The sequence below is a fragment of the Mesoplodon bidens genome, assembly GCF_964165515.1.
Source record: "Mesoplodon bidens genome assembly, chromosome: 4".
Taxonomy (NCBI): domain Eukaryota; kingdom Metazoa; phylum Chordata; class Mammalia; order Artiodactyla; family Ziphiidae; genus Mesoplodon; species Mesoplodon bidens.
In genome coordinates, this window is record NC_138160.1 from 150,212,683 (window position 1) to 150,349,940 (window position 137,258).

General features: G+C 58.5%; 5 protein-coding genes across 6 annotated transcripts; 1 reads left to right on the plus strand and 4 right to left on the minus strand.

The window, feature by feature from the left end:
- Positions 1 to 32,904: 32,904 nt before the first annotated feature.
- On the plus strand, positions 32,905 to 51,796 carry ONECUT3 (one cut homeobox 3; the record flags this gene model as incomplete). The annotated part of the gene is made up of 2 exons (XM_081231795.1): positions 32,905 to 34,087; positions 51,504 to 51,796. 2 exons carry the CDS (start codon positions 32,905 to 32,907, stop codon positions 51,794 to 51,796), a joined length of 1,476 nt encoding a protein of 491 aa, XP_081087921.1.
- Positions 51,797 to 56,680: 4,884 nt separating this feature from the next.
- ATP8B3 (ATPase phospholipid transporting 8B3) lies at positions 56,681 to 65,598 on the minus strand (the record flags this gene model as incomplete). Its single annotated transcript, XM_081232666.1, is given in 14 exon segments — positions 56,681 to 57,004; positions 57,008 to 57,601; positions 58,859 to 58,962; positions 58,965 to 58,985; positions 59,212 to 59,350; positions 59,524 to 59,733; positions 59,736 to 59,765; positions 59,911 to 59,994; positions 60,640 to 60,728; positions 60,824 to 60,882; positions 61,603 to 61,840; positions 61,977 to 62,613; positions 62,927 to 63,079; positions 65,347 to 65,598. Coding segments are annotated over 14 exon segments (2,895 nt in total). The 3' UTR covers positions 56,681 to 56,719.
- On the minus strand, positions 64,944 to 85,516 carry REXO1 (RNA exonuclease 1 homolog). Of its 2 annotated transcripts, none has more exons than XM_081234042.1 (16): positions 85,267 to 85,516; positions 73,780 to 75,518; positions 72,695 to 72,799; positions 71,538 to 71,748; positions 69,668 to 69,831; positions 69,387 to 69,518; positions 69,199 to 69,322; positions 68,556 to 68,669; positions 68,309 to 68,446; positions 68,066 to 68,179; positions 67,393 to 67,466; positions 67,059 to 67,169; positions 66,526 to 66,641; positions 66,223 to 66,361; positions 65,902 to 66,022; positions 64,944 to 65,832 (listed from the first exon to the last, which is right to left on the minus strand). In XM_081234042.1, exons 1-16 carry the CDS (start codon positions 85,421 to 85,423, stop codon positions 65,744 to 65,746), a joined length of 3,648 nt encoding a protein of 1,215 aa, XP_081090168.1. In that variant the 5' UTR covers positions 85,424 to 85,516; the 3' UTR covers positions 64,944 to 65,743. The 2 variants fall into 2 exon arrangements, with proteins under 2 accessions (XP_081090168.1, XP_081090167.1); XM_081234041.1 differs by lacking the exon at positions 85,267 to 85,516 and adding an exon at positions 80,876 to 81,435.
- Positions 85,517 to 88,733: 3,217 nt separating this feature from the next.
- KLF16 (KLF transcription factor 16) lies at positions 88,734 to 99,502 on the minus strand. The gene is made up of 2 exons (XM_081233349.1): positions 98,918 to 99,502; positions 88,734 to 91,067 (listed from the first exon to the last, which is right to left on the minus strand). The coding sequence occupies exons 1-2, from the start codon at positions 99,372 to 99,374 to the stop codon at positions 90,766 to 90,768; spliced, it is 759 nt and encodes a 252-aa protein (XP_081089475.1). The 5' UTR covers positions 99,375 to 99,502; the 3' UTR covers positions 88,734 to 90,765.
- A 9,075-nt stretch (positions 99,503 to 108,577) lies between these two features.
- On the minus strand, positions 108,578 to 116,883 carry ABHD17A (abhydrolase domain containing 17A, depalmitoylase). The gene is made up of 5 exons (XM_081233499.1): positions 116,738 to 116,883; positions 112,798 to 113,334; positions 111,471 to 111,665; positions 109,159 to 109,338; positions 108,578 to 109,056 (listed from the first exon to the last, which is right to left on the minus strand). The coding sequence occupies exons 2-5, from the start codon at positions 113,127 to 113,129 to the stop codon at positions 108,831 to 108,833; spliced, it is 933 nt and encodes a 310-aa protein (XP_081089625.1). The 5' UTR covers positions 113,130 to 113,334; positions 116,738 to 116,883; the 3' UTR covers positions 108,578 to 108,830.
- Positions 116,884 to 137,258: the final 20,375 nt, after the last annotated feature.

Below are 137,258 nucleotides of genomic sequence, written 5' to 3' on the forward strand. Positions count from 1 at the left end.
TCTGAATTACGCTGCCAAACCCAAGGGATGCCAAGGACTACCAGAGGCCCCAGAAGCTTGCAGAAGGGCAAGAAACAGACTCTCCTTCAGATACTTCCAGAAGCAACCAGCCCTGACGACACCTTGACCTCAGATTTCTGGTCCCCAGACAGTGAGGGAATACACTTCTGTCATATTAAGTCACCCCAGTTTTGGTACTTTGTTACGGCTGCCCAGGAAATTCATATGGCCCCCATGATCTTTTTTTTTTTTGCAGTACGCGGGCCTCTCACTCTTGTGGCCTCTCCCATTGCGGAGCACAGGCTCTGGAGGCGCAGGCTCAGCGGCCATGGCTCAAGGGCCCAGCCGCTCCGCGGCATGTGGGATCTTCCCGGACTGGGGCACGAACCCGTGTCCCCTGCATCGGCAGGCGGACTCTCAACCACTGCGCCACCAGGGAAGCCCCGGCCCCCATGATCTTAACAATATCAGCAGACCCCAATATTAAACCTGCCAAAGATAAAACGAAAAAGAAATCTGCAGACCACCTCCACCCATTAAAACTGCAAAAGGACAAAAAAAATTCAAAAAAAAATTCATCTCATCCAGGTGAATCCAGACATATTGGAAGAAAAACACCCCACCGTCATCAATTAAAGCTGGTTCCAGAATGGCAGAAGCTAGTCAGTGTTAGAAAATCTATTCAAATAAAAATAGACTTCACCGTCTTAATAGATCGGAGGAAATGAACCAAGGGCTCGTCAGGAGATGCCACAAATATTTGCCGGAGGTTCTAGGTAAAACGGGGAAAGGAGACTGACTACATCAACGTGATGAAGAAATGGACAGGTCTTCCGGCATTGGCATCGTTGTTAACCACACGAAATCTTCACAGAAGTCTCCGGGAGAGAGGTTCCCAAAAGTGTCTTCTAGTTTTTTCACTGGGGACCCACATGTGTCTTGGGAACAGGGAGCTGGGCATGAGGTCCATTCTAAACCCCAGGACCTGCACCAGGTAGCCCCAAATTCCTTAAGTCTGCACCTCAAGAGTGAGGGCTGAACGGGATGGCGTGGTCCTTCTGATGGGCTCATGTCCCCTTCTGTTTTCCACGAAGCTTTCCAGTAAAACCCTGCAGTGGGGCTTCCTTGGTGGTGCAGTGGTTGAGAGTCCGCCTGCCGATTCAGGGGACACGGGTTCGTGCCCCGGTCTGGGAAGATCCCACATGCCGTGGAGCGGCTGGGCCCTTGAGCCATGGCCGCTGAGCCTGCGCATCCTGAGCCTGTGATCCACAACGGGAGAGGCCACAACAGTGAGAGGCCCGCGTACCGCGAAAAAAAAAAAAAAAAAAAAAACCCTGTGATGGAAGATAATTTGTCAACATCGTCAGGGTGGGTTGACTCCACCGTGGAAGTGCTAGCCAGCTTCATAAGGCAGGATAACAAAATAGCCCTCGTTAATAATGGAAGGGGTGGTAAGACTTGAATCAATGCCCAGAGGGGCTGTAAAATCAGGGTACAGCTGAAATAGGAAAGGAAATCACTCATTGCTATTTTGGGATGGTGTCATTGGATTGCGGAAACCCCAAGAGAGTTTATAAAGAGCCATCAAGGTGTTAACGATAATTACAGTGTAAATACGCAGAACGAACCGTAGCTTTCCACAGACTGGCAACAACCCGTGAGAACACAGACTGGGAAAAAAGGATCCATTCACAATAAGATAGAGAGCAAAAACTCAAAATGCTTTAGGGGAAAAAAAGCACAGATACTTCAGACACACACAGGACTTAAAAAAGTACGAAACTATTGAAGGACAAACAACATGGAATAAAGAGATGCTCCAGCTGCTGAGGGAAAAGACCCAAGAACGTAAAAATGTCGGTTTCCTCCATATTCATCCATACAATTTTATTTCAATACCAATCAAAATTCCAATCAGATTTCTTTCCACAGGGTGAAGGAGAACTGAATAAAATTATTCTGAAGTTCATATGGCAGAATACACATTTGTGAGTTGCCAGGATTTTAAGAGCAGAGTAGCTGGGGGAAGGGGACTACTTGTTTTTGCAAGAAACTGAAATGTATTGTGAAATGACAACAATGAGTAAGTTATGGCAGGACTTCTCTGGTGGTACAGTGGTTAAGAATCTGTCTGCCAATGCAAGGGACACAGGTTCGAGCCCTGGCCCGGGAGGATCCCACATGCTGCAGAGCAACTAAGCCTGTGCGCCACAGCTACTGAGCCTGCACTCTAGAGCCCGCGAGCCACAACTACTGAGCCCGTGCGCCACAACTACTGAGCCTGCGCTCTAGAGCCCATGCTCCACAACAAGAGAAGCCACCGCAATGAGAAGCCCATGCGTTGCAACCAAGAGTAGCCCCCGCTTGCCACAACTAGAGAAAGCCCAGATGCAGCAACGAAGACTCAATGCAGCCAAATAAATAAATTAATTAAAAATAAATATAAAAAAAGAAAGTTATGCTCTCATTGGCCTAAAAGCTAATCAAACTATATATTAGCTTTGAATATAATTGAAGTGCCTTTTCATTTTCAGGAAGGGAGGGTGCTGTTGGCACAGCTGTTACCATTACAGATAGAATGATGTAGGCTTTCTATTTCTCTCTTTACACCAAAGGAAGCCCATTCCTGGTGGGGTTGGGGGCAGGGGTCTAAAATCTCTCACAGTGGGACTTCCCTGGTGGCACAGTGTTTGAGAATCCGCCTGCCAATGCAGGAGACGTGGGTTCGAGCCCTGGTCCGGGAGGATCCCACATGCCGCAGAGCAACAAGGCCCATGAGCCACAACTACTGAGCCTGCGCTCTAGAGCCCGCGAGCCACAGCTGCTGAGCCTGCGTGCCACAACTACTGAAGCCCGCACACCTAGAGCCCGTGCTCCGCAGCAGGGGAGGCCACTGCAATGAGAAGCCCGCGCCCTGCAAAGAAGAGTAGCCCCTGCTCGCCGCAACGAGAGAAGGCCTGTGCACAGCAGTGAAGACCAGTGCAGTCAACAATAAATAAATAAATAAATAAATAAAATCTCTCACAGCTGTAGAGTTAGTTGTAAGATATTCACTGCAGCATTCTTTGACTTGTCTTTTAAAAGTGGAAATAATCTCAATGTCTGCGTCAATCTGGCACCAAATCTTCGGTCCTTCTTGGGTGAGAACTTTGCAGGGATGGGGGAGGGGTAATATCCCGCCCCTGGGTTCAATCCTGTGACTTGCAGTGGCCCAGTGGGGTGTTAGCAACCGCGACCCAAGCAGAGACCTGAAATCACCTTAACGATGTCTTCTCCATGCTCGGATGTATGTTACCCGTTGGTGTGTAAACGATGACCCCAAACTTAGGGGCTTACAACGCCACCAATTTTAATATTTTTAAAATTTTTATTGATTGATTGATTGGCCACACTGCACGGCATTCAGCCTCTTAGTTCCCCAACCAGGGATCGAACCTGTGCCCGCTGCAGTGGAAGTGCAGAGTCTTAACCACTGGACGGCCAGGGAAGTCCCAACACTCATTTTTTTTTTTTTTTTTTTTTTTTTTTTTGCGGTACGCGGGCCTCTCACTGCTGTGGCCTCTCCCGTTGCAGAGCACAGGCTCCGGACGTACAGGCTCAGCGGCCATGGCTCACGGGCCCAGCTGCTCCGCGGCATGTGGGATCCTCCCGGACCAGGGCACGAACCCGCGTCCCCTGCATCGGCAGGCGGACTCTCAACCACTGCGCCACCAGGGAAGCCCTGGAATAAATTTCTAAACATAAGTAATGAAAGCACAGATGTATCAGAAAGACAAAGGACAATCTGAGGATAGTCAGATGTATATCATTTGGGGGAGAGGAAGACTTCCTTAGCAAGAAACCAAAGGCAGAAAGTATAAAGAGAGAAATCGGGCTATGTGAAAAATAAAACACTGGAAGCAAAAATAGAAAGCTGATAACAAACCTACAAAAATATGAAAACGTGAATGGCAGTGTTCGTGTCTTCAATCTGTAAAGAGATCTTACAACTTAAGAAAAAACTTAGGTACCCCCAATGGAAAATGGGCAAAACATCAGAACAAGCAATTCACAGAAGCAGTGACAAATGAGCAAAATGAGATAAGATGATTAAAATAAGATGCTATGTCCTCCATATTAGAGCAGCAACACTAAAAAGAATAATGATACCCACCACTGGAACAGATGTGGGTGTCTCCTGTCCTCTGGTGAAAGTAAATGTGGACAGCCTTTCGATGAGATGATTTGGTGACAATTCTGAGAAGGCTTCTTTTCAAATGACTGTCCTTTAACTTGTGAAACCATCAGAGAAGATGTGGTACAGATATTCATCACAGGATCACTCTTAACAAGAGAAAATTATTATAAAGGCTTAAATGAGAGGTGGCTAATTAAATAAAATTGGATAGTCAGAAAGTTAACCATAGGGACTTCCCTGGTGGTCCAGTGGTTAAGACTCCACGCTCCCAATGCAGGGGGCCCGGGTTCGATCCCTGGTCAGGGAACTAGATCCAACATGCATGCCACAACTAAGGAGCCCGCCTGCTGCAACTAAGACCCAGCACAACCAAAATAAATAAATAAGTAAATAAATATTTTAAAAAATTTAACCATAGAATCACCATGTGACTCAGCAATTCCACTCCTCGGGATGTACCCCAAAGAATTGAAAACAGGTGTTCAAACAAATATGTGACCACATGTGTTCTCAGCAGAATGATTCACAATTGCTGAAAGGTAGAAACGGCCCAAATACCCATCCATGGATGATGGATAAACAATGTGGTCCCTCCACACACGGGAATATCACTCAGTTGTGAAAAGGAGTGAAGCACGGACACTTGCTGCAGTGTGGATGGATCTTGAGAACACGATGCTCAGTGAGAGAAGCCAGACACAGACGGACACACACCGTGTGATTCCACTGATGGGAAACGGCCAGAACAGGCAGATGCACAGACACAGAGTGGATTTGTAGTTGCCAGGGACTGGGGGAGTGACTGCTCATGGGGATGGGGTTTCTCTTCTGGAATTTGATAGTGAAGTTGGTTGCACGACTCTGAATATGCTAGAAACCATTGAATTGCACACTTTAAAATGCTTAATTTTATGGTATGTGAATTTCATCTCAATCTTAAAAAAGAGGAAAAGGGGGGCTTCCCTGGTGGCGCAGTGGTTGAGAGTCCGCCTGCCAATGCAGGGGACGCAGGTTCGTGCCCCTGTCCGGGAGGATCCCACATGCAGTGGGGCGGCTGGGCCCGTGAGCTGTGGGCGCTGAGCCTGCGCGTCCGGAGCCTGTGCTCCGCAACGGGAGAGGCCACAACAGTGAGAGGCCCACGTACCGCAAAAAAAAAAAAGAAAAAAAAAAAAAAAAGAGGAAAAGGAAAGAAACTCAGTTATGTCAGCAAGCACAATATTATTAGCAAAAACTATAGAAAAGATGGATATTTACTGGCCTAAAAATATTCTCAATATTACATTAAGTGGGAAGAGAGACTGAAAAACAACATTTTGATTCTCTGTTTATAAAAATGGGTGTATTCGTATCCCTAAGCATATCTGCATGAAAAGAAAGCCTGAACTATTATGGATCAAAATAAGAGAGGTCTAGGGCTTCCCTGGTGGCGCAATGGTTGAGAGTCCGCCTGCCGATGCAGGGGACATGGGTTTGTGCCCCGGTCTGGGAAGATCCCACATGCCGTGGAGCGGCTGGGCCCGTGGGCCATGGCTGCTGAGCCTGCGCGTCCGGAGCCTGTGCTCCGCAACGGGAGAGGCCACAACAGTGAGAGGCCCGCGTACCGCAAAAAAATAAATAAATAAGAGAGGTCTAAATGTGATATGAAATACTGCATGGGATTCTGGAACAGAAAAAGATATTACGAAAAACCTGGTGAAATCCAGATCAAATCTATAAGATATGTGTTAATTTCTCGGTCGTAGCACACACACATCAGTGACAAGATGTTTCCATGAGGGTAGGGGCTGGGGTGGGGTTCCCTGCCTTATCTTTGCAACTTTTCTGTATGTCTAAAATTATTCCAAAATACAAAAAAAAATTTTTTTTTTTTTGGTGCTGAAACCTGAGAATTTTTTTTTTTAAGGGAGAGAGCTGCTGTTTCAGTTCTAAGGCATGAAATTACCAATGATTAGATTTTCTCCGTTCTTTTCAATATTTTCTAATTATTTCTGATCCTGGTGACATATTACTTTTTTAATCAGAAAGAGCTGCTTATCTTTTAGTGCAGATCACAGACAATGTATGAAGCCATTTTTGCAAACTTCTTTAATATTTAGGTACAATTATTTTCCACAAATGTACACAACTGTATGGGAGAAATCTTGAAAGGTCTCTCTCTGGAACAGTGGGATGGATATTTTTGGTTGTAGGGGATGATGACCCTCATCTTAATACATTTTTGCCACCACAGACATGCAGGGTTTGTGTAATAAAAAATAATAACGGGATTTATTTTTCCACCCACGAATTTCCCCCTTGGCCTCCTGTGAATTTTCCCAATGACCTTTCCCAATACCCACAGTAATTGATCCTAAATCAGATATTCAAATGTGTGCTTCGAGGGAAGACACAGTGATTCGGCAACTTTGATGATGAAGAATATTTCTTTGCCTTCCTCTCCCACCCTGCCTGCTGCTACTTGCCTCCTAGCCCCCCTGTCCCCCAGCTTTCCCAGACCAGCCCCCTTTGTCCCGTGCCCCACTGGAGTCTTGCAAATATCTTTTGGTTTTAAGAGTTCCCCAGGGAAGCCTTGTTCTAAATGAGGTGTAAAAATCTAAGCGGCACACACACACACACAAAATAGCGAGAGGCTGGAATCAATACCCTCTTCACAGCTGCATCGATTAACAACCATATTCTTCATTTATTAATTATGAAGGGAGATTTCAGAGCCGCCATCTCCTTCTTTTGCTGTGACATGGCGCCCCCCCATCCCTGCTTCCGGCGGCTGCCCCCCTCACCTGAGGCCACCCTGGGTCTGGGGCCCGTGGTACCCTGGCTCTGCATCTCCCAGGCCTGGGAGAAGAGGAGGGAGACAAGCACCTGCCCCCACCTGCCAGTCCAGCCAGGAACAGAGAGCTTGGGAATCAGTCTTGCAGCAAATGATTCTAATTTCTTGGCTTCTTTGCTATTTTTTTCCCCCGGTCTTCCCCATTAGAACGGAAGCTCCGTGAGGGGCCTCACCAGCTTTTTCCCTGCCGTGTTTCAATAAAGATCTGCTGAGTGATCCTGCATGTGGAGTCCAAAGAGAGAGGGCAGCCGGGGTGGGGGCAGTGAGTGTCAGCCCTTGTCTGGGCTGAACCTGGTTTTACACGAGGGCAAAATGTCGTTGGTCTGGGAACTCATGGGGCGGGGGCCAGCTCAGACTCACCTTTATCCACACAGGGCAGCATCACCATGGCCCAGAAGGGACCACGGAAAATGCCTGTGGTGGATGAATGAATGGGTGAATTGATAAATAGATGGGTGGGTGGGTGGGTGGATGGGTAAGTGGATGGACAGGTGGATGGAAGGGTGAATGAATCAGTGGATGGGTAGGAGGGTGGTTGGATGGGGGGGTGAGTAGGAGGGTTGATGAATGAATGGGTGTGTAAATGGATGGGTGGGTAGATGGGCCGATGGACGTGTGTTTGGGTGGAAACTGGATGGTGGGAGGAAGGATGAGTGGATGGCTAAAAGGATAGATAAATGGAGGGACGACTGGACGGATGAATAGGTAAGTGCATGGGTAGGCAGGTGAATGGCTTGGTGGACAGATGGATGGATGGATAGAAGAATAAAGTGGATGGGTGAATGGGTGGAATAGATGGGTGAATCACTAGGTGGATGGATGGGTCATTGGGTATGTTGGTGAATGCATGGATTGTTGACTATATGGGTGGATGGATAAAGGGATAAACAAATGGATGTATTTATGGATGGGTGAGTTGGTGAACGCATGCAAGATGGGTGAAAGGTTTGGTGAATGTATGGATGGGTAGGTGGGTGAGTGTTTAGGTAGGTGAGTGAATAGGAGTGTAATGTGTGGGAGAATGGATAGACAAATAGGTGTATGGGTGGATGGGTGGATGGATCAGTGGATGGATGAATGGGTGGAATAGGTGGGTGAATCACTAGGTGGATGGATGGATGGATGGATGAATGGATGGATGGATGTGTGGATAGAAGGATAGATAAGTGGATGGATGAATGGGTGGAATAGATGCGTGAATCACTAGGTGGATGGATGGATGGATGGATGGATGAATGGGTGGGTGGATGGATGGGTGGATGGATGGATGGGTGGCTAGAAGAACAGATAAATGGATGGATGCATGGGTAAAAGGATGGGTGGGTAAATCAATGGGTGAGGAGGCAGAAGGACTGATGGATGGATGGAAGGATGGAGGAGGCATTGGATGAATGGGTACGTCGGTGAATGTATGGCTTGTTGACTGTCTGGGTGGATGGGTGGGTGGATACTGGACGAGTGTCTTGGTGAAAAGGCGTATGGGTGGGTGGGTTGAGTGAATCGATGAGCAGGTGGATGGATGAATACTCCGATGGGCATGCTGGTGAACGTGTGGATGAGTGGGCCCGTGGGTGGGTGAACAAAGGTGCTTAAGTGGGACTATTCTGCACCGGTTACTCTCTTTCCAAGTATTTACTGTACCTGTGCAGGTGCTGTGAGAGGAAAGCTCCTGCTGGCTCAGGAGCAGCAAGCGATTCTCAGAATAGGACGGCATGGGGGTCGGGGCAAAGTGTCGCAAGAGGCAGAAGTAGCCACTAGACTTGGAGCTGGCAGCAGGGCCAGGCCTGGGAGGGGAAGAGCAGGATTCCAGACAAGGAGAGACGCTCGCAGGGGTGGGAAGCCTAAGACCAGCCTCTGCTCTCCCAGCCCACCCTCCTTCCCGAGGGACCCCCTGACACCGAGCTGGCCCCTCCCCGCCCCCCACCTTCCAGGGCCCCCCACCCCCCCACCCCCCGGCTTCTGTGCACTGCACCTCCCCCCTTCCCTTGCCCTGTCTGTGCCCTCCAGCCCCCACCTTCTCCGGGACAATGGCTGGAGGAGAGGGGTCGGCCCTGCGCGGGGTGCTGGGGTGCAGAGCCTCGGGCAGCGGGAGCTGTCAGCGCCGGATCGTGGGGAGGGGCGCCTCCGCTCGAGGTCGATGGGAGCGGGGGCCTGGGCTGTGGTTTACACTGAATCCACGAAAATCACCGAAGCTTGAAAAGTGCTCAATACTCCATCGATCGCTCTCTGCTGATCGGCGCGGCGGCCGCAGTGGGCTGGGGGCAGGGACCAGGCCAGCAGACCGGTCTCCCACCGCAGAGGCCCCACGCACCCGCCCCCACCCACCCCGGGCCTGGGGAGAGCATCCCCCGGTGCACGTGCAGACCCCCAAATCCTTCCCTGCTGTTGTGGGTGACATGAAATTAAGACAGAAAACCTGGCTTGTCCACTGCTGGGCTGTGTGACCTTAGTGCGTTTCTAACCTCTCTGGGCCTCAGTTGCTGCCTCTGTAAAATGGGTGTTGTAACCCGTACCCCAACGAGAATTCCTGACTTACTTCCTGTCTATGGCTTCTGCATTTCCTCCCATCTTTGAGGTGCTTCTCCTCTCCTTCTCAGCTTGGGGGAAGGGTTTCAGGCAGAGGGAACAGCATGTGCAAAGGCTTGGAGGCTGGATGCCACATGGGGCATTCAGGACAAGCGACTGGGACCTGTCTTTGGAAGGAGGGTGCACGGTGTTTGTGGCAGCTTTAGCTTTTAATCCCGGAGGTAAAAGAGAGCCTCTGGAGGATCTGGAGTGACAAGTGGCTCAGCAGCTTTCCTCCCGAAGCTATGCCTCGGCCCTGGCGTGGCCTGGCCTCCCCTGACCCACCCCCAGGGCGCATCGGTCACCACTTCCTGTCGTAACCTCACACTGGCTCCCCCAGAGACCTTTCAAGGCCAGCTCTGAACTGGCCCCTCCCCTGCTCTAAGCCCTCCCATAGCTCCCCGACGCTGGTCCATGCACCTTAGATGGACAGTAGCCTGTGACATGTCCCACTGCACGTCTAGCCACACGTCAGCCAGCCAGCGGTGCTAGAGCTGCCCCAGCTGCTGTCACTCGTGCTCTCATCCCACTCGGACTTTGTCCTCCTGCTAGGAGTTCTGTCCCCACCCAGTGCACCTACTAAACCCCTCCTCATCCTCCAAGCCCCACCCCGGGGCCTCCTTTGGGCTGTGTCTGATTCTGTGTCCTCCAGCCATGATTGAGGGGGTGCTGGGGGGCATTTGTAGCAGACATTGGGCTAGGGGCTTTGGGGACACAAAGCCAGAACCTTCCTCCCACAGTCAGGGAAGCTGAGGCCCACCTGGGGGGGTCCTACACCCCTCAGCTCCCTCTTGCCTTTGAACCCAGTCCCCAACCCACCACCAGTGTGACCCCACCTGACCGGTTCCCAAGAAGGAAACAGAAAAGAGAAAAAAAGAGAAGAGACAAGTGAAGGCGCTTCCCTTCCCCCACTCCTTTCACCAGACCACCCCCCTTTCTGGTCTCTTCCATGAGTCCCCCCTCACCCACCCCGGAGTCTCAGCCCCACTTCAGGACCCCCATCTGACCTCTGCTGGAACAGGGGCTGCCCTCTCCCCACCCCTGCGTCCTTCTCCTCAAAGGTCAGGCAGTTAATTTCATTCCTGTGTATCTCTCACACCTCGATGATTAATAATTGAAGAAAATGTATTTCTTTGGGGGCCCAGAATAAATCAGAAATAAGTCCAGCATTCACATGCTGCTTAAGGGCTGGGGATGCCTGGGGCGGGGGGAGGAAGAGGCAGGAGAGGGGGTGTGGGCTTCTGAGGGTCTAGCAGCCGTGAGGATACTCAACAATGATTTCAAAATCATCATCATAACAGCAACAGCAAGTCCACTGAAGACTTGCTCTGCATACATAGGCACTGTGCTTTTGAAAGAAATGAGCTCGCTGCCCCCATTTTACAGACAAGGAAACTGAGGCCCAAATCAGGAAACTGTCTTGCCCAAAGTCACACAGCTGGGATTCAAACTCAGGTGGGTCCTGTGCCGTACCTGGGGCTCTGTCCAGGACCCCTTCTGGTATATTCCCTTCAATTGGGGTCTTGAGGCCCATGTGGGGTTGGATGGAGGATGCTTGGCCCCATATGGGGACTGTTTGCTGCCCCAGGACTTGCCACATGGAAGTTAATGAGGTCAAAAGTCACCAAGGTACACCCATGTTCACAGCTGCATTATTCACCATAACCCAAAGGTTTGGTGTTCATCAACGGATGACAGATAAACGAAATGTGGTCCATCCATACAATGGAATTGTATGTACTACTCAGCCATAATAAGAGTGAAACACTCACACTTGCTACAACATGGATAAACCTTGAGGACATGATGCTCAATGAAATAAGCCAGACATAAAAAGACAAATACTGTCTGATTCTGCTCACAGGAGGTCCCTAGAGATTCAGATCCACAGAGACAGGAAGTAGATGGTGGGGGCCAGGGTCTGGGGGAGGGGGTGGGGAGTCAGTGTTTCACGGGGACAGTTTCAGTTTTACAAGATGAAAAGATTTCTGGAGACAGATGGTGGGGCTGGTTGAACAACAATGTAAATGTACTTAATGCCACTGAACTATGCACTTAAAATGGTTAAAGTGGTAAATTTTGTTATGTATATTTTACCACAATTTTTAAATTTTCTTTAAAAAAAGGAACAAAACACTGACACACACTATAACATGGATGAAGCTCAGAGAAAGAAACCAGACACAAAGGGCCACATAGTGTGTGACTCCATTTATATGAAATGTCCACAATAGGGAAATTCAGAGACAGAAAGTGGATTAGTGGTTGCCAGGGGCTGGGGGGAGGGGCGGCGGAGGAGTGGATGGTGGGGGGTGATGGCTATTGGGGACAGGGTTTTATTTTGGGGTGATGAAAATGTTTCAAAGCTACATAGTAGTAATGATCGCACAACATTGTGTATGTACTAATTACCACTGAATTGTACACTTTAAAAGGGTCAGTTTTATGTTACATGAATTTCACCTCAACTACAAAGAAAAATATACCATGAGGGCTGCCCATTCCCATCGCTGGGCATCTGTCTATATTCTGGTGATACTGCCTCCGCTCCCCACCCCTGAGGTGGGGTAACAAACTTTAAATGCTTTTTATCCAGTTTCAGACATGCAGCAGTTGGGGGGGGTCTTTATTTTCCATGTTCTGATCCCCAACTGATTTCATCCTGTTCCACTTACCCTGTGCTATTTTGCTGCTTGCCAAAAGAATATGTGCTGGGGGACTTCCCTGGTGGCGCAGTGGTTCAGAATCCGCCTGCCAGTGTAGGGGACACAGGTTCGAGCCCAGGTCCAGGAAAATCCCACATGCCGCGGAGCAGCTAAGCCCGCGTGCCGCAACTACTGAGCCTGCACTCTAGAGCCCGTGAGCCACAACCACTGAAGCCTGCGCTCCTAGAGCCCGTGGTCCACAACAAAGAAAAGCCACCATAATGAGAAGCCCGCGCACTGCAACGAAGAGTAGCCCCCCCTCTTGCCGCAACTAGAGAAAGCCCGCACACAGTAACGAAGACCCAGTGCAGCCAAAAAAAATAAATAAATTTATTTTTTTTAAAAAAAGAACATGTGCTGGGATTAGCCTTGCTTCCCAGGGGAAGGGGATTGATAAAGAGTTGTCTCCTCCTTGGGGGTAATGCTGGTGGTGATGGAGGAGGAGAAATTTTAATGACATGGAAAGATACCCATGTGATAAAGTGAAAGACACTGACCACATGACAGCCGGGGGTCGCATGAGCCCATTTTGGTAAAGCCTCGGGCCTCTGTCAGCATTTCCCTGGGATCCTAGCCCAGAGCCAGTTGTATGGAACAATGTCCTGAGACCATGCAGAAGGTCACCACCATATCTGCCTCCCTCCATGCCCACCCAGTGAACCAAATAATGTCCTCCAGAAGTCATGTCCACCCGGAACATCAGAATGTGGACTTATTCGGAAATTTGGAAATACAATCTTTGCAGTTGTAATTAGCTAAGATGAGGTCATCCTGAATTAGGGTGACCCTTAAATCCAGTGACCGGTGTCCTTATGAAAAGAGGAGAGACACACAGAGACACAGAGAAAAGATGGCCATGTGACAACAGAGGCAGAGTCTGCAGTGGTGTGGCTACCAGCCAAGGGACATCAGGATTGCTGACAACCACCAGTAGCTGGAAGAGGCAGTAAGGATCCTCCCCTAGAGCTTTAGGAGGGAGCACGGCCCTGTGACACCTTGATCTCAGAAGGAGGGAAGGGCCTCGATCCTCCAGACATGCTGGCCTCGTTTTTCCTGTTTCCTCATCTGTAAAATGGGGATACATTACCCAAATGCACAGGATTTTGAAGAACCTGTACTCTTGCATGTGCAAAGCACTTAGTGAAGTCTAGCTCTCTGTCAATGCTCAATAAATATTGTGAAAAAGATGAATCTGAGGCAGAAACAGGTGAGGGGGAGGAGTGGGGACCACCCTGAATCTGTAATAGGTGCAGTCTCCGAGCCAGTGACTTTTCCTCTCTGGGCCTCGGGGTCCCCATCTGAGAACAAAACATGGTTGATGCCAACTTAGAAACAAAGAGCTTAATGGGACACCTCGCAGACCCCAACCGGGCAGGTACTACTTTACCTTACGGTACAGGTGGGAACCCTGAGGCCGGAGCCCACGTGCCCCAGGCCACTCAGCCGGTGGGTGGTGGGGACAGGATACTGCCCCGGGGTGGCCCCTGCGTGCACCTCCGGGATGAAACTGGGCACCAACTGGCCCCTTTGGCTGGGATGTTGGGAGATTATAAGTGGATGGTCCAGTGCTGGATGAACGTGAGCTGCTGCTGCTGCTGCTGTTGTTGTTGTTATTATTATTGAAAGGAGAAGGAGGGGAGGAGGTGGCGGATGGCGGGGCACCACCCCCCCTTAAGCCCTTTTCCGAGCTTATTAAGAGCCTCGGGCCGCGCCGATCGATGGCCACTGGGCGCCGGCTGCAGCATCCCTCCCGGCCGCGGGCCGCGCATGCGCACGGGCGCCGGATTGATCGTGGCCGCCTCGGATCCATCGCGCGTCGGCCCGCCCCTCCTCCCGGCCCGCGTTGCCCAGCAACAGCAGCTCGACGCTCTCCCATTGGCCGGCGGCGCGCGGGGCTCCCCGGCTGCGCGTGGTCAGTTGGTCAGCGCGGCCGCGGCGTGGCCGAGGGCCTGGCTCCGGGCGAGGGTCGATGCCGCCTCCCGTCTGACCTTTCCCGGCGTGGGGAGGGAGATGCAGGCGGGAAGGGGGCCTGGGGAGGATGGAGCAACCCGGCCCGTCTTGGAAAAAAGTTTATTGACCCGTGTCTTATCTCGGGGACGCACGGCTTCCTGAGGTGGGGGCGATTGAATAGCCAGGGTGGGGGGTGAGGAGGAGGGACGAGGACCCCTCCCCAGCTCTCCCCTGGCCCCAGCATGCACGGGGCTGCATCTGCGAACCCTACCTGGCCATCTCCCTGGACTGGCTGGCCCCATTCCCTTGCTGGGAAAACCATGACTCGTAAAAGCCCAGTGGCTTGCCTGATTCACAGGTCATAGGATGAAGGTGGGCCTGCCACCCAGAAAGTGTGGCTCAGGGGCTTTGGATTCTTTCTGCCACATCTGTGTGACCACTAGTCACCAACGCCCCCCCCCCCCGCCCTGCCAAAGGAGATAGAAATATTCATCCAGTGCTTACTGGGTCCTACACACTGGCTGCCCCTGTAAGGAAGGACAATGATTTAAACTATAATACAATGTTGAAATTAAGGGCTCGGGGATGCTGTGGCATCTTCCTGTTTAAAGGGCACCCCCCTTTCACAGAAGTTCAGGGAGGCCCAGACTCAAGGGTACAGACTTCAGAAAAGACACTGGTTATTTTGAAGGGGGTGGGGGTATGTGTGCTGCCCTAAACCTTCCAGTTAAAAAAAAAATCCCAAAGCGCCCAACAGTCAATTGGGTTTATTAAAATGAACAATTGGATTTTGTCAAAGGAAGCTTTTTTGTAAAACTAAAGATGCTGTTTATAATAAAATGGTAGGGTTCTTGGCATGGGGCAAAAAATATTTCTTTGAGGGTGAGAAACAGGAATGAATTATTTGATGCAAATATGTGATTGTTAAAAAAATTGAATGTACATAATAGTTTTAATATGCATCTTGTACCAAGTCCAGTGCTGAGAGATTTATTTAAATGATCTCAATTAATCCCCCCCACACACACACATCCACAGATCAGCGTGGTTTTGCAGAGGTAGAAACTGTAAATTCAGTTCTATAACCACTTTAAAAAGAACAGAAGAGGTCACAACCATTGGCCACAGGCTCACCCACCTAAAATCAGCTGCGGTCATTCTGCTCAGGCCTCCTCCCTGGCTTCTGTGCACAGTACAGACACGCTTTACAAAGCCGCCAGCCTCCCTGGGTTTTGCATTTATTTTATTTTATTTTTCGCATCATACTGCACCCAGTCTCCTTCCCTGGCCTTTGCCTTTCTAATTCTTAGCAGCTGAGGAAGCTTGCATTGACCGGTGGAGTGTGTGGGGTTATTTTTGAAAGCAAATGCTGGAATTCCATTTTTATTTTAACCTGGTTATTGAGTGGGGTGGGGGAGGGAGAGGCTGGCCAATTCGTGTGCAAGACGAAAAAGCTGGATTTTATCACAGGCTGAGCAATTTTGACAATGGCTGCTTGGGTTTGTGATGTGTGAGTGGTTCCAAGGCAGTCCTGAATGCATGTATGTGAGTGTGCAAATGTGGGTGTATTTGAGCATGTGAACAGAACGGGTGTGAGTGTGTGTATGTGTGTGCACTGTGTGAGAGGGTGGGGAGAGGGAGGGGGCAGAGGCTGGTCTGTGCACCTGACCGTATATTCTTAGTGTGCGTGCACGGGTGTGTGAGGGTGAGTTGGTACGTATGTGTGGTGTGGGAGCATGCATGCGTGTATCTGTGTGTGTGCCTGTGAGTATGTGGATGATGTGCAGGAGTGTGTGGGAGGATGTGCGTGTGAGTGCATGCCTCTGCGCGTGTGTGTGAGAACTGTGCGTGCCCGTGTGTGAGTGGTTACAGGTTAGATAGGCGTGCATGTGCTTGGGATTAAGTGCCTTGTTGGTGCACATGTGTGAGCGCGTGAGGCTGTGTGTCGGAGCCTCCGCCTCTCCTGCCTTCCTCACTCCTGCAAGCTCAGCTCCCAGCTTCCCGAGACCGCTCTGCCCCTGCCCGGCCTCCCTGCCTTCTCTCCTGATGCTCCTGCCGTAGGGACACGGGTCCGTACGGGTCCGTACCTCTTCACTGCTGCCCTGCTCATTCTCCACGAGCCTCAGGTGCCCCACTCGGGACAATATGCTGAGATGCATTCATTCCATAAATGTTCGCCTCCCCTGGGCGCTGTCTGAGGGCAGGGGCCCGCGTCCAAAGCATGGCTCGGTCCTCAGTCCCCAGAGCCCAGGACAGGATGAGCGGACTAGAGTACGACACCCGTAGATAAGAACAGTGGCCTGGACTGTAGGTGCCGGCACACTGTGCCAAGGGCGGCCGTGGAAACCCCCTTGATGGATGGGGAAACTGAGGCCTAGACAAGAGGTCCCCCCACCCCGGGATGTGCCTCCCACCCCGTCCAAGCACCGGCCCTGCTGGGTGTCAGCTGTCCTGGAACACTTTCCCTGTCGTACCTGGCCTGGCGCATGGATTTCCGCAGCCATCTCTCCATCTGGCAGCTTTATTAACCTGATTCGACTGATCGAGTGATTGACGTTTGCTTATTGGCTACTCCTGCCCCTCGAGGGACCTGGACTAGGAGCCCCCCACCTCCATCTCCATCAGCCCAGGAGGACAGGGGACACCAGGACCCTCTCATAGGCCCATCACACACACAAACAATTACTCACAATTAAACACTTGTGGTGATTGGGTCCATTTGAGTGGATCTTTCCAGAAGATGATATGCCAACATCTAACGAAAAATTAAAAGCCAAATTGAAAATGCGAGCTTGGTGAAGACAAGAACTTTTATCCGTCCCCTTCCTCCCTGGGTCCCGAGCCCCTTAAAACCATGCCAAGCACACAGTAGGTACTCAATAAATAGTAAATGAATTCCCCTGGCCTGTGTTCCTACTGCTAGAAATGTACCCCATCCCATGGGGGCATGCACAATGGGGCAATATTTACATAAGAGTATGTTCCTAGCGGCATTCGTTGTTCCAGCAAAAATGTGGAAACAGCCTAAAAGCCAGGGATAAGATGTTCTTGAAATCAGTTACAGAGTGCCAGCAGCTCCGAGCACTACACAGCTGTTCCAAAGGCGAGTGCCCCCCAGGCAGCGGCACTGAATATTCCTAAGATATATTCAGTGCAAAGGCTAGTTGCCCCAAAGGAGCCAGCAACGTATGTCCGCACAAAAACCTGCATAGGGGTGTTGATGGAAGCTTTATTCCTAACTGCCCAAACCCGGAAGTAACCGAGATGTCCTCTACTAGGTGGACGGATCGTCCAGAAGATGCAATGTTACTCTACACTAAGAAGAAAGCTAACAAGCCATGCATAGAAAGACACGCAGGAACCTTAAATGCACATGACTGAGAGGAAGAAGCCAGTCTGAAAAGGCTACACACTGTGATTCCAACTCTGGGACATTCTAGAAAAGGCAGGACTCTGGAAACGAGAGTAGGATCATTGACGCGGGGATTGGGGGGAGGAGGGATGAATGGGCGGGGCCCAGAGGGTTTTTAGGGCTACAAAACCATTCTGTATGATGCTGTAATGCTGGGTGAACAGTATTACGTCATGAAAGCCCGTAGAACTTACAACACAAAGGGTGAGCCTTAATGTAAGTTATGGACCTTAATGTGCCATAACAAGGGACCTCAGACTGAGTGGCTTAAACAACAGAAATGATTCCCTCCCAGCTCTGGAGGCCAGAAGTCCAAGATCAGGGCATGGGCAGGGCTGGTTCCTTCTGAGGGCTTGGGGGAGCATCTGTTCCAGACCTCTCTCCTGTTTCTGGGGATCGCTGGTGATCCTTGGTGACCTTGGCTTACAGAAGCACCACCCCGATCTCGGCCTTCATCTTCACATGGCCTTTTCCCTGTGTGTGTGTGTCTATGTCTAAATGTTCCCTTCTTATAAGGACACCAGTCACGGTGGATTATGACCCACCCCAATGCCTATCTTAACTTGATCTTCTGCAAAGACCCGATTACTAAATAAGGTCACATTCACAGGTGAACTTCAGTGTCTTTTGCTAGGGATAAAATTCAACCGATTACAGTCACTTGTAATGTATTAAGGTCAGTTCATTAATTGTAGCTCGTGTACCACACCCATGGTAATAATAGAGGACGCTGTGTGTGTGTGTGTGTGTGTGTGTGTGGTGGGGGTGTATATAGGAACCTCCTACACACTGTTCACTTTTCCTGTGAATCTGAAACTATTCTAAAAAGCAGAGTCTATTATTAAAAAAAAAAAGCTAAGTACTAAACAGTGAGAAAGATGCTCAAATTTGAGCAAAGCAACAGGGGCACATCTATGTGTGGGGCTCGTACAGACACAGGACACAGAGGCTGCCAAGCTCGCCCTCCTCCTGCCACCAAGGCTTTGCATATGCTTTTCCCACTTCACTTAACTCCTGCTCTACTTACAGCTCTCAAGGCAAATGTCCTCTTCTTGGGGACCCCTCAGGCTGCCTGTTCAGCCCCGATCCCCCTTTCAGCCCCCCTTAGTCTGGGTCATGCTTTAAGGTCTGTCATCCCCAGACTGAACTCCCCTGCTCCCCCTGCACCCTGTCCAGTCCTGGCACACAGTAGGTGCAGTAAAGATCCTTTAAGCGATTATAAGATTAAAATAAATGGAGACTCCACAGCCTCTTGTAGCAGGAACTCAGCAAATGGGATCACTGTTTGAAGGGTTATTAGCAGCCATCAGGAGCCCCCCCTCCATGAGCCCCCGCAAGCCCGAGGGGGGGACAGAGGCCCCTTTAAGGGTCCACCGCCACCCGGCACCCACCCACCTGATGAGTCTCAAGCAGCCCATTAAGCGATTTTTTTCCTCCACTTACAGCTAGCGGCATCGACAGGGATACTCAATATCTGAGGGGCCGCTGGCCTTGGAAGAGAGATTGCAGCCACCTCGATAAAACATTCCCTCTCGTCAGCGCCTCCCCCGCCCAGCCGAAGCTGCGTGTCTGATCCCCTCCCCTAATAAGCTCCGTTCTCTCCCCTCCAGGAGGATGAGATGCTGTACCCTCCCAGGCTTTCAAGCTCAGCTCAAGGGTTGAGGGTGGTGGTGGAAGGAGAACCATTCCCACTTCCCATCTGTCCAGATTCTGGTGGGGTCACCTCCCCCAGGAAGTCCTCCAGGACCACCCGAGTCAGGCTCTGGATTCCTGCAGCCCTGCTTTGGGAAGTGGGAGGCTGGGGTACATAGAGGGACCGGGGACTGAGTGGGGTCACCCAGCAGTGTCCAGATGCCACCACTCTCAATTGTCCATTTGCTCAACAGAGAGGGAGGCAGGGCTGGGCTCTGGTACTCCCAGCCCTGTGGGGCTGACATGAGGGGCCGGGCAAGATGGGGTGGGGCGCCGGAGCTACAGAGCAGGGAGGGACCAGACAGGGTGCAGGGCTAGAGGGAGCCCCCTCAGGATGCGACGGCAGCAAACTGGAGGGCAGACAAGCCGATGTGACTGGACTGGGCTCGTCCAGCCTGCCTGGGGAGGGGGGACATGGGGTCTGAATGCTGTGGCAAGGGAGGGAACTCAGTTGACCAGGTTGTGGGGGAAGCCCTCTCCCCAGACTGAAGACCTCCGGTTCTAGCTTCAGCACCAAGAACAGCTCCCCAGTCCTCTCTCGATGGGAGGGGACCTCATTCGTCAGAACACAGGACCTCTGAGAGACCCCTCCCAGGACTTCCTTGGGCCTCAGTGTCCCCAGTAAGATGAAAAAAATGCCTTGCCCTTGTGGTGGGGGGATGGGAGGCAGCAGATGTCAACGCCAGAGTGAATGAGTAAATAAATGATTCCAAAATTTCAATCTGACTCAAACCCCTTGTTCAAAAACAGGGAAACTGAGACCTGAAGAGAGTGTGGCTCTGCCCCTCCTCCACAGCCAGATTCCAGAATCTTCTCTCCGGGCCTAAGGGTGAATGGGAAGGGGGAGGCAGGGAGGGAAGAGGGGTGGGGGAACTGCCACCTCCCAAAATGAGCCCTGTTCATTGTCCAGACACTGATCCACTGCACTGGGAGATGCCAAAGTCCCGGAGGGCCAGCTCTGGTCTGGATCTCAGGAAGCCCCCAGGCTAATGGGGAGATGGGCGGGGGGTACTGGGTGGGCCAGAGTGTGAGCCCCAGGGTTCAGGAGTCCCTGGAGGGGGGAAGTGAGGGTGCTGGAGTCGGGCAGCTGGGGAAGGGCAGCGAAGGTTCTATCTGGGAGGGGTGGGGAAGTTGTATAGAGTGGGGGCATTGGGACTGGGCTCTGCAGGTAGAGTAGGAGTTTCCTAGAGTGAGCAGAGGGACAAGCAGAAACGCAGGTGAGAGATCATGGCTCATTTGGGGAGGGTTGGGAGGAACTCAGATGAGGAGGATGCCCCCCCGCCCCAGAGGGGAGAATGGGGGTGAATTGAGGGACCCCCTGGGGCCTCGGCCAGGACTAGGAGCAGGTGGGGGCTGAGAAGGCCTGCTCATAGGGGCCCAGGCACCCACTACGGGGACCAAAGCCTCACCTTATCCCCACTACACAGACATCAAACCCAGCCTCCCCGTCTTTCAGGTTATTAATTTTTCAGAGAAGAAAATGCTTTTTGTATTTTTTCCAGGCAAAATATTGATAATGGTTTTAATGTGCCTTTCCTGCTTTTGTGTGTTGAGAGGGCTTTTCCATCCTGGTTGCTGCAGAGGCTGCTATCCCCCCTACACACACACACACACACACACACACACACACCACTGCAGCCCCCCATCAGCAGACCCGCACTTGTCTGTGGAGGCCCGGCTGTCTGCAGAGATGGCTGGGAGTGGGGTGGGGTGTTTTGATTGCTGCCGGGTGGGTTTTGATCACAGCCCCCTACCTGCCTCAAGCCCCCCACCTCTGCTTGCACAAAGCCAGATGCCCACCCGCCCCAAGGTGGGTCGATGCGCCCTGCCAGGGGAGCCGGTGTTCCCAGCAGCTCCAGGCTGAGATACATCTTCGGGTTGTTTGAAATATGCCTGCCTTATTCTCATGACGATCAAGAAGCAGGAAGGTAGGGAGGCCCATTCATTTGTTCATCCATCCATCCATCTACCCATCCCTCCGTTCACTCACTCACTTGTAGGTCAGCCGGTTACTAGGCACTTACTATGCACCAGGCAGGGTACTGGAGCCACAGCCACCACCAGGCAGCCCCTGACCCCTGCCCTTTTGGAGTTCACAGTCTGGTGGGAGAGAAGGGTACTAACCCAAAAATTCCAGGGAAAAAGATATCATTACAACTTGTGACAAGACCGCTGTGAGAGACTCGTAGGTGTGTGAGACTGTAAAACAGGGAGGGGTCAGGGACTTCCTAGGGCTGTGACACCAGCTGAGCCCTGATGAGCCAGGAGGAGTGGCCTCTGGGAAGAGGGGCAGTGAGGTGCTCAGACCTCCTCCGAAGGCAGCAGCCTGTGCGGGACCCCAAGGCACCAGAACCTGTTCTCAGTGGTTCTGAAACATAAGCATGTTTCACAGTCCCATGGGAGGCTCCCTGATGCCCAGCCAGACAGCCCCCCACCTCTGGGGCACTGATTCAGCAGGCGATCCTCTCTCTGAAGGCCACCGCACCAGGGGAAGCACCAGTGATTGGTGAGATCCAGACAAGGGCCATACCTCCAGGGACAGGCAAAGGGGGGCCCCTGGGGCCAGACACCCTCAAGGCCCGGCTTACCGTCTGCATGCTCTGGAGGGCTCACTTCAACCTTCAGGTGTCAGCTTCCCCGTAGGGAAAACGAGCATGGTGAGCATCCCGATTTCCTGTGACAGGAGAAGGAACGAACCAAGATGACCCAGATCAAATACTTAGTGCAGAGCCTGGCACACAGTAGGTGCTCAATAAATGTGAGTGCGAATGATGATCAGGTGCGTGACTGATTAAGGAGCAGGAATCCTCCTCTGAGCTGATGCCCGGTCAAAATGCAGAAAGCAAGAGCATGTCACACCATGTATTAGTTAGCTACTGCTGCATAACAAAGCATCGCAAATTTACCAGCTTGGAACAACACACATCTACGATCTGTCAGGCTCTGTGGGTCAGGAGTCAGGGCACTGGGTCCTCTGCTCTGGTCCCACAGGCCACAGTCAAGGTATCAGCCAGGCTGAGTTCTTTTCTAGAGTTCAAGTTCCTTTTCCAAGCTCACGTGGATGTTGACAGAATTCAATCCTTGTGGTTGTAGGACTGAAGTCTGGGTTGTTTTATTTTTTCTGGCTTTCAGTAATGAGTGTGCCAGCTGTTTCCCAACACATGCTCCCCTCCAGGGACCCCTCACAATATGGTAGCTCACCTCTTCAAGGCCAGCAGGAGAATCTCTGCTGGGATAGGGTCTTATGTAACACAGTGTAATTATGGGTGGACACCCATCACGTTTGCCATATTCCACTGGTGGTACGTAAGCCCACACTCAAGGGGAGGGGGTTATACAGGATGCAACACTTGTGGGTACAGTTTCCGTGGCCATTAAAATTCTGCTGAGCACACCCTGCTCGGGCACACACTCACATGCAAACGTCCAGGACCAGGCTTAGCAATGGCCACAAAAGTATGCGTGGCCATAAGTATGAACATACCAGCACGTGTTTCTCTTTTCGCATTGCCTGCTGAGGAGCTCAGAGCCAATACTGTGGCCCACCTGCTGGGTTTAGAACCACCTGCTGTAGGTTTTATGGACTAACTTCTCTTCCAGCTACAGCTTCTCTCGACCTCATTTCTAATTTATTTTCTCTGGCTGCCTTATCTCTCTGCAACCTCCTCCGTCCCAACTTTCTGGACCCAAAACAGGCTGATAAGGACAGCAGTTCCCATCTGCTCAGCAGATGAGCACTGTTCTAAGGGCTTTACATGAATTCTCTCATTTCATCCTCAGTAAAACCCCCTCTTGCAGATGAGGGAAAAGTTGCACAGAGCGGGTGTGAGAACAAGCCCAAGGACACCAGCTAAGAAGTGGAACAGAGAATCCGGATGAGAAGCTGGGCTCAATTCCAGGAGATTGGGTTTGAGATCTTGGGCTATAGGCACCCATCACAGACCTTCAATGAAATCACGTACAGAGACTGATCTGCAAAGCAACCTCAGAGAGGATTGAACCAGCAGGAAGGCTGCCCAGCCGTCACCTCCTCCCCGCTCCTGAACCCACAGCTGGACTGTGGGGCTGCCCCAGCATAAATAATCTTCTGCAAACGCGCCTCCACCCACACATCGATCTGTGGGCAGGACGGAAAGCGCTGCTTCAGGGAAACAGTTGCTCCAGAGAGCAACGTGAAGCCCCTGCACCAGCCTGCTGGGGACCCCCCTCAAATCCCCGGACAAAGCCCCGGCCCCATGCCCCTCCCAGAGCCCCCCCAAAGGGAAGATGAGGGGCCCAGGGCTGAGGCAGGATGCTTGCTCACACCATGTGTTTAGCTGTCCTCAGGGACTGCACAGGCCCGAGCCTGCTGCTGAAGCACACTTGAACGGACCTTCCGGGCAGGTGTCCGTCCCTACTGAGCGCCCCTGGCCTGAGCGGGGCGATGGGGACACCAGGGCACCCCAAATGCTGTTTGTGCCTTCAGGGGATGCCCAGGCCTGGGAGAGAGACAGCAGGTAAGAGGCAGGGCAGCGCACACACTGGGTGGAGAGCAGATGGAGCAGGACAAGACGGGATCACAGTGGGGCCTCTCAGGGTGTGGTCCTCAGACCCTCCAGTCCCCTCTTCCAGAGCTGCCTCCGTGCAGCTTTGTGCAGCCCCGGGTTCCAAACACAGGCCTGAGTATGCATCCAGCCACTTTCATTAGAACAAAGGCCCTGCACTTCCCTTGAATCAATTCACAGTAATTCAACGTGATCCCCATTTTACAGATGGGGAAACCAAGGCACAACGAATTGTTTGTGTTACCAGGAGTCCATCAGCGGGGGCCTGAGTTCACACCCCAAGTCTGTAATTGTCAAGGTAGCTGGGGAGTTGGGGCCTCAGTCTCCTCACTCATAAAAGGGGACTGACCACCCTGGCCTTGCCCACCTGCTGGGATCTGGGGCAGGAGGTAAGCTGAGGCCCACACCTCAATGATGCCCAGGGATGCTGAATCCAGGGCCCTAGCCCTGCCCCTGCCCAGTCATTTCTGCCCCATTCAGAGGAACTGGGGAAAAAAATAGCCCTGGGAAGGTACAAGGAACAGAAAATCAGGGGCTTGGTACACAGAGGCAGACTGGGAATTCCAGAACCAACACACAAAACCAGGGTTGGCTAACCAGAGGCGCATGAATCCACCACCATGCGCCTGGCACTGCCTCCCTGGATCCTCCTGTGAAGTGTGGCTGGGGTCCTGCTGGGCCTGCAGGGGAAAGGAGGAGCCTCCCTCGCCTCTGCCCGCCCCTCGCCCTTCTCTCCTGCCTCTTCCCAGGATCAATGTGCAGATCAATGCCAGGCTCTGTCCTCTTGGCCCTGCTTCAGGGACCCTCTGACCCCCACCCGGTTTGCTCTCCCTCAGACACAGCTCGGTGGCTGCACCTGCACAAGCATTTCCTGGGCATCACCCAGGTGCCCTTGGGTTTGCACCGTGTATGTTTTGTGTCCATTCCACAGGTGAGTACGCTGGGATGCTGAGAGGGGCCGTGAGGTGGGTAAGGGGGCACTGGGGTTCACATTCAGAACTCACCCTTGACTTTGGGGGGGTGAAGCCCTGGTACCAAGGACCCTGAGCCAAAGAGGCACCCACAGGGGATTGGCGACCCAGGGGGCTGGGGTCACTGGCTCCACCGAGCAGCCAGCACAAGGCTCAATCTTCCTATCTGTGAAATGGGCCGCCCCTCAGAGGGGTCGAATCAGCCATGGCAGCACTTAGCTGGCTTGACATGGGTCGTCCTCCTGCACCCTGTGCCCCACTGTGCTTCTGGGACCTTCAGAGGGCTTTTCCCGGGCAGCCGAGAGATGCTCAGCAAACTGGGAGGCAGGAGCCTGGGTTCCGCCTCAGTTTCCTCACCCAGAAAACAAGCAAGGGGTCGACAAGATGACCCTCAGCCCTCCCCAGCCCCTCCCCCTCCTGCCACTGCTATGCTCCTGGGGACCACCCCAGGACTAGCAGCCCACTCGGGGACCCTCCTGATGGGAGCACGTCCCTGATTTCTCGCTCCACCAGGGCCCTTGCCCTCCCGTCTACCTTCCCTCTATGTGGAGAGCAGGTGAGGAGGGGGCTGGAGGGGTTCTCCCCCCACAGTTCCCCTGGGAGACACAGCCAGTGGGAGCCTGGCTTCTTCCCTCCTGATGCACAGGGAGTTAGAGGTCGATAATAATAGAAATGTTATGTTGTGCGTGCGTGCGTGCGTGCGTGCGTGTGTGTGTGTGTGTGTGTGTGTGTGTGTGTGTGTGTGTATCTTAAGTGAAGAGGAGGAAGCTGGGTCCCTTACCCAGCCAAAGTAGGGGATTTATTACAGAGGCAATTACACAGGGAGCCGGCAGGGACTGCTGGGAGCCAGGGTGCTTGTTAAGGAAGTGGGTTAACCAGAAGTTACAGCTGTTAGCAGCGGAGGGGAGGGGAGTGGAGAGAGGGAAGGAGGGGGAAGGGGAGGGGAGAAGTGGGGGAGGAAAAGAGGGGGAGGGAAGAGGGAGGAGGGGGGCATCAAGACCCCCTTTTCCTTCCTGGCAGACCCTCTCAGTCCCTCCGTGTTGGGGTGTCTGGGCCAGGCTCTGCTCTCCCCACTCCCGGGGCTCCCCAAAAGTCAAGCTGGAGAGAGTTCGAGCGGGACTGCAGCGGCCTTTTCTGGAGGAGCCCAGCTGACCCTACCTTTCCCCAGTTCCTTTAATGATTATCTGGCTGGGTGGGAGTCATGGGGGAGGATGCAGGAGGCCCTCCAAACTTTAGCCCCCATGGCCCGGCTGCTGGTTCACAGGCCCTGAATAGGGGACGCCCCGAAAGTGCAGGCTGGAGTGCCCCTCTCAGTCTCTTCGTCATCACCTCCGCACCCCCCCCCCCGCAATCCCTGGGACTGTCCGAAGCGCTGGGTTGAAGGGAGGGACCCCAGGCAGGGATATTCTGTGTAGCTGGACCCTGTGCCCCACAGATTCGGCTGGGACTTCAGCATTGCCGCCGAGATCAACTCTATCCCCAGCTGGACACACCGATGTGTCCACAACACATGCAAACTGGGCTCACACTGGGACTCAGGCCTGGGGTCGGTCGGCTCACCGGCTGGGGGTCTGGGGCAAATCCCGGAACCTCCAAGTGCCTCAGTTTCCTCATCTGAAAAATGGGGATGATTAGCGTTGCTCCCCCAGAGTCTCACCTCCCCAAGCGCACAGCAGGCATTGCTGGGGTGGGGGGAGGGCAGGCAGGTAGAACCGGGTTCTGCCGGGCGCATGACCCGCCAGGGTTCAGGGAACCCCCTCACGCCCACACCTGGGGAGGGAGGAAGAAGGCGGCAGCTGATAGAAGGAAGGAGAAAACTGTTTCCTTTCCGCACACCTCGGTGACTCACCTGCTGGGCTCAGGAACAAACAGCTCTCCCTCCCCCACTGTCACCGCCCTGGGGGGAGGGGAGTCATTCAGCCCCCACCACATCCTTGAGGACGCTTCTTTGTACAGACCGGGGCTGGAAGGACTTGTTCTAGAGGCCACTGGGACCCCCTCCTGCTGGCGTCCCAGCCCAGGAGAGAAAGCCCAGCCCCACTTAGCCTGGCATTCAAGGCCTGGCTTTGACACCCACCCCCTCCTGTCAGGTCCCAGTTTTATCTCATTGACTCATTTAACAAATATTTCCTTGATGAAGGCCTCTGAGCTAACACCAGCCTCCTGCCCCTGCTCCATCCCCTTCTGCCCCAAGTTACAAGGGGCCTTTGCATCCCTGGACTTGCCTACCTGACTCAAACTCCTGCACGTCGTACAAAACCCAGCCTACAAAACCCAGCCTGGAGGTCCTCCCCTCCAGGAAGTTTGCTCCCTCCCCCCAGTCCTGCCCTCAGGGGCATGAGTGACTGTGTAGTCTTTGTCTCCCCCTCCCCAAGTAGAGGAGCTACACCTGGAGGGCAGGGGCTGCAGCCTCAGCTCTGGGGTGGGGACTACGCAGAGGGGTTCGTTAAATCAGGTGAACAGCCCAGCTCCGTTCCTCCGTCCTTGACGTGTAGATTCTGCCTGGCGGGGCGCGCACCCCGGTCCCATTCTCAACTTCTCAGTGTCCCTCAGACAGGTCTCCTAGATCCCCTCAGCCCCCAGGGGTGCAAGCAAAAGAGACAGACCTAGAGGGCAGCTGGGAGGTAGGGGGCGGTCAGCCTTGGGGATGGGCCGGGAAGCCTCCTCTGCCTCCCCTCCCCCTTCCTGGCCCAGCGGAAAGGGCACGGGTGTGTTCAGATAAATGGCGCATTGATGGGGCGCCAGACCAGGGCGAGGCTCCCCTGCCGGATGCCGCGGCGGGTAACCTACCGGGGCGGGGCGTCGGACCCTCCCCGAGTGGGAGGGGCAGAGTCCTCCGTCCCCGCTGGGCCTCCGTCTCCGTATCGGGAAAGTGGGCGCTCTCCCAGGCCTGTGCTGCCCACCCCCGCCTCTGTCTCGCCTCATCGTGGGCTCTGGGGATCCAGGGCAGGAACCTCCCGGGGGTCGAAGCTGGCGTGCTGGGGCTCAGCAGAGCCCTCGCTGCGACCCGGGCCAAGGTAGCTCCTGGAGGTACCCCAGGGTCAGCCCCGCTGCAGTCCGGCCGGGATCACCCGGCCTGGGGCCTCCCCGAACCCATCCACCGCGCCCCGTCCCACCCCCAGCTCCAGGATCCGCGGGCCGCCTTTCTGCAAGGAAGAAAGCGTTGTGGATTAAATAAATAAATAAATAAATAAATTTACATCTTTACTTGTCAAAGGAGCGTCCCTTCCGGGAAGGGCCAGAGGACGCTCAGGACCGCCCAGGGGTGGGGGAACTCGCTTCACTGTCGGGGCCGGAGCTTGGCCGCGGGGGTGGCCCGGCCTCTCCGGAGAGGGCGCCAGAAGCGGGTTTCGTTGCGCCGGGGAAGTCAGCGGCCTGCGATGCCCGGGCCGCGCGGTCAGCGGAGTTGGGTAGTGGGGCGCCCCCCTCTCCCATCCTCCGGGAGGCCGCAGCCCGCGCCCTGCCTGGCCTGGCCTCGCCTCAATTTCCCCAACTGCGCACCGCGGAACAAGGTCGAAGTTTCCTCCCTAGCAGGGGGCGGGGTGGGGGCGAGGGGACGACGGGTTGTGATCACGAAGGAGCCGAGAGACCAGGGGTTCGGGCCTGAGGGGGGCGTCTTCGTGTCCCCAGCCCCTTCTGGCTGCGCCTCCAGCTCGAACTCTCCGTATTTACAAGGTCGGCGTCCTAGGCTCCAGGCCCCCAGCCCAGCTCCGGGACCTGCACGCGATCCCCGGCGCGCAGAGGGAGCGAAAGCAGGCGGAGGGGGCGGGAGGAGAACGAGCAGACCTCCAGAGCCCTGGGGTCCCCTCGCCCCTGCGGGTCACTTTCCTGACCTGGCAGGAGGTGCGGGCCCAAGCTCCGCAATCCGGGCGCCTCGCGCTCCAGCCCGGGCCTGGCCGCGACCACCCACCCGGAGTCGTAGTGGTGGGGGTGGAATTCTCTCCGCTATCTGCGCCAGGAACTCCCGGGCCCGCGAAGGCCGAGCTGCTGGGGGAGGGGACGAGGACGCGGGGCCCCAGGGAACCCCCCACCGGCCACGGGCTCCCGGTTCCGGTGCCCCGGCGCAAACAAGCGCGGTGTTTGCGGAGAGCGCGGCGGGCGGCTCGGCCCAGGAGCGATGAGGATTCGATGGAGCCGCGCGGAGTGGCGCGGGCAGCGGAGCCAGGGCGGGCGCGGGGATCGATCGGGCGCAGCTGTCGCCGACACGCCCGCGGGAGCATCCACCCCGCGGGCCAGCGCGACCGGGCGCCCCGCGACGGCGGGCAGGAAGCTCGGACGTTCTGCCCGCCACCGGCGAAACCCCAACGTCGGGGCGCCCCAGGTTGGGCGCTGGGGTGTCCCACACCCAACGTCCGAGGGTGGAACCTTCGGGCGCCGCGAGCGCAGCCGGGCCGGGACCCCCGGCCGGGCCGGAAAAGTCTAGCGCCCTCCCCCCACACCCCCAATCTAAATAAAGTCCTCCGACCCCGCCCGAACGAAGGCGCAGGAGTCGGGCGGAGCACGTGGGCCCAGCCTAGTGCGAGCCGGCCAGGAGTTGGGGCGTCTGCAGGTTTGGGAGACCGTACCTGGGGCTGACACGGATCTCGGGCTGGGTGGGACTGGAGGGGGACATTAATCTCCACTATTTATTAAAACCTCGCTCTAAAAAAAAAAGGAAGGTACGCAGCGGCTGGTGAGTTTCATTTCCGTGGGCGACAAATCGAATCAGAATCAGCCGCGAACCGTGCCTAGCGGAGGCCCGGAAAGGGAAAACTTTGAGTATAACACCCCCCCCCCACATTTTTGGCTGTGATCTGGAGCCAAAACAACAAGGAATGTTGCCTGTCCAAGAAGAGAGGAGGTGGACGGTACTGATTCGAGTTGGGGCGGATTGGGGATGTTGAACCGGAGGAGATGGCTGGGCCCCCCGGAGCGGGGAGGAGGCCCGAGCTCCAGCCAAGCCTCCCTGCCGCTTGCTGGACGCTGCAAGCCCCCGGGGTTAGGGGGATGCGGGGTTGCACTTTCCGGCTTCTCCCAGGCCCGGCTGTGCACAGAGAGGGTGGGCATTGACAGAGGCAGCCCAGCGTGGGCCGAAGCACCCCTAGGCGCAGACGCGGGCTCCAAGCGTCAAACTCCAATTTTCCTGGACGGGATACTGAGGCCAGAGAGCTTCCACCACGTGGCCAAGGTCTCCCTGCCCCCATCCAGCCCACCCTTCCCCCTGCCGCAATTTGCCTAATGACCCAAGATCGATCAGGGCCTGAGCCACCGGCCCGTCCGTGGTCAGCTCAATTCTATTTTACTAATTACTAAAAGGCCACTGGTGGGGGAAGCCGGTTCTGGAGCTCCAGGGGGCTCTCCGCTCACTCTCTGGAGGGTGGCAAATTTTTGTTCAGTCTCCCAGGGGGACCATAGCCTCTTCAGGAGCGGGATCCCTGTCCCTGTGGGTGTCTGAATGTCCAGCCTAAAAGGGGTGCAGGGCTGCGCGCACCTGGATGAGCCTGGTTCCTCCGCCAGGTATCTCCTGCGGAGTGGAGGTGCTCAGGGTGTCCTGAGGCAGCAGAGAGGAGGGGACCCCTTCATCTCAAAGCTGCTGGTCTCCCTCTTTCAAAATGGACGCTTTCCCCGTTAGAAAAGGCACACATGGTTGTTATAAAAATGAAAGTGATAATCAAGCTGGAGGAAATATTTATATAAAGATGGAGGTAAAAGGCTGCATGGCCCTGACCCCCACAGAGCACCCCTTGGTTGACTTTGGGGGTACTTCCTTCCACCTTAGCTTTCCCACTCATAGAGACCCCCCCGCACCCGCCTGATCTGAGCTTGTTGGGCCTGGGATGCGATCGTTTTATGAAGGCTGATTGATTTTTAGATCCCACGATTATTTTTAATTACCTGTGATTGTTGGCCAGTGAGATGGGGGGGGCGGGGGGTGGAGCCCCGCACAGCCAGAACCCAACCTCCCAGACTTGGAATCTGCATGGGGAGGGGGATATTCACTTGTTCAGACCTGCCCATCTCTGCCACCTCTGTTTTCCTACCTGGAATATGGGTGTACTGATATATAACCTGAAATTATATATAAATCCTGAATTGAAAACTTCATGGACCTGGACCTGGGGGCAGTGTTGGCCCTTGGGAAGAATCTCAGAACGATCACTGCCACAATCTACCTTGGGCCTGAGGCAGAAGCAAAGCAGCGATGCAACTTCCCCTTGGGGCTCGGTGAAGAGTGTGTGTGCCTGGTAAAGAGTAGGCAGCCACTAAATGCTGAGTCCTGAGCACAAGGCACTAAAAGGGGTCCCTTTTAGCCCTATCCCACCCAGGACTTGGCTCAGGCCATTCTACTGTCTGATCCTCCAAAGCTGGGGGTCAGGTCATCCTGGCTCCCCAACTCCCTCGCACTCAGAGACCCCCACCTCCCTCTCCCGCTATGATGGAAAACACAGATGTGCCCCAGGCTCTCAGCTGGGGCAGGCAGGAAGGCACCCTCCTCCCCGTCACAGAAGGGGAAACAGACACTGAAAGGGCCCTGGCACACGGTCCAAGCCCAGTGGCAGTTCAGAGAATCAAACCTCCAATGCGTAGCCGCGTCTACAGGGGCGGGAATCCTGTTGAAGGTGGTGACGGAGGGGCTGCCCCAATGGTTTGCAGCGGGGGGGCATAGCTCACTGATAGGGTCTTCCCCTCCCTCCGCTCGCAGATAAGAGCCCTGGTCCTCCCCTCGAGGTGGGGGTTCCCAGGGTACCCTAGCAGAGGGCTTACTAGCTCTACCCTTCCCCTCCCCATTCTGGAAAAGGCAAAGGTTACCCCATGGGGCAGATGTATGGGGAAGGAAGAAGGGGTGGGGCCGGTTTGGGGAGTCCCTCCTCAGCCCCCACTCTGGACTTCAGATGGGGACACCACTTGGGGTCTGGCTTGGCCACTCCAGACTCCCCTCCCTGATCTGCATCTTATTCCAATAGAGGGATCACCTTGAGGAGGGGGTCTCTCTGAGTGTGGGAGGCCCCCTCATTTATCCCAGTTCCCAGGGATCCCTGGGCCTCACCTGTCTCCACGTGGTGAGGAAAAGGAGCACCCTCGCTCCCCTCTAAAAGAGAAACCCCAGGGAGAGCGTGGAGCTGGACCAGGGGCTTTGTGGGAAGCTGGGAGGATGTGTCTTCGGCCTGCCTGCTCTGGAGGGGGAGAGGGGTTCTTTAAGAGTCACCCCCAAGCTGCTCCCACGCTGGAGATGAACGAAACTAGAAGGAACTGGGAGGTGACGGGCACCCCTGAGGCCAGGCGCTCCATTGTACAGCTGGGGAAACTGAGGCCCAGATGCCCACACATGGGGGCAGATCGAGACACTTGGGAGGCACAGGCCGTGACCCAGCCTGAAGACCCTCTTTCAGCACACTCGCTCCAGAGAGACCTTTGTGGGGGGCTGTGACTCCCTACCTGTGCTGAGATGGAGGTGAGCGAGCAGAGGGCCCACCTCCTGGGGGGTCTGTGTGAGTTGGGGGGAGCACGATCACAGACCCCCACTCAGCCACACTCCTGCGCACTCCCTAAAGATGGACTAACGGGTGCCAGGTAGGAAAGTAACCTTCACGACCCTCGGGAGAGACAGGGAATCAGAGACCCAGAGACAAGGTCCCCAGTCCCACCTCGGCAGAGTCTGTCCTTGACCCCCGCCCATTGCCCCCGGGTACGACCAGTCCCCAGGGGGCACGGCGGAGACAGAGGCAGGGGACCCCAAAAGCCCGGAGTCTGGCCCACTCCGGCCTGCCTGGCGCTGAAAGGGGCCGGGGCGGGCGGAGAGCGAGGCGGCGGGAGGTGGCGGCGAGGGGAGCCGGTGGGCGGGGGCACTGACGTCAGACCCGGGCCCGGGAGCCGGCGGCCGCTCCCCCGCCACATCCTGGTGGCCGCGCTCGCAGCCGGGCCGGGCCGTGCGCCGCTCAGCCGGGCAGCCTCGCGCGCAGCCACCGGAGAGCGGGCGGGGGACATGCGTCGGCCTTGAGCGCGCCGGGCCGGCGCCAAGGAGCGCGCGCGGCGGGCGGGCGGCCGAGCCGGCGAGGGGCCCGCGCGCGGCGGCCGAGCATGGAGCTGAGCCTGGAGAGCCTGGGGGGCCTGCACGGCGTGGCCCATGCGCAGGCGGGAGAGCTGCTGAGCCCGAGCCACGCGCGCTCGGCGGCGGCGCCGCACCGCGGCCTGGTGGCGCCCGGGCGCCCCGGCCTGGTGGCGGGCATGGCGAGCCTGCTGGACGGCGGCGGCGGCGGCGGCGCCGGGGGCGCCGGGGGCGCGGGCGGCTCGAGCGGCGCGGGCGGCGCCGCCGACTTCCGCGGGGAGCTGGCGGGCCCGCTGCACCCGGCCATGGGCATGGCCTGCGAGGCCCCCGGCCTGGGCGGCACCTACACGACGCTCACGCCCCTGCAGCACCTGCCCCCGCTCGCGGCCGTGGCTGACAAGTTCCACCAGCACGCGGCGGCCGCGGCCGTAGCCGGGGCGCACGGCGGCCACCCCCACTCGCACCCGCACCCGGCGGCCGCGCCGCCCCCGCCGCCCCCGCCGCAGCGCCTGGCGGCCAGCGTGAGCGGCAGCTTCACCCTCATGCGCGACGAGCGCGCGGCGCTCGCCTCCGTGGGCCACCTCTACGGGCCCTACGGCAAGGAGCTGCCCGCCATGGGGTCGCCGCTGTCGCCGCTGCCCAACGCACTGCCGCCCGCGCTGCACGGCGCCCCTCAGCCCCCGCCGCCGCCGCCGCCGCTGGCCGCCTATGGCGCGCCGGGCCACCTGGCGGGGGATAAGCTGCTGCCGCCCGCCGCCTTCGAGCCTCACGCCGCGCTGCTGGGTCGCGCGGAGGACGCGCTGGCCCGCGGGCTGCCCGGAGGCGGCGGCGGCGGCGGCAGCAGCTCGGGCGCCGGGAGCACCGGGGGGCTGCTGGCGCCGCTGGGCGGGCTGGCGGCGGCTGGAGCGCACGGGCCTCACTCCGGCGGCGGCGGCCCGGCCGCGGGCGGCGGCGGCCCCGGGGCGGGTGCGGCGGCCGAGGAGATCAACACCAAGGAGGTGGCGCAGCGCATCACGGCGGAGCTGAAGCGCTACAGCATCCCGCAGGCCATCTTCGCGCAGCGCATCCTGTGCCGCTCGCAGGGCACGCTCTCCGACCTGCTGCGCAACCCCAAGCCCTGGAGCAAGCTCAAGTCGGGCCGCGAGACCTTCCGCAGGATGTGGAAGTGGCTGCAGGAGCCCGAGTTCCAGCGCATGTCGGCGCTGCGCCTCGCAGGTAGGAGCGCGGCGCGTACCGCCCGACCCTGGGGTCCGGCTCGAGGCTCCCCAGCACCAAGCAGTGCGGCAGCGGAGAGCCCCGGCTCCCTCCCCAGTCGGCGGCCTTGCGCCCCGCCGCCCTCTCTGAACCCCCTTGCAGGAGGCTAGAGCGTGATCTGCGCCCCTGCCCGTCAGTTCCGTCAGCGAAAGGGGGAAAAGGATTGTGCCGCCGTCCCTGCCGTAGACTCCCGCCCAGCCCCTCCGGGACCTGGGAGGGGGTCCCTGGACCCTTTTTAGACTGCTGAAGGATCCCCAAGCTGCCAGCAGGGTCGCTCATTGTGTGTGTGATGTGTGCGTGTGTGTTTTAGGAGGGGGGGTGCCCCAGACGCGCCGCCGCTTTCAGCTCGGGGTGCCACTCCTCTCCTCCCAAACGGCCCCTCGCTGCGCCTCCAGCCCCGGGGCAGAGCGCCAGGACCGTACACCGGGTACCAGAACCTTAGCAGCCAGGGCCGGGCCCGCGCTCAGCCCCCGGCCCCAGCGCGCGCTTCTTTGTAGCTGGGCCTCTGCGATCGATAGCGCCCTCCCCCTCTCCGGCCGCTGGCAAAGGTCACCCGAGAACGGGCGGGGGAGGGGCAGCCCGGGGGACCCTCGGCCCGCGCGGCGCGGAGGCCTTTACACCCCAGCCGGCCGCCCGCCCCACGCGTTTGCTCCTGGCTAGGGTGCGCGCACCCCATTGGCCTCTCTTTTCCGTTTTGTGTTTCTCTCCTTTCTACTTCTATCTCTGTCGGGCGAACTGAGGTCTATTTTTTTGGCTCGATCTCCGTTTTCCTCCTGGTCTCATTCTTTCTCCTTCTCTCTGTCCCGCTCCCTCTCTACCTCTCTCTGCCTCTGTCTCCGTGTCTCACTCACACTGATGCTCATCCCCCTCTTGCTCCCTCCTCCCTCCCAGCTGACAACAGCTGGGTCCACACCTGCCCCCAGAGAGCCGGCAGCCAGGACCCCTTCTCCTGGGTGTGCGTGGTGGGGTGCAGGAGAGCCCCCACTCTCACCACGGTGGCCTGGCTTGGGTGGGGAGGGTCTTTTCCTGGCCACTCTGGGGAGGGGCTGCAAGCCGCAGCAGCCGTCCCAGCAGCGGGGACAATAGCGGCCCCGGGCGCCTGATCGATCGCTTCTCTGCGCACAGGGGAGAGTGGGGCTGGATGGAGTGGGCTGGGGCTCAAACCAGACACCCCCGTAAGCGGGGAGGCAGGAAGGGACTTGGCTGTGAGGGGCCGGGCAGGGGGGCTGGGAGAGAGGGGGTGCCGTTGGGGGATGGAGAGGGGTCGGTGTTCGTTGCTCCCCTCCCCCTAGGCGTCCTGGACAACCTGGGGGACCTGCACCCACACGCGGGCCTCAGTTGCCTGTTCTGCAGAACAAGGTGACTGCCTGAGCCTCGGATAGGCTTCCTAGATTCTCCACATTGGAGACTAAATCCTCCTTTTATGTGGCAGGTAACCAAGTGCGTGGGAAGGTGGCCGTGAAATGTTAGAAATGGCATCAGGAACCTGGACGGTCTTGTGTAAGGGCAGTACCCACTCTGTCCTTCTCCTCATGACACATGCAATGACACAGGTGTGCTCACAGGGGACACTCAGTCACACCGACACACAGCCACAGCCTGCCGTGTGTGATGCAGGTGATCAGGGCTCTGACGCTGTAGGTACTAAGCAGCCCTCAACGAATGGGGTCACTTGTGAGGTTTGACTTATTGCACACTGGCCACCTTCGGCCTGCTCCCCGGTGCATGTATTTTGGGGACATTGTGTCTGACATGTGTGTACCCAAAGGACACACCACTTTCCATTTTTTTCCACCGTCACTGTCATGTAACTAACTGGACCTCTTTGTGATATTTGAGTGGCACACTTCGGGGCCACCCAACAGATTGGCCAGGGCGTCTTAGAATGACAAGCCTCAGGTGAGAAGTCCCTGTGGCGGGTGCCTGCCGTGAGGGATCAGTGCCAGCCGGCAGGGCACCAGCTCCCAGAGTCGGTGTAAGTGCGGGGAGGGCAGGGGAAACTGAGGCTGCGTTTGCATCCCAGCCGGGCCTCCCTGACTTCTGCGGTGGCAGCCAGACGCCTCACCTCTCTGAGCCTCGGTTTCCCCTTTTGAAGTGGGAGTCAGAATAGTGGCCATCTCAGGGGTACGTGGGGGAAATGGAGAGGATGAGCGCAGGACCTGGCACATGCTCAGGTCCAGGGGACATTGAGCCGCGACACCCGGCCTGTCCCCGGCTCCGCCAGGCCGCTGCCCACGCGTGACCCACCCCCCTCACCCCCCCGCCGTCCGCCTGGTCCGCGCGCCCGGCCCTGGGCCCCCGCCACACCTCTAGCGCGTTCAGGACCCCGTCCACAGCGCGGGGCTGGCCTTAGGATGTCAGAGGTGGCCGGGCCGGGGTAATTAGGCACCGACCAGCCGAGAGGCCTTTAGTTCCGGTCGCTGCGCAAATGAAAAGCGGTTAAGTGGCGGCAAATCGCAGCGGTTGGGGGGGGCGGAGGCGGGGCGCATCCCTCCCCAACGCGCCGACGCGCAAGCGACAGCCCAGAGCATCTCCCGGCGCGCAGACCCGCGCAGTCCAACCCCGGCAGGGAGCATTCACCGCCGCCCCGCCGCCCTTCCTCCCCGCCCCATCCCGGGCCCAGTGAAAGCCGCCCACCTTCCCGGGACCCTGCAGCTCCGCGCCCCAGTCCCACCCCTCGCGCTGGCCCGCCTCCGGCCTCGCCTCTTGGCCGAGCTGCTCCGGAAGTCCCGTCAGGTAGTCCCGTCCTTGCGCTGGACCAGGAGGGAGAAAGACACACGCAGAGACAGAAAGAGAGATAGGTAAGGAAGGACAGAGAGTGGCAAAAAAAAAGAAGACAGAAAGTCAAAGAGAGAGTCAAAGAGATAGAAAAGGAGAGACTGGAAAGGGGAGTTGAGAGGTCCCAGTGGCTGCCCCTCTGCTGGGTTCCACTAGTCTGGATCCTGTCACCTCCCAGCTCCCCAGCCTCTCTCCTTCCCGGCTCTGGGGCTGAGGAGGGAAGAGCAGTTTCTTTGTTTCTCTAAAGTACCCAAGAAATCTGGCCAGGTAGACCCGAGGGTCCCCCACTCCGTTGCCCCCAGGCCTACCAGTTCTTTGTGACTCAGTTTACCCACCTGTACAATGTGTGTGCATTGGGGGAGCCAGGCTCTGGGTCTGACATTCTGAGATTCTGGGGATGGCCCATCCTGCAGCCCCCCAACCCCACTGCCATGGGGGGGGGTCTAGCCCTACTCCACCCCAGGGTCCTCAGACTCCCACAGCTTCGGAGCCGCCGCCTCTTCGAAGCCCTCCCCTACTCTGTCTCAAACAGTAATTACGGGAGAGGGGCTGGGGGAGGGGCTGGCAGACTCCGCGGGGGCGGGGCGGTCGATGAATTCGAATTACCGTCTCTAATTCATCACCGTCGCCGGGTCGATAACTTCGGCCGTCTTCAAATATTGTTTAAATTGCAACTCCGGAGGAAAAGTATTTTTTGTAACTGATCAGAAAATATATATAAAATATCAGATGGTGGCGATTGAAAGAAGGGCCCTCTCCTCCTCCTCCTTCTTGCCTGCTGATGAGCCCCAGACCCAGAATCCCTGAAGGCTGTGGGAGACCGGTCATGGGGGAAACTGAGGCAGAGAGGGAGCCATTTCCGGAGGTGACAGGGGGTGGGTACGGTGAGGGCAGATGTCAGGGTTGGCGGTGGATTTGCAGTGGCCAGGGGCCTGGAGTCTGGAAGGGATGGTGACGGAAAGGGGAAAGGCACACCAGCTGCCCCCCGCCAGGCTAGGACAGGCTTTTCCCCCACCCCTCCCCCCATTCTGCAGCCACTATCCTGGACAGGTGTTGAAGGGGGGTGGAGAGGTCCTGAGGCTGAAGAGACTCAACCCACAAGGTCCAATCCTGGAGTCCCACTTGGAGGGACACTATCCATCCCCCAGCAAGCACTCTCGACCCCCTCTCCCCTCCCCTCATCCCCCCACCCCCGCAAAGACCAATGTACCTTCAGTAAAACCTGACCTTGATCCACCCACAAGGGTCCACACCTCTTACAGACCCCTCCAGAAAGCCACCCCAGCAGAGAATTTGGAGACCTGGCCTCACCCGGGCTCTGTCACTGACTGATCTTGGGTGAGGGTCTAAGTCTCAGTTTCCTCATCTGAGAAATGGACAGAATCAGATACCACCTCCTGGGTGTTGGTTGAGGTTTTTCTTATCAACCCAGCCCCCCCCAGAGCCCCTGTACCCTGAGGCCACATTGCTTAATCACCCACTCACACCCACATCTCCTTGTCTTTAGGGAGGACCTGGGTCACCCCTGGCAGCCTGTGCTTTGTGGGACCCACAGAGAGTGGGCAGGGGAGCCAGAAGGGGTCTGGGACCTGGAAGGGGACACTGCAGGCCTCCTCAGGGAAGCAGGGAGTCGGGGGATACTGTCTGGGGCTGTGTGTGCCAGGGCCATGAGGGGCTGTGCATGATGCCTTGGGTCCCCCAAACCAGTCCCTCCTTCTAGACCACAAGACCCAAGTGGGGTGGCACCAGCACTCTGCCCAGGTTCACTGATTCTGGCTTCCGCTTCCATGCAGAGGGGTAGGCAGAGGAGAGGGGTAGGTTGTCAGATGGGGAGGAGGCGGGCTGGGATGCCCAGAAGCCCTCCCCCTCCCCCTTGGTTCACCCACCAGAAATGAGGGACCTTTTAAGCCAGTTTGGATATTGAGCCCATTTTACAGACCAGCAAGCCAAGGCTGAAAGAAAGGTGCTTGCCAAAGCTGCACGCTCAGGGTGACTCAAAGCCTTTAGTAAATGGGGCTTGAGATGCTCAGGCTCCCACCTCCCTCTGAGATGGGGGGACATTCCGGGCAGGTGGCCCAGCAGAGACAAAGGCTGGGAGGAGAACTCAGTGGACTGAGGCCAGGGACAGGAGGGAGGCTCTCAAGGTCATGTCAAGGTCCAGTTTACAAACAGCTTGGGTGACCCTTGGGCCGGGAGGGCAGGCCTGCACTTTTCCTTCCGACTCAGAGTTGGACAGGATCACGGACCCAGATGAGTCCCCCCAGGGACCACCAGAGACCCTGGGGATGGGGACCGGGTCCCAGTGTCCTCCTGCTGCACTCAGAGCCACCCGCTTCTGCTTTTCCTGGTGAACTGCCCCCTCCTGGCTGCCAGCCCTCAGGGGGAACCTGGGCCCTGAACTGGAGGTCCAGCCCTCCTTGGACCCCAGTCCCGATAGCCCCTTCCTGCCTGAGAGACAAGGATGGTCGCTCCCATGTCACAGAGAAGCACACAGAGGAGTCTGCCGGGTGAGGGGCTGGAGCTGGGCTTTGGCTCCTTTGTTCTGAAGTCCCCTTAGCTGAAAATCCTAGGACTAACCAAGACCCAGCCATTCTCCCTAAACTCCCTCCCTATCAACCATCACCACTCTAGTCTGAGCAACCCACCTCTGACTGCTGCCTCCTCCTTGCTGGTCTCCAGGCTCCACTCCCTCCCCTGATGTCCTCTCTCCAAAGCTGGAGGGCACTTCTTACAGTAAGTCAGAGCTCATCATTCTTCTGCTTAGTACCGTGCCTCGTGGCTCCCGAGAGCCCAGAAGTAGAGGAAACTTCCTGCCACGGCCCTAACTTTCTGTCCTGCGTCAATGCAGGTGGAACCACCAAGGACAAAGGCTGGGAGGTGGGAAGCCAGAGCTGCTGTAAGGATGGAGGCTGGACCCCTGCGGCTGGAGTCTTTGTATGTAGCAGCGAGCTCAGCTTAACCAGGGGAGCTCAGGCTGGTTTGAATCAAGTGTTGAATTAAATATGGCCCTTGATCAATAAGGAAGGCTGTGCTCCTGGGGGAGGGAAGAGGCTGGCCAGGAGCCAGGGGCAGCCTGGGAGACCCACCTGACCTTGGGCAGTCCAGGGACATCTGCGGCCTCAGTTTCCCCTCTGCCGAGTAGGTGTGGACGTGGTGGGGCTAGGAAACGGGGGAGACTCTCCTGCTGCTGGTGTCTTGCCCTATGGACAGATGTGGGGTAGGCCAGGGCCTTAGACCTAAAGAGTCACACGCACAAAGCCACAGATTGGCAGCAGATGGAAACGGACAAGGAGAGGTGCCCATGGCCGGCGCGGGCCTCTGGAGAGAGGGAACGGAAGTGTAGACGTGCCAGCGACACAGTGTAGATGCACGCGGGGAACGCAAGCGGAGATGCAAAAGAATGGGGATGTAAGTGTAGATCCTCACGGAAGTGTAGACGTGCCAGCGACACAGTGTAGATGCACGCGGGGAACGCAAGCGGAGATGCAAAAGAATGGGGATGTAAGTGTAGATCCTCACGGAACACAAGTGTAGACGCCCACATCCACACTAGGGCAAGTGCGCGCAGACTCCGGCCCAGGACCCCCACTGCCCTCCAGTCGGGGTCTGGCACATCCCGGCGCTGGGGGAGCAGGGAAGAGCCCACTTCCCTCCCCCTGACACCTGCGCTGGCGCCTGGGAATTTTTCAGGGGCCCCCAGCTGAGCCGCTGAGCCCCCCCAGAGGGGCCCCCAGATGGGCCACCTCTCCTACCCATCTACTTCCGGGCAGCTGCTGTCCGGACCCCACTCCCTAGAGCTGGGGGGTTGGGAGAGGGTCGCGTCCGCCCGCGGTGACGGAGGTAGGTGATGGGGGACCTGGTGCGGGCACAGCAGGGTTCATGCTTTTCTATGCACCCTAGCGCATCCGCGCCCACTAGGGAAGATGTCGGTGCCTCAGTTTCCACCACCAGGCCAACGCCGCCCCGCAGTGCCGGCAAAGCCGCGGAGTGCAGCCAGGGTCGCCGCGTTCCGCACGTCTGTCCTCAGCGGACGTGGGATCTCACAAACCCGAAAGGATCTAGCGTGCATCCGCCCTCCACAGCCTGGAGGGACATGGGCGCACGCAGCCCAGTGTAAGGACCCGGCCCCTTGCCCTGCACACCCGCGGCTTCCCAGCCTCAGGGTCACCGGCGCGCCCTCAACAAGCGCCCGCATCCTACCCCGGGGGAAGTCACATCCCACCCGTGGGGAGCCGCCCCTGGGTTCGCCTCCCTCCGGCCCAACCCAGGGCGGCGGCGGACTTGGTGCGCTTGGCTGTGCGCTCAGAACGTCGGGTCACTGCTCCTGGAACGCAGACAGCACAGCACGCAGGGGGGGCCCAGGGCGCTTGGGGAGGGATTCGCGCGGCGGCGGTCAGGCCCGGGAATGTGGACAAGGCGCTTCCCCTGCGCACCTCCGTTTCCCCAAATGGAGACTAGAATCCCCAGCCCGGCTGAGAACGAAGCACGTAAAGAAAAGCCTCCTGCGCGCGTTGGAGCAATGGCAAAGTCCCTGCTCGCTTTCCTCCACCTCCCTCCTGTCTACCCACCCTGTTCTTTAAAAAATGCTGTATTGGGCTTCCCTGGTGGCGCAGTAGTTGAGAGTCCGCCTGCCGATGCAGGGGACACGGGTTCGTGCCCCGGTCCGGGAAGATCCCACGTGCCACGGAGCGGCTGGGCCCGTGAGCCATGGCCGCTGAGCGTGCGCGTCCGGAGCCTGTGCTCCGCAACGGGAGAGGCCACAACAGTGAGAGGCCCGCGTACCGCTAAAATAAAATAAAATGCTGTATTATTTTTTTCAAACAGCGGACACATTCGCCAACTTCCAAATTTAAGTGGAGCAAGTCCCCTCTCTGTAAACCATACTTTGTATTGCTCTTTCTAAAGAGAGGTTACACTTAATCTGGCAGCCATAGTGCACGTACTTTTTTCCTTTTCCTCTTTTTAAAAAACACTGGTTCTGCTGTGCTTTTGCCTCACTGACACCCGGCACGTCCACATCAGGAAAGAGAGAGCCTCGAAGGCATTTTTGCCTGCTGCATAGTATTCTCTTTGGCCATTTCCTTCTATCTTCAACCACGTCCCTGCCCGATGGACATTTAGGACGGTCCAGGTGGTTTGTCGTCGCCCCCAGGGCCGCAGTGAGCACGACAATTTTGCCTATGAGTTTATCTGTGGCTTAGTTTCCCAATCACTGAAATGCTGGGTCCTCCTCCCCCCCCCCACCAGCCTTTTCTGCTTTGGCTTCTCTATGCTTTTTCTTATCACCGAAGGTTCCTTTCCTGTCATCTTTTTCAAATCCATTTCCAACTGTCGGCCGCTGTGACTCTTAACATTTTTTAAAAAAATAAAAGCTCTGTGTGCACCCGCTGATGAGGTTTGCCCCCGAGTGCCTGAATGGGGGGGTGGGTCTCAAGACGTGAGAGCTGCCCCTGGACACCCCCGTCCCCCCATCCCCAGGCGTTGCAACCACCAGATGGAGCCCCCCCAGGAGGGGCAGCCCAGAGCCCAGTGGAAACGCTCATTTCCCTGATAAGTCTTTGAAAGGCTCAGAACTAATTTGAAAATGCGGCCATTAAAATCCCATCAGGGGAAGCAGGGGGGTGGGGAGGGAGGCTGGGTGACAGCCAAGGTGCGTTCAGAGGCTGGGGGAGGGGGAGGTGTGGACCTGGCGCGCAGGGGAGGGGTGGAGGGGCAGAGAGTGGAGAGGCATCGGAGACAGAAGAGGGGCTGCTGAGGCTTCCAGGGGGTCCACATCTGAGGGCAGGGGCCTGGTTCAGCACTGTCTCCCTGGAGATGAGTTCCCTCCCCCCAACCCATGGGAACCTTTTCCCGGTGCCCTGAGGAGTGCAGGGTGTGGATAAAGCGGGTCCGAGGCATGTATATGCTCCAGGCTCCCCTCTGAGTGACTCACTGTGTGACCTTGGGCAAGTCACTCACTGTCCCTGGCCAGGGGAGGCCAGCGGGGGATGCTCAGGGCAGCTCAGCCCGGTGGGGACAAGCCACTAGGGTAGTGGCATCAATGTGGTCCACATCTGGGGCTGGGCAGCTGGTGGCCCGGGTGGGGCGTGTCGCCAAGGAAACCGGTCATCATCCCAGCCGGGGACCTGGCTCCGTATTGAATTGTCTGCCCCAGAAGCTGAGCTGAGCGCAGGAGGTGGCCGGAGGGGAGGGAACGGGACTGGCTCCCGCTCCCACACCACCACCCCGTGCCCAGGTGGGCGGATACTGGGAAGGGGGTGGTACAGGCACACAGGTCCGGGGCCCTGGGGGCAGGCAAGAGTGGCTCCGTGGTGGCTTTGACACTGTACAAAGGGTGACACAGAGGGATGAGCACAATTGCCCAAGTGCCTGCATCGCTGACTTCTGGGGCCACCGTCTGGCTGCTGTCCTCCCCTGTCAGACCCAGGCTTTCACTGTGGGGGGGGTCACCCTCCTGATGCCACCTGGCTTCTGCCAGATCTGTTCCCCCCTAGCCGGGCTCATGTCTTCCCCCACAGATAGCCCACCCATGCCCACCTCCATCCCGAGCTGCACAGCGGGGGCAGCTGGCAGCCCTGTCTGAGAACAGTCAGTCATCGGTTTCCCTGTATCTGTGCGATTATTCGGGTGATGCGTTTTCACACCACATCGAGGCTCCGTGGGAGCTTGCACACAGTGCACACAGGAGGTGCTTGATAACTGTGTGAGTGAAGGGGGGAGGGGGAAGGAGTGAGCAGCCGCAGGGTCCGCCCTGGTCCACATTTGGAGCCAGCTTTGCTAACCCTCGCGACCGACCACTGCGCAGTTGGGACCCCCAACCCCACGGACAGACGGGGACATCAGGACCAGGGGTCGCTGGGCCTGCTTTATAAACCAGGTAAACAGTGTCCACAGACTGTGTGCTCAGGGCCACTCGGCCCCTGAAGCCCAGGCCCAGCATCCCCGCTGTTAGGAAAGGGCAGGGCAGTGGGGCAGCTAGCAGGCCCAAGGCCAGAAGACAGACAGGAGCCACCCCGGGGGTCTCAGTGGCCCATCCTCCATCCCGTAGACTCAGACCCAGTGGGCTCAGCACCACGCACACTGGCTGTCACAGCCAGCAAGTCACGTTCCGCCCTTGATTCTTCACACTGCATCCTCTGTCTGACATCCACACTGTGTCCCCAACCCCCGAGGCCAGCTGCAAGCAAACATCACGCTGAGGCCTGCTGGCCCCCAGGGTCTTCCCCCGCGGCCCACTGACCGGCCACATCCTCTGAGCCTTTGCCCCCACCGCCCCTCCAGGTTCCCACCCGCTGCCTACCTGTCTGCCGGTTGCACCAAAGGCTCTGGCTACCCTCCCAGTTTTCCCAGTTCCTCACACGCGTGTGGTCTGCTTTGCGTGGCTACCCCTCCCAATACAGCAAAGCCGTACTGCACACACCGCCTTCCACCCGGCCAGGCCCTGTGCAGCCCCACGCAGGCACACCCAACTGATGGGGGACAGGCAGACTGGGGTCAGCCGGCTGGGGCCAGGGATGGCCCAGGACAGGCACAGCAGGGGTACTCATCCCCCCATGTCACCCACCCAGACCACAGTGGGCCTCTGGAGGAGGAGAGGAGGAAGGCACAGGATGCCAGAGGGGAGGGGGAGATGGGGGGGAGGGGGAGACGGGGGGAGGGGAGATGGGGGAGGGGGGAGAAGGAGGGGGAAGGAGATGGGTGTTTGTCAGGTGATGATGGGGGTGAAAAGGTGCAATCCTAGCTCCCTCCAGTGCAGACCTGATCCTCTCCATCCACTGAGGGGCGACTGAATCCAGGGACACCCCCCCTCCCCCGCCTGCTGCACAGCCCCAGCTTCTCCCTGGCTGACTGGGGACAGGGTGCTCCCTGCTGAGGGCCCTCCCTGGGGTCCCCCTGCTTTACCGGGCCCTCCAGGGCAGTGGCCAGCCAGGTCTCCCTGTGCAGGGTCTTCCAGTCTGGGCTGAGTCCCCTACCACCCACACAGGGGTGTCAGGCATTGGACAACACAGCCAGCTGGCAGCCTCCTGTGGATCCACTCTGTGCTGGGCACCAGAAGGCTCCTAGGGGAGAGAATTGGGGCTCTGCTGAGGGTGAGGGGAAGAGTTTCCTGGGGCAAGGGCAACTGGGGCTGGGCCTTGAGGGTTGTCTAGGAGTTCTTTTGCTGAGGCAGCGCAACTCCCTACTCCAGACCTCATTTTCTCCATCCCTCCCCCCTCCAGGAAGATTTTAGGGAAGATGATGAGGCTTGAGGGCTGCCCTGAGAGGGGGAGAAACTTCACGGCTGCCCTGCAAGTGGGGACCAGAGCCTAGCTCCTCCCCGGGGCCCCCATATGGGAGCTGGGAGCCTCATCTCAGCCCCACCATCATATTCAAGACTTTTCTGGCTAAACCCCTTCTCAGAGCCTGGCAAGGCAGAGATCATGATTAAGACAATTTTCCATTCGAGGAACCTGAGACTCAGAGGCCGTCACCACACAGTAATCCACAGTGGGGGCGGGTCTGACTGCCGTCTTGGGCCCCTGGACACGAGCAACTTTCTAGAAAGGCAGGAGGGACAGAGGTGCTGTGGGAGCAAGTCTCCGAGGGTCTGAAATGAAAGGGAACTTGAGGGTCCCCCCAACTCACCTCCCGTTGCCGCCACCTGAAACTTGGACCAACAGGACCCACCCTCCTACCTGGAGTCCCAGCCAGCGCTGGGGTGGGGACAGCCCCCCTGCCAGTCACTGCGGGAACCACAGGCCAGACCAGCCGAAAAGCCCACTGTTAGTGCCTGCTGGGCTCCCCGTGAGGCGGCTGATTTGGGAATAAGGTCTCTTCTGTATCTCCTTTGATCTCCTCCAGGGCTTCTGGGACCCCCAGGAACCAGCCCCAGACCCTCCTCATCCCTGGACTCCAAAAAGACTGATAGCAATGAGGGAAACAGGATGGGGTGTACCTGCCACTGTGGTGCACCTGCATTCCCTCCTCCACCTGAATCATTTCTATCTCCATCACCTTCCACCATCTTCCCCACCATCTTTAAGATCAGAGCATCTCGGAATCAGCAGCTCCAAGTATCAGATTCTCAGTCCCTGGGGTCATGGAGGGTGGACAGGAGAGAAAGTTGGGTCCAAAACCCTCATTCTGTGGCACCCCTGGATAGAGTGTGAGAGAATGGTGTGGAAAAAAGAAAGAAACAAGCAGAGGAGGGAGAAAGTTGCAGTATTAAATTGGGGGGGGGTCAGGGTGGGCCTCACAGAGAAGAGATTTGAGCAAAGAATGGAAGGAGGCAAGGGAACAATGAAGAAATGTGGGAAGAGCGATGCAGGCAGTGACTTCCCTGGCGGTCCAGTGGCTAAGACTCTGTGCTCGCAATGCAGGCGGCCCAGGTTCTATCCCTGGTCAGGAAACTAGATCCCACGTGCCACAGCCAAATAAATAAATAAATATTTTAAAAATATAAAAGAGCGATGCAGGCAGAGGTGGCAGCCAGTGCAAAGGCCCTGAGGTTGGACTGTGCCCAGGGGATGTGACCAATGTGGCCACGGAAGAGTGAGTTGAGTGAGGGACAGCAGGAAGAGGTGAGAACTGAGAGGCAGTGGGGAGCCAGGGGCCAAGTGAGATGGGGAGGGCTCGGGCAGCTGATGTGCCCTGAAAAATGTTTGAAGGAGGCAGAACGTCCCATTTTGCAACTGAGGAGACTGAGGCAGGCCCTGCAAGGGAACTGACCCCCCCAGGGTCCCAGAGCATGAATGAAGGCCCACCCCGCCACACCAATCCCACAGGCCAGCCCAGCTGGCTCCTCCTCTGCTGGCTGTCATGGCAACCATGGTTGGTGGTGAGGGCCTGTGTCTGAGGCCAGTCCCTGTCTCCCCACCATAGGCTGGGTGGCCCTGGTGGGGGAACCTGGGCTGAGTCCCCCTGTGCTGGACACATACAAGGTGGACTCTAGGATGGGGTTCGATGGTGTCGGTGAGGATTTTGGAGGAGATGGTGGTGGAGGTGCAAGTGCAGGAGGTGATGAGAGCAGAGGTGGTGCTGATGATGGAGTTCGGCTGCGGAGAGAGGTGGCGGTGGTACAGGTGGTGGTAGTGGTGGAGGAGGAGGGGCTGGTGCTGGCATTGATGCAGATGATGGAAGGGATGGTGGTAGATGGACACCGATGGTGGTGGAGATGAGGTGATGGCAGAAGAGGTGATGGAGGTGGAAGTGATGCAGGTGGAGGAGGTGGGGGTGGTGGAGGTGACAGAAGCAGAGGTGATGGAGGGCATGATGAGGTAGAAGTGACACTGATGGTGGAGGAAGTGATGATGGTAGAAGAGATGCAGATGGAGGAGGTGATGGAGGGAGAAATGATGCAGATGGAGGAGGGGATGGTGGAGGAGGGGATGGTGGTAGAGGTGATTCAGGTGGAGGAGGGGATGGAGAAGTGATGCAGGTGCAGGAGAGGATGGTGGAGGTGATGGTGGTAGAAGTGATTCAAGTGGAGGAGGTGATGGTGGAGGAGGTGATGGAGGGAGAAGTGATGCAGGTGCAGGAGGGGATGCAGATACACCACAGTGGTGGTCCGCACTGGAGATCATCGTGGAAGAGGTGGCCGCAGCAGTGGCACCGCAGTGTGAGGCTGCTGACTGGTGCCATGAGTACATCCTAGGCTGCTCCCCCGGCTCCTCTTCCCTAGCCCTGCTCCCTGGCCGGTCCTCTGGCAGCCTTGGTTTTCACTTCTGTGAAAGGGGCCCATACCCAGGCCTCTCCTCCTTCTGGGGCTGCCTCCAAGGGTGCAGTGGTTTTTAGGGCTGGCCGGGGTGATGCTGGGTGCTAGGAGGGATACTGGTGAGGGGCAGGGCAGCGATAGTGAGGACCCGCTGCTGGGGGGCTTTGGGGTGCCTCCCGTGCTGGCACTCACACCCCCGCCAGGGGCAGGGGCCTCCAGGCCGGCGCCGCCGGGGTCTGTGGGGGAGGGAAGCGGTGACAAAAGCTGCTCGAGGTAAACAGCTCCGACTGGAGCCCGGATCGATCCAGGCTGTGAGGAGCTGTAATTAGATTGAACGCTGGGAAGGGGGGGCGAGCGGAGCCTCTTTTTGCTGCGATCGACAAAACGCGAAGTTTTTTCACCACTCTGCTTCGCCCGGCCCCTCCCCCAGCCTCTGCCTCTGGGGCCCCCATTAGGCTCTGGATTGGAGAAGGGGGAGGCCGGAGGCAAAGAGGCGACCCACATCTTACCTCCCTCCCATCTGCCAGTCAACCCGGGCTGCTGTCTTGCCCCTGCCAGGGCTTGCTGGGCGACCTTGGGCAAGGGGCTTACCTTCTCCGAGTAAGTAAGAAGGAAAATTCCTGCCCTATGGAATTATAAGGCCCTGCACACGTAAAGCTCTTGCAAGCTAGAGCATTGATACAAAGGAGCATTTGTATATCTGTCCCTAGTGTAAATGCATAGTGAATTCACGGGAAAATTGCTAAGAGAATGAATGAATGCATGAGTGAATGAATGAATTGACGATCACAACAGGAGGGCAAGAAAGGCCTCTTTTGGAATGTAAAGGCCTGGCTGAATTTTGACTCTTCCCTGGCCTTGCTGCCTGAGACCCAGCTTTCCCTTGAAAGAGTGGGGGACGTGGCCTTCTCTCGTGAGCCTCACAGGCTGGCCAAGTTCCAAGGAGATGGGAGGTCAAGGCAGTTCCTTGTGCTTCCTTCCAACATTTCTTTAAGCAGATAAAATATGAACAAATGTTCTCACTCCCCTGTTTTGTATACAAAAGGCTGCCCGGTACCCTGTTCATCTCCTAGGTTTTGCCTCATACAGTACCAGGATTGCTTTTCCTTTCTTGTATGGCTGTTTGTTTTCCCAGGAGTTAATGGTTGCCAATCACAAACTCTTCCCACATCCTCCAACAAAATTCAAAACCAACGCATGCTAGGACATTTCCATTTTCCTTGGTTCTTCTGCTCTGATCTGAATGGGGCTGTCCTCCCTGCCCTTGGTGCCTTTGTCCTGCTGTCTTTCAGGCTCTCCCGTCTTCATTTGGGGGACCTCTTTTCCCTTTCCTCTAGGTTGAATCACATTTCCTGATTCCTACACCTTTCTTTTTTGATTTACTTCCTCATTTTGATGGAACACACCCTCTAGTAGCTTTCTGAGAAAAGGGTATACAGAAGTCAACTTCTGGAGACCTTAAATGTCTGACTATATCTTTAGTCCACCTTCATGCTTATGTTTGGCCAGTCACACAATTCTAGCTGAATACAGTTTTCCCTCAGAATTTTGAAGGCATTGTTCCACTGGCTCCCAGTTTTCAAGAAGCCCAAAGCCACTCTGATTCTTGGGTCTCCAAATGGCATGTGGCTTTCCTCTCTGGGACCTTTTATCTTCTTTTCCCTGACATTTCACAAGCATGAACCTCAGGGAGTGTATTTTTTTTCATTCATTGAGCTGAGCATTTCATGGGTTCTTTTAAACTGAACTCTCATGTCTTCCAGCCATGGATTTAAAAAAAAATATATATATATATATATATATATATATATATATATATATATATATATATATATAATTTATTTGGGCTTCCCTTCCTCTAGTTTTGGATGGCCTCTTGCTCAGATGACAAACCTGCACATTCATCCTCTAACTTTGTTATCACCTTTCCCTCATTTTCCATCTCTGTGTCCACCTGTATTTCCAGAGATATTTGCTTTATGTTCCAGTTCTTTTTTTTTTTCTTTTAATTTTTTTGGCCCAGTCACATGACCTGCAGGATCTTAGTTCGCCGACCAGGGATTGAACCCTGGCCCTTGGCAGGGAAGCGCCGAGTCCGACCACTGGACCGCCAGGAATTCCCTACGTTCCAATTCTTACATTGACTTTATTCCAGCTATTATATACTTAAATTCTAAGAGCACTGTCTTCCCCTTTCGTGGTCCTGTTTCATGGATACAGTATTTTTCTCTTACCTCTCCAAGAATCTGACTTACAACAGTGCCTGACGTGTTTCTTCTGAGAGCATCATCCCCCAATCCTCCTGCCATTTTTCTCACTTCTCTCTCTCCTTCATTAGAGGCTTTCCTGAAATGTCCAGTAACCTCTGATCATCACTCTTCTTTAATCATGAAACCTGAAACAGCCAATCAGAAGCCCTGTGTGTGTTCCAGGTCAGAGGGGGCCAGGGAGGGACGTGGTGCGTCAGTTCACACAGGGGAACCTGTCGTCCCCGAGAAACAAGCCACAGTGCAGGGGACATTCATTTATTTTTGCTGACGTGTGTGGACATTGATCTGACATGTCATCGGGTTCAGACTGTCCTGGAACCACAAACAGCCGGCTTGGCATGTGGTCCCAGCAGGCCACTAGGCCTGGCAGCGGGATCTGCTTGTACAGCCTGTGCCACCGGCCGCTATGGGGGTGACAGAGTCGCTGGGGCAAGCGGTTGGCGGGGAGGCAGGATAGGGCAGGTGTCCACCACCCACTGCCCCTGACTGGTACATGGATGAGGAATTGAGGCTCTGATAAAGTTTGTGCTGATGGCAGCAGCCACCGGGGGGAAGTAGCCTGTTCTGGTCGGTGAAGCTCATCTTCTCCACCCACTGGCCCCCACGGCATTGAGGGCAGGGGTCCGCTTTGGAGCTGGGGCAGGGAGGAGCAGGACCACAGGCTCCAGCCCAGCTCCACCACCCTGAGATGTTGCCATTTCCCCTTTGCGAGCATCCACCGACCACAGGGCAGTCTCCTGCAGCCTTCCCAGTCCTCCGTGCAGGTGGCCCTGGGAGAGGGAGGGTTGGTCTCTCAACCTCCCTTAGATCCTCCCAGCTCCAGAAATTCCTCTGGGGACTTGAAGGAAGCCAAACCTCAGTCTCAGCCTGCTGGTGGGGGGAGGCCAGAGTGGGGGCTCAGATATCAGAATCAGGCAATGGACGCCCATGTGAGCCTGGCTCAGGGTCCCTGAGCTGGCCAGGCGCCAGAGGACACCAGGGAAGGAAGCATGGACTGTCACCCCCCTTCTGAGGACCCCCTTGCCCCATCATTCCAGGGGGAGGTTACTGGGGTTTGTGACACATCTCCAAGGACCTATGAATTAACCACTTTCACCCAGGTCTACACTGAGCCAAATAACTCACATGTACAGTTTCCATGTCATTTCCCCCAGCACCCCCCAGGTGTGGGCTGCAGAAGGGAGGGCAGAAAGCCACCAACACCAGTGGTGCTCTTGAGGTCAGGATTCTTGGGAGGGTGGGGAGGAGTTTGGGGATATGAGGCTGGGGAGGGGGCCAGCATGCAGAAGAGGGATGGGAGTGGTGGCGACCCATGCCTGTGGAGGTGTGCTCACACTGTGTCCCCTTCTGTTTCTCCCCACCTCCACATCTGCCTCTTCTGTCTCTGTCTCCCGCCCACGACTGTCTGCCCCCCCCTTCCTTCCATTACTGGTGGTCTCTACTCGATGCCTCCTGGCCTCTTTTTGTGTCTCCCTGTCTCTTTTGGCCCTGTCCCCGGGTCGTCTCTCCCTCCATCTCTCGCGTTTCCCGCGTATTTCTGTTTCCTGGTCTCTCCGCTCCGGGACGCGTGGCCTGTTTTCTTCCGTCCGGCCGCACGGTGGCGCTGCGTCCCGCTCGCCCGCCCGCTCGCCCGCAGCCTGCAAGCGGAAGGAGCAGGAGCAGCAGAAGGAGCGCGCGCTGCAGCCTAAGAAGCAGCGCCTGGTGTTCACCGACCTGCAGCGGCGCACGCTGATCGCCATCTTTAAGGAGAACAAGCGGCCGTCGAAGGAGATGCAGGTCACCATCTCTCAGCAGCTCGGCCTGGAGCTCAACACCGTCAGCAATTTCTTCATGAACGCGCGGCGCCGCTGCATGAACCGCTGGGCCGAGGAGCCAGGCGCGGCCCCGGGGGGCCCCGTCGGCGCCGCGGCCACCTTCTCCAAGGCCTGAGGCGCCCCGGCCCCTCCCCGCCCCCGCCGCGCCCTCCCCTCCCCTCCCCCCACCCGCGCCCTCCCAGCCTCCACGGCCCGGGCGCTGCCCTCCCACGTCCCCCAGCCCCAACCCTGCTGACCCGGAGACCCGCCCCAGGGGTCGCCTGGAGGGGCTGCCGTCCGGGTTCCCACACCCCGGGAAGGGACGCAGCACACCCCCAGCCCAAGTGCACAAAAAGGGCCCCCCTCCTCCCTCCGTCCCAATCCCCTTCAGGCCAAAGGAAGCCCTCCACCCTCACCCCCCCAGAGGGGAGGGGGTGACAGAAAGGGGCTCCCGGGCTCCCTTTCAAGGCAGTACGCCCAGGGGGCTTCGAGGAAAACCAGGGCTCACGTGTCGTCCCGAAAGCGGGTCAAGAAGCACATACTAGAAACATAAACCGGGTATTTAAAAAAGGAATTTAAAGAATAACCCCTCCTTCGCCGGCCCCCCGACCCCACGGAAGGAGGCAGGGAGGCTTCCTCTCCAGCGGTAACCCCTCAAACCCCCGCCACGGACCCTTCCCTGAGAACTCAGCCCCTCCAAAGTCGCCAAAGCCCACGTCGAGCTGGAGCCTCACACTGCCCCCACCCCACCAAGACCACCCCGGGTCCGCCGGCAGAACTGCCTCCGCAGCCAAGACCCAGCCGCCCTTCCCGGCAGCCGGGATTCCTTGTGCCAAGAATTGCCTGCCTTAACGTCTGGGGGGGGGGGGCCCTGCAGCGGCGACCGCCCAGCACCCACCGGCGAGCACCCTTCCCCACTCTGTCCCAGACCGGAGGGGGCGGCAGCTCAAACAAGCGGGTAATTCCAGACACCTCCCTTCCCTCCCCACGTCCCTCTGCCAGTTCACTTTACCGCTAGGCACCTTGAATGACGCGGGGGGAGAGACAGACCCCAGGAAACAGAAGAAAACACCCAGATTCCACGGAGAAACAGGCCCCGGGAGAGCAGGGGCGCACCTGAGCCTCTGCGCGCTGGGGTCGCGGCGTCGCCCTCTGCTCGGGACCCCCCGGAACTCCCCCCACCTCCCAGCGCTCGGGGGTGCGGCGCTGGACCTGCAGGGGCACAGGGGTGAACCTGTACTGCTGCTGCTTTTTCTCCAAAGAGAGAAAGAAGATGATGAACAAGGTGGAATCTGCTTACTCTGATTTTTGCCAAAAGAAAAAAAAAATGACAAAGGGGAAGGAAGGGTCAGAAATGAAGATGAGCACGCCCCCCTCCCCCCAACCTCCCCTGCTCGCCCTCTCCAGGTGACCTCCAGGACTGGCCGGCAGCTGGATCCCAAGAGCCTGCTCCCCCGCCCAGGGCTCAAGAGCTGGAGGCTAGAAGGAACCTCTCCCCACCAAACTGCCTCCCACCCCCTGACCACCGCCTCCCAGAGAGGTGGCCACACCCCTCCCCTTTGAGAATGCAAGAGACATTTCTAATGAAATGCCCCTCCTCCTCCCCAGGTAAAGGCTACCTCACTCAAATGTTCATGTCTGTGATTGGAAAAATCACGTCTGATACCAAAGATTTCCCCCAAGGACTTGTGCTGGATGCTAGGATTCCCTCGCCTGAGGACCAGGTGTGGGCGAGGGTCTGCTTTGGGCCCTGCCCTCCAGGTGCCACTTGTCCACCACCAGAGAGAGCAGAGAGACAGCGAGAGAGAGAGAGACAGAGAGACAGAGAGAGAGAGGGAGAGAGAGGGAGAGGGAGGGAGGGAGAGGGTGGTGAGGTCGATGAGTGCCTTTTTCTTGAACCAAAGACGTGTGTGAGATGCTCTCTTGTCCTTATCGACTCACTATTCTCCCCGCTTTTCAAGCAACCGGATCTGAGTGATGCTTCTAGAACCTTTGGGTGTTGGGGCAGAATCCTAAGGGCCCCCGTTCCCACTCAGCAACCAACCCCTCCCCCCAGACACACGTACACACTCCTGTGCACACACTGGTCCCACCACAGCGGGGGCTGGGAGCTGGGGTCTGGGTGGACACGGCCCCTCCCTCAGCCTGCCACGAACACGTGGGCCCCACTTGAGAGAGCACCTGCTTTCGGGGGACGGGGCTTCTCTGCTGGTTAAGTCACTTGCTGGTCCTGCGTTCAAGGCCCAAGGGTCAGAGGCCAGGGCCTCCTGGGTTTGTGCCCTGTTGGACACTTAGGAATGGACATGGGACCTTTCTGGTGATGGGATCCCTCAAGCCCCAGTGACACGGGTCACAGAAGTGTCCCCGACTCCTGCATCCCTTTCAAACATCCTCCTATTACATATGCACACACGCACGCATGCACGTGCACACACACCATCTCCCTCTGATGCCCCACCCCCACCGCTTGGCCAGCCCCCCAGCCCCGTTTGCCCCAACACCCAGCTGGTTGTCACATACCAAAGACCATTCTCCACACAGGGAATGACACCTCCAGCACAGCTCCTTCGAGCCTTTGACAATTTTCTCTGAAATACCTCAAGATATTTAATGTATAGTTTATGTGATTTAAAAAAAATGCTTAGCTAGTTTTTGGAATACGTGACTTGAAGCTTTATACCGTTAAATTATAATTTTGCAGACGATGGTATGTCATTTCTTTTGGTGAGCTCCGTGGGAGACGCGTTGAATGTCAGGGCAGGGGAAGCTGGGTGGTCAGAGGCAAAGGGCCGGGGGAGCATGAGCGAGAGAGAGAGTCTGGGAACGCACGAGGAAGGACCGGCAGCGTTTACAGATTTCTTATTTCAATGAGTCCTTTAGGAAAGAGAGGAGAGAGAGAGCGTTGGATACCTTTCTGTTCTCTGGCGTGTTCTGTTTCTCGTTTTTTGGAGTCATGTCTTATAAGAGTATTTATTATTCTATGTGTTCTGTGTTCAAATGTAATTTAAGAAAAAAAAAGGAAGAAAAATGAAAAAAAGACTCAATGGAATTTGATTTGATGCATGACTAATGTACTTTTTGAAGATAATGTACTAGGTGGAAGGGTGGGGGTGGGGCGGGGCCGCGGGGCCAGAGCCCTGGGATTCCGTGTCGCATCTTGTGTTTCATGCCCCAGTCGGTGCTGTTCGGTGCTCCTCGGCACTGCTCTGTGTTACTTTCCCCCCTTTCCAAGGATCTGTGTCCAGCCGGTGGTGGGTGGACGGGCCTCAGGTGGAGAAGGAAGGCGGCTGGTGGCGGGGCCTCCAGCTCCTGGCACCAGAGTCCCTTTGGGTCCGGGTCCTGGGGCACCAGTGGGCGTCACTGCCACCTCGGGCCCCCCGCCCGGTCGGTCGGTCTCACGTTAGCATGATTTCCCAAGTGTCTTGTTCAGAGGAGACAGACAATCAGCCAATTCGAGTCTTGTCGCCTAGGTTGGTGGGGGGCAGGGTGTACCCCAACTTCCTCAGATCTGAAGCGCCCTCCTGAGACAACCCCCCCAAGGCAGGCACCTGCCCGGGCTCCACCCATACGCCCCAGCCCCGGCCTTCACCTTTCTGTGTGGCCTGGGAGGTAGGGGGTGCACACCTGTGGAGCCCTCCCTCCCAGCCCCCACTGGAACCCAGAGAACAAAGGGGCCCCCAAAAAAATCATGAAAGGGGGCTCTGGGACAGTCTCCCGGACTGTGACTCTTCTGCCATGGGGCCCACGCTCCCACCAGGAGAGAGCCCACTTTCCAGGACAGGCCCCAGGTAAGGTAGGTTTGGGTGGCCAAAGGGGATCCCTCACACCCTGAAGGACAGAAGGCCCAAGTTTGGAGGGCTGGACCTGGGGGCGCAGGTTCAACCCACCTGCAATGAGACGGGGGTGGGGGCGTGTTCCGGGGCCCCTGCACCGGCTGGAACTGGGGCCACTCACATTCTTGGCCCAAAGCAGTTTCAGCCACACCAGCCCATCAGTTCCCCGGGCTCCTCCTGTATCCCTGGCAGGCCCCCCAAGGGCTGGTCTTTGGGGGGATTGTCTCCACCAGGGGTGAGGGGGGCCAAGAGGCCACGTGGCCCTGAGTGTGTAATCACAACTGGACACTAGGGCTGCTTTCAGGGGACACACGATTTGGGTCATCCAAAGTCCTCCCCTGAACCCCCAGGGCTAGAGGGAACAGAGGCCCCCTCCACCCTACCCTCAGGCGACAGGCTTAAAAGTTTAAAAAAATATATCATCATCGTTGTGAATCATTGCTGTGCTGGATTTGTTGTTTTGTTTCCCTCCAATAAATTATTTTCTAGTCACTCACCTGGGCTTGTGCCTTTGCTGAATGGGGGGGAGGGGCTGGTGCAGGAAAGGGAGGCATGGGGCTCACCCTCCATGAAAGAGGAAGGGGAGGAGGGAAAGCGGAAGCAGGCCTCTCCCAGCCCACCCTTCTCCGCTCTGAACTCAGCCCTCCCTGAGCCCCTGCTCCGACAGGGCTCCACCCTCCACAGGGCCTTTGGGCCACCTGAGCCTCAGGATCTTGCTGGGCTCTGCTTCTGAGGTGTCACTGACCACTGCCTTCTGGAGCCTGAAGTGTAAGGTGGTGTGTTTGAGAAGAAACCAGGGCAGCCCAGTGGCGGAAAAGGCTGGGTGGTGTCAGGACTGGACCTTATAAACTGCCCTGAGATAAGCCAGCAGGCTGCAGGCAGGAAGCCAGGGCTGGTAAGCAGAGTCTGCTCAGCACCTTTCTCCCTTCTGAGAGCAATAAAGCTTTTATCCACATTATCTACCCCAGGGTAAAGAAAAAAACCCAAAGAAACCCAGCTTTCCCTGCAAATCCCCCATCAGGCCACTAGAGGTCAGTGTTTTGATTTTTAAAACCAGAAAAGAACTATTCCATGGGACATCACAGAAAGAAATATAGGAAGAGAGAGCCTCAAGGAGACCTGGGGTCAGACAGACTGTGGTTTATTAGAGAAAGAAGAGCAGGTGGAGTCCCTGTCTTTGGGGGAAGGCCACATGATGCCGGGTGACACTTACTAAGCCTGGGCAATCACTGCTGTTCCTCAGGCGAGGGCGGCAGCCCTGCCAGATCAGGTGGAGTTTGACCCTCGCTGGGCCCTGGCAGCCACTCCATGGGCGACGGCTGCTTCTCCACAGGTGAGGGCTCCACCTCCATTGGCTGCTCGCTGGTGGATGATCCTCTCGCAGTTGGTGGTGGAGTTTCCATCAGAGCAGTGAGATTCGAGTTGGAAACTGGCACCGTCCCCTCCTTGGGGGGCCCGGGCTCCTTTTGCCAGGTGTATGGCCAGTTCTTCCAGGACAGTTTCTGGATCTTTCAGAGGGATGTCTTCTCCTGCAAGTGTGCTGACTGGCTCTTCAAAGACAGCTGGCTTGAAGGAATCACCTGGCTCTCCTCCGCTGATAGTGGTGTCTCCTTGGTTGGTGGCCGACTCTCGGGAGTATATGGCCACGGCTCATATGACAGTGACCTCTCCTGCCTCTTCGGCAACTTCTCCTGGAGAGACCCGAACAGCCGGTTTTGGGTGAGAGAGTGCTGGCTCTCCTGATAAGGAGAGGACTGCCCATCCACAGGCAAGGATGAGCTCACCTCAGAGGCAGGCTGAACATCCTCGGAGGACACCTTCCCCTGGTGCTGGCGCCTGTTCCTCCCCAGGAACGACATCTTCCTGGGGTACCAGGAGGACTCCTCCATGCTCAAGGGCAGTTCATCAGGTGGCCTCGTGTGATCAACCAGCATGTCGCTGTTGACCCCTGGTGACCTCCGCAGAATTGTGCCCTGCGTGATGAGGCCCGCATAGCCCTCCCAGTGGGAGAAGGCATAGCTGGAGCGCCGGGTCCGTGCCTCCCGGAGGACATGGGGTGTGGGCTCCACGGTGATGATCTCCTCACTTGTGGTCTTCTCCTCCTCCTCCTACAGAGCAAAGGGGAAAGCAGGAGTCATCAGCCTCCTAAGCCATGTTGACTGCTTTCGGGTCACCTGCCCCTCCAGTGGGGGCCAATCAGAGACCTAGGCCACCATTGACTGGCCAGGCTCTTTCCTACCCAAGTTGACCCAACTGGAGTCCTCCATGGGACCTGACTTTTTTCTCTTTTTCTTTTTCTTTGGCCACACCACGCAGCATGTGGGATCCTAGTTCCCCAACTAGGGATTGAACCCGTGCCCCTTGCCATGGAAGTGCAGAGTTCTAACCACTGGACCCCCAGGGAAGTCCCATGGGACGTGACTTTGGACCAGCCAATCAGATTCCTTCCCTAGGACCTGACTTTGGATGAGCCAGTCAGAGTCTGGGGCAGCCCAATGTCCAGCCTGTGTGGCTGAAGGTGGCAGGTTTGTGGCCATGTCCTAGTCCATCATTCCAGTCAATTCTGGGGCCCAGCCCAGCTGCGACCCATCCTTCTAGATTCTGATTCCATGAGCCAGTGAGTCCTCTCCCCCACCTTTTTTCACTGTGGTAGTAAAATACACATAACATAAAATGTACCATTTCAACCATTTTTAAGTGCACAGGTCAGTGGCATTAAGCACATTCACACTGTGGTACAACCGTCCCCGCCATCATCTCCAGAACTTTCTCATCTTCCCAAACTGAAGCTCTGTCCCCAAGAAACACTGACTCCCCACCCCCCCACCCCCTGGCCGCCACCATCTACTTCCTGTCTCTATGGATGTGACTCCCCCAGGGACGCCCTGTGAGTGGGATCAGACAGTATCTGTCCTTCTGTGTCTGGTTTATCTCACTGAGCATCATGTCCTCAGGTTCATCCACATCGTAGTAGGTGTCAGAACCTCCATCCTTTTTAATGCTAGTATTCTTCTGTGTGTCTATATCACATTTTGTTTATCCATCATCTGCCGACGAGCACTGGGGTTACTCCTAACTCCCCCTTTTGCCTGCCCCATTTCCAAGTCATTCCTGTCACCTTGACCACCAAGCCCTAGTTACTTCCTGGCGGAAGTCTGACGGCGCCAGCACTGGCCTTTTGCGTGCTTCCACTGCCTCCACCCCAGGAAGTGCGGCCTCCCCTCTGGCCCCCCTGGGGGCACTGGGTGTGTGTCTGGTCTCCATCCCTGTACCCCCAGCTCTGCGTCTCTGTCGAGTCCCCGGCTCCCAGCTCAGGCTCCAGCTGCCGGGGTCCCACATATGCGGTGGGTACCCCCGCCCCTCACCTTGGGCCGTGGCTTCTGGAGGGCTTGGTAAATGATGTGGAAGGCCAGCACGGGCAGGGTGTTCAGTGACACGTTCAGCAGGGTCACCAGCAGGATGGGGGGTGGGACAGTACGCTGAGGTCAGCATCTGGTGACAGGGCAGGGTCGTGAATGGCCTGGGGTGTAGCCTCCCCCCCAACATCCCATCTCCTTCCCCTCCCTTTACCCCAGGGATGCCTTTGTGAAAATGCCCAAAAGACACCGACATCCCCTGCACACACAAACCCCCACCTGCATGGCCAAGGAGACTGAGGTTCACAGAGGGTGCTCCGACTGGGGTCCCACCAACTGCCCCGTCCTTGCTGGGGACTCACACAGAAATGGGAAGGTCTTGGGGGAGACCTTGAAGAGCCAGATGCTCTGGGTGAGCCAGGTCATGACCGCATAGAAGCAGAGGCTGAAGAAAATGGCCAGCACAGACAGGACGGTCCAGTACTTGGTGATGAGGATGATCTGAACAGGAAGGGGGCGTTAAAGGAGGGGGGCCAGGAACCCCGGGGTGGATCTCCATGGGGAGGGTGGCGGCCCAGCCCCTGGGGCCCGTGAAGGGGCAGGTCACTGAGCGGGAAGACCTCAGTGCCTGTCTGAGGTCCCCGGGGGTGGGGTGGGCAGGCGGCCATGCCTACCTCCATGGTGATGGACAGCAGTCCCGACAGGGCCACGATCACCACGAAAGACTGGTAGTCACTGAAGCTGACAGGCCCAGCTGAGTCACGGCTGATCCACAGGGTCATGAAGAAGTTGACCAGGGACGTGGCCGTGCCGTGGGCGATGGCTTGGAGAAAGACCCAGCAGTTGAAGAGCTTGTCCTCCTGGCCCGCCATATACAGCTCGGTTGCAACTCCAGGCTCCACTCAGCGCTCACGTCCTGTTGAGTTTGCAGTGGGGAGGCCGGCTCTCTAGGGACCAGGTGGGGACGTCCCCCACCCCACCCCAGTCCCCCAGAAAGAGAAGGTGGGGCAGAGACAGGACCATCTACAGAGAAGCAGGAGGCAAGACATGCAGCTGCTCACCTGCTCGAAGAGCCCAATGTAGAGAACCGGGAGGGTGGTGTAGAGCAGGTTGAAGAACGCCAGGAACCAGCCTTCATACAGAGGCTGGGTGTGGGGTGGGGGAGAGGGGGAGAGGGGAGGGAGAACGAGGTGAGCCTTCAGAGCCAAATGGCCAGAAACAGAAACCAGCCTTACCTGAGGAAACCCACCCAAGCTAGGTCAGCCCCTGGAGAGGATTCCAGGTGATTTCGAAAGTCAAGCTGCAAGCAAGCTTGGGGCTAAGATCAGGGCCACATTAAGCGATAAAGATTGAAAGATAAAAGGCAGAGAGAAAAACCATGGTCTAATTCCTTTATTTTTTTTAGTTTTTGAGGTACCTGGGCCTCTCACAGTTGTGGCCTCTCCCGTTGTGGAGCACAGGCTCCGGACGCGCAGGCTCAGCGGCCATGGCTCACGGGCCCAGCCACTCCGCGGCATGTGGGATCTTCCCGGACCGGGGCACGAACCCGTGTCCCCTGCATCGGCAGGTGGACTCTCAACCGCTGCGCCACCAGGGAAGCCCTCAAATGGTCATTTTAAGAAAACATTCTCTGGCCCGCAGACCTGTCTGTAGGATCGGGCTGCATATTTGGCAGAGAAGGGAAACTGAGGCCTGGAAGATGACAGGCTTCTGTATATGGGGTGGGGCCTCTCTCTCCCCTCCTCTGCGTCCCTCTCCCCAGCCCAGGGCAGGGGCTCTGAGGAGCTCACCAGGACCACCAGTCTGTTCATCAGATGGTCTATCTTGGTTCTCTTCAGATGGATCTTGCCACAATTCTTCATGATCTTTGTGTCAAAACCTGCAGGGTTTCCATGCATCCATGCATCTCTCCATGCATCCATGCATGCATCCATCTACCCCGAGCCCTGCGCCCGCGCTTGGCCGGACACGCACCTGAGTTCCTCTCCTCCTCAAGGTCTTCTCGGTACGTGAGGCTGCCCATGCTGGTGGGGCTGTCGAGGAGAGGGGTCTGAGGTCACACTGGCGGCCGGACAGTGCCCACCACTTCACCTTCTTTGAAATGTCACTTCCCATGTCCATCTGCTGTCCCCTCCCCAGGCTCTGGAGGTCCAGTCACCAGCTGTGAGTCCTTCCTCGTTACAGCCGGTCACCTGGCCGCTGCTCCCCACCCCCATGGCCCCCCATGGTCGGCCCCCACCACCTCTCTGGGGCCGATCGCACCCACATCCTCCCGGGCCCCCCTGCTGCCCCTCCTGCCCCAATCCCCACATGGCACACGATGCCCAGCCTGGTCAGGTGCTCAGTCAATGTTTGTTGACAGACTAAATGGGGCCCCAGGGCTCTCCATCATGTCTCAAAGTGTGTTTGAGGACCAAGGGGCTGAGAGGTCTGAGTGTGGTGTTGGGGCAGGGACCACCAGCCCTCCACAGAGCCCGGAGCCCTCCCACCAGCTAGTTCATGGTCACTCCTAGTCCTTCGATGCCCTTGGCAGCTCCCCAACTGACTCCCACTCCCAGCACTCAGCAGCTCCCTACTCCCCACGCCCTGGCCCCGCTGTTCCCTCTGCCGGGAGCACCATTCCCGCTAGAATGGCCGGAGCCTCCTCACCCTTCCGCTCTCAGCCCCTACTTCTCCTACTGCCCAGCCTTGTCTGGCGCCTCCTCTGGGCTTCCCCTCTTCCTGTGGGATTCCCCCATCCTAGTTCTGATCACCCTCTCTCCTCTGCTTCTTCCCCTGTCTGGGCTGCCTGCTGAAATTGGAACCTCCCAGGGCAAGAAATGCTGGCGTCTGGGTCACTGGTCCCGGGGCCCGCCCCCAGGGGGAGGGCCTGGCTCAGGGCCAGCTCTGATGCTCCTGGGGGCCCGAGCAAGGCCAGTGCCCATTCACCAGATGAGGAAAAGTGAGGCTCAGGGTGAGGCTCATCCCGTGGGGCCAGAGCCGGGATGAGCTCTGGCCCCACCGGAGCCAGAGCCGGGGGAAACCCGGCCGGGGCCAAATGGGGTTAGACGAATGCTGTGGGCCAGAATTCAATCAAAGCGTATCAGGGGGCAGGGACACGCCCTCCCCCCTCGCATTTTCAGCTCACCGGAACGCCCACTACCCCCCGGGAAGCCCTGAGCATTCCCGCAGCGAAGCGGTTCAGGGTTCGACGCCCAGCCCCCTGGGAAATGCACCTGGAGATCCGGGCCCACACGACACCGGGCGCTCCGGCGCCCGTCCGGACCTTGGCTCACGCGAACCTCTAGGGGGCGACCCCGCCGCCGCGGCTGCGGCCTCCCGCCCTCAGACCGGGCAGAGTCCAGAGAGGGTGCGCGGGCGCCCGGGGACGCACGGCTGCGGGAGCGCCGCCGCTCACCTGCGCGGGCCGGGGCGGTGGGGGGCCGGGCTTCCTGGGGCGGTCCGCAGGCGTCCAGGGCGACGGACGTGGTGGAGCTGTTATCCCGGTGCCAACAGGCCTGAAACGGGCCTGAAACGGGCGGCGCGGGCGCGGGGCGGGCCGGGGCGGAAGGTTGGGGCCTAGGGGCGGGGCCGGGCAGAATGCAGGGGGCCGAGGGCGGGGCCAGGGTGGAAGGTGGGGCCAGGGTAGAGGGGGCGGGGCGGGACCCCAGGGGTGGGGCCAAGACAAGTTGGGGCGGGACAGAGGCGGGGCCGAGCTGGGCCGCCTCGCCGAACAGGGCCAAAGGGGCGGGGCCTAAGGTGGGACCGAGCGGGACCTCGAGGAGCTGGGGCGGGATGGAGGAGTCTTAATCTGGGCCTGGGTATTAAGGGGCCAGTTGCTGGCGGGGGTGGGCTGGACCCGGCTGAAGCCGGGCGGGGCCGGATGTGTTGGGGGGAGACGCTAGGGGCGGAGAAAGGACGCAGAGGAAATCGCAGGTATGCGGGGCGTGAGTCTGAGCTGTGTGCGCGTTCCAGTTCAGCGAGCATGTCGTACGCGCAGGTACAGTGTTGGGCGCCGGGCTGGGAGAGGCTGTTAGAACCACCGAGATCATCCCGCCAGGAAGAAGCCCACAGGGTTCTAGCCCGGTGTGTGTCTACCCAGCGTGCGGCCGGGACTCCGGGGGCCTTCCTGGAGGTGGTGACAGGGGTGGGAGACAACGATGAGGCTGGGGCAGCGTCCAGGCCGGAGATGGGGGACTTGAGCCAGGGTGGGGAGGGTGTGTGGGAGGCGCTACTGAAGGTAGGATCCTCCTAGGAGGGGCAAACTTGGGGGTTCAGGGGAGGTGATTAAGCTCGGTTTTTCATATTCTTTTAGGAACCCTTTGAAGCGCAGAAAGTAGGAAGGTACTGGACACCTCCACCACCCTTTCTCCCCAGCCTCGGGGTTGCTCTCTCCCTCTGGCTCAGCCGCCACGCAACAGACCGAGGGTGCCTGTCTGACTGTGCCCTGCCTGGGGCACGGGCATCCCCTCTGAGCTGATGTTGGGTGAAGGAATGAATGATGGGGATGGTGACAGCACCCAGGAGCTGACCGCCCCCATCAGAGCAGCAGCCTCCCACTCCCATTTCTTGGGAAGACCTGCACACCCAGCGGCCTCTGGGGGATGCCAAGTAAACCTCTCCTTTCCTTCATTCACCGGGGAAACGTTCGTCCAGCCCTACCCAGCGGTTACTGAGAAAGACACTGCGGGGAGGGGCTTGGACAAACTGCTCTAACAGCCTTTAGGAGACACCTCACCCGGTATGCACCTGTGAGGAGGGCGTCGGGATCGGTTCTCCCCCCTGGGACGGTGACAGAAGGGAGAGGAGTTTCCCAAGCAGCGAGTTTGCAAAGGCTCTTTGGCCTCCAAGAGGCAGCAGTTTCGGCAAGCTGAAAGCTTGCACCCCACCCCCAACCACCCCCACACCCGGGAGCTCCTCTCCCAACTGCCCAAGGCCTCCCTGGGGCACTCATGCTCTGGGGAGGGGGACAGACCACACAGAAACGGGGCTCCTGGGATGCTGCCTGCATCCTTTCTTTAGAAGAACACTCCTTGTTCACAGAGGGTGGGGGAAAGTCAACTGGCCACAAGAACAGCCCCGGAGGGACACGATGGTGGCAGGGGCCTGACTTCACCAAGAACCCTCCCCTCAGGGCCCCTGTTGACAGAGAATGTTGCTCACCATCAAGCCTTCTGCCACTGCAGCGCCACCCCCCTTCCCCACAGTGGTGCGCCATGAGGGGATTCAGGATGGAGAAAAACCAGATACTGGCCCTGGATAGCTGAAGTGCGTATCAAAGGAATGATTTCAGTGAGCCCAGACAGCATCTAGCATCTTCCCACACACAGAAAAAGCACAGCAATCATTAACTAGAGATGTCAGCTTTTTGTGATTAGCAGGAACCTTTCGATGTTTGACTCTGTTTTTTTTTCAGCAAAAACTCCGAGGAACAGTTCCTCAGAGCTTTATGAGAGGCAATGTCTTGGACTACAGTCCTCAGTAAGTTCCTGGAATAAAACGTAACTCACAGCTTTCAGGTCTTGTATTTTTCAGTCGACACCCCCTGGGAACTCTGCAGCCCTGGCTGCTGTGTCCTCATATGGGAGCCTGCCCTCTTGGCCTTTAGCAGAAGCCAGAGGAACTTATGCGGAAATGGAGTGGCAAGGGGGTCTCCTCCAGGCAGCCCTCCTTCCAGCACCTTTGTGCTCCTGCACTGGGACCTGGCGCCCCCCAGCATCTCCCCGACCCACGAGGCTCTTTGGGCTTCACTTTTTGCTTTACCCAGTGGCTGCCTTTCCCTTCCCAAGTTAGCTGCTCAGACAGGGAACAAGCAGCGGTGGTCGGGGTCTCCCCACTCCCAGCCCTGTACGCAGGCCCCACCTCATGAGTGGGCAAGACAACTCCAGTCCCAGGGCCTGGCCGCTGGCCCCACTGTCACGGCACCCTGGGGCCGGAAGCATGGGGCCCTGGTCTGCTCTGGACACTGGTCCTGGGGGCAACCCGGGCACTGGGCTGGTTTTTGTGAAGGACAGCAGGATCCCATTCCTGATTCCCCCCGTTACGGGTGACAGTGACCTCCACTGTGTGTGTAGAGCCACATCTGGCACCAAGAACACCTCCAGACGCCATGAGCTCTAAAATCCATACAAACGTTTATTCTGCCCCTGCCTGGGGGTGGGGGAGAGAGGATGCAGGAACTGGGGCGCTGTGGGCCTTTACAGACAGCCCCCGGAGGAGGGCGGGGCTCTGGCGGGAAGACAGCGTCCAGAGGCCGACGGGCCCTGGGGCGTCCAGAAGGCAAGGCCCTGGGGGCTGATAGAGGGACTGGCTTGGTTCCCAGAACTCCCAGGTCCTGGCGGCTGCTGGGGTGCCGGTGCTCCACTCCCAGCCCTACCCCCGTCCCCCGGGAGGGAAGGCAGCACCAGGGTCTTGCTCCTCCGGGTGGGGGAAGACAACTGTGCAAGTCATCAGGTTTAAATTACAAATAATAAAAATAACAATACAAAATAAAAAGACAACTCCTGTCATAAACAAACCCTCGACAAGCCTGCCCGGCCGCCCCCCGCCCACGAGAAGGAGCAGGGGCAGGTGGTCTCACTGCCTGGGGCACGAGCAGGGCCCACTGGGGGTGCCAGGCGGGAGGGCCCCGGCCTCGCCCGTCGAGTCAGCAGCAGTCTCCAGAGGACAGAGGTCTGGGGCAGAGAGGCAGGGACGGGCAAAGGGGTGCGGCGGGGGCTCGGGGCTCCGGGGTCAGTCTCGGCGTTAGGCTCTCGTGGCCTCCGGCTCATCCCGTTCTCTCGGTTTTCTGTGTCTTGGAGATGTGGACAGGGTTAGATCTCGAGATTTATTGCACTGTTTTGGAAGAGGCCTGGGGTCGAGAATGGGCTGGGGCGGCAGGAGAGGAGGGCGGGCGGGCGGGCGGGCAGGCGGCGGTCACCGCTTGGTCTTGGCGTCTTCGCGGATCTTCCAGATCACCAGGTGCATGCAGGCGCTGGCGTCCTCACTGGAGCTGTGCCCGTCCACTGCGGGGCAGACAGATGCGTCAGGGCAGGGAGTCCGCGGCCCCCGCGGCCCCACGGCCCGGCACTCACCATTGTCCTGGATGATCTGTCTGAGGTAGTCGGCCATGAGATTCCGCAGGGAGCGCTTGTAGGGGAGGCCCAGGCGATGCGGGAATAACACGGACGTGTCCACCACGGTGCTATGGATGACCTGCGGGCGGGCAGGCGGGCGGGTGGGCGGTCAGGGACCCCAGGAAGGCTGGGGTGGCAAAGGGGGGAGGGGGACGCCGAGTGCCTGGTCCCTGACCCCACAGCTCCCGCCCTGGGCTGAGGGCAGCAGGCCCCAGACGCCCCCGCCCCCCCTCTGAGGACCCTCAGGGAGCCGGAGCTGGAGCCGAGGCGGGTGGGTACCTTCAAGGCCAGCAGGTCGCTCTCCAGGCTGTGGCCGACGAGGATGGTGTCTGAACTGAACATGCTCAGCAAGACGGCCTGGACGTCCCGCAGCGAGATGCTCGTGTCCGTGAGGTCGGCCTCGGTCACCCCCGAAAACCTGGGGCGGGAGGATGGAGGCCTTAGGAAGCTGGGGAGGGCATGGGGACCCCAACCCGGGGGCTGGGCTGTGGGCAGGAAGGCTGGGCTGTGGTGGGAAATGGTCCTGCCAGGGCTCCCAGCTCCTTGGTCAAGGGGTCCAGGGTCAGGGTGGGAGGGGCACACCTAGTGTTATAGTCGACGATCTCGTTGTCCGGCCTGACGAAGGTGTCGTACACAACCCGGAGCTCCGTGTCCACCACCGTGACGCGCGTCAGCTCCAGGCCATACGTGGTGTAAGACTGCGGGGCCACAGGATGGGCCTCAGACGCAGCACCCGGTGGCCCACCCCGGCCCCGCACACCAGCCCTCCCGCCTAGGCCACCCCTGTCCCTGAACCCTGCGGGCGGAGGCACAGCTCCCACTCTCAGATACGGAAACCGGGCCAGAGGCCTTCCGGGGCTTCTCTGCGGGTCGAAGGGGGCGTGAGCCCGGGCACCCTCCCGAAGCCAGAGCTGTGCTCACGAGGCCCACGCACCCTCCGAGTGCCAAGGTGGCCTGTGTGTGCCAGGCCCTCGGACGCAGGCAAGGCTGTGATGTGTGCTCAGCGGGCACGTAGGCCTGGCTGCTGTTCACCCTCTTATCATGGCACCTGCGCTGGCCCGAGGCTCTGGGTAGAGGTATTGGGGCAGCCCTGCTGGGAAGCCGGGCCGCCTCACCATTTCACAGTCGAGGGCATAGACTCCTGGGTGTGCATCTCCTGAAAGTTCTTTCTCAAAGGTCTTCACAAACCCTTCGAGGTTTTCCTTCCGGCCGTCCTGCACGTGTTGCTGAGGGTGGGAAGGAAGGAAGGTCAGGGCGGCAGGCTCAGAAAGGCAAGGCCGGGCTCGGGGCTGTGCTGTGCTGGTGGCTTTCACAGACTGTCCTCCTCTTCCCAAAGCCCCCAGACCAGGCAGGTAGATCAAGGATGGAAAAAGGGCAGCTCAGAGGTCAGGGCTCTGGCCAGAATGGGGGAGGGGCTTCCCAGGACGAGGAAGGGTCCAGGACACCTACCTTGGCGACCTGACAGCCGGCGGAGCCAATGGCGGCCGAGCAGCACGTGTACTGAGTCTCCCAGCCCCCGGCCACTGCAAGGGAGACACGGTCAGCAGACCTCCTTGAGGCCCTGGGCCCAAGCCTCCCGCAGGGAACTACAAACGCCGGCTAGTTTGCCTGCGCGGAGCAGGGGCTTCACAGTGCCCTTCCCTGGAGGGGTGCCATTCCCAACCAGGCAGTGAGGGGCCGGGACAGCTCGCAGACCCGCCCCCCCGCCCAGGCTTAGCGCGAGCCCCTCGCATTTGGTAGTGAGGACATGCCTGGCGCAGCCCCCAGGGAGGCCTGCCCACCCAGAGATGGGTCTGCGGGCGGCCAGCGGGCAGCTCCACCCCGTGTGTTCCCAGGAGAGGGAATTTGGCCACATCGGTGACAAAATGAAACAAGCAGCCGCAGGACAGGACGAACGCTTTGTTCCCGCTGGGGCAGAACCGCCCACGTAGTTCCACACGGACAGGTGTGGAAAGGGTGCATGGGGGCCCCATGGGGTGGGTGGCCTTCCTTTTATCTGCCCGGGGACACTGTCACAGGAAGACCTTTGTATTACTTTTCCCATGAAGAACAACCAACGGAAAAAGTTACAAATGGTCAGAGCTGGCGCCAGCCCAGCCCGGCGACCCGGCAGGGGTCTCACCTCGGTTCCGGCGGAGCCGCCCCCAGTGGTAGTAACACTCCTCGTCGCGCACGCAGCGGCCGGAAGAGGACACGAGGTACTCGGCGCCGCAGCGGCAGCAGACCCTGCAAGCGGCTGCGGTGGGGGACGGGGCAGGAGGAAGGGCGAGGCATCAGGCCAGCCTGGGCCGGGCCGTTCCCTGTCCCCAGATGGCCCCCTCCCTGCCCCCTCCGCCCCCAGGGCGGTGGCACAGGAGGTACTCACAGTCCTTGGGCTTCTTCTCCTCGGCTGTGAAGATGACGGCACCCCCTGGCTTCTCGGGGTGCGGGAAGGGGTAGCCGTTCTCCTTGAGCTGGGCCTCGGTGAGCAGGTACTCCTTGAGGCGGCTGTACAGGGCGGCCCCTGGGGACAGGGGAGAGGGGGTCAGCCCCCAGCAGGGCTGGGGCTGGACCCAGGAGCTGGGGAAGGTGGGAGAGCCTCCAGGGGCCGCACCCGGAGGAGCCAGGCTCACCTTTCAGATCCTCCACGCGGGGGCTGCTGGGACGGCTGAGCGAAAAGCTGGTCTTGGCAGCCAACTTGCCCCCCAGCACCACTTCATGGGACACCACCCTCCGGCCGCTGGGTTCTGGAAGGTGAGGGGAGGGTAAAGGAGGTTCAGCCCTCAGCCCTCACAAGTTCTCCTCCACCCTCCAGAAGGGGACGGCCTGACCTCTTTGGGGAGCAGCAGGCTGCCCGGCAGCCCCTCCACCTCCCCTGGACCCCCCCGGGGGTCTTCACCCCTTGGAGAAGGGAAAGGACTCTACACAGGCTCTGATGGCCACCTCGGGCGCTTTGCGCAGCTGCCTGCCGGGGAAGCGGGCCAAGCGGGAGAGCAGGCGGAGTGGACAGGCGCTAATGCATCCCTCGAGAGGGGTCAGGAAATGCCCCCCTGCCTTGCGCTTTGAAGAGGCCCCCATTAGTGGCGGCCCCTCGGTTCGCTGAGGAGGGCGGTTAACAGCGAAAGGAGGCTGTTCTGAGGGCACGGGGCCAGCGCCATCCTGACAGGAGCCTGGCAACCGGGTGGCCGGCGCGCAGAGCCTTTGTCTGACAACCTGCCGGTGGCCCGGGCATGGGGGCGGGGAGAGCTGGGCCCCGGTCCTCTGGAGGCGACTTACTGTTGAGACCAGGCCCGGTGCCAGGGCCCAGGCCACGCAGCTTCTTGAGGGTGTTCACGGCCACGTTCAGGTAGATGTTCTTGCTGGGGCTCCGGTCATAGGCCACCTTCTCCTCGTTGAGCGCCTGAAGGAGGACACTCGGCTCAGCCCCGCCCAGCCCCGCCTCCTGCCAGCCCCGCCCCACGCACCTTCTCTACGGCTTCCTGGTTAGAAGAGCAAAACTTGAGGCACTCTTCAATGAACAGGTTGAGATAGCGCTGGCGGATGACAGTGGGGACTTTGCCCCCGAACTCTTTTGGGATAACGGGCTTCTTTAAACTCTAGGGAAACAGAGACCAGCAGAGTGTGGCATGCTCCCGCCTGCACCCCGCTCAGGGTCTGCAAACTGAAACTGCTCAAAGCAGTAAGGCTACGGGTTAAATGGAAACAACGGGGGAGCAGGAAGAGGCAAGCTGAGCAGAGGGCTCACCTGTAAGGATGGGCTGTGCGCCACACGCTTGGGGGCCACGGTGGCGGTAGTCTTGGATGCCATTCCTGACAACGTGCGCGTCTTCAGAGGCTGGCTGCCCGGCTCGGGGCCGTTGGGGGGCTGGCTGCTGCTGGCCGAGAGGGTCCTCTTGGCACCTGTGGGGGCTGGAGGGGGACAGGGGCCATGAGTACGGGAGGAGAGCACGCCCATCACTGAGCTGCAGAGCACCAGGCAGCTGCGGCCTTTCAGCGTCAGCACGATGTGCATCTCGGGGCACAGGCGGAAGGGCCGGGGTCTGGCCTGCGGGCTGTGGAACGCCATTAGGCTCTTTCGGCTTTCGGGCAAGTCCATCGAGAGGGGACGGGACGAAAATGGGGCTTCGGAGGCCGGCTCAGGCAAGGTCACCACTGGGGTGGCCCCACAATTGGCGGGGGGTGTGGGGAGCCTCTGCCACATGCTGCGGCCCCAACCCCGAGGCCTCTGTGTGAGGCCTCTGTGTTCTGTCTCTCCCTTTGATGAGGTCACAAACCAGGCAGTCTCCTGTGACCACCAGCAGGGCTGTTTCCAAGGGCCCGGGGTGGGGGTGGGGTGGGTGGTGGCGGGAGGGCTCAGCCCAGAGGAAGGACAGGAGCAGCGAGGAGACCGAGGCACAGACGCAGAGCGGCGGGGCCCACACCAGGCCCAGCCTCTCAGGCCACAAAGGAGGCCACGACTCTAAGAATGCACACTTTTCAGTGATGGAGGAAGGAACGCTTTTACGGTCATCTGGAGCACGAGGCATCGGATGACAGGTGGGGCTTGGGAGAGCCGCCACCCGACCCAAGCTCGTGCAGTGACAACGGTGGCAGGACTGTCCCAAGCCATCGGTGATGACCAGACAACCTGAGAGCAGGTGCAGGCTTTTGAGAGTGTGCATCTCAGGTCCGTAGCTCAGGGCGATCTCTGTTCACAACCCCAGGGCCAAACAACTGCTAAAGCCCATGCCGGAGACAGAGACCCTGGCTGACAAGCCCCCTGGCTGCAAGCGCTCCCTCCAGCATCCTGGGGATCTGGCCAGCTTCTCCTAAAGGAGGCTCTAGCACCCAGGGAAACCAGGGAGGCCTGCGGAAGCCTGTATCCGCAGGACCAGTGTGTGGAGCCGTCTCCTCGGGGCTGGCTCCTCAAAGGGGTCTTGGAACCAGCAGGAAAGACATCGCAGGCAGCTGGTCAGACAGTAGGGGTCCCCCCGGCCCAAGGGGGCAAACGACTGCATCTGAACGAGCCTCCAGGTGGCTGCAGAGCCCCGGCTCCTGTCCCACGTCCTCAGCCCCAGACACACCACTGAGCACCCCAAGCATCGGACTACTGAAGGGCAACCCAGCTTTCAGACAAGCCCAAGTGGGGGGAAAGTGGCCCTCAGGGTGGGAGGGGGAGGAAAACCAGCCCCCAACTCCCACCCCAGATCAGCTGGCTTGACTCAAGGGTGAAGGCCTTCAGGGCCACCCCCCCCCGTTAACACCTTACCAGGTGCAAGCCACACCTGGGTGGGAGCCCCCCACAGAGCAGGCAGCAGGGGCAGAGCGGAGTCACAGGCAGACCTCTGGGGCTGGTAGACAGACAGGGAAGGGAGGAAGATACCCCTCAGACTCCCTACGGCCCGCCCCACTGCTAATACCAAAGCCCACAGAGGCCCAGAGCTGCCGGGCACCACACCAGGCCTGCCTCAGCCTCCCACTAGCAGCTGGGAGACTTTTATCCCCGTCTGACAGATAATCACCAAGACGCAGCCAGGCCCTGCTCAAGGCCACCACTACTGGCATAAAAGGAGCCCAGCCTTGGGGTCCTCCTGTGGGACAAGAAGCACTCCCGAGACCAGAACCCTGGGACCCACCTGCAGCCAGGAGGGGGTTGGGGACGTGGGCAATCCTCCTCTTCTCTCCAGGGGCTGAGATGTGCACGGAGGACTGCTTCTCGGCCAGCGGCTGGGCAGCCTGGAGCCGGCTGGCTGACTCCCTCTGTGCCTGCTGGGCCCGGCGGTAGCACATCTCCTGGGCCGTCGGGGGACGGGTAGGAGGCGCTGGGCCTCTGCTCGTGGGCTCCGCCTGGGTGACAAATTTCAAGTCCAGACTGCACATCAGAGGTACCCAGAGCAGGCCTCCCGGGGCGTCAGGAGAGGGGTAGTACTGTGGGGCGGGTGGCAGGTGCTCCAGGGATGGGATGGAGCAGGACACCTCAGAAGCTTCCTCCTGAGCGTGCAGGGGCCCCGGAGGGAAACAGCTCTCCTCCTCCGGAGTGTGCAGGGGTCCCGGAGGGAACCAGCTGGTCTTCTGAGTTTGCTGATACCCTGGAAGGAACCGACTAGCTTCCCCCCAAGTTTGCAGATACCTGGGAGGGAACCAGCTTGGTGCTTCCGCTCTCAAACTCACCATGATGCTTCACTATCCCAGGTCCCTTCCCAGCCCTGCTGTCCTGACTTCTAAGTGCCCAGACTGTGCTCTCAGCCCTTATATAGACACAGAGTGGGTGGGAACCCCCAGCACCTAGATTAGATCCTGCTTGATCCAATCTTCTCTGAACTGTACTTCCAAAATCCCCATCCGGGTGGGGCAGGGGTCTGGTGATTGGATCACCTGCAGTTCTTCAGCCAAGAGCCCTGTCTTCTGCTCCAGCCTTCCCTGTGCTAACTCACTGAGCAGCCCCATAGTGAATGACAACTGATCCTGTCTCTGGACCACAGGGGAGGAAACCTAGGCTCAGAGAGGTCACACTACTTGCCCAAGATCACACAGCATACCTCTGAACTGGGACTGGGATGGGGCAGTGTGACCCTGCTGGAGGGCTGCCCCTCATCTCGCTGTCCCTGCTCTGTGCCCCACTCGGCGCACTAAGCGCAACTTGATGACTGGACATGGGTCCCAGGCATTTTTCTGCAGGACACGGGCAGTGCTGGATCCACGGCTGCCAAAGGCGCCCATGGGCAAGGGAGAGCGAGGCCCATCTCCCCCCCACCAGCCTCTACTCAGGACCCAGAAGCAGGCCCTCCCTTACCTCCTTGCCTTGCTTGGAGAGGTGAGAGATCCTCCTCTTCTGCCCAGGAAACAGAGTGGTCAGCCCCGAGTGCCCCTGTTCCTCGGTCTTCTCCTCCTTGGGGGGCTGAGACACACATCCGGCCCTCAGCGAGCCCCCCCCCCAACACCGATGCTGCGGCTCCTCTCACCCTGGCCTGCAGCACGCGGAGGATCTGACTCCCAGGCCCGAGGAGCGGGTGGAAGACAGTACCGTGCTGAGGGAGGGCTGCCGCGTCTAGAGATGCGATCTGGGGTTCTCACCTCCACCCAAGGAGGTGCGCAGGCCCTGCCCTGCCTCCCAGGTGAGCAAACAGACTTAGCGCCCCGGAGCCAAGGCCCCCAGTGCTGCCTGAGCCCCGGGCCCCCCTCCCAGGGCCTGCGGATGGTGAGTTCTGCACACTTGGCCCAGCCCACGCTCACGCCTGCCTCTTGCTCTCCTCCCACCCAGCCAGCACAGGGACGAGATCAGAATCGCGGGAATGAAGGGGAAGAAATCAGAAAAGCAAAGGGCCGAGAACAGGGTGGGGCACTAAGGGAGGGAGCAAGGGGCGGGGCCAGGGTCCCACCCTGGGATCCCTCAGAAGCGGCAGGTTCCCTGCAGGGACTGGCTCAGCCTGTTTTGTTTAGAGCAAGCTCCCTCTGGTGGCGATGTGGGGACACTGCAGGAGGAGACCAGAAAGGTGGAGGCTGGCTGAGTTTGGGGGGTCGGGGACGGGGTGGGGGGTGGGGAAGCCGGGGAAGGAGGGAAGAGGGGAGAGGCAAGAGAGGCAGGGGAGAAGCAACGCTTCAGGGGAGAGGGCCGGGGAAGGCGGGATGGTGGTGCCTGATACCCCTTAGCCGGGATGCTCTCAGGAGGCTGCTGTGGGAACCCCGCCGGGTGGGCCATAAGCCAGCGTCCTCTTTCTGGACGGGGTGCAGGGGGGCAGCAGGCAGCCAGCGAGGGGTCCTGAATTCTGAACGAGTTGAGAGGCCGACGCTGAGCGAGCCGTCTCCACCGGGCGCTGGGACTCCAGTCACGGGGGAAGCCGGGAAGGGCCCGGCTGCCCGAGCCCAGCCCGCCCTCACCTGCCGGGCCAGGCGGCCCTTGTCCTCCATCTTGACAGCGGTGGACTCGTTGAAAATGCGCAGGCACTCCTCCATGGGGTCGGAGTCAAAGTCAACCTCCTTCTCCAGGGCCGAGTAGTCCACGTCGGAGCCTGCCCCCGAGGAGGAGGAGGAGGAGGAGGAGGAGGGGGGGGGAGGGGAGGACCTGCTGGCCGAGGGGGGCGGGGAGGCCTTGAGGCGTTTGGGCGGCCCCCGCGCGCCGCAGAGGCCCAGGCTGGAGTCCGAGTCCGAATCGGAGCTGGAGCTGAGGCTGGGGAGGGCGGGGGGCCGTGGGGCGGGCGCCTCGGGCCCCGGGTCCTCGTCCTCACTCTCATCCCCGAAGAGCTCGGCGTGGCTCAGGGCCCGCCTCGGCAGCTTGGGGGCACCCCGGGGGGCACCCTCATCCAGCGAGCGGGCCTTCCGCTGTGCCAGCTTCCCTGACGGGGTCTTCCTGCCCGTCCTGTCTGGCAGCTGGTGGGCAGCCCCTTGTGCAGGGCTGGGCCGCGGTCCCGGCCCCTCGGGCCGGCCTTTCCCTGAGCTGGCCACTGGAGTGGCTGAAGATGGCTTCTTCTTGGTCCCTTGGGGCCGCTCCGCCCTGTGCCGGGGGCTGCCGGCCCGCGGGCCCCTCCTGTCCACACAGGGCTTCTCGGCTGGCCTCCCATGCTCTCCATCCTGACCCCTGCCTGTCTTCCCGACACCATCCTTGCGGCCGGCGGCCGGCAGCCCCCCGCTTTTCTTCTTCTTGGGTCTCCCCTCCTTGGGGCTGCTGCGCTCCTGCGAGGCCCTGCCCGGGGAGCTGGGCTTGGCAGGAGGCAGCCCGTCTGGGCCCTTGGCAGGCTGACCGAGGTCCCCCACGTCGTACTGCACGGCCATCTCCTTGGTCTCCCGAAGGCTGCCCTCCTCAGGCTCTGGGCCCTCCCTAGAGCCCGGCTTCCCCGGGGCCTTGCTCTCAGGGCCCGCTCGGGCTCTCGGGGGGCTGGCGGTGGCGGGCCTGTCGCCCGGAGCGGCAGCGGTGTCATCGTCCGAGTCTGAGAACCTGGCGTCGCAGCTGCTGAAGGGGTCACAGGGCTTCTTGGGTGCAGGTGTGTAGGGCTCACTGCCGCGGGAGCCCCGCGGCCGCTTGGGGGCCCTGTCGTCCTTGGTGCTGGCCCTGCTGAGCAGGCGGGCGGAGAAGTTGGACAGGGGGTCGTATTCCAGGTCTGTAGATGGCTTGGAGTTGTCCACCACGTACTTGCCGCTGGAGACGGGGCGGCCATACCGCCGGGGCTGGCCCACGGCCTTGGGGACATACTCCAGGGTGCCACCAGCCCCTCCACCATGGCCCTGACCCCGGTCCAGAGAGGCCAGCGAGTACTTGGTGCCAGGCTCGGTGGGGCTGGCCAGAGGCGTGGGCTGGTAGCTGGCATCGGGGCTTAACAGGCCACGGCCACTGGGGTTGTATTCGAAGGATAGAGGGAAGGTGTCCCCATCCAGGCCGGCAGTGGGGCCGTGGGGCGCCAGGGCAGGGGCCTCGGCCGAGCCGTGCTCCCGGGCCGTCTCCAGGAGCTCCCGGTAGCGCCTCTGCTCCAGCTCCACCTCAGAGCGCACGGCCTCGATGGCCTGGTTGACCAGCTCCAGCTCCAGGATGTCTGAGCGGGGCTCGGCACCTCTGCCCAGGGCGCCATTCTCCCTCTGGGTGGGGGGCTTGGGCAGCTCGGGGTTGTACGGGTCATAACCAAGCCCTGAAACAGAGAGGGAGAAAACAGCAGTGAGCAGGCAGCTACAGCAGCAGGCCAGACGAGCCGGTGACCGGTCACTGCCTCATCCCGGGCCTCGACCCCAGGGGCCAGCAAGGAAGAGCAGAGTACCAGCCTCCAGAACCTACCGGGGGCCAGGCCTCCGGCCGACCCCCACCAAGGCTCCAGCAGCAAGTCAGGGTTTCCAGAGGGCCCCTCCCTGCAGGTCCTGCCCCGAAGAGGCTGCCAGGTGGGGTGAAAGCACATAGCCCAGGCCCCAGAGGAGGCCACAAGAGCCCGGGGACTTCACCGCCTGGGACAGGGGATGGTGAGGCCTGGGGAGCTGGGCGAGAGGGTGGCTTCCCCCCAGGGCCCAGCCCACACTGAAGCCACACCACCCTGCTCCCTGCAGTCGGGGAGGCCGGACACCCAGCTAGGGCAGGTGCTAGGGCACCTGGGGGCAACAGGGGTGCGAGAGGGGGTGGGAGGCGGGGCCGACACAGCCTGCCCACAGCAGCGGGTGGACAGGCGGATGTACACGGCCCTGCCTGGCGACAGCGCCTTTAGGGTTCTGTCCCCCACACGCGCTCTCGCCCAGATAACTCCACCGGCTGCATGTGTACCAGTGAGGACACAGAAAGCCCCGAAGCGTCCACTGGGAAGGGGCAGTGGGTGGGGTGGACAAAGGACAGCACAGCACATCTCACGGGGTAAGCGAGGCACGACAACGTCCAGGGAACAGCGCCATGGCGTGAAAGACGTTCCGGCAATGGGCAATGTTGGGGAAGCACGAAGTGGGGTGGACGGCAAGGCGGGCACAGGACACACTTAGGTTTGTATCAATCTGAACAGGGGTGGTGGAGCAGCTGGCGGGCTACCTGGCTCCAGGGTGTATTCCACGAGACCAGTCCAACCCCAATACCACCCACGTTGACATGAAGCTCACGGGAGACTCACTTAGTACAGAGGTGCGGAAATTCTCGGTAAGATGTAAGCAAATAAAGCCCAACGTTCAAAGAAAGGAATAACGCGTTCAAATATTCCAGAACGTAAAGACAGTTCATTGTTAGAACGTCTGCCAAACATAATGTAAAACCTCTGACAAAAAAGTGGATCGATTTGGTGCCTTCTGGTTAACAGAGTAACAGCCAATTCTCCCAGAACCTCCAGATGGGATCAGCCGTGCCCACACCTGGACTGTAGCCCAGGGAGACCCACTTTGGACCTCTGAGCCCCAGAACCACCAGAAAAAAAAACCCTGTGTTGTTTTAAGGCACCGGTGAGTGGGGTCTTGCTGAAGCCCCGGGAAATGCACACATCACTGACTGACAAAGCACCAGAGAACCCGGCACTGCCGGGGCCAGTGGCTGGGCCTGGGCCGCCTGGGGGCCCAAGGTGAGGCGAGGCCCATTGCAGGCCTGTTGTCTGGCTTGTACCTTGGAACCTATTTCTCAAACAACGCTTAGAAAGGAGAAAGGACGCGCGTACACCTGTGCTTCAGAACACTGATGACACGCCCAGGCTGCGGGTTATAGATGGGGAGGTAAAGCCAAGCTGCAGGGGCTGCAGGGGGCAGCGGGACTGGGGTGCCGGGGAGCAGTCACTTCATGCCCCCACCTCCCAGCTGAGGACACCAGGGTGAAGGGCGGAGTGGGGGACAGGTCAGGACACACAGCCACTGGGCCCTCTGCCCCCCACAAGGTTCAAGATGAAGGCACCATAGAGAGGGAAGGCTAGAAACCCCAACAGCGAGATCCACGGCCCTCTTCCCAGCCCACCCTAACTCTCAACGGGTCGGAAGGCACTAAAGCAGACCCACCCCTAGCCCACCACACGCCCGGATGAACAGAAGAGCCAGCGCCCCCGCACGCCGTCCCCTTGGAGTGGAGGGCCCAGGACACAAGCCAGGGGGCACTTACAGGGCATGTCAAGTGAGGGGTGCGTCGGGTCTTGCCGGTCTCAGGGGGCCTCCAGCCCAACCCACCTCACTCCCAACCTCCCTCCTGAGGCCAAGATGGCTCCCAGCCCAGCCAGATCCCCTAGGTGGGGGACGGGAGCAAGGGCCCAGCTGGTGGGAATGCCCTCCCCCAAGAGAGGTGGGCAGGGCAGGGTGGGGATCAAATGGATGGGGGTCCTTCCCCACCCGTGACCTGCTCTGGAACAGGTCACAACGGGCCACAGACAACATGCAAATCACCCAAGAGTGCCTCTAGCCCTTCCCAAGTAAGGGCAGAGTTCAAACCCCTGCACTTCGCATTTTGAAAGAGATCCCCCCACAAACAAGTCTGTACTTTGGAAGCAAGGAGAGGAAGGAGGTGCCCTGGGACCCAGCCCCCAGCCCCTTAGATCTGAGCGTCCAGGAGCTCTGTCAGCGTGGGGTGTTTTCAGTCCCACGAGAGGCTGCCTCCTCACACCCCATCAGGCTACACCAAAAAGCAAAAGAAACAGCTCGAGGTGGGCGTGAGCCAGTCTAGGCCAACACCCTCCCCTCCAGGGCCTCAGTGTCCCCAAGGTACCATAAGGCCAAATCACCAGCCCGAGGAGCTCCAAACAGGTCTAGACGTGTCAAGGACACAGCTGCCAGGGGCTCGGCTGCAGCCCCCTGTGGCTCAGAAGCTAGTGCATGGGGCCCAGAGCTTGGCCCCTGGAGCAGCAACTCCAAGCCCCTGCCAAGGCTACTGGAGGCTCGTGGGGGGAGGCGGGCAAATGGAGAAGATATCTGTGATGCTACCTAGCGCCCCCGCCCTACCCCGCCTCAGGGACCGGTAGGAACCAGAGAAGCTCCCTGAGAAAATGTTTTACAAGTGACTCGACAGGTGACCCTCGAGAGGTCAGGAATGGCCGTAATGGCCATGGGAGCACCTCAGAAGCACCTCCCCGTTACTGGGGAGTTAACCTGGCTGGGAGCCAATGGGAGCTCCTTTGGGGCTGGCACCAGGGAAGCATGCCTTTGGTAAACAAGATTAATTGGGCTGTTTTTCAGAAAGGGGGTGAACCTCAGGATGACTGGAAAAGCACCTTGAAGGCCTGGCTGCTGGGGTTACACTCTCAGGAGAAGTTCCTGCCCCCGGCCCAGGGCAAGGAAGGGGTCAGCTACTGTCGCTCCAAGGACACCCACAAGGCCAAGGGCCTGCCCAGGTGGGCCACCGCTTGAAGGACGCCCCTTGGGAAGGCTCCCGGCCAGCTCATGGGGCCGAGCCTTCTTCAGCCGTCCCTGTGCCCAGTTCTGTGTGCACCAGCTCCCCCTCCTGGCTCTGGTGCTGCTGGGCACTCTCCCAGTGACCCAGTCCCGACCGGCTCTGATCATCAGCTCTGAACAGGCATCCGGCACGGCGGGGGCCCAGGCCAGCTGCCCCACCTCCACGCCGGGAAAAGCAAACACTTGGGGCCACAGCGCTCAGGGAATGGATCATGCGGAGCCCACAGCGGGTCGAAGGACAACACGGGGTGGTGGCCACCTCCAACCCCTCCAAGCCTTCCCCCTGCTCCTCTCTGGTCCCACCACGCCCCTCCATTCCAGAAAACACTCCGCACCCTTCCATAACTGCGCAGACGCCCGGCCCACAAGCTCTAGCTGCAAGTAAAATTAACGACAAGCGAAAATGAGCAGACACGCGAGTGTGAAGACCCCACTGGGAGGCACGTGACCCCCACCCAGCCGGCTCCGAGGCCTTCCCCTTTAATCCCTTCCCCTTTAATCCCGACGTTCGTCCTGCCCGCATCAGCCCCCCCGCATCAGCCCCCCTCACAGAGCAAAGAGGAGGCTGGGTCTAGGGCAGCGGGTGAGGGATCTGCCTAACTCCAAATCCTGGCTCCCTGCCCACAGACCAGAAGACCCAGCGTCGTGCGATCCTTTCTGGTCCCGAAAGACTCCCCATCACCCCACCCCTCCTCCCCCCTGCACCTCCAAAGACCATAAGCACACAGTGGTCCCACCCCCCCACCCCTGCCCACTTGTGCCCTGATTAGACATCAGCGGGGACTCCTCCACCCAGGGGACGGTCACAACACAAGGGGGTGGGCAGGGGGGCCAGGAGAAGACAAACACCGTCCCGCCACACAAGAGGTAAGCACGACACAGGGATGAGTCAAAGAAGGGCAACGAGACACCCCGACCCAGGAAGCTACCCAAGTGGCAGAGGCCTCAACGGCAGCCAAAGAACGGAGGACATTCCACTCCCAGCCACTAGGCAAACTTCTATTCATCCTTCAAAGCCCAGCTCGGTAACTGCTTGCTTGGGGACACTCGCCCGACTCCCTGCAACCTCAGGTGCCAACGGCTCGCTCTCCTGGACTCTGGTCCGTTATCTGTGCTGCTGGACACCCCTCCTTCCCTTGCAGAGTCCCCACAGCCTGGTCCCCAGATAAGTACTGAATTTAGACAGACCCAGAAGAGCCCTTGGAGGGCTCCTGATTTTACGGACGACACAGAGGCTGTGCCGTGCCCACGTGCATGCCCAGGCTGAGGCCACAGCTTGTGAGATGGCCAAGTCCCAGCCCCCAGCGCACCCAGGTCCGTCAGCCACCCGTCCTGCTCCCCCCAGCAACTACAGCAGCAGGCAGGAGGGCAGTTCCCCCAGCAACGTTCCTGGGCTTTCAACACTGCCTGCCACCCGCGCAGCCCTCCAGGGCAGGGTGCTCCAAATGGCCCTTTACAGAAAGCCTCAGTGCTCAGAGGAAGCCACGGACCCAGCGCCCTAAAACCCACATGTGCCTGCTTCTTCAAAGGGCAGACTGGCTACCGCAGGAGCCTGAGGACCTGCCACCACCAAGGAGGACAGGGGACCAGGAGACAACCCTGTGGGGCTCCAGCCGGATCTGTCCTGACCACCTCCCAGCTCCTGTGACCCTCCTTCCGCGCTTTTCCTCTTTAGCGTTCCAGGTTTTGCTTTGAGTCAGGTCAGACCAGCAGAAGTCTACCTTCCCCACTTGGACAGCTTAAATAATAATAAACCAAATTCCTACGCACCCAGCACTCGCTCGTCACTGGAAATGATGCTGTGCGGGGGATTCTGAGGGCAGAATGGGAGCGGAGGAGGACGGCAAAGCAGGAGCATTGCGCAGCACAGCTGAGAGGAGAGAGGCGCACTGTGTGTAGAGGGTCTGCGTCGTGACCTCGTTTTGCAGAAGAGGTAACTGACGCCAGGCTCTTCGCACAATGGAAGGTAGAGCCAAAAGGCCTTCATCTGAGGCCCTACTCCACCTGCAGGGCTGAAAGCCAGCCGTGGCGCCTGCACCTCTTCTCTGGAGGATGCTCTGGGGGTGGGGGGTACACTCGGGCATCCACGTGGTCCTCTGAGCTCTCCCAGCTGGGTGCTGTCCCTGTCCACCCCAACCTGGGCGCCTGGGCCTCCCTGCCTCACCTCCAGAGCCGGAGGAGCTGGGGCGGCGACGATTCTCGGGGTTCTTGGCTCCCTGCAGGCGTGGCCAGCTCTCCCGTCCTATTCTCAAATACGAAAGGGGCCAGGTGCTGGGATACTGATCAGGCTCCTCCATGTCACCTGGCACCACTGACGTTTGGGGCTGGAAAAGTCTGTGTGTGTAAGGGAAGGGGGCCATCCTGGGCACCGGAGGGCACTGAGCAGCATCCCTGGCCCTCGCCCCTCGTTGCCAGGAGCACCCCCAAGTCATGACAACCGCAGATGTCCCTGTATCGCCCTGTGTCCCCCAGGGGATCATGACTGTCCACGGTGAGAGACACTGCTTTACTGACACGAAGCAAAGAATCCTAAAATACCAAAAACAGCTTTAAGGGCAGATGTACCCTTATTCAAATGTCCCAAGCCTGGATCTGGGCAAGAAGGCAGGTTTTTAAAGTTCCCCAAGTGCTTGAAGAGGGGCCGCAGGCCTGGGGACGGCCTCTCACTTCACTGGAGTCTCTGGAGCCTCTGCAAAAGAATGCAACTTCACCAGTGAGGCAGGGTCCCAAGTACAGGAAAGAGACACAGAGCCTTTTGTTTCTGAGGCTGGGAGGACGCACAACAAGCCGGCAGATGCAGGACTTGCGACAACATACGAAACATCTTTCCTTTGACTTTGCGGTATTCTCCAGTGGTTTTAAAACGAACGTTTCTCCGAGTCCAGGAAAAAAAAGTGCTCTGAATGGAGAGACAACGTGTCCAAGCTGCCGCTGGCTGGGACACTGCCCCCGAAGACAAGGGCTGCATCTGGGTGGGGCTGAACCACCAACACAACCTAGACTCTTCTCATCCTGGTGTAAGAGACGAACTCTGCTCTGAAAATCCAACAGCACCTCTCCTCCACTCCCTCTTTACAAAAAAGTCAAGAACAATAGAACAAGAGAACCACCCACGGGATGGCAGTGAAGGCCCCTCCTCTGGGAGGCCACAAGCTTCTGTCCTCTGAGCCTGGTGGCCCGGGCTCCCTGGGGCTGGAGCTGCACCTGGGCATACAGCTCCCTGGGAGGGGCAGGGAGGAGACTTAAAAAAAAAAAAAAAAAAAAAAGTGGCCTCAGCAAGAAGCAGCCTACGACCAGAGGGTCTCACCCAGGGTGATCCCGCCCCCCCAGGGGACACTGGGCCACGTCTGGGGACATCTGACATCTGTGCATGTCGTGATTGGGGGGCTGCTGGCATCGAGGGGCTGTGCCCAGGGAGGCGGCTCCACACCCCAAAGTGCCCAGGACAGGCCCAGAGGATAACCCCCTATGTCCCCAGTTTCTGCTGTTCTTCATAGCTCCCCCCGACCCCCCGAACAAAGTTCTCGAGAGGCCCTGGCTGGCCTGACCAAAGACCACACCTGACAACCAGCTAGGAAAATCCCTCCCAGGTCCTCAAGTACCCTGGCTGGGCCTCCAGACACAAAGGCGATTCTGCTCTCTGCTGAGGTTTTCTCAGTATCAGTTCTCTCCCAGGAAGGGGAGGGAGGGAAGTGCACACAGCAGCTCACTCTGGAAGAGAAAGTGTCAAACCAGGGAAAGCACTGTCATCAGGGCAGTGGGAAAGCTGCTGGCACCCAGCCCACGGGGAAGGCAGCTAAGGGGCAGCGTGGCCAGTGGCCCGGGGCAGTGATACTGCAGGGGCTGCTACCCCCTCCTGTTCCAAGTCAGCTCGCGGAGAAAATCAAACAAAACCCACCCTCTGCTGGAAGCACTCGTTTCTCTGGCTGCACCCTCCCTTCCCTGCCTGACTCCTGGCTGCCACCTTCCCTGGAGAAGCAGGGCTTGCTCTCAGGATTCCAGACCACAAGGGGCCGCTGCCGAGGCCCAAATCTGAGACCCGGGGGAGGGGGTTGCCCAGGGAGCTGCCACTGCCACCCAGCTGGGGCCACCCCCGCCTTCCAGCCTCCTTCCGGCCCATCCTTGGAAGGTTTCAGTGCTCAGGCCCTGCTATATCGTCTTTCCCACATCTCACTGTTACCTCCCAGCCTCAGGGCACAGCACTGAGCCCACATGTAATAGGCACCCAGGTGCCCAGGCCCCACATGTGCCAGGCAGCAGGAATTGGCTGTCGGTGGTGAGGGGCAAGGGCCTGACAGTCCAGATCAACCCCGTGTCCCCCACTTACCAGCCATGTGTACACAGGTGCGTGGCTTCCCCTCTCTGGGTCTGTCTCCTTGTCCGTAAAATGGGGACAATCGTCCCTACCACTGGTTAAAGAGCACGCCTGAGGGTGCGTGGCGGTAACTGGACATCCCCCAGCTGAGTGCCAAGGTGGGGACCCTGGAGCACAGGAGGGCAGATTTGAGGGCCGGGAAGAACGGGATGCCCGCCCAGCCCTCAGGAGGCCATCAACCCAAGGCCAGAGGTGCTGGGCTACACAGGGACCCCCACATCCTGCCTGCAGGTGGCCATCACCCAGCACCTCAGCATCCTTGCCAAAGCACTTGTGCCTGGGCCGTGCCTATCTGGTCAAAAGTGGATCCAGCCAAAGCCTGGATTTTTGCAGTCTCTCCAAGCCTGACGGGAAGTGGGTTTGTCAAAATCTGGAGCAAGGGGAGCTGAAGGGGTGGGGGAGGTCTAGGCACACACTCCCCCTGGCCCACGAGCACGCCACAGAGGAGGAAAGAGAGTGTCAGAGAGGCCCCGCAGCGAGAAAGAGGCCAAGCTGGGATCTGCCCCTGCCTCTCTGCAGAGCAAGGCAGCCCTCGACCAAAAGGTAACCAGAGACCCCACCCCCCAGGCCCCGCCCTCTGTGATGGGAAGAGGGCTGCTTATTCTCACCTGCAAAAGGAAAATGCAGACACACTGGGGTCAAGGGTAGGCAGCTGCACTTTTTCCTGCGGGAAAGTGAAGCAGACAGGGCTACATCACCGAATGGATTCTCAAAAAACGATTCTTTGGGAAACTGACCATTTGTGGTGTAGGAAGCAATCAAGAGACTGACTTGGCACGAGAGGAATGCACGGGAAGAGAAGTCAGCACCCCGGAGCGCAGACGGCTGGAAGGCCACCTGTGGGCCTGCAGAAGAGTCAGTCCCGGGGTCTGAGGGAGCCGGCCCGCCCGGTCTGTCCCGACAGTGAGGAACCCAAACACCAGGAGCTCTTTACAGAACGCCACACACCGCGCCAATAACTCAACAGATGGAGTGAGAAACTGCCCTGTGACAGGGTGACCACCGAGAGGCCTCCCACTCACCCCCTTCCCCTCTCCCAGACCTGAAGCTCAGGCACCTGTGTGCACGGCTGTCTTCCCTCCTCGAGGGAAGGTTCCTGAGAGGCAGGCCGGAGCCCAACGCAGGTGTGGAGCCCGACCTTGAACGCTCACATCTGCCCGGCTACAAACACTGGGCTACAGGGGCCAGTGGTCTGAGCAAATTCACAGTGGAAACTTGAAAAAATTCTACTTTTTTTTTTTTTTTCTGGCAAACTGGGAAAACAGCCCTATGGTTTCATCCTAGCAATGACGCTCCTCTTTTCAGGTAAGAAGGCTCTGAGATGAGGACCAGTGCCTTATGGGGGAAATCTGGGCCCTGATGGAAAGGGGGAGCCAGTCCCGGAGGACAGGGGCCACAGCGGGAGCCTGAATTCCCCTCGGAAAGAATGACACCACACTCGATTCTCCCGGCGGGCCTTTCCTTGTGATATCCCTCTTTTTGCCCCCGTTCTTCACGTCTCGGCTCAAGGCCCACACTTCCTACGAGAAGCACTGCCTGCCCCCTGACAGCTCGCACCGAACTCTGCCATGACATTGATAGTCACCACGCTGACGGGATGCGCAGTCTCTGAGCGTTCTCTCGGAAGCCTGTCCCCGACCCCAAAACACACACAACACACAGTCAACCGGGTCTGACTCACTCCCTAACCCTGGCATAACACACAAGGCTCGACACACAGTCGGCGGCCGCTAAACAAGACTCTCTCGACTCCGCTGTAGTAAACAGGAGCGGCCACGAGCAGAGGTGCGGCGGGGGAGGAAGCGCGGAAATAAACAACAGCTGCAACCAACACCCCGGGCCGGGGAGGCGGCGGGAACGGTTCCCCGGGCAGGAGTCCCGGGCCTGCAGACCAGTGTCGGCCGCGCTCATTTCCCGACCCCCGCGCGCTCCACCCTCGCGACACCTCTAGGAGAGCAAGTCCTCCCACTGTTTACGTTTTACACTCATGGAAACTGTGGTTCACAGAGGTCCCGCGACTGGCACTGGGCCCCGGGGTGGGTGGTCCTGGCTTGGGGGGACGAAGCCCACGACCATGCAGGGAGAGGGCTGAGCGGGGAACAGGAAACCATGGAAACCCGGGCGCTGGGGTCCAGGCCCGCGCCAGGGAACGGAGCCCGGGGCGGGCGTGTAGATATTACCTGCTGCGGGGGGCGCCGCTCCGCCTTCGCCAGGTGCGCCCGGGCCCCGGGCCCCGCGGTGCCGGAAGTGGCAGTAGGGCCGCCGGCAGGGTCCCCCAGGCGCCCCGGCCCAATAGGGGCAGTCGATGGCCCGGAAGAAGCCAGTGGAGCGTAGCATGGTCCGTCCCGCGGCGGGGCCCCGGCCCGGAGCCGCCCGGGCCCCCGGGCCCCCTCACTGGCGCCGCGGTCGCCGCCGCCCGCGGCTCATGGACCCCACCGCCGCCGCCATCTTGCTCCGAGGTCCCCGGAGGCCCCCGGGACGCCGCCGCAAGGGACCCCGGGAGCGGCTGCCCGAAGTGCGCCTGATCAGAAACGCCTGCTCCCGCGGGACCGAGGTGGGTCGCGGACCCCTGGCCTGGGACAGGCGGCTGCGGGGGGAGTGATGGGGGGCGCGGGCTGCCCTGCCTGCGGCCTCCGTGTGTCTTGCCGCCGCCGCCGCCCGGGCCTCTGTGGCGGCAGAAGCACCATCTTCAGCCCCAGGCCCCTGCGGCACCTGGGCTGTCCAAGGCGCGCCTGATAAAAAAAAAAAAAAAAAAAACGCCCCACACAGCCCGGCTGTAGCTCATTTGCATTCAATTTGCGTTCTATTAGCTTGTCTCCCTAAAGCGCCCTCTGCTGGTCGACTCGAGTCCTGCGGGCGCATCTCACCTGCACCTGGGAACCCTCACCTGAGTTACCCAGTTCAGGCTCTGAAACTCAACTCCGCCCTGGTTGACTGGCAATAAGTGCTTCATTTCTCCCACCTGGACTCTTGTCAGCAGTCTAATCCCCAGGTCTACCAGAGGAGACCTGTTCCAATTCACTCATTTGTCCATCAAATATTGAGCACCTACTGTATACCAAGGCCCCGCCCTAAGTCGTATTTTATCCATTCATCAGATGATGGACATTCAGATTGTTTCCGCCTTTTGTCTATTGTGAATTGTGCTGTTGTGAACATGTGTGTATGTGACATGTGTGTATGTGTATCTGAGTACCAGTTTTGTTTCAGTACTAATTTTTCAAATGATGTAAATTTGTGTTGTCCATTTTTTTTTTTTTTTTTTTTTTGCGGTACGCGGGCCTCTCACTGTTGTGGCCCCTCCCGTTGCAGAACACAGGCTCCGGACGCGCAGACTCAGCGGCTATGGCTCACGGGCCCAGCCACTCCGCGGCATGTGGGATCTTCCCGGACCGGGGCACGAACCCGCGTCCCATGCATCGGCAGGCGGACTCTCAACCACTGCGCCACCAGGGAAGCCCTGTTGCCCATTTTTAAAATGTAGGGAGATGTCACATACAACTACAATTCTCAGCCTGTGCACCAGCTGGCAATTACCAAGGATCCTCCTGTGAGCAGGCAGTAGTCTGCGCAGGTCACCTCCCCCCTCTCCCAACCCACCTCTCTCCCTACCTCAGCCACCTGGCCCTGCAGACATATGGGCTTGAGACCCCTCACCCCAGGGGTCTCTCAGTGCCTCTCCTCCACTGCCAACAGGAGGGTGGGCTCCTGAACAAAGCAAAGATCCCCACCCTGGTGGCTGTAGCATTATAGATGCAGACAGACAACAGGAAATCAGTAAATATCTTGATACAAGGTAAAAAGTGCTATGGCAGGGAAGTAGAACAGGGTAGGGGGCTGGGACAAGGGGTGGTTCACATAGTCCTCTGGGAAAGGTGGGATTTGAGCAGTTCTAAGGAAGCGAATGAGGAAGCTAAGCAGGCATCTGGGGGAGGGGCTTTCCAGGAAGAGGGCATAGCCCGTGCAAAGGCCTTGGGGCAGGGCCGGGCCTGGCATGTTGGAGGAACAGCTAGAAGGTCCATGTGCCTGGAGCAGACTGAGCAAGGGTGAGAGAGGGAGGAGGGGAGGGCAGGGAGGGGACGGGGCAGGTCGTGCAGGTCCCTGTGGGCCACGGAGAGAGCATTGGCTTTTACCCCCAGGGAGGTGGGAGCCTTGCAGGCCTATGGGCAGAGGAGGGACTGGACCTGGTACAGGTGCTCACTGGCGCCCTGTGGCCACTACAGGGTGGACAGACTGTCAGGAGTGAGGGTGGGAGTCAAGGACCACAGGGGAGGCCACGCTGGTCCTGGTGGGCCATGAGGAGGTGGGACCAGGTGGAGGCCGAGGAGGGGGGAGAAGTGGGTGGATTCTGGATATGTATTGAAGGTAGAGCTCTAGGGAGATTTCCGGGTGGACTGGATGTGGGTGGTGAGACAGAGGGGAGTCAAGGGTGACCCCAAAGATTTTGGCCTGTACACCTGGAAAGATGAAGCTGCAGTGATAAAGGGGAGCCGACCAAGGCAGACTGGGGGCAGGGGTAAGAACATCCCGGGCCTGGAGTTGAGGGTGAGGTCCAGCTGGCATGGACCAGGGGGTGTCCTCAGCACACCTGGGGAGAAGGACCAGGGGTCCCCGAGGCGACCTGCCAATGAAGCGTCCAGGAGGCAGAGCGGGCATCTTCGAGCTGTTTCTGGGGCACGTGGGAGTGCGACCAAGAGAGACTAAAGGGGGGGGCTGCCCGCGTGGACCCAGCATTCCAGGAACCCTGCCACAAAGGAGCAGAGAAGCCTGCCAGAGCTGGAGGGGGACAGGGGTCCAGGGAGCGAGATCTGCGGGCTTTCGGGCCAGATTCCAGGAGAAAGGGAGCAAGGGGAGTGCCAGAAGGAGACCACCCTCGAGTAAAGGCGAGGGCCCCGTGCCCAGGTTGGGGCGACCTTGGCGGCCCCAAGGACAGGACCCTGGGGAGGGGTGGGCCGGAGCCGGTGGTGCAGTACCAGGGGAGGCCACCAGATGGCGGGTCTGCCGCCTTCCCGGGGGCGGGAAGCGGGGAAACCCGTGGGGAGGGTCCGCGCTCCCCCCACCGCAGTCCCACACGCCTTCCGGGCTCTGGAGACCGCTGGAACCTGGGATGCACTTTTCCTAAGAAGGGGTTCAGAACCCTCACCAGTTTCTCAACGCTCCCGAGGCCCCTTGCCCTCTCAATTGGAAGCCGGCATACGATACAGGAGCAGCCAGACGATGGGCACAGGAGCCGGGCAGGGGTCGAGGGGAACCTCCGGGGAGGAGCCCTGTCGAGCCCGCGAGTCCTTTAGAGTCTAGAGAAGCGCGGGCTACCCCCGCCCCCGGTTCCGGAAGGGGGCGGGCAGCGGACGCCCCCGGGCGCCGTGTCACAGCGCCTCGGTTGCCGGGTAACGGAGCCGGAAGGCGGGCTGGGGGCGCAGCTGCGCGAGGCGTGGGTGCCGCTGGACTGCAGCACGCGCCGCAGAGGGCAGCCCCCTCCCTGCACCTTAGGGCTGGAGGGGCGTTGCCAAGACCGCCACCAGGTCCCCGGATTCACTAGCCCACTGCCTTAGTTTCCCCAAGAGGAGGCTGGGGACCTCATTGGCGAGGGACTCAGAGGGCCCACCGGCTCGGACCAGCGATGGGAAAAACCACAAGGCTCTGGAAATCGGGTTTAAAAAAGACATGTTTAATTAATTAAATACCAGGATGAGGCCAGGCAGGGCAAGGGGAGGGTGGGGGTCACCCGAAAGCGCAAATCCCTTGGGACCCTACCCCCCCACACACTTCGAGAGGCCACAGCTAAAATGGCTGGAGCCAGATCCCAATGACCATCGGTCCCTTCAGACCCCTGGACACGGGGTGGCGGGGGGCAGGGACAAGTTCTCAGCTCCCTGGGTCCTCAGACCACAGTCCAACCCCTGCGGACATGCACCGGCCAGGGCTGGGACAATGAGGGGGCGTCCAGACAGACACAAAGGGAAACAAGACCCGGGCCCACCCTCTGCCCCCTGGACTAAGGCATCTCACCACCGCGGGAAGATCCTCTGCAGCCCCGCCCCCCTCCCCAGGACCCCAGGCACCTGTCCCTGGATCCTGCCAGGGCCGGTTCCGGTCCACGCTAGTGCCATCCAAACGCCCCAGCCGCCAACTGGGAGGCAGGAAGGTTCTGGAACACAGAGGGGTGCCACAGACCTCGTGCAGCCAAAGGCGGGATAGGCCTTTTCAGGGTATGGGACAGGGAGCCTGGGTCCCTTCCCATTCCAGGGCCGGGGTCTTCAGTCCCTCTGTCCAAAATGAAATTCAACCGCAGCCACAGTGGGAAGACACCAGGAAGGGACGTGACATCTGTCCCTCCCCATCCTAAGTTCAGACCACGCAGGCCCTCCCCCCCACACCCACAAAGCCTGAGGACAACAGACCACCCACCGGGGCCCAGATCAAGGAAGAGATTGGCGCCTGAAAAAATATTCTACCCGGTCCAAAAAAATCGAGCTATCCCAGGGGGTTCGGGGGTCAGCCCTCCCACTTCCCGCCTGCCCGCGTGGCAGGACCTCAACCGCTGGTCCAGTGGCCATGCCCGGGGCAGGATGGTGCAAGGGCCCGGGGCCTTCTCACCCCCATCCGCAGGGCGGGGAAGGGGTGCATTTCGCCCGAAGGCTGGCCTGGTCCCAAATAGGAGGGATTGATTGTCACGTGATGCTGCACAAGGCCAAAGTCGGGGACTCTTCCCCTTCAGCAGAGGGGAGCCGGCCATCCAAACTGGGGGGCCAGCTTCCCCCCAGTCTCTCTCACTGACACACTCACACACCCACCCAGAGGGGCAGGGCAGCCCCCCAAGCCAGCAGAGGAAAATAAATAAGCCTGCAGTAATTCCCATCCCGTGATATTTGCACCCCGCACCCTGCCCCCACCGTGAGTCAAATTGCTCTTTGGAAGACCCCCCTTTCTCTCCCTCCCTACCCCAAGTCTCAGAAGCAGAACTGGTACCCCTATGGAAACCCTACGACCTCCCCCGTCCCCACCCACCCAGCCCTCGAGGCTGGGGAGCTGAGGGGCCCCTCCCGTGAGCAGTGGGGCAGAACCTGTGGACACCTGAGATTGAGTACCCGAATGGGGGCGGCTGGGCCACACCCCGTTTCCCTGAACGTCTCCAATGGCTTTCGGCGGGGTGAGGGGCTCCCGGGGCGGGGGATGGGGGGACACGAGGCAGCCCGCGGTAACCCCTGGTTCACCTATGGCTCTTTGCATACTTCATCCCAACCTGGACAGAGGGGCCTGGGGACCAAGTGTGAACACCGGTTAGGGGGTGCCTTTCCTGGGCCACCTCCCCCCAAGGCCCACACGTCCCTCAAAGCAGGGAGGTGGCGAAGGGGGAAGGGGGACGCCTCCTGGCCACCCACCCGGGGTCCCTGTTTAACAGCTGGGAAGAGAGTTAACGATCATGGCTATATACAGACACGGGGCCACTACCCCTCCCGAGAGCAAACTCCAAGGCCCGGATGACCCCGGTCCAGTCTCAGACCCCTCCTTGTTCTCTCGAGGGGGCAAGGGCATCTTGGGGGCCCTCAGGGGGACACTGGAAGGGGCCGGGCTGGCGGTCAGTCCGTTCCCCGCCCCGGGCCGGGACAGCAGGCGTGTTGCTGGTGCTCCATGCCCAGGCCCAGCGGGGGCGCGCTCAGGGCAGCTGGACTGGGGCTCTACAGGCCGGCGGGGGCCGGGCTGGGCACCGGGCTGGGCGCGGGGCTGCCTGCCAGGCTGCAGGGCAGCGAGTCGCTGGGCGAGGTGCTGCGGGCGCCCGGGCGCCGGAGCAGTTCCGGGCGGAAGCCGGGGTGGCGGCGCGCGTGCTTGGTCAGGTGGTCGCTGCGGGTGAAGCGCTTGGAGCAGAGTGGGCAGGGGAAGCGCTTCTCGCCCGTGTGCGTCCGATGGTGGCGGGCCAGCTCGTCGGAGCGCGCGAACTTCTTGTCGCAGCCCGGCCAGTCGCAAGCGAAGGGGCGCTCACCTGCGCGGAGGAGGCGGAGGACAGACAGACAGCGGTCAATATCGGGGGAGAGAGGGAGAGGAAGAAGTCCCATCAGATCCCCAAGGGTCCTCGTCATCTGCCTCATCTCTCCCCACCTCGTTCTAGAGGCTGAATTCTGCGCGTGAATTTAAAACGTTTAGATGTTTAAAGAAAACGGCCCCAACTCATTTCGCGAACCCCCGTGAATACTCTCCTCTATTTCCTACGACTAATGGTAATCAGACTGGGAGCAGCTGCCATGGGTTGAAAGGAGAATCTACAGAGACCGCGTTCTCCCAGGACCGCGAGCCCGCGCGCCCCCACCCCCAGGAAGGTGCCACCTCCGTGGCACGTGTACTTCACACACACGTGTCCGCTCCGAACGCACGTCGAGTTTTCGGAGAGGCTTCTTATGCAAACGGGTCCTGCTGACCCCACTCCCGCGAAACTCCCTTCTGCCCTTCCTGTGGGGGCATTCCGGGGGCTCCCAGGTGCTCGGGATCCCAGTCAAGCCCCTTCCTTTTGGAAATGACCACCCCGTGGGGGGCACCGTCTGGGCAGCTCCCCGTGCCTGACGCCACTGTTGACCCTCGTGGCCCCTCTACGAGCAGAGGGACATGTGAAGGGACCCCCACACCCAGCCAACCCCGGGGCCGCACTCGCAGGGTGCGGAGGGACGCAAGGCGAGAAGGGGACAGCCCCTGGGTGAGGCAGCCCAGGACTCGCCCCGCCCCGGAGCAAAGGCGAGGGGAGGGGCGGGCCGCCACCGGCAACTTCCTCCGCAGACCCCTCCCACCGCCAGGGCGGCCTCGCCCATCCTGCCCCTGCGGGCCACCGCCATCCCCCGCCTGCCAGTCCCCACCCGCCCATCCCTTGGGGGGTCTCCGCCCCGGATCAGGGTCGTCCAACCCCCCTCATCAACCCGGGGGGTCGCCCGACGCCCCTCATCAACACATCAACGTGTGTGTTGTCAGCGTGTCCCCAGCCGACCCGGGGGGACCCCCGCCACACCCCAGGCCCGAGGGCCGTGAAGCACCTAAGAGTTTGCACCCTTCTGGACCCAGCGCCGGGTACCTGGGACCCTGGAATCCCCAGGCGTTGTGTTGCCCAATGCCCAGGGGGTTTGCAGGGTATGTTGGGGGTGGATAGAGTGTGGACACGTGGGCAGGGTCGCCCCTCGTGGCACTGGACGGAACCCGGAAGAGGGGGAGGCCAGCTGGGGGGCAGGAGGGGGAGCCACAGTGGGGTGAGGGTAGGTTACACACTGGGAGGCCCACACCGAGCACTGGGGACTGCGGTGACCCAGGCTGACCCTGCTTCAGGAAACACGCCCACCGGTGGGGGAGGTGCTGAGGGAGACAGACTGAAGGGTGTCCTCAGCCGAGGATCAGAGAAGCACCCCCAAAGCAGCACCCTAGTGGGGAGGTGCACAGCTGACCAGGAGCGGGAGGTGGGGGCCATGGGACAGACCCGCAGCCGTGAGGTGGGGGGAACCTGAATTCTCAGGGTGACCCAGTGACATCTCTGCTCTGGAAGCTCAAGGCCCGCCCTGGGGAGAGGGCTGGGAGGGGGATGGGATCGTGAACCACTGAGGGGCACCAGTGGACTTCAGAGGGGCTGCCCAGGAGAGAGCGGGACTAAAACCTCCCCTCCCCCACCCCTTCCTCCTGGTCGCACTCGGACACCACCAGCGAGGCAGAAAAGGGTGGGTCAAAGCCCAGCAGTCTCCCCCAGAAAGTTTCTTGTGGGATATCTGTCGGTTATACTCACGGCTGGGGGAGGGCAGGCCCCAGGAGGCTGGGGACCCAGACGCGCTGGTGCCACCTCCCCCAGCGGTCACAGGCCACAATCATGGTGCTGGGGGGAGAGCAACTGTCCAAGACCACAGGTGGCCCCAAATCCCTGGGACTGCCCCCACCACACACACCCCATGCTTCCCCTGAACAATCCAGCAGGCAGAGTCCGCAGCCGCTGGGGGAGGGGCCCCAGCGGGGACGTCCTCCATAGAATCACGGGGCTCAAAACCGTCCCAGAAGGGACACCCCACCCCACCCCACTTTGAACCGACAGGTCCCGAGGGCCGAAGTCTGGGGGCGGGGCTGCTGGCTTCCGAGCAAACGGGGGCCTAGGGGAGCGACGCCCCTCCGAGGGGCATGCGGCCCTGTCGCCATCTTGCAGGACGCAGGCGGGGAGAAGGGGGCCAGTCCGCCACGGGTGCGCCCCGCAGTTGGCTCACTTCCCCATTTAGGGCAGCGGGGCCCGCCTCCCGCCCTGCCCTCCCCTCCCTCCGTCCCGCAGCTCTACTTTGCCACCAGCAGGTTGCAAGAGCGGTGCCACTGCCCGCAGGGGCCGGACGCCTGCAGCCGCCGGGAACACAGCTGCCGCACGTAGCTCGGCGGCGGCAGGGACATCCGCAGCCCCAGCCGGCCCCGCTCACGTGGTCCCGCTCCCGCCGGGGCCGGGGGTCGCCTCGCCGGCTGGCCGCCTGCCACCCCCGCCCCATGCCCGGTTGCTGGGTAGCGCAGCGCACGTGCACACGTGGGTGGCGCGGCCTGGGGCTCGCAGGCTTCCCTCCCCACAACGTCGGGCGGATGCCTGCAGGATGCCAGGACCTGCCACCCTCTCAGTCCTCTGGCCGGGAAGGGCCGTAACATTCAGAGGCTCAGAGCCGGCATGCCGGGTGCAGCCGCCAGTCTGCTGAGTCCACCTGGGTGCCGGAGGAAGATGCGGTGGGCGGGGCTGCGGTGGACTTGACCCTCTGACTTGGGCTGGGACTAGGGGTGAGCTCAGGACGGCCGGAAAGGAGGTCCTGGCGACCGTGCGCCAGGCCTGGCTCAGTGTGCTCGGCCTTCACGGGGGACAGCGCCCCACCTCCCTGGGCTGGGGCTGGGGGCCAAGGGTCTGACAGCTGACCTTCACTGTGACCTCCTGAGGTCATCACTAACCTAAGGGGGGGGGGTTGTGTGGCCCACAGCCAACCCTTGCGCAAATGCCCACCTACAAGGTGGACTACAGCGGGGGAGGGGCCCAGGTAAGGTAGCATCCCAGGAGAGCTGGAGAAGGCTGGGACTGCGGCAGGTGGGGGGGCAGGGGGCTTCCCAAAGGAGATAGGCCTGAGCAGGCCGCGAAGGACAGTACGGACATACAACCAAAAGGACTGAAAACTGATGCTGAGGTCCGGGGGTCAGAGCACAGGGTCCCCGTGCGGCTGGCCATCCCGATGGCTTTAACAAAGACCAACCCGTGCGAAGTTCATCTGCTCTGTGATCTTAAATACTTCCTAGACATTAGCCACCCCCATCTCTCTCCCTGTCCCCGCCCCTCCTGTAGGTTTTCCATTTCAATTGCTCTGCGGTTGCCACCAAAAACCGTAGGCAGAGGTCTCGCAGGCCCTCACCTCCCCACGTGGTACCTGGCAGCAAATCCCATCAGAGCCCCTTTCAAAATATGTCCAACCCCCCCCCCACCACCGGCTCTTCGTGGCTCCAGCCCCGCCCCCCCCCCATCGGCGGCGCCTGGGCCGTCCAGCCTGTGCTCTGCTCCCTGGCTCAGAGTCGAAGCTGAAGTCTTTACTGTGGCCTCGCTCCTCTGCAGCCCCAGTAGCTGCTCCATCACTCCGTCCCTTCTCTGCGCTAACGTCACCCTTCAGAGCAGACTCTCCTTATCCCGCTGGGGTACCCACCCACCGTCCCCGTCCTCGGCTTTCTTATGCTTATGCTGTCTCTCCTGGGTATGATATGTGCCCCCCACCTGACCATAAAGCTGACGGCACAGGCCTGGCACACCGTGGGTGCTTAACACATGCGTGGAAAGCGTCTACAAGCCCCGAGAATGGCACTCAGGTTGCTACAGCTCCAGCAGCAGCTAACCAGCTAGCTTGCTGGTGCGTCATCTGTTGTACCTCCCCACCCCCCAGGTAGGAGCCACCACTACCCCCGTTTACATAAAAAGCGGGCCACCTGCCACCCCACACCTCTCCTCCCTCCCGGGGAACCCAGGTTGCCCTGGCTTTGCTTCCCCACCCGGACTGGCATCTTCAGCATCGGGGGTGATGTCCCACTCAGTGCCTGTGTGTTCAGGCCCCCCAGAGCATGTGTGTTCCGGAGCCCCGCTGTTCTGGAAACGGGACTGGGTGAGGGTGGCCGCCCTCCCTCCCCGGGAGGCCAGCTCCTCAGGCTGGTATCGTGTGCCAACTCCCGGGCCATCTGGGCCACCTTTATCAGGGAGCCTGGGTGGGGGGTGGTTATCGCCCCTTGCAAGGTTGGGGGCACCCTCCCCCGCCCCCCAGCTGGGGCACCGGCACCGTGAGCAGTCCCAGCTGCTCGCTGCACCCTGCTGCGGGAGGTGGGGGCTGGGGGGCGGGCAGTCCTTGGCACTTGCACCCCACCCCGCGCCCTGGCACTGCCCCATTCTGGCCCCCCAGATAAGCCACCAGTCTCCTGCGCCCCACCTGGCGCGCTAGGGGCGCTCACAGCTCTGCGAGGGGTGGAGGTGGGGTCTGCTGACTCAGACAGCCCTGGGGGGTGCGGTGGCTACTTCCCCTCTGGGTCTCAGTTTCCCTGTCTGCCTCTCCTCCTGGGGGCCTGTTCAGCAAAGAATACCACCACCACCCGCCTTAGCCGCTCGGCAAACAGAGGTCGCCCTAGCCGCCTCTTGTCCTCCAAGTCCTGGGCCTTGTCCCTCCCACCCAATTCATGCGGTGCCCCACCGCTCTCCCTCCCACGCAGCGGCCCCCCTCCTCGATCCCTCTGCTGGATCCTAATCCCTTCCCCATAAACGGATTTTCATCTGCAAAGCCGGGCCTTTCTGCCCCCCACCCCGCCCTTGGGATTAAAGGGCACACCTACCTACTCTGCCCCCTCCCCACCTCCCACCGACCACAGCCGCAGCCCTCCAAATCCACGCCACAGGGCCCCTGCCCCCACCCCCTGCAGCCAGGGTGCCGTCCCCTCTCCTGGGACACACCCTTCCCTGCTGCATCTGACCCCACGGTGTCGCTCAGAGGCCTCTTCCTCCAGGAAGCCTTTTCCTCCATCACCGCTGCTGTCACTGTCCCCCCAGTGTTCCAGGAGCCCCGGGGGACGGGGACTGGGTCATCCCCACGGTGCCTCTCACACACTGTAAAGGCTCAGCTACTCTTGCTCAGGCTGAAGCAGACAGGGTTTTACAGGGGGTCTCAGCTGGAGGTATTGCCGCAATGCCCAGGGGACACTGGATGATGTCTGAGAACATTTGTCATTGTCACAACGGGGGGTGCTCCAGGTGGGGGCCAGGGAGGCTGCTCAACACCCTACATTAGCCAGGACGCCCCACACAGACAATGAGCCGGCCCTGAAGTCAGCAAGGCCGAAGGGGAGACCCTAGACTAACAGCCCCACTTCCAGATCTCAGCTCCTTGCGGGGAGGGGGTGAGTCCCCCAGAAGGTGCTGGACACCGGGGGCTCTGGGGTAGGGGAGCAGTCCGGAGACAAGGGAGGTTGGGAGAGCGAGGAGTAGATTGCCAGTCTCTCCGCCCCCGCCCCACCTCCTTCCCTCTCCCTCTCGGTATCCACGGCAACCGCGTCAACATCTCCTGCAGCTTCCCAGTCCTTCCGTACCCCACATCGGAGGCAGGAGAGCTCCTTCTGGGCCAGGGGCTGCAGGCCAGACACAGAGGACCAGAGGACAGCCGTCCCCGCTCCCCCACAGCTGGGTGGCCCTGTGAAAGACCCCATCGCCCCTCCTGGTCTCCCCACCCCAGCCTCTGTGCCAAATGGAGCAGGGATGATGAGGCGCCATGTTCAACTCGCCTGGCTCCTCCTGCTGGGCCTGCTTGCTCATCTGTAAAATGGGGCCAGGCCAGGATGGGAGCTCTCTTTACTTTACAGAGAGGAGAGCCCTCATCAGGCAGAGGCGGGTGGAATGGGACTCCCTCCCAAAGGCCCTCGGGGGACAACGGCGCAGCAGACAGCCATCATCTAATTAAAGCTCCTCATCAGATCACTCCCCAGGCCTGCCCCCAGCAGTGGGCAACAAGAGGTCCAAGACAAGCATGGCTTCCCCACCCCAAAACAGGCATAAAAACAGCTGCCCCCTCCCCTGGGGGCTGGAAAAACCCGAAGGCCTTGACACAGACCCTGGGTAGGGTTTGGTGGTCCTGAGCACTAGACAGATGCTGAATTAGCAATCACTGAGCACGAAGGTGCCCCAAACCCTCCAAAACCGGCATCAAAGGTGCCTGGGTGCACGACTTTGACTCTCAGGAGCAGCACCCCCTACCCCAGGGCCCAGCACCATTATTATCCAGGGGGCAAGGCATGGGGGGATGGCACCCTGCCCTTCCCCACCCATCACTGGGACACCCCAACTCAGTCCCCTGGGCCTCACTTTCTCTTTAAAACCAGAATGGCAATACTGACATCCAGGCCCTCGACAAGGAGTCCTTTCTCCCCCAAAGGCTTAGGGGGGCGGCCAGTACTGCCTGGGGGCCCACGGAGGTTCTCAAGGATCCCAGTATACCCTGGGGAAGTGTCCCTACAGAGCCACAGTGGGAAGGGGGGTGGCCACCCCCTTCACCAGACCCAGAGACTCAAACAGAATGTGGAAAAAACCAAACCAAACTAGAGCACTAGGGGGCCTGAGCCACTCTCGGGGGGGTCTGAGCCACTCTCAGGGGTCACACCATCCATGTCTCTGCCACAACGCTAGATCCAACCTCGCTTCCATGCACCCACTGCACTTGTTTCTACAGTGAGAGCGTGTCCACTGAGCCAAGCTGATGCACCCTATTGCCCGACGTGACCCCCATAACGGCCCTCAGGAGAAGGCAGCCCGGAGGCGGTAGGTAATGCGCTAGAAACGGACAGAACCACCAAGTCCAAGCGCACGCCCACCCAGCTCCCCTGCCCTTCCCAATAGAAGGAACACCTCCAATGTTCAAACTCAGGCTGGTGACCGAGGCCCACCATCCCCAGACCCCCAGCCCAAGAGAAAATCCTCAGGGTTGAGGGTGGGACTCCGTGGGGAGGACTGGGGGGACCCACAGGAGGAAAAAGAGGGGGTGACAGAGTGAAAGGGTAGCCAAAGCCCCCCTACCTCCGGCTCCCTAGCGGCCCTTCCCCACCCCCGGATGGGCTGTGAGACGTGACAGTGTCGCGCGGAACCGTCCCCCGCCCCCAAGCCTTCCCGGCTCCCGCTGCAGGCGGGGGCGTGGAGGGGACCCAGGAAGCTGCGAAACGCACTGAAGACGTGACACCCTCAGGGGTCCCTCTCCTCCCCAGACTCAAGCCCTAACCCGCACTCCCAACCCTGCCTTCCGCCTTATTAAAATACATATAAAGGAAAAGAAAATGTGCTGGGCACCCCCCAACCTGGCTCCGCACCAGGCGCTCTGCCGCTCACTGGGGTGAATCCTCGCGGCCACCTCGGAGGCAGCGCGCGGTTCCTCCTGCCTTTCTACAGAGAAGGAAACCAAGGCAGCAGAGAGAACGAGAACCTCAGAATTGGACTCTCCGACCACGATGCCCACCAGCCAGATCCGAAACCAACGGAAAATAAAAGAGAAACGAGGCCGAGAGCGAAGGAAACTGCCCGGGAGCCCCGATCCCGCCCGCGGACCCCGCCGCGACGCGCGTCCCGCGAGCCCCTGCCGCTGCCTCGGCGCCCGCCATCCGCTCGCCGCCCGACCGCGTGGCCGCCACGCCCCCCGCGCGCGCCCCACCCACCAAGGCCCCGCCCTCCCGGCCGGCGCGGCGGCGGCCCGGGCGCGCCCCCCTCCCCGCCCCCGACGCGCCACGCAGTTTCGGGGTCCCGACGGGGGGGGGAGCGCGGGAGGCCGCCCTCGCGCGGGCCGGGCGCGCGGCCAGACTCACCTGTGTGCGTCCGCAGGTGCGACTTGAGGTGGGAGGACTTATAGTACGCCTTGGCGCAGCCCGGGAAGGGACAGCGGTGGCTCTTGGCGGCGGCGGGCGCGGCGCCGGGGGCGCGGCCGGAGGACGGGGACGAGGCGGCCGAAGAAGAGGAGGCGGGCGAGGCGCCCCCCGGAGCGGCGCCGGGCCCGCCGCGCAGGTCGGCCAGGATGCTGGCGGCCAGCAGGTGGGGTGCGGCGGCGGCTGCGCCCGGGCCTGGGCCCGGGACGGCGGGGGCCGGCGGCGGCGGCCCCGGGGGCCCGGGCGGGGCGGCCTCGCGGCGCGGCGCGCGCACATCCAGGCCAGCGGCCGGGCCCGCGCCCTCGGGGCCCGGTCTCCCGCGGTGCACCACGGCGCCTGAGGAGATGGCCATGAGCACGTCGGCGGCGAAGTAATCCACGCACGCCACGGCTGCCGACATGCCAGGCAGGGGCGGGCGGCGCGGCCGAGCGGGCGGAGCGGAGGCGGCGGGAGCGGCGCCCGTCCGGCCGGCGGCGGCTGATCGAGTGCGGGAGGCGGAGGAGGAGGAGGAGGAGGAGGCCGGCGCGCGCCGCCGCCGCCGCCGCCCGCGCTCGGCCTGCCCCGCCCCGCCTGACGCGCCCTGACGCACCGGAGCCCGCGGGGGCGGCCGCGGCCCGCCCCGCCCGGAGGACGCCCCCTCGGGGCGCGCGGCCACGCCCCCCGCCTGGCGCGCCCTCCACCACCCTGCCCGCTGCGCGCGGCCGCCGGGGGCGGGGCCTGGCCGAAGGGGCCGCCCCTGGCGCGCCTACTCTGGCAGCGGAGTACGCCTCTCCTCCTTCTCCGAGCACTCCTTCCCCACGCGGGGCGCCAGGCCGGGGATCCAGCCCCCTCTGGCCCTCCCCTCCCCCTGCGGCCACCCCTGGTCCGCTTCCCCGAGCACCCTATCCTCACACCAGGAAGCTCCGCCCGGTCCCCGCTACGGTCCCGCCTCCGGAGCGCGCCCCGCCCCGCCCCCTAGGGCGCGCCCCTCCCTGCTCGGCGCGCGCCCCGCCTCCCCGCGGGCTCGCCCACCCCACGCTGGGGCGCGCGGCCGGCGGGGGCCCGCCCCTTCCTCGGACGCTTCCACCCTGGCCCGGGCGCGCCCCAGGTCAAGATGGGGGAGGGGTCCGTTCCCCACGTGGCCCGATGGGGGTGCGGAAGCGGCTAGCCCCGCCCCCCGGCCACGTGCGCGACCCTTCCCCCTCTTCTCCTCCCCCGTTTGTGGCCCTGCTCGCCCGCGCGCCCCCTGCCTTCTCTCGCACGCTTGCTTTCATGGGGGGGTCCCCCTTGCCGCTCCCGGAGACCCGCAGCTAGGTAGGGGAGGGGAGGACTCCCCGCCTGGTAGCGTCGAGCTAACGTGCGCTCGTTCCTCTTTTTTTGCCCCATTCGGGAGTGAGGAGGGCTGGGGTCACAAAGGGCGGGGCGCGGGGTGCTTTGGTGAGGAAGAGTGGGCCGGCCCCGCCAGGACAAGGGGGTCGGGAACATCGCTACCGGCGCCACTCAGGGATCTTTGGGGCGCAGACGGGGAAAGTGGGGCCTCGGCAAGCCCCCGAGGACGTCCTGGCCAAGTTGTTTAATGTCGTCGATGACGCCAGGAACGCAGATGCCCGGGGTCCGGCCAACCCTCAGGTCTGAAGCAGCGGGCGCGGGGAAGTGGGGCGATGGGGTGGTCCCCTCCATTGCGACCACGCCCCCGCCCCTTCCTAGGCAGGCCACGGGGACCGTGCACTGGCAGGAGCGGCCTCCAGGGGGCCTTCCTGCACGGGTTCTAGTCGTCTCGGTGACCCGCCCTGAGCTGGGTGTGGACAGAGGCCGGGGGGGGGGGGGGGGGGGGGGGGCTCTGGCCCAGACCCCATCCCGGGACTGAATACTCACCCTGGCCACCTGCAACACATACCCACTCCGCGCGCTGGCTGACAAGGCCTGGCTCCGCCCCATGCGTCCCCCTGGTCTAGGCCCGACCATCCTTGATGGTGCCAGCTTGTGCCAGCCCCCTCTGGGTGCCCGCCCTTGCACAAGGGTGGACGGAGGGAGAGGAGAGGGGCACTGGAGCAATGACTTCAGGCTTCAGAGAGGAGATGCCGCTTCTTCCTTTAACAGATGAGCCCACTCCCACTCCAGGTGGGCACTTGGTGGGCGCCGGCTGTCAGCATTCCTGCTGGCCTGGGCTTCCTGTGCCTTTGAAAGTCTAGGAGGGTGGCCCACCTGGGCAGGCTCCCACCCTCCACTATCTCAGCACACCCACCCTCAGGTCTTCCCCAAGTCCCTGTGCCTGCCCTCTCCCAAGTCCAGACAAGGCAGGAAGTGCTTTGCAGGCTGCCCCCATAGGCCCCAGCTCACCCTAGCATGTGGGGAAGAAGCAGGACAAAAAAGATGCCGGGACCCTTTGTTCTTTCCTTCCACTGATGTTTATAGGGCCCAAAGCAAGATCTCCCCAGTGGCTTTGCCCTCCAGGGGCTCAGAGTCTAGGGCAAGGCAGCTGGGACTCAAGACAGTGGCAAAGGGGATGGATACAGGCCTGACAAGTGGAAGAAGTGGGGGTAGCATCCCAGAGATGGCTCCACCTGAGGCCTGCAGTTCAAGGGGGCAGCCACGGGAAAATGGAGCGATAACTGAAGGGGGCCCTTCTTCCCACAGGCAAGCGGGGGGTGGACCGTGGCAAAGCAGAGCTTAGGACTGCCGTCCTGGCTGTGCCTGGCAGATCTCACGGCCCCAGACAGACCATTTTCTCAGAACCCCAGGTGTGCACTCGCTCCCACGGATATTCAGGGTCTTGGACCTGTGGCTTTCTTCCACGGACCACTTGTGCAGGCAGGAGACCCCAGGCGGGGGACCACACTCCACCCACAGTGTTTCTGTTCACACCCCAGGCCCCGGGGGACGCCTGGGTGACCCCTGATGACACCCCCTGCCCCACCCTGACCCCATGCCCACCTCTGCCTTATGTTTTGTCACCCTATCCTCACTACAGCCCTTCAGGAGTTTTCACCCCATTTCATAGATGAAGACATCAAGGCTGGGAGAGGCCCCAGAAGTGGCCTGAAGTGGCTGGCCCACGTGGAAGAGCTAGGAGGCAGCAGAGGGTTTGGGGGCCTGAGCTTCTGTCCTGGCCGGGGCACCCACACAGAGGTCAGTCCCTTCTTTCTCCAGACCTCAGTTTCCTCACCTGTAGATGGGGGCCCATCTCTAGCCTTCCCTTCTGTCACCAAGGGGTTCAGGGGGGCTCTCACCAGACCACAAGGCCCATGGAGCCAAGCTGGGCAGGAGCAGACACAGGGAGGTGTGGAAGGGAAGGGGGCTCAGAGCGCGAGCCTCCCAGCTGCCAGTGAGGGGAAGGCAACATAAAGTGGAGCGCATCGGAAACATGGATGCCCTGGCGCCCCGACAGGTCAGGGTGGGAATCCAGGCTCATGTACCTGCGTGTACGTCTGTGTGTCTGTATGTACAGACATTCTGGAAGGACCATAGCTTTTTTTTTCTTCTAAAGAGTGAATCCTTTACTTTTTGTTTTAATAGTACTTTCTGTATAGTTCAACCTTTTTTTAAATCCATGTGTATTTATTACTTTTATTTTCTTTAAATGTCAGTAGATATCTAGGCAGTGCAATAATGGGCCATGGGCCCTTTCCTCTCATACTTTTCTGTATGAAAAGTTTTTGTTTTTCTTTTTGTTTTGGACATGCCATGCGGCTTGCAGGATCTTGGTTCCCCGAGCAGGGATCAAAACTGGGCCCCTGGCGGTGAAAGCACAGAGTCCTAACCACTGGACTGCCGGGAAAGTCCCTGAAAAGTTATCTTCTAAATAACTCCCCAGCTTTGGTGTCGGCTGGGCTGAGGACAGTAACCTGCTTGTGGGGAAACCTGGGGACCCCACCTTAGCCAGGAGGTCAAGGTCGTCTTCAGGGTGTCAGCAATCCCCAGTGGGATGTGATGAGAAGGGCACCTCACTTCTGGGTGTTCTTCCCTATACCCATAGCCCTGGTCTGATGACAAGAAAACCTCAGAAAGGCTCAGATTAGGGGACATTTTACAGAAATTCCCGACTGGTTCCCAAACTGTCAAGGTCATGAAAAACCAGGAAAGACTGCAGGAGCGTCACATGTTTTAAGAGGGTAAGCAGACACGATGACTGAAGGCCATGTGGGCTGCCAGGTCGGACCCTGGAACAGAACAGGACATTAGTGGGAAAACTGCGGAGATGGGAAAAAAGTCTGGAGCGTGCGAATGGGCAGGTACACAAGTTAGTCCTTGGTTTTTCACAAAACCCTCCCACGAGGGGCGCTGGGGGGAGGCTAGATATGACAGCTTTTCTGTAAAGCCCAAACTAGTCTGAGGTGAACATTTGAAAGGAAACACGAGGGGTGGATGCCGGCAGCCCACATCGGAGGCACCAGGAGTTCTACATTCTCACAGCTGTGTACAGAGCTGTCACAGCCGTAAATGTGGTACCTTGTGACCCAGCAATTCCACTCCTGCAAAGGTACACAAAAAATATTCTTCTTCTGTTTTAAAGCCGTGCACCGTGTGGGATCTTAGTTCCCCGACCAGGGATCGAACCCGTGCCCCCTACATTGGGAGCGTGGAGTCTTAACCACTGGACCACCAGGGAAGTCCCCATCCGTGTTTATTTCTAACGTGTGTCAGATTACTCACCATGGTCCTAGGGGTTGGTCACACGTAGGAGGTGCAGAAGGCCCCAGCCCAGGCCTAGCCGGGCAGTGGGCATGTGGCTATCTTCCCCCACAGGAGGTGCCAGGTCCCTTCTCCCAGCTGCTGGGGAGAGACCCAGCCAGCCCGCCCGCCCCCCCCAACCCTTCCCTTCTCTAGGAGCGGGAGGGGGCGGGTCTGGCCTGAGCCGCGTGAACTCCCTCCCCAGGGCCCCTGCTCATCCTCCATTCCTTGTTGGCCTGGGACCGACCCCTGGAAAGCAGGGGCTTCCAGAGGCAAGTTTCAGATGGCCAGCTGCAGTGGGGGCCACCCATGGGCCTGGCCTCCCCGTGCCCTGCTGGGGGAGATGACAAGCCCACTTCAAGGCCCTCTCCTGTAACGTGGGTTGCGCGGCGCTCTGCTGGGCTTCAGAGAGCACCTGGCTCGGCTCCTCCCAGCGATGACGGTGACCACAGCCAGGCCCATCCCTTCCACCTCACCTGGATGTGCTGTGGACACACACGGGGCTCTGATCTGTGCCCCCTGGCTCTGGGGTCTGGCAGCACAGAGCTCACTGTCCAGCAGGGGCACACCTGTGTCCCAAGACCACTTGAGCACCAGAGAGTCCAGGCCTGAGTCCAGTCAGGGTCCCAGGCCTCCTTCTCTGGGCAGCTTGGCCAGAGCCATCTCCCCTGAAGTGGGGACAGTGGGGACAGCGACCCCAGTAGCCCAGGGTTGTCGTCGTGAAGATCCACTTGGCACACGGCAGGAGCTTCGAAACTTAAGTGGGACCCTGACGCTGGGCTGGCACTCCCACCTGATGGAATCGCACAGTTAACACGTTGGCCCTGCACCCTGACCGTGAAGCAGACAAAGTGCCTGCCCTGGGGGAGCGCCCAGGCCCTGGGTCGGGGTGCCGGGGGCCCTGAGGGGTGGCACCCACCGCGAGGCCCCATCTCAGATCTGGGCCCTGGGGGGGCCACAGCTCCTCACATAACCTTAGCCACTACGCGTCAGGGAGGACACTGAACTCCCCGCCCTCTTCTGGGACCCCTGGGGTCCCCCAGTTCACACAGAGACGGCAGAACCAGAGGGGTGGGTCCCACCAGTTCAGCCTGATGGCGGGGGCAGTGAAGCAGGGTCGCCAGAGGAAGGGAGGGAGGATGGACGGAGGGCCCTTGGGGGCTGGGCCCCGCAGGAAGTCCAGTCGGGGCTCCTCAGGGCGAGGGGCACGCGCACAACCCGGACCCCACCCTCGGGGAGGGGCCCGTGCCTGGCTGAGGCAGCCCCACCCCCTGGGCGGGCTGTGTCCCCCGGGGTCTCTGGGTGCCACGCGTGCCTAGGCCGCGGAACAGAGAGCCTGGACCCTGGTTCCGGGACCCAGGGGCCAGGTGTCAGGTGAGGTGCGCCAGGCCAGGTGTCGAGCGGAGGACCCGAGGCACCGAGGAGCCGGGGGGCGTCTGCTGAGCAGCGCAAGAACGCTGCCCGGTGTGAACACGTGTGTCCTGGGAAATTCACAAAATGGAGAACCGAAAGTTGGCCCTTGTCCCAGGCGGCCTGGCTCATGGGCCGTACCAAGTGGAAAGGAAGGGGGGGTGCATCCCGGAAGGTACCACTCCCCCCATCACAGCCCCTGCGGTTCAGAGGCAGAGCCCCTCAGAGGCACCCCCCGTGGGAGAGGCGAGTCCCCCGCAGAACGGCGGAGCCCCTGGCCTTAGCTTATCCCTTCCTTGCAATGGGCAGGCACCGGCGAGTAAAGCTGACCTCAAGCAAGGTCAGCACCTCGCACTGTGACTGTACACGGGGGCCAGCGGGGAGGCCCCAAAGGCTTAAGTTTTCAGAATCTTATCTGTCAGAACTAGCATTACAGGGAACATGTTCAAGCCATCAGCTATTTATTGTGACAGAACTTCTCTTGATTTTCATGAGGGGAGTTGGGGCTTCCAGACAGTAAAGAAGTCAGCAGAGTTCAGGATGACTGGGGTGATAGGGTCTAGAAACAGAGCCCCGGACACGGAGAGGCCCTCGTGCGTGCGGTAAAAGCGGTGCTTCAGTCGGGGAAAGAATGGCTTTAACGGGAAATGGCTTTGGGGGTGAACGATTTGGGAAAAAGCAGTTTGGGTTCCTACCTTACTCCTTCTCAGAAGTCCTTTCTAGAGTTAGACCAAAAATTTAAATACATATTTAAAAAACAAACCATTGGGCTTCCCTGGTGGCGCAGTGGTTGAGAGTCCGCCTGCCGATGCAGGGGAAACGGGTTCGTGCCCCGGTCTGGGAAGATCCCACATGCCGCGGAGCGGCTGGGCCCGTGAGCCATGGCCGCTGGGCCTGTGCGTCCGGAGCCTGTGCTCCGCAATGGGAGAGGCCACAACAGTGAGAGGCCCACATACCGCAAAAAAAAAAAAAAAAAAAAAAAAAAAAAAAAAAAACCATTATATTTACATAAGAAAACATCAAAAGTTTTACAATCGTGTAGTAGGGAAGATATCAGCACGATACAAAATGCAGAAGCCATATTGATAAGGTAATGACTGATAACGATTTTAGGTGCCTGGCAAAAATAAATAAATACAATTAACAAACAAACAAAAAAAAACAAAAAACCCCACACACAATCCAAGTCAAACACGAATGACAAGTTGGAAAAAATGTATCTTTTTTTAAGACAGTGGGCTAATTTTCTTAATCTGTAAAGTGTTCCTATAAAACAGTAACACCAAGAACTCAACAGAACCCAACCCAAGAACCCAACAGTAACATCAAGAACCCAATGGACAAAGAACGTGAAATACAAACGGCTTTTTAAGTATATACATGTTCATAATAGACTTACAGTTTCAAAATGATTATATTAGTGGTAGAAATGATCAACATAAAAACAAATCTGACAGAAGCACTGAGATGTTTGATTATACTTCTAGGAAACACAAATGAAGCTACAATGAAATACTATTTTAAGGGATCACATACCCATTTAGAGTTCTATGGAAAGCCCTTGGACCTAACCCTTCTGTATTAAGGAATTCAGCCTCCAGAAGTACTCGTACTTGGGTAGGAAGATATTTGTACGAGGATACTGGACCTAGCATTGCCTGCTACGGAAGACTGGAAAAAAACCTACATGTCAACCAACAAGAAACAGGATGAATAAACTATAGTGCTAATAAACTGTGGCGTGGCCACCAGGAGGACTGGATCCAATCTATCTATGCAGGGGAAACTCAACACTCTCCAAGGCACGCTAAGAGGATCACACTTTTGTATAAACTCATTAGCTAAACATGCACTTTCTTTGTTGACACATAAGAAACTGCTTCCTCTCTGCCCCAGTGGAGGGGAGCACTTGAGGTCAGGGGTGGGAAGAACACTTAGTTTTCACCCAACACTCTTCTATACTCTGAATTACTCTGTGTCTGAAAACATTTTTGTTCGATCGCGAGCCGTCGCTTTGGACTTGCTGCACTGCGGAGCCCCGGCACTCAGGGAACTTACATTCTGATGGGGTGAAAAGTCGGCGGACTCTTGTGACACGGGCAGCAGTGGGGTCAGTGGGAGCACAGGGCTGGGGGGCAGCTTCGGGAAAGAAATACTGCAGCGGGAGGCTGAGGAGCCGGACGTGCTGAGGGGGATCGGCAAAGGCCGAGCCGTAGTGGCGGCACGTCGGTCACGAGGACCAGCCCGTGCAAACGCCTCGCGGCGGAAAGGACCCGATGCTCTCTGCTCCCGAGAGAACACACCCCACGTTCAGTTTTGCTCCCAGACGTCCTGGATTATCAAACGCGAGCCTAGATTCCCAGCGGGAGTGCCCGTGGGGCTCGGGAGGGTCAAGGCCGGGCACCGTCCTGGGTCAGGGACGGCGTGGCCGGGGCCACTCCTGGCTCTTCCAGCGCCCCAGGCCCGAGGCCCAGCTGTGAGCCACAGACAGCGCTGACACACACCCGCCGGCGTCGGCCGACCCGCTGCGCGCGCCCCCACGACCTGGACGGCGGCAAGGGCAGAGCCGGCCAGCCGGAGCCCGAGCCGCTGCCACTTACCGCGCAAGCCGCGGCCTCCTCGCGCTCCGCCACCCACTGCCTCCGCCGTGCGCGCGCCACCCCACTTCCGCTTCGCCCGGCCGCGCCCCTTGCCGTCTTCCCCGCCCACAGACCGAAGCACCGCCCCCTCTTAAAGGGGCCGCGGACCCCGAGGGGCCGAGGCGGAAGCATCGCCGGCTCCCGGCCTCGCCACTGCCTCGTGTCGCCACACACGCCAAGCCGCCGCCCGACCTCGGGGTGGATGACAGGCCTCTGAGGCCTTACCCACTCTAGAGTGCCGCCCTTGGAGGTCGCAAGGGGTACTCCGGAGGCCGCTGATGAGCCAGGCGTCTGGCCAGGGTCCAGGGTGACGCGGACCGACCCTGTCTTCAAGGGCACTCCGGGCGGAGGATACAGCTCAGACCAAGGTCCGGAGGTGTGCTGCGGGGTGCTCATCGTGACCTCATTCCTGGGGAGGCCCCACGGGGCCTCGGACCTGTCACTGCCCTCCACTGGACCCAAGCGTCCCCGTTTGCAAGACTCTCTTAGCTCTCTGTGCAGCGGGAGCCGAGGACGGGTGGGATGGGAAGAGCAGCCCTGCGATGTCTACCACACGGGCACGGAAGGGTTGTCTGCCTCTCTGGGGGACCGGAGCAGGCCCAGCCTAAGCCGGCGGCGGCCACTTCCACCCCCAGGGTTGTCTCGGAGACAGGAAGCCCACCACCCTCCCCAGGCGCGCCCTCCGAGCACGCAGCGTCCTGGGTTCGAATGCTGCCGCCCCTCTGTCACCACCCAGGCAACCGGCAGCCCCAAGGACCCGAACTGGACCCCTCTTCTGTAGGGAGTGACCTGACATCCGCAGTTGTGAACTTTCCCTGGGGGGTTGGGGACAAAGCCCGGCCCCCTCTTCGTGCTTGCTGAGCCCCAGGGAGAGCACGCATGAGCCAAGAAAGGGAGAGGAACCTTAAAATTTTAAATCTTTAATTTCTGTTCTCACGTTTTTCCTTCGTTTTGCTTCCAAAAGGAAAGGAGAGCATAGCTCTGTCGCCTGTACATTGTCCACGGCCCAGGGGCCGGGTCAGGTCCCGACCCCTACCGGCCAGCTGCTTCGAGGACGTGGGGCGCCCGGGGGTTCACATGCAGCCCCCGGGGCCGGGGCGGGGGCCGGGCGCCGCCTTATTGCTGAGGTCCCGGCGCGGCTCGGGCCTGCTGCTAGGCTAGGCGCGCTGGCTGGGCAGCTCCTGGGAGATGAAGCGGCGCAGGCGCTCCAGGTACTGGCTGTAGAGCTCGATGTCGTTGTGCCCGGCGCCCTCCACCCACAGAGGCTCCACGGCCTTGGGACAGCGCTCGTAGAGCGCCAGCCCGTGCGAGAAGTCGATCACCTCGTCCTCCGTGCCGTGGATGATGAGCACCGGCGACGTGATCTTGGACACCTTCTCGATGCTGCGGGTCGGGGCACATTAGGCCTCCACGCCCCAACCCCGCCGAGGCCCCGCCCCCTGGGTCCCCGCCCCCGCCCGCGGACCCGCCCCCCTCCGCGCTCACTTGGGGAACGCGTCAAAGCAGTAGGTCTTCTTGGTGTCGGGGAAGGCGACGCGCATGCCCGAGGTGAGCGGGGAGTGCAGCACCACCGCGGCGCACTCGTAGCGCGAGGCCAGGTCCACGGTGGGCACCGTGCCGATGCTCTGCCCGTACAAGACGATGCTGTCTGGGCTGATGCCGTACCTGGCGGCGGTAGGGGCAGATCAGCCGCGACGCAACACGCACACCCCTCCCACTGCCTGCCCTCCTAGTGCAGTCCCCCATTCTCCGCGCAGGCTCCCCTGCCTCCCAGCCCCGAGGCGGTCCGCTCAGCAGGGGAGGCAGGATCCACAGGTGTGAGGGGAGCTGGCTGCCCGAAGCCCCAGGCCCCCAGCTCTACCCTCAGTTTCGACAGCATCTACTTGGTCACACCTGGGCGGGGGCGTGTCTTCCAGCACCCGTCACCCTCACCCACCCCCTTGGCCTCGGGAACGGAGGCAGCCTCGTCCTCTCCTCTCTCATCTCAGCCAGTTTGCGGCCCCTCAGCTGCTTAGTACAACGTGGGTGAGCAGGCATAGCGGCTCCTGAGGGGAGGAGGTGGGTGGCCACCACCTCCCTCCCTGGGCACCTTTCCTACACAGTGGCCAGGTCCTGACCCCCCCACGCCCCCTCCACACGGGCCTCCCCCAGCACCACCCCAGCACAGTCCTCTCCTGACCCCACAAGGACCCACTCACCACCCTCCCACTGCAGGGGGCCTCCACGGCCTTCCTCCCCACACCCACATCCTGATCTCAAAGGGGATGCCCCTCCTCCGAGTAGCCAGGGAAGGTCTTTGTCTCACCTGGGCAACCCACCTGGGCACCCAGGCGCCATCTGCACCCGTCCCTGTCCTCCGGCCCCAACCCCCAGGCCTCGGGGATGCCATCTGGCCTTGTGCCTACCACCCTGCAAGCTCCTCCCGACCTGCTCCCTGGTTCACCATGAGCACTGCTGTGCTGAGCACCAGCCTCGTCCTATCACCCAGCTCCAGGCAGGGACCCCCAGCTGCCACCTGGCTGTCTCCACCTGGACAAACGTGACAGGTGCCGGATGACACAGCTCTTCTTTCCAGGCCTGCCCCGCCCCGGGCCACCGCTTGGGCCCCAGCCGCCCACCCTCCTGCTGATTCTCAGCTGTTGGGTCTGAGGGACCAGGTCTCTGGAGATCAAGGCTGGCAGCAGGACAGACGGATGGATGACAGAGCTCAGACCCCTGACCCTTCGGCGGGGTATGATTCTGCCAGCGACCCCCAGCCAGTGGGGACAGGCTGCGGTAGCCGAGTGTGGACACACACTTGCACCACGCCACCCAGCACGGGTCCCCAGCGCCAAGGTGGTGCCAGGGAATCCTGCTCCCAGGGCCTGCATCAGGGACTGCCTGGTGCATCACTCCAGCAACCAGGGCCCCGCCTCCCCAGGGCAGGCTGGCTGTGGTCCCTGAAGGAGCTGGTTGCGCCAGTCGGCCAGGCAGGGCCAAGATGGAGCGGCCCTGGGCAGGCAGAGGGCACCGCCTTCGGGAGGGTGGGGTTGGGTGGGTCTCCCTCTAGAGCAGCACAGGGCGCCGGGCCATCTCTGCACAGACACTGAGCTATTGTGCTTCAGTGAGCGAGCACGGGGTGGAAGGGGGCTGCCAGGACCTGGATGACCGGGGTGGCGGGGTCTGGGGACGGAGATGTAGACCAGACAGTGGGGGCCCTGTTTGAGTCAAGCAAGCAGCTGTGTGCTGGGCACCATGCCTGGGGAGGACCCAGCCTCTGGGAGCTGACCTCCCTCCAGCCACCAGGACTGTGCTGGGTACGAAGCTGCCCAACAGAACCTTCCAGGCCCAGAGGAGACCCTCCTCAGGATGAAGCCAAGCTCCACGACCAGAACCCTGATACAGAGGCCCAGCCCCTCCCCACACCCCAAGTGCTCCCTCAGCCTCGGGGCTCCCAGAGTCCTTTCACACCGCCCTCACACGCCACCTCTTGGGCTCAGGAGGGGCCTCGTCCTCTGCCCGCCCCCTCCCTCCAGGCGGAACCTCCATCCCCATGGGGACAGTCCCAGGCCAGCGGCTCCCAGGAGGGCCCCCCCCCCCAGGGAGGCTGGAGGACTGCCTTCCCCCTGCACACCAAGCACGCCTGTCACCCTGCAGAGGGAACAGGGGTCGGGCCTCTTCCTGTGGCCAGTGTGGCCGCAGACCAGCTCCCTCTCCTGCGGGGCTACCCACCTGGGTTTCCTCCCACCTGGTCTCACCAGGTCCGGCCACCTGTAAGGAGACGCACCCGCCAGCCCCTCCCTGCCGCGTGAGCTCACCTGGTGCGCAGGGCCTGCCAGGCGGCATCGATGTCGGCGTAGAGGTTCTTCTCGGAAGGCTTGCCCGAGCTCACGCCGTAGCCCGAGTAGTCGTAGGAGAAGATGTTGCAGTTGAGGCGCGTGCCCAGCCCGATGTAGAAGCTGCTCATCTGGCCCAGGTCCACCGCGTTGCCGTGCGAGAAGAGAACCGTGTACCTTGGGGTGGGCAGTGGGGAAGCACAGGTCAGAGGGCGAAGGGCGGAGGGGGCAGGAGCCCCGCCGAGGGGAACAGTGCCTGGTTCTGCCTGGCGTGACTTAGGCCATGACACACAGTGGAGCCTCGGGCTTCCGCTCATCAAAGGGGACCGCTGGGCCCACCGGTCACCTTCTTGGCACAGGTGGACCCCCAGCGTGAGCCCAGGAAGCCGCAGTGACCATCACATTGATGCCCTGGGCAGCAGCCACCTCTCCCCTGGAATTGTTCCTGCTGGAGGGACTGTGATGACCCCAGGATGGGAGGGGCGTCTGCCCACTGCTCGGAACCATCCTGGAGGACGAGACGCGGCCCTCCGACCACAGGCGAAGAGAGCCAAGCCCCGTTCACCGCGGTGCAGCTCTTCCCGCTCCTCCAGGGAATGACCCGGGCTGCCACCTCTGCCCTCTGCCCCATGGCGGCCCTGCCAGGCGGTCATGCCAAGGGCAGGTGACCAGGCTGGATCCTGGCTGACAGCCTTGCAGAGCCTTCTTCCTCCAGCCCCACTGTGGCCCTAGCCCAGCCCAGCTGAAAGGTAAAAGCTTGCCCTTTGGACCTAGCCTGCTCTGAGGCAGAAGCAGCTGGAAGGCCCCCCTCTGCACCGCCGTAGGGCTCCGGCAGTCAGAGCTGGCCCAAGCCGCCAGCCAGGCCTCAGGGGCCACCGGCCCAAAGCGGGTGCCGGGCCTCACCAGGCACCCAGGGCCCAGGAGACCAGCCCTGGGCAGGTGAACACTGAGACCCGGAAGGAGACGGCTCCACATCGAGCAGGTGACGTGACGCAGCCACTCAAAGCCACCCCCGAGCCTCAGGGTCCTCGTCCATAAGACAGGGTGCCGAGAGGGCCCCCCAGAGGGCTGCGCGTGGAAGGGCCCCCGGCAGTTCCTTGGTGGCCATGGGCAGATCTCATCTGCCACCCCTTTGGCGAGAAGAATCCCCGGGCACCCGCACCTCCAGATGGGCTTTCGCCGGTCTCTGGCCCTCCAGGGGCCACCACAGGCCGAAACGAGAGCCCTGAGGATGGAGCACATCCTGGGCTCCTACCCCCGACCCGGTCCCTCCACCCTGGGGGGTCGAGTCCACGTCCACGTGGCTCACCTGGCGCCGGGCACGCAGCGCACGTACATGCAGGAGATGCGGTTGCCCCGGCTGCTCTTGGTCAGGAAGACCTCGATGGTGTCCAGCTCGCGCTGGCTGTACTGGAAGTCGGCGCGATCCATCAGGTGGAGCTTCCAGCGCCCGGGGGTGCCGGCTGAGGCCCGCAGGGTCCCCGAGGGGGCGGCCCCGGCCCCACCGGGCCCGGGCTCGGGCTCAGGCACCAGCGAGTAGGTGGGCTCTGGAGGCAGGAAGGCGAGCTTGGCAGCGATGCGGCCAGGGCAGGGCGGGCAGCAGAAGAGGCAGCAGAGCTCAGTCACCGACAGGCCGTTCATGGCGGGCGCCGGGCCCCGGGGCGGGCCTCGCCCGGCAGGGGAGGGATGGGGGTGCTCGGAGACACGGGCAGGGGGCAGGGCGACCCCCAGCCACCGCCCCAGACGAGAGCCCTGTTAGGAGGCCGCAGCCCAGCCCCATCGCGGTCCAAGCTGAGCCCTTGGGAGCCTCGCAGCCTCGTGTGTCCATGTCGCACAGAGGGAAACCCTGCAGGGGGACAGCAAGATGTGGAGTTCCCCCGGGGCTCCCAAGTGACCTTGGTGGGACCTAAACCTGACCAGGACCCCGCCTGCCAGCACCCTTCCTCCGCTGGCAGACACCAACTCTTGCCATTTAAGCCCATTCATCAGCCCAGCCTCGGCCTGCAGGCTGTGCGGGGTGATCAGAGCCCTGGCCCCCCAGCTCTCCCTGGCACAGCTCCTGCTCCAGGCCCCGCGAAACATCACCCCAGCCCACTCCCACCCCGTGCCTCTGTCCACACGGCTGGCCCAGACTCTGCCCTGGGGCCCGTCCCCAACTGCCACCCCCAGGTGCCACAGCTCAGCCAGGCGAGGACCGACTGCTGACCACAGGGACCCAGGAGCACGCTCCCAGCTCCCAGGGCCTGCGAAGTCCAGAGACAGGAGCCCAGGCAGAGGAAATACAACAAACAAAGGCTCTGGAAACAAAAGCAGGATACATCTCGAGGCTGGGAAGGCCTACTGGGCTGAGACAATGGCTCTCACCAGTGCTTGGGGCCAGGCCCAGGGGTCAGCCTGCTGGGGTGGGGGGAGGCAGGGCAGGGTCATGGGAGCCTGGGGTTCCTTCCCCAGCTCTGCCAGCTTAGGTGTCTGTGGCCTTGGGCAAGTTGCTTAGCCTCCCTGGGCCTCAGTTTCCTCATCTATCAATCAGACACCACTCAGGTCACAGAGACCGTGAATAAGATGAGGGCAAAGTGGTGGAATGGGTCAGGCTCAGAGAAGAAACGCAGAATGTCGTGTGAAACGTGGCCTTGAACAGACTACAGCGAAATTGCTCAAGCAACTGCAATCGTACGTGGAGCTGCCAACAGGGAGACTGTAAGAAAATACAGAGGTTTGAAAATACAGAGTACTTACTCACTTACTACATTTTCCCTACAGCCTGGAGTGAGGGAGGGACACACACTCACAACTCAAGTGTCAGCAGCAGAGCACCTGAGCCCGTTCTGTTTCGGGGCCACAGCATTTGTAAACCACTGGGCCAGGGATACGCGGATGCAGAGCAGGTCGGCGCAGTCTGAGGCCCAGAAATACACCTGCTCCCTCCAGACCTGTGATCTGAGACCGGGGGCTGCAGAGAGCCGCATCACAGTCACTCGGATGGGGGCACACGGAGGGGTGTGGGAGAGGGTGGCAAGAGCCAAGGCGGGGACACAGACCACCTCCAGGAGCCCCCAGACTCCCAGGTGGGATGCTCGCTTTACAAGTCCATCACATTGTTCTCAGACGAAGGCAAGTTTGCCCCCCGGGGACACTTGCCAAGGTCTGGAGACATCTTTGGTTGTCATGACTTGGGGGCGGGGGGGTTACTACTGGCACTGAGTGGGCGGGGCCAGGGGTGCTGCTCAATACCCCACAGTGCCCAGGACACCTTCCCTCCCCCTCCAGAGTGTCAACCAAACCGATGTTGTTCCAACATATTCTCAAAGAGGCCCAGGCCCCAACAGATGACACTGCACTGGTGCTTTGGTGACTTGGCGGGTCTGGAGTTTGGGTGGCACAGGGAAGGCTCGTTTTGAGAGGAAGGCCTGGCTGAGAGCCGGTGGGCAGGTAGGAGGCCTCTGGTGACCCGAGGATGAACAGGCATACTAAGGTGGACAGGGTCCCGCTGAGCAAGCCAGAAACCGGGGTGCCGTCCTTGACACCTCCCTGCACCCTCAGATCCGCCCGTCCCAGGGCCTGCTGACTCTGCCTGGGGCATGCACAGTCTCCTTCCTCGCCGGTCCCTACCCCCACCCCCGGCTGGGCCACCATCACCCACCCTGGGCCATTCTCACCCCAGCTGCCAAAAGATCTTTTCACAATACAAATCTGATCACGCTACCTCCCTTTTGGGGTGCCCCAGTAGCCCCACTATTTTCAGGATAGAGATCAAAGCCTTCACCACGATCTGCCAGGTTGGCACCAGGCGTGGGGCCGACCTCTCCAGCCTCATGCATCTTGTACCTCACTCTCCCCTGATGAGCCCCACTGCCTTCTCCTGACTCAGAGCCGAAGCCCCAGCAGTTCCCCTAATCTCACCAGACAGCCCGTGACCCTTGTCCCACCCACCCTTCACATCTCCCTTCCAGCACCCTTCCAAACAGGGTCAGCCCCCGCCCCCACTCTCATGGTTCAGATCTGTCTCTGCAGCTTGTAGTTGCATGTTCAACCATACCCCTCAAACCAAAGAGAAACTCCATGAGGGCAAGACTACTACCTGTTCTTGCTCAGTAAACACTGACTGAACAAATGGACAAAGTACCAGGGGCAAAAGGGAAAGGGGGAAGCTACAGTCCGCCAGGTCTGACATCTGACAGAGGGGGGAAAGTCTCTTCTCAAGCCACGCAGACCTGGGACCTCCCGCTGTCTTTTATGGATGTCACTGAATGTGACCTGAGAGCCTGGCCTCGGACTGGACAGAGCACATCCAGATGCCTCACTCACTGGGCAAGCACCCCTGGCACCAAGAGCCCAGCGATTTCACCCACAAGCACATAATCGGACACCCCGCTGCCGGGCCCGGTGCAGGCTGGCAGTGTCATGAGGGCCAACATGGAACCAGGCAATTATAATACTCCAGGACGACCTAAATACGGACGACTATGACCGCACCTCATTCAGCCAGTCAGCCTGAAAGGCACAGGCAAAGTGCCGGGTGACAGGGAGCAGGGCGGAGGGGAGAAAACAGGCAAAACCCAGAAGTGACAGCGGGTTCCAGGCTAGAGGGACACTGGGAGGAAGAGGAGAGTAGAGGGATCCTGGAGAGAGCCAGAGCTGGGTCGGGCCGCGCCCGTGAGCCCTGCTGCAGTTTGGACTTCATCCTGGGGGAGAAGGAGGAGCCCTGGAGGAGTCCCGGGCTGGGAATGGAGCCCGTGGGTTAGGAGCTGTGGATATGCCCTAGCTGTAGCCTGGAGATGGGACTGGAGCAAAGGCTGGGAAGCCTGTCCAGGTGTCCCAGCCCGCCAGAGGACGCCCGCGAAAGGGCAGAGATGTCTTGGAGACGTTTAGGAAGCAGGGCTCCGGCTGCTTCGGCGGGTCCGGGTGTCAGGCTGGGGCACTGGTTCGGGGCCGGGGATAGAGTCCGCGGCTCGGACAGCGCATTCCCCGAAGGCGGGGCTGCGTACCCGGAAAGGTGAGAACACACCCCAAGTCGGAGGGCTGAATGGACGGCGGACGGGGCTCTGCCGGAGTCGGAGACGCCGTCCCGCGGTCCCTGGCTCTGATCCGGGGGTCCTCTGGCTGGGACCGCGGCCGCCCCGGGAGTGCGGGGTCTCGGGGGCGTCCGGCCGGACTGCCCCGGCCTCGCGGCCCGGCCCGGCTCTCCAAACGGCCGCGGCAAGCACTGAGACCGCTCCGCGCAGCCGCGCCAGCCCCTGCAGGACACTCACCGCCGCGGCCCGCGCCCCCCGGCCCCGGGGCCGCGCTCCATGGCTCCCGGCCGCCCGCCCGTGCGTCCGTCAATCCCCCGGGGCCCCGGCCCGGTCTCCTGCGCCGCCACCGCCGCCGCTCCCCCGCTGGCGGAAGTGAACCTCACTCCCACCGCCGCCCCGGAAGTGACGCGCAGGTGTGCGCGAGGGCCGGAGGGGCCGGGGGCCAGGCGCCGGGCGCTGGGCAGGGTTTGTGGGTGGAGCTGACTCCCTGGAGGGGCGGGGGCACGTCGTGGTGGGCGGGGCAAGAGTGGGTGGGCGGGGCCCGGGCTTTGGGTTCCCCTTAGGTTTCAAGCAGTGCAGACTCACAACCGTTCATTCGATCCTTCACTCATTCCAGGGCCAGGACTCGGGTGAGGCAAGTGAGGCACTCGCCTAGAAAATAAGCTTACAGCGTGCCAAAAAACTCAGTAGTCAACATAAAAAAAATATTTTAATGCACTACTAAAAAACCCACAAAGTTTTGTTGGAACCAGGCCCCCTGACTGGGATGAGGCAGTGATCCTGCCTTTATTTAAAATCTTGATATTTTGTTCATCATGGGTTCTTTTGCCTTGGTTTTGGCTTTTTTACTAGTGCAATTAAAATATTATGGATCGGGGACTTCCCTGGCGGTCCAGTAGGTCCAGTGGTTAAAACTCCGCACTTCCACTGCAGTGGGCACAGGTTCTATGCCTGGTCAGGGAACTAAGATCCCGCATGCCGCGCGGGGCAGCCAAATAAATAGATAATATAATAAAATATTATGGATCGCGAGCCCCTCCCACTCAGCTCACCCCGCGGGCAGGGAGGCGGATGGTTACAGAGCTGAAGGTAGGGGAGATGAAAAAACGATGTCAGTTGAGAGCAAAGTGGCGGTGTGGCTGAAGGTGACCAGGGAAACTCTTCGAGGGTAGTCAGGGCAGGCCTTCCTGAGGAGTGACAGGGACGGGGCAGGAAGGCTGCAGAGGCCAACAGGGCCCAGCCTGAGTCAGGGAGATGAGTTAGTGCGACAGCCTCGTCATTCCAGGCCTCCGCCCTTTGCGTGTGCCTTTCCCTGGGCCGGCAATCCTATTCCAGCTCAAAATCCGCCCCACCAGCTGCAGGCAACCCCAGGCCCCTCTCCTCCCCGGGGAGCCTAACCTTCAGCTTCATTTGCAGAGATAAGCCTCCCTGGCCAGCCCTCTTCCAGGGCCCCATTCCCGGAGAGGCTTAGGCTCAGGAATGGACACCAGGACTGAAATGCCCCAAGGGGAACACTTGTGAAGGGGGTGGCCAGGAGGTGGGGATAGGCTTAGTCCCCACCCAAATGTGGCCTGCCCCACTCCCACTGAGTTCCCCCACCAACCAGAGGGCACTCCGCAAGGATGAAGGCGCTGCTGTGAATGCCCCAAGGTCTCAGAAGGTCAGTCACTCCTCTCTCCTCCCCTCCCCAAAGCCCCTGCTTGATGTCGCCATGCAGCTGCTGGCCCATTTCCCCCACCTCTTTTTGTTTGTTTGTTTGCACCACGAGGTGTGTGGGATCCTAGTTCCCCAACCAGGAATCGAACCCATGCCTCCTGCATTGGAAGTGCAGAGTCTTAACCACTGGACCACCAGGGATGTCCCTTCCCCACCTCTTTTGCCCCTGCTCTCTCTGACCCAGCCAAACCATCCTTGCCAAGTTTGTTCTTACCTCAGGGCCTTTGCACAAGTGGTGCCTACTGCCTGGAGTGCCCCCAGATAGACACATGGCCGGCTTCTCCTCCTCTTCAAGCACCTGCTCAAATATAACCTCCACAGAAAGCCCTCCCTGACCACCCCCAGTCAAAATCCCTACCACACCCTATTCATTTCCATCATAGAACTTGACATCATTTTATTGAGTTGTTTGCTTGTCATCTGTCTTACCCCCATTCCATGAGCTCCCTGGGGCAGGGACCCAGGCTCTTACCCAGCAGGTCCCCAGCTGTCTCCTATGCTGTCTGATGAATCAATGGACGCACAGGAGGAGGGTAGTTCCCAGCCCAGAGGAAGGATTTCGGGAGGGTGGAGGGAGGCTCCATGAGCTTTTGGGTGCCACCGGCACAGACCTCAGACTGGCGGGATGCTGTGCTTTTCCTTCTCTCCCGAGACACTCAACCCATTGGCAAAATAACGTGACCACAGGAATCAATGGTCTTAAAAGCAATCCTGGGCTTCCCTGGTGACGCAGTGGTTGAGAGTCCGCCTGCCGATGCAGGGGACACAGGTTCGTGCCCCGGTCTGGGAAGATCCCATATGCCGCGGAGCGGCTGGGCCCGTGAGCCATGGCCGCTGAGCCTGCGCGTCCAGAGCCTGTGCTCCGCAACGGGAGAGGCCACAACAGTGAGAGGCCCGCGTACCGCAAAAAAAAAAAAAAAAAAAGCAATCCTGTTTGAGGAAAAGATCAAGAGGTCACATATTTCCCATCCTTGGGACAAGGGAGACACCGCACATGCGCAGAAAGCCTCCTTCGGGGACGAAAGGGAGGGGGCATCAACCCATAATAGGTGATGCCAAGGCCCCCCATGGGCCTCTGGGCTGGAATCCATCTTGGAAAAGAGTTGCACACACGTGCTGGGGAGGGTCCTAGAGCAGTTCATGTGTGGAAAAATAAGCCAGATAATTGGCCAAAGGTAAACAAAAACCCGGAAGAACTACCCTATATGAATGACTTAACCGCCTCTTAACTGTGCTCCTCCTCTTTAGGGGGGACACCCATATCCTTCCGTCCAGGGGTGCATCTCTGCCTTGCTTCTGTCTTAACAAATTGTTTTTCTGTGTGTTCTCCCGCTTGTTGTGCTGTGTCTCTAATAACAGACTTCGTACCTGTTTTTTACAGTTTTTGCCTCCTTCAGAAATGCACTTTTCAATGGGGGCAAGAGCCAGGGGAACCTTGCTTCTAGCCTCTAGTCCTTGGTGGACTAGCGGCTAGGATTCCTGGTTTTCATCCAGGCTACCCAGGTCCAATTCCTGGGTGGGGAACTAGGATCTCACTTCAAGCCCCCACTCACTGCCGTCTCTCTCTGAGATCAATCCCACCTGGAGCCATAAGTTCCAGCCCCGCACTATCCAATATGGAGGCCATCAGCCCCAAGCCACTGTTTAAATTGAAATGACTTGATTAGAAGTAAATAAAATTTAAATTTCACTTCTCCAGTTGCTATGGGCTCATTTTCAAGTGCTCAAGAGCCACCTGGCGCCGGGGGCTCCCACTTTGGATGGCACAGATGGAGAACAAGTCCATCACCCAGAAAGTTCTTTTTCTTTTTTCTTTTTTTTTTTTTTTTGCGGTACGCGGGCCTCTCACTGCTGTGGCCTCTCCCGTTGCGGAGCACAGGCTCCGGACGCGCAGGCTCAGCGGCCATGGCTCACGGGCCCAGCCGCTCCGCGGCATGTGGGATCTTCCTGGACCGGGGCACAAACCCGTGTCCCCTGCATCGGCAGGAGGACTCTCAACCACTGCACCACCAGGGAAGCCCCTACCCAGAAAGTTCTAGTAGCACCGGTCTAGCCCCTGAGCTCCAAGATGAAAGGCATCTGCGTCGGTATCCTTTTGGTTTCCTGTTGCGTCTCTGGTGCCTAGCTTGGGGCTTAGCATTCAGTCAGTGCTCAGTGAATGTTTGAAGGAGGGAGGGAGGAAATAAGGAATTCTCCTTGTAGGAATCAAAGTAAATAATCTGATGAAGATAGCAAGTTCTATCCATAGATGTCCATCCCTGCATTATTTACAATAGTGAAAAGTGTCCATCGACAGAGGATTGCATAAAGAAGATGTGGTACATATATACAACGGAATATTACTCAGCCATAAAAAAGAACAAAATAATGCCATTTGCTGAGACGTGGATGGACCTAGAGATTGTCACAGAGAGTGAAGTAAGTCAGAAAGAGAAAAACAAGTGTCGTATAATATCACTTATATGTGGAATCTAGAAAAATGGTACAGATGAACTTACTGGCAAAGCAGAAATAGAGTCACAAATGTAGCGAACAAACTTATGGTTACCAAGAAGGGAAGCGGGGGTGGGATGAACTGGGAGGTTGGGATTGACATATATACACTACAATGTATAAAACAGATAACTAATGAGAACCTACTTTATAGCACAGGGCAGGGCTCCCCAACCCCCGGGCCGCAGACAGGTACCCATCCCTGGCCTGTTAGGAACCAGCTGCACAGCATGAAGTTAGCGGTGGGCAAGCGAGGGAAGCTTCATCTGCCTCTCCCCATTGCTCGCATTACCACCTGAATCATCCCCCCCACACCCTCACCCTCAGCCCCCGCCCCCTGCCCCCGGTCCGTGGAAAAATTTTCTTCCATGAAACCAGTCTCTGGTGCCAAAATGTTTGGGGACTGCTGGCACAGGGAACTCTACTCAGTGCTCTGTGGTGACCTAAATGGGAAGGAAATCTAAAGAAGAGAGGATGTATGTACATGTATGACTGATTCACTTTGCTGTGCAGCAGAAACTAACACAACATTGTAAAGCAACTATACTCCAATAAAAAAATAAAACAAAATATAAAAGAAAACAGAAAAACATCCTCAAAGTGAAGAGAGGAAATTAAGTAAAAAGATTATGGTCAACCCTCGATGAAAAAAACTGCAGCCCTGAGGTATGCAGACCCATACTAGGCTGTCAGTCTTTTTTTTAAAAAAAAAAGAGCTTTGGGGGACTTCCCTGGTGGTGCAGTGGTTAAGAATCCGCCTGCCAATGCAGGGGACATGGGTTCAAGCCCTGGTCCGGGAAGATCCCACATGCCGCAGAGCAACTAAGCCCAAGCGCCACAACTCCTGAGCCTGTGCTCTAGAGCCCACGAGCCATAACTACTGAGCCCACGTGCTGCAACTACTGAAGCCCACGCACCTAGAGCCTGTGCTCCGCAACAAGAAAAGCCACCGCAATGAGAAGCCCGCGCACCATAATGAAGAGTAGCCCCTGCTCGCCACAAGTAGAGAAAGCCCGCACGCAGCAACGAAGACCCAACGCAGCCAAAAATAAATAATTTTTTAAAAAAGGTTTTACTTTGATTTATGTTTTTATGGGAAATATGTTTACATGGTTCAAAATTCAAAGGGTTTAAAAGGCTGTGCAGAAAACATCTCTCCCCCAATCCTGCTGCGCAGGAAACAGATGACCCCATCTTAAGGTGACCAATATTCTCAGTTGCAACCGATTCAGTGCCAAGAAACCCAGGCATCTGTGTTCACCTGTGAGCAGGTGTAAAGACACAATCCCCATTATTATTATTATTTTTTGACACATATAGTAGCTTTCAGCAACACTGCACTTGCGATCCTCTCATGCAATCCCTAGGGCTGGCCCACTGTTTGTGTACACAGTCCGCTCTTGCTGGACACTTAGGTTGTTTCCGCTGTGGGCGGGACAAAAACAGCACTTGGGGCATTTCCCACTTGTGGGCGGGACTTGCGGGGAAGATTCCTGGAAGCAAAGGATTCTAATGAGAAGATTCACGCGCCACATCCAGCAAACAGTGCAACCAGGGCAACCGTAGCCGACACCCCCGCCCCCAAACACACGCCACAGTGGGAACAGGAGGGGGACGCTGGGGGATGAGGTTACAGGAGATTTTTTTTTTTTCTCTTCTTCACTCTTTGATGTGTCTTCTGAGTTTTTGTTGGTTTTGCCAGGCAAAGGGAGTGTTTCACTGTTAGGATCAGCTAGAAGCTGAGATAAAACTAGATGCCTAAGGGAAGGCTGGCTATTAAAAATTAATGTTTGTGGCACTTCCCTGGTGGTGCAGTGGCTAAGAATCCACCTGCCAATGCAGGGGACACGGGTTCGAGCCCTGGTCTGGAAAGATGCCACATGCCGCAAGAGCAACTAAGCCGGTGCGTCACAGCTACTGAGCTTGCGCTCTAGAGCCCACGAGCCACAACTACTAAAGCCCGCGTGCGGCAACTACTGAAGCCCACGCGCGCATAGAGCCTGTGCTCTGCAACAAGAGAAGCCACTGCAGTGAGAAGCCCGCGCACCGCAACGAAGGATAGCACCCACTCGCCACAACTAAAGAAAGCCCGCGGGGCTTTCCTGGTGGCGCAGTGGTTGAGAGTCCGCCTGCCGATGTGGGGGACACAGGTTCGTGCACCGGTCCGGGAGGATCCCACATACCGCGGAGCGGCTGGGCCCGTGAGCCATGGCCGCTGAGCCTGCGTGTCCGGAGCCTGTGCTCCGCAACGGGAGAGGCCACGGCAGTGAGAGGCCCGCGTACCTCAAAAAAAAAAAAAAAAAAAAAAAAGCCCGCGTGCAACAATGAAGACCCAACGTAGCTAAAAATTAATTAATTGATTAATTTTTAAAAATTAATGTTTGTGCTTCTGGGTACAGACCCAAAAGAACTGAAAACAGGTATTCAAACAGATACCTGTACAGGAATGTTCACAGCAGCATGGTTCTCAGCAGCCAAATGTAGAAGCAACATGCGTGGATCGATGTATGAACAAAACGTGGTCCATCCACACAGTGGAATATTATTCAGCCTTATAAAGGAAGGAGATTCTGACACCTGCTACCATATGAATGAACCCTGAGGACACGATGCTCAGTGAGAGAAACCAGACACAGAAGGACAAATACTGTCTGATTCCACTCATGTGAGGTCCCAAGAGGAGTCATATCCACAGAGACAGGAAGTATAGATGGTGGGGGCCAGGGGCTGGGGGAGGGGCCAGGGAGTCAGTGTTTCTTGGGGACAGAGTTTCAGTTTGGGAAGATGAGAAAGTTCTGGAGATGATGGCGGGGACGGTTGCCCGACAATGTGAATGTGCTTAATGCCACTGAGCTGTGTGCTTAAAAATGGTTAAGATGGAAAATTTATAGTATGTGTATTTTAACACAATAAAATAAATAAAAGTTTATGAAACCAGGAGGTGGAGGGAGGGCTGCAGGTGGTTTGGGGCAGTGCCAGCGTCCTGGGCTGAGACCCGTGGAGTCACCCAGGACCTCGCGCTCAGAAGGGCCGCACCCACACATGATTTACTGCTCTGTGGCTTGTGTCTTGAAATTCCTCATAGTATTTGAACAAGGGCATCTTCATTTTCATTCTGCACTGGGATCTGTACATTATGTGGCCAGTCCTGGTTCAGGGAAAGGACTCAAGGGGTCTGGGACCCTGGAGTCGGTGGAGAAACACCACAATATGCAAGTTTGTCTTTGCCCCACCCTGAGGGGAGAGGATGAGACCCAGTCAGGAAGTGGGCTTCTGACAGGACACGGAAGGAAGTGGGGGGGGAGGGTCTGAAAATAGCACTGCTCACCAAGCTGATTGTGGGTGGAGAGGGGGAGAGGGGCTTGGATGGGACTTTTCTGAGGAAGCCCCCTCCCCGGAACCCAGCCCCGCTCCTTCCCTGGACACAGCCAGACCTTGCACCACGGCCCTACCAGCCCAGCCTCAGGAGTTGGGTTTCAAAGCAAAGATGTGCCGGAGGACCACCCTAAGAGCTTGGATGAGGGTTCTCAAGAGAAGCAGAACCAATAGAATATATAAGGATACAAATATAGATATATTGTGGAGACTTCCCTGGCAGTCCAGTGGTTAAGACTCTGTGCTTCCAATGCAGGGGGTGGGTTCAATCCCTGGTCAGGGAACTAAGATCCCACATGCCACGCTGCCAAAAAAATAAAGAAAGAAAATTTATTAATATATAGATATAGATATATTGCTACCCAGAAAGAGATGTATAATCAGGATTATGGAGGCTGAGAAGTCTCTCTATCTGGATCTACCGTCTACAAGCTGGACACCCAGGAGACCTGGTGCTGTAAGGCCAAAGGCAGGAGGTGATGGATGGTCCTGCCAGCTGTCAGGCAGAAGGGACAGATTCTTCCTTCTTTTGCCTTGCTTTTTTTTTTTTTTTTTTTTTTTGCGGTACGTGGGCCTCTCACTGTTGTGGCCTCTCCCTTTGCGGAGCACAGGCTCCGGACGCGCAGGCCCAGCGGCCATGGCTCACGGGCCCAGCCGCTCCACGGCATGTGGGATCCTCCCGGACCGGGACACGAACCCATGTCCCCCGCATCGGCAGGCGGACTCTCAGCCACTGCGCCACCAAGGAAGCCCTTGCCTTGCTTTTTATTCATGTCCACAATGGACTGGTTGATGCCCACTTAGGCGAGGGCCATCTGCTTTACGGGGTCCACCAATTCAAAGGACCACCTCATCCGGAAAGCCCTGCACAGACACACCCAGAAATCAAGTTTAAAAAATGAAGATATATTGGGAATTCCCTGGCGGTCCAGTGGTTAGGACTCGAAGCTTCCACTGCAGAGGGAGCGGGTTCAATTGCTGGTTGGGGAACTAAGATTCTGCAAGCCACGGTGGCGAGGACAAAAAAGAAAAAAAAAAGACATGTATCTTACAGAGCGTAATGTCGCATGACTTAATGAAATTACACACATACAGGCAAATGTTGCGATGGTAAAAAGATCCATGGTGGGGCCTCCCTGGTGGCGCAGTGGTTGAGAGTCCGCCTGCCGATGCAGGGGATACGGGTTCGTGCCCCGGTCTGGGAGGATCCCATATGCCGCGGAGCGGCTGGGCCCGTGAGCCATGGCCGCTGGGCCTGCGCATCCGGAGCCTGTGCTCCGCAACGGGAGAGGCCACAGCAGTGAGAGGCCCGCATACCGCAAAAAGAAAAAAAAAAAAAAAAAAAAAGATCCATGGTGGCCAGGGGTCGGGGGATGGAGGGGATGACAGGTGGAGCATGGAGGGCTTTCAGGGCAGTGAAAATACTCTGTGTGATGCCATAACGATAGATGCCTCTCATTATGCATTTGTCCAAACCTGTAGAACGTTCATGAGGAAGGGTGAATCCGAGTGTCAACTGCAGACAATGGCTGATAATGACGTGTCAGTGTAGGTTCATCCTTGTCACAAACGTCCCATCTGGTGGAGGATGTTGATAGCGGGGGAGGCTATGCATGTGGGGGGAGGGGAAGTGGGAAATTTCTGTACCTTCTGCTCAATTTTTCTGGGAACCTAAAACTGCTCTGAGAAATAGTCTTTAAAAACTGCACACAAGGGATACTTCCTCGGTGGTGCAGTGGTTAAGAATCTGCCTGCCAATGCAGGGGACATGGGTTCGAGCCGTGGTCCGGGAAGATCCCACATGCTGCAGAGGAACTAAGCCCGGGTGCCACAACTACTGAGCCCGCGAACCACAACTACTGAATCCCATGCACCTAGAACTCATGCTCCGCAACAAGAGAAACCACCGCAATGAGAAGCCCGCGCACCGCAACGAAGAGTAGCCCCCGCTCGCCGCAACTAGAGAAAGCCCCCGCACAGCAACAAATACCCAAAGCAGCCAAAAATAAATAAATTTTAAAAAAAACTGCACACGAGGGACTTCCCTGGTGGCACAGTGGTTAAGAATCACCCGCCAATGCAGGGGACAGGAGTTTGAGCCCTGGTCTGGGAAGATCCCACATGCCGCGGATCAGCTAAGCCCGTGCGCCACAACTACTGAGCCTGCACTCTAGAGCCCACGTGCCACAACTACAGAAGCCTGTGCACCTACAGCCCATGCTCCGCAACAAGAGAAGCCACCGCAATGAGAAGCCCCTGCACTGCAACGAAGAGTAGCCCCTGCTCGCCGCAACTAGAGAAAGCCCACGCCCAGCAACGAAGACCCAACGCAGCCAAAAATAAATAAATACATAAATAAATGAATTTATTTTAAAAACCGTTCAATGTTATTAATTGACATATATTAAATTCACAAATAGTCTAAATGAAATCTTTCACAATGCACTGCATGATCCTAAGTCAAAATACAGATTACAAGAATTCAGAAGCATTCTTGTTCTTCTGATGCACTGACCTGAGAATTGTGATTTCTCTTTTTTTTTTTGAAGTATACTTGATTTACAATATTGTGTTACTTACTGCTGTACAGCAAAGTGATTCAGTTATACATATATATACTTTTTTTTTTTCGGCCACACTGTGTAGCATGCGGGATCTTAGTTCCCTGACCAGGGATCGAACCTGTGCCCCCTGCAGTGGAAGTATGGAGTCTTAACCACTGGACTTCCAGGGAAGTACTTACATTCTTTTTTTTTTAATATATATTCTTTTTCATTATGGTTTATCATTGTTTATTACGCACCACCATTTCATGACCCATCTCTTGCAAATAGACACTTGGGTGGTTTCCACTTTGGGGCTATTATGAACACAGCTGCTATGAGTCTTTTCCTGATTGTGTGTGTGTGTGTGTGTGTGTGTGTGTGTGTGTTTATATATATTTATATATATATATATATATATTTTTTTTTTACTTTTGGCTGAGTTGGGTCCTCGCTGCTGCGCACGGGCTTTCTTTAGTTGCAGTGAGCAGGGGCTACTCTTCGTTGCAGTGCGGGGGTTTCTCGTTGCAGTGGCTTCTCTTGCTGTGGAGCACAGGCTCTAGGTGTGCAGGCTTCTGTAGTTGTGGCACGTGGGCTCAGTAGTTGTGGCTCGCGGGCTCTAGAGCACAGGCTCAGTAGTTGTGGCGCACGGGCTTAGTTGCCCCGTGGCATGTGGGATCTTCCCCGACCAGGGCTCAAACCCATGTCCCCTGCATTGGCAAGTGGATTCTTAACCACTGAGCCATGAGGGAAGCCCGCACTCATATTTTACTGGGCACTGCATTCGTTTGCCTGGGCCGCCATAACACAGTACCACAGTCTGGGGGCTTAAACAACAGACATTGGTTCTCTCCCAGTTCTGGAGGCTCCAAAGATTGACGTGTGGGCAGGACTGGTTCCCCCTGAGGCCTCTCTTCTTGATAGCCATCTTCTCCCCATCTCCTCTCATGGTCATCCCTCTGTTCAACCCTGTGTCCTAATCTCCTCTTCTTACAAGGGCACCAGTCAGACGGGATTAGGGTCTAGACCCATTTTACCCTAATTAACTCTGTAAAGACCCTGTCTGCAAATACAGCCACATTCTGAGGTCCAGGCAATTCGGGCTTCAATGTATGCATCTAGGGAGACAAAATTTAGTCCCTAACAGACACCTACGCCTTCAGGAGCTTATTTGCTGGGTCACAGAATACCCATGAGTTTAGATTTTGTCCAAAATGCCAAATGGTTTTTCAGAGTAGCCGGGCTCTCTAGCTCCCTGGCTTCATCTCCTCCACCTGCCCCTGTTTTCCCCAAACTCAAATCCCAGGGAATCTTCCTGGTTTCAATGTGCAGAGCCAGGTCCTGCCTGGAATGCTTTTCCAACAGAAAACGTCTCATCATTCAGGATTCAGGGAAAGTGTCACTCTGCGGAGATGCCTTCTTGACCACTCCATTTACCATGGCCACATGGTCATCCTGAAGGCAGCAACTACCTTCCATTCTCCGTAGAGTACTTCCTGTGACCTCATCTTTCTTTTTTTTTTTTTTTTTTTTTTTTTTTTTTTTTATAAATTTATTTATTTTTGGCTGCATTGGGTCTTCGTTGCTGCGCGCAGGCTTTCTGTAGTTGCGGTGAGCTGGGGCTACTCTTGGTTGTGGTGCGCGGGCTTCTCATTGTGGTGGCTTCTCTTGTTGCCGAGCACACAGGCTCTAGGCACGCGGGCTTCAGTAGTTGTGGCTCACGGGCTCTAGAGCGCAGGCTCAGTAGTTGTGGCACATGGGTTTAGTTGTTCCGTGGCATGTGGGATCTTCCCGGACCAGGGCTCGAACCCGCGTCCCCTGCATTGGCAGGTAGACTCTCAACCGCTGAGCCACCAGGGAAGCCCTTCTTTCTTTTTTTTTTTCTTTTTGGCTGCACAACGTGGCATGCGGGATCTTAGTCCCCTGACCAGGGATTGAACCTGGGTCCCCTGAAGTGGAAGCTCAGAGTCCTAACCACTGAACTGCTTGTGAAGTCCCAATTTTATCTTACTTGGTTATTACCTGTCTCCTTCCACTGCTCATGAGTACTCCTGGAACAGGGACCAAGTTTGCTGTCCACGCTCCATGTCCAGAGCCCAGGAGAGAGCCTGGCACACAGCAGGCATTCCAACATCACAGGCCATCAGGGAAATGCAAATCCAAATCATGGTGAGATGGTAACACATGCCCACTAGGACAGCTGCATTCAAAAAGGTAGATGATAACAAATGTTGGTGAGGGTGTGGAGAAATCAGAACCTCACACGTGGCAAGTGGGAATGTAAGATGGAGCAGCCCTGTGGACAACGGTCTGGCAGCTCCTCAAAAGGTTAAACACAGAATTGCCATATGATCCGGCAATTCCGCTCCTTGGTACATGCCCACAAGAAATGAAAATGTATGCCCCATAAAAATGTATGCGCACATACTCACAGCAGCATAATTCATAATCACCAAGAAGTGGACACAACCCAAATGTCCATAACTCGACGAATGAATAAACCAATGTGGTCTGTCCACACACTATTATTCAGCAGTAAAAAGTAATGAAGCACTGACACTAGAATGTGGATGAACCTTGAAAACATGATGCTCAGAGAAAGAAGCCAGTTACCAAAGGACAAATGCTGTATGATCCATTTATATAACATTCCAGGACAGGCAAATCCACGGAGACAGAAAGTGGATTAGTGGTTGCCAGGAGCTGGGGAAGGGAGTGGGGAGTGACTGCTAATGAGGGGGGCAGGGTTCCTTTTGGGGTGATGAAAATCTCTAAAATAGATCATGGTGCTGGTTGCACAACATTGTGAAAACCACTGAACTGTACAATTTAAATGAGTGAACTCTAAGGCATGTCTCAATACACATGTTACAAAACTTAGTCATTGTACCTAATTAATTAATCAATTTTAAAATGTAAGGCCAAAGGAGCCAGGGTCCCTCCCTCTCCCCCCCAAAGGTCAGATCTGGGAGTGATGATTTGACCCCAGCAGCTGGAGGCCCAAGAAGCAGCAGCAGATCCCCTGGGCTCACTTGCCTGGATCCTTCTCTGCAGAGGTGGACTTGGGTCACGCCAGAAAAACTCAGTCATAAAGGTAAATACCATTTTATTGAAATATATTTTAAAAATCATAATTAATGCAGAAAACAAACTTATGGTTACCAAAGGGGAAAAGGGGGTGGGGGAGGGATAAAGTAGGAGTTTGGGATTAGCAGATAAAAACTACTTTATATAAAATAAGTAAACAATAAGGTCCTACTGTATAGCCCAAGGAACTATATTCAATATCCTATAATAAATCATAATGGAAACAAATATGAAAAAGGATATGTATATATATGTATAACTGAATCACTTTGCTGTATACCAGAAATTAACACAACATTGTAAATCAAATACTTCAATAAAAACTTTTTTTTAATTAAAAAAAATTAATGCAAAAAAGCCATGGTGGAGGAAATAAAATTTTGAATAAACACTCAGTTTCCTATCTGAGAAAGGAAAAGAGAGGGTGGGAGCAAGACAGGCAATCTCCCCGCGGCTGTGGTTCCACCCCTACGAATCTGCCCCTGGGCAATTCCGCGGGGGCTGGGGCGCTCTGTCCGCCCCCTCCTCGCCCCCCATTCCAGCGGCCAGGACCACCCTACGCGCGCTGAAAGCTCTCAGGGCCCCGAGGCCCCGCCCCCTGTCTGTCCATCACTCGCCACGGCCCGCCTCTCAGCCAATCGGCCCTCGCCACCGCTGCCCGAGACCAACAGAAAGCGGCCTTTCCCGGCGGAGTCGGGACGGGCAGCCAGTAGGGCTCCTCGTTTCTCGCGGAAGAGACGCGCCCAGGCATTTGTACCTGCAGGATACAGCAGGAGGCGGAAGGACAAGGGGGCTCCGCCAGTCCCTGGCACAGTGGCACGGACTTCTGCAGAAGGGCCCCCATTTCCCTAAGTAGGTCTCCCCAAGTCCCATAGGGGCCTCAGTTTTAAAGGGGTGGGGTCTGCCGCCCCATAGATTTCCTCCCAGACCCAGGGACTGGGTCCTTCCTTGTCCATGCTCGTCGTTCTCTTTGCAACATCGTTAGGCGGATAGGTCCTGTCATCATTCCCAACTTACAAAAGTTGGGGCTTGGAGGCCCCAACTTGGCTCGGAGCCCCAAGACCCTTGCCCAAGGTCCCCCACTATGATTAGCATATCTGCTTGGCTCTGGGGCAGGAATTTCAGTCTAGACAGTAGACTGGGTGGATGATTCTTGTGGGGGGGGCATCCTGGGCTCTTCGGGGTGTGGAGAGCATCCTTGGCCCCCACCCGCTAGATGCCAGGACCACCGCCCCCGGTCATGATAATAACAAATGTCCCCAGACATCTCCCAGTGTCCCCTGGGGGGTTGGCAGGATCACCATGGGTGAGATTCACTGGATTAGGGGATTTCATGGACCCCCCAGGACAATGTACTCCATAACCATCTGATCTCTGAGGTCCTGGGATGCTGCACACATTTAAATACACACCTGAGGGGGAGGGAGAGGAGGAGACACAGACACCGGGGGTCACCCTGGTTTACCCTGTCTGACCATCGGGGATTTATCCTGGTGCGTAGTGTGAGCAGGGACTCAACTGAGTCCAATTTCATTTTTTCCCTCAAATAGTGCGAGGCTTTTTAACCACGGCACTGCTGATACTTGGGGCCAAATCGTTCTCTGAGTTGGAGCCCTTCTAGGCACTGTAGGGTTTTGAGCAGCATCCCTGGTCCCCACCTGCACGATGCCTGGAGGACTCCCTAATTGTGGAAAATGTCGGGGAGCAAACGTGGTTGAAGACTGCTGCTCAGGGCTGGAGGGGTATCCCCCGGGGGCCCCGCTGAAGCACAGAAGGCCTGGCCCCACTCCAAGTCTCTGATTCCGCAGGTTTGAGGTGGGGCCCAAGAATCTGCATTTATAAAGGACCCCAGGTGATGCAGGTGTTGCTGGTTGTGGGGAATCCCTCTTGGAGACCCACTGCTGTAACGCCACCCCTGCCAGACTGAGAGCCACTCGGAGCCAGAGGCGGTGGGGGGTTAGGGGTGGGGTGGTGGGTAGATGTTTTGCGGGGAAGTGCTCAAATGATTGCATCTCCAGATCTGGCCTGAAGCCAGGGATTCGGACCATGGTGCCTTTCGTCACTAGGTGGCGACAGTGCCCGCTTGATCCTGGAGGTCGGGGAAGGGGTGCAGGGATGCGGGGTGGGGTGGGGTGGGGGGCGGGATGCGTGAGCGACCGACTTGTCAACATAATAACAATAATAACGTGGTCCCTTCGCACGAATTGCGCTCCCACCCTGGGAAATAAGGATACCTCCGTAGACATGTCCAGTCATCCTGGAGCAGACATTCTAGGTAAATATCACCAGCTAATATAAATGCTGAAAAGACAATACAATAAAGAGCTGGCCGGGAAAGATTAGGGAGTACTAGAGATGAGGGTTCCTCTCTGACACCCCACTCCCACGTGGCCAGGGGTTTGGGGAGGATCATTTGGAATGTGTGCCTGGTGGGGTGCGTTCCAGCCCCCTGACGTGAGAAGGGGTCATTCCGCAGCCGCAAAACTCAGAGACGAAGGTTTGTGGTCTTCCTAGCTGTGCCAGGCCCTGTTTTTGTCTAAGCTAGAAGCACAGTGGACAGCTAGGCAGACTTTGGGATGTTAGTTGGGGAGGTGCACACATAAATATAAGCATAAATGTAAAATAATCAAAAGGACACAGATTCAATGAAAGATAGCTGGGTGGTTAGGAGATTGCATCTCTGTTTCCTCATCTTTAAAACAGGTTACACTGCTGTCTTACAGAGTTCTTGAAAAGATTAAATGAGATGATATAAAGTGTTGAGAATGGTGTCTGTTTCCAAATAAGCACTTAGTAAATATTAGCCACTTTTTTTTTTTTTCCATATCACATGGTTTGCAGGATCTTGGTTCCTTCACCAGGGATCAAACCCATGCCCCTTGCAGCAGAAGCATGGAGCCCTAACTGCTGGACCGCCAGGGAAGTCTCAATATTAACCACTATTCTTTTTTTTTTTTTTTTTAGTTTTGGGCTGCATTGGGTCTTTGTTGCTGCACACGGGCTTTCTGTAGTTGTGGCAGGTGGGGGCTACTCTTCGTTGCGGTGCACGGGCTTCTCATTGCAGTGGCTTCTCTTGTTGCGGAGCACAGCCTCTAGGCGCACAGGCTTCAGTAGTTGCAGCACATGGGCTCAGTAGTTGTGGCATGCGGCCTTCAGTAGTTGCGGCATGCAGGCTCAGTAGTTGTGGCACACGGGCTTTGTTGCCCCGTGGCATGTGGGATCTTCCCGGACCAGGGATCAAACCCATGTCCCCTGCATTGGCAGGCAGATTCTTAACCACTGCGCCACCAGGGAAGTCCCTAACCTCTATTAATTATTATCATTACTTTCAGCATCTGAGACCTGGGAACACAGAGAACGCTGTAGGTTTTAATTGTGTGTAAGCTAAGCGTTAAAGGGCTGTGAGAAAAGAGGTTGTGTTTTAGAATTTTACAACACTTGAGTTTGCTTTTTGGAAACTAATGTTTTCCGGCCTGGGGGAATGGCCAGATGAGCTGTGTGTGTGTTTGTGTGTGTGTGTGTGTGTGTGTGTGTGTGTGTGTGTGTTAGAGTCTGAGTAGGTAGGCAGGGATTCATTTATTGAAAGTGTCCTGTAACCTCCGGGAAACAGGAGATGGCAACCTTCCCCTCCTTGTCAGGCTCTCACAGCCTTTAATCTGCCTTTCCTGGGCAGTTGAAGGAAGCCCCCTGCAACCCATTTCCAGGAAGATCCCCAGAGAGGCGGGAAACACCTGGGGCCTATACAGCTGCCCATAGCAACCTCAGAAAGTCAACAGGATGAAAAGCCAGATAAACACAAGCCACACAACTTGGCTGAAGAAATGTTGACTTTGGCCCCAGCCTCATGGAGATAGGGGTGGCTTGGGGGGAAGCCTCTTTTCCCCCTGGACTCATTTGTTGACTGACTGCCCTGCAGAGGTGGAAGTCTTACCTCTGCAGCTGACACAGGCTTCTGACTGACTCCAGGGTGCTTTCTGCTGCTGTTGAGCTTACAATTGGGGAACTGATTCCATGGTTTTGCCACATTTTGGTGGCAGACACTAACCTACCACCGTGAGTTTTGAGGGTCACGTTACTTGTGAGAGGTGCTGGATGATGAATCACGTCAAAACAAAAGGAACATGGGACTTCTGTAGTGGTCCAGTGGTTGAGAATCTGTCTTGCAATGCAGGGGACGCCGGTTCGATCCCTGGTCGGGGAACTAAGATCCCACATGCCACAGGGCAACTAAGCCCACATGCCACAACTACTGAGCCAGCACGCCACAACTAGAGAGCCCGCATGAGTGCTGCAACTAAGACCTGATGCAGCCAAAAAATATAAATAAATAAATTAATAAATGCAAAATTAAAAAATCCCAAAAACAAAAGGGACACTATCAGTCGAAACTCTTGGTTTACAAAAGACTGAAGTCATGACTCAAATTAGCTTAAACCAAAAAACCAAAACAAAATACACAGGAAGGGCTAAGGGCCACCTGCTTCAGGTATGACTGGATCTAGGTGCCTACACAGGGACTTTCCTGGTGGTCAAGAGGTTAAGACTCCATGCTTACAATGCATGGGGGCACGTGTTTGATCCCTGCTCTGGGAACTAAGATCCCACATGGCATGTGGCACAGGCAAAAAAAAAAAAAAAAAAATGTGCTTAAACAATGTTGTGAAGGCATGGACTCCTCAACTTCTCTTTCTCTCTAAGATCTGCCCTCTTCTGTTTTGTCTTCATTCTCATTAAAACAAATTTTTTTTAACTGAGGCTCATGGTCCAGAGATACAAATACAAAACAACCACAACAATGCTCCCAGAAGGCTTAAGTCCAGCTGATAGGTGGGGGTGAATGCACAAACGAGGAACAGCAGAGTGGCTGGCATCTAGGGTCAGAGTCTATGTGGGACATGGTCACGCCCTCCAGATCTCAGAGCTGTTGGGTGGCAAAAAATGACTCATGGCAGCTGCAGGCTTCCACTGTATGGCACTATGAGTGACACTGCTTCTATTTCAGACAAAGTGCCTGGGATGACTCTCATTGGTCCCACTTGAGTCACATGTTCATTCCCCGAACCAATCACTGTGGATGGAATCTCTGTGGATGGAAATTCTCTGATTGACGGGGCTAATTTGATAATGGATCTGTAGAACCACATGAGCATGTGAGAGGGACAGTCCCCCACAAACACTGGAGTGCCATGTCCAGAAGGGTATGCTGGATCCTAAGAGAATAGAACACAGACAACACTTACAAGTGCCTGGCTTTGATGGGGTTTCCAGTAAGGAGATGCCAACCCATTTCCATTGCCACCCCATCCCAGTCCTGGAAACATAAGCACAGGCAGCTCCCCCATCTTCCTGATCCAGGACCAATGTCGAATAATATGCTAGTGTATGGGAGGCCCCTGTTCTGTTTATCCACTCGCGTCCATTGATGGACACTTGGGTTGCTTCCAGGTCTGGGCTATTGCGAGTAGAGCTGCTAGGAGCACTCATGTACAAGTATTTGAGTCCCTGTTTTTAATTCTCTGGGGTGTGCACCTGGGAGTCAATGCCCTGACTCCAGTCTCACCCCCTCTCTCACCCCCTCTGTTGTATCCATGCCGATGACCAGGCAGTACCCAAGTGGAAGAGACACCCCTGGACCAAGCTGTTATGTGTGTGCGCCCTGTTCTGCCCACCCCGCCACACTGCCTCTCCCTCTCCGCCTTAGCGCTGCCCTGTGGATGCACAGACTTGGTGCATGACTTCCATTAGAAAGATTCAGTGGCAGGTGTCTGGGGAGGGGGGAATTCCCTGGTGGTCCAGTGGTTAGGACTCGACATTTTCACTGCCGGGCCCGGGTTTGATCCCAAAATTCTGCTGCTGTGCAGTGCAACCAAAAGAAAAGAAAAAAGAAAAGGAAGAAAAAAGAAAGATTCAGTGGGCCTTTGTTGGTTTTTCTCCCCAAAGTGGAGTTCTTTGTGTTGACACAGAGGATGCATGTTGTAGGCGGACATTTGTCTGCATGGACAGCCTGACAGCAGGGTCCCTGGACAAGGGGACCCCACTGGTAGACAGGTGGGTTGGAGGCCAGCCAGCAGCTGTCAGGTTGCAGCCAGAGGATTGCAGAAATCCTGTCTGTCCCTGTCCAGTAAGGAAATGAAGGCAGCATGCAAACAAGAGGCAGAGAGACAGGGATCACTTCTTTTCTCTCTTTTGTGTCTTTCCTGTTTTCAGGAGAATTTCACACAACACAAAATTAACTGTTTTGACAGGACAATTTGGTGGGATAGAGAGTACATCCACAATGTTGTATAACCATCAGTCCTATCTAACTGTGGAACATATTTATCACCCCAAAGGAAACTCCATGCCCATTAGCAGGCACTCCCCATCCCCTCCCCCAGCCCCTGACCCCACCATCTACTTCCTGTCTCTGTGGATGTGACTCCTCCAGGGACGCCCTCTGAGCAGAATAAGATAGTATTTGTCCTTCTGTGTCTGGCTTCTCTCACTGAGCGTCACGTCCTCAAGGTTCATCCATGTCATAGCAGGTGTCAGAATCTCCTTCCTTTTCGTGGCTGAGTAATATTCCGCTGTATGGATGGACCACATTGTGTTCATCCATTCATCTGATGACGGATATTTGAGTTGTTTCCACCCTTTGTCCATTGTGGATAATGCTGCTATGAACGTGGGTGTACAAGTATCCATTCAAGTCCGTGCTTTCCACTCTCTTCTGTATATACCCAGAAGTGGAATTGCTGGATTTTTGGGTAACTTTTTGTTTAACTTTTTGAAGAATCACCACAGTGTTTTGCACAGCAGCTGCACCATTTTACATCCGTACCTGTATGTGTTTTTGCATTTTGAGAAATTAAAACTAAGCAGAAAGATACATTGAAGAGATTCATTTTTTAGATGCAAATAATCTAGGCATTGCTTTTAATAACATACCAGTTAAAGAGCATTAAAAAAAAAAAATCAGCAGGGCTTCCCTGGTGGCACAGTGGTTGAGAGTCCGCCTGCCGATGCAGGGGACACGGGTTCGCGCCCCGGTCTGGGAAGATCCCTCATGCCGCGGAGCGGCTGGGGCCCGTGAGCCATGGCAGCTGAGCCTGCGCATCCTGAGCCTGTGCTCCGCAACAGGAGAGGCCACAACAGTGAAAGGCCCGCGTAGCAAAAAAAAAAAAAAAAAAAATCAGCAGAGAATTCCCTGGCGGTTCAGTGGTTAGGACTCCGTGCTTTCACTACTGCCAAGGGCCCAGGTTCAATCCCTGGTTGGGGAACAAGATCCCACAACCAGTGCGGCAGGGCCAAAAATTTAAAAAAAAAAATCAGCAAAACAGGGACCCTTGGCTAGCTTGGCTAGCTTGAGTGGGACATGCGGGACATGCAGGGATGGAAAGATGTCTCTAAAAAAAAAAAAAAGTTAAACTAAAGCACACATTAATCTGAGTATTTAGAAAAGAAAAGAGTGATTAGCTTCCAGCAGGATGGCTTCCCAGAGTGCTGTTTCACGTAGGAATAGATTGGGAAACCAGGAGATGCTTTGCAAATTAAGAGGAGAAACA

Excerpts from the sequence above, each read along its gene's own strand:
- REXO1 (XM_081234041.1), bottom strand. The coding sequence starts at position 81,191 with ATGATCCCCTGGGGGACACAGGGCGATACAGGGACATCTGCGGTTGTC. Across the intron at positions 75,519-80,875 it reads CAGCTCCTCCGGCTCTGGAG|GGCTTGGTTATGACCCGTAC; the intron begins GTGAGGCAGGGA and ends TCTCTGTTTCAG. Across the intron at positions 66,642-67,058 it reads ATGCCCTCGACTGTGAAATG|TCTTACACCACGTATGGCCT; the intron begins GTGAGGCGGCCC and ends GTGGCCCCGCAG.
- ABHD17A (XM_081233499.1), bottom strand. The coding sequence starts at position 113,129 with ATGAACGGCCTGTCGGTGACTGAGCTCTGCTGCCTCTTCTGCTGCCCG. Across the intron at positions 111,666-112,797 it reads CGCTGCGTGCCCGGCGCCAG|GTACACGGTTCTCTTCTCGC; the intron begins GTGAGCCACGTG and ends GCCCACCCCAAG. Across the intron at positions 109,339-111,470 it reads TGGCAGGCCCTGCGCACCAG|GTACGGCATCAGCCCAGACA; the intron begins GTGAGCTCACGC and ends TACCGCCGCCAG.
- KLF16 (XM_081233349.1), bottom strand. The coding sequence starts at position 99,374 with ATGTCGGCAGCCGTGGCGTGCGTGGATTACTTCGCCGCCGACGTGCTC. Across the intron at positions 91,068-98,917 it reads GCACCTGCGGACGCACACAG|GTGAGCGCCCCTTCGCTTGC; the intron begins GTGAGTCTGGCC and ends TCCTCCGCGCAG.